General features: G+C 35.0%; 2 protein-coding genes and 1 long non-coding RNA gene across 3 annotated transcripts; 2 read left to right on the top strand and 1 right to left on the bottom strand.

The window, feature by feature from the left end:
* The first annotated feature begins 37,334 nt into the window (after window positions 1-37,334).
* LOC126830877 (sortilin-related receptor) lies at window positions 37,335-92,076 on the top strand. The gene is made up of 36 exons (XM_056102849.1): window positions 37,335-37,340; window positions 40,754-40,777; window positions 44,297-44,482; window positions 45,499-45,587; window positions 46,452-46,633; window positions 47,345-47,534; window positions 48,056-48,166; window positions 48,424-48,506; window positions 50,552-50,724; window positions 51,626-51,855; window positions 52,239-52,509; window positions 53,773-53,911; window positions 55,533-55,736; window positions 56,153-56,266; window positions 57,986-58,108; window positions 58,970-59,095; window positions 60,451-60,681; window positions 60,989-61,132; window positions 63,760-63,912; window positions 67,009-67,140; window positions 67,895-68,035; window positions 68,555-68,695; window positions 69,702-69,810; window positions 70,182-70,351; window positions 70,797-70,912; window positions 73,385-73,501; window positions 73,727-73,964; window positions 74,467-74,565; window positions 75,946-76,049; window positions 76,961-77,153; window positions 77,808-77,932; window positions 79,440-79,620; window positions 83,297-83,406; window positions 83,746-83,917; window positions 85,694-85,921; window positions 86,250-92,076. Exons 1-36 carry the CDS (start codon window positions 37,335-37,337, stop codon window positions 86,309-86,311), a joined length of 5,217 nt encoding a protein of 1,738 aa, XP_055958824.1. The 3' UTR covers window positions 86,312-92,076.
* A 1,614-nt stretch (window positions 92,077-93,690) lies between these two features.
* LOC126830878 (calaxin) lies at window positions 93,691-96,637 on the bottom strand. Its single transcript, XM_050561342.2, has 2 exons — window positions 96,523-96,637; window positions 93,691-95,584 (listed from the first exon to the last, which is right to left on the bottom strand). The coding sequence occupies exon 2, from the start codon at window positions 95,470-95,472 to the stop codon at window positions 94,828-94,830; it is 645 nt and encodes a 214-aa protein (XP_050417299.1). The 5' UTR covers window positions 95,473-95,584; window positions 96,523-96,637; the 3' UTR covers window positions 93,691-94,827.
* Window positions 96,638-113,678: 17,041 nt separating this feature from the next.
* Window positions 113,679-115,520, top strand: LOC126830490 (uncharacterized). The gene is made up of 3 exons (XR_008789132.1): window positions 113,679-113,816; window positions 114,775-114,948; window positions 115,347-115,520. It is a non-coding gene; the product is annotated as an uncharacterized LOC126830490 (long non-coding RNA).
* Window positions 115,521-119,571: the final 4,051 nt, after the last annotated feature.

Here is a 119,571-nt window from a genome sequence, read left to right as displayed (position 1 = left end):
CATTGTGCGGCATTGCGGTGAAAAACATCGTGCAAGTGTCCGGGCGGCATAACGAATGAGGTACGAATATGCCGAATTATTTACGATTATGCCGAATTCAGTTACGAATACACTACGATATCCACCAATGATGCTGATAAAGTTTTGAAAAGTTTACGATATTCGGCTTTATTCGTGGCATTTCGGCGTATTTGTGAGTCCTTAACGTCATAAAAAGCCGACGATCGCTGCCGAACGGGGCTGTCCTGATTTTCTGTTCCCGTGGCCACTTGCCTTTGTCGCGCCCCTTTCTCTTGGCGGACTCCGGGGGTTTGTGTGACATCGTCGTAGATGTTGTCACCTGGCCTCCAGAAACAGTAATGTCGGAAACGGATCGGCGAAGCTTCTTTATATAGCATAGCTGATTCATAATTGATTTGGTTTAGTTCGTAGATAATTCGCAATAAATCGTATTGATTCGTAATTGATTTTGATATAGCTCGTAGATGATTATATATTGATTTGGTATAGTTCGTAGATGATTCGACCAATCGTAGACTATTCGGGCTAATACTTGACAACTCGTGGCTCTTTCGGCTTATTCGTAGTTCATTTGTGGTTGAATCGTGGTGCCGCTTCGATTGGCCTCAAATGCGTCCTTTGGGCGCGATAGATTCTGAATTCGCGCCCGATTGGTGATTGGTTCGGCACATTCGATCGTATCCGAGCAACGAACAATATGAATATGTAATAACCAAATAAGAATCATTTACGAAATTCAAGAACCGTCTACGATTTATCTATGAATCAGAAAAAGTTTGGATTCGGGACGATTCGTAGCATTCGTAGCCCATGTGAAAGTGGGGCATTAATGAGATTATGCCTTGCCATCAATAAGAACAGCTTGTGATTCGTTACGAAAGTTTTGCGAAAGCAATGAGAATATTCTTTCTAATACTCGCAACACTTCAATTACGACAGCGTATGTGAATTGGTGGCGAAATGTATTCCCAAGCTCATTCGCCACTGTATGAGAGTAGCATTAGGATGTGGGTTGCAGAACGTGATATGTAAATGTATCTTTGTTTAACTGATCATGCCGCGTTCTAGAACAGACGTCAACATCATTATTTGATCCAGCAGATACACAGATCTACCGGCATGTCCAGCCTCTGCTATTCTTTTAATGGAGTGTTGCCGTTCCGCCTCTCGCTTCCTAAAAGTAATATTATGTGTAAATGCATCTTCTATGAACGGAAGTTCAATACTAAAGATAGAAACACTTTGACAATGCAGTTTCCCGGAACCGCTTGGGTTGCACAGCACATGTCAATACAGTATTAATTCTGCTGATATTAATATCACTCAATTTGACTTCCGCGTCTATTCAGCGTGAAGGGTTAGCAGATATATATTTTTTTGTAGGATTCTGTCTCAAACAAGCTCTTGAAAAACTAACACAGATTGCGATATAATTTTGGCTGAAATAATGACAAACAAACGCTGTTGTCGGTGATTAGTAAGACCATTTTTGTCAAAATTTCAATTAGGCTATCCATATTTTGTTCAAATTTTTCTGAAATCATTTAAAGGGACAATAACACTCTTGCTGGCTTGAAAGCTCCAGAAAATAAATAATATCTCTATCTAAGTACTAGATGTTTAAGTGTCCTACCTGTTGTGTAAATTATCCATTACATCCTATTTTACTTGTCCAGAGGGTTCGAAAATATTTTTAAATCGAAGTTTCATTTGAAAAGGTTTACGTTCGACGTTTCAAACCATTATGTTGAATTTTTCAAAATTTTTAAATAAGGTGTGTTAAGATGAAATTTGTATCATCAATTAATTGAAATATTCTAAAATAGTACAATTTGTTGACCAGAATAAAGATTGGGACATATTATCCAGTTACAACAAGAGTGGTATTGAGCCTTTAAATGTGTAGAATATTTTATATATCCATAACAATTATCTTCCTTGTCGGTCATTTTTTGCGATACTTCGGGTACCACTGAGAAAAACCCTCTTGCCGGTGATTAGCAGAACCTTCTATATGTAGTCTAGCGATAACTGCATAAAAACAGGGAAATTATTCAAATGTGGATACACGTATCAAAATTGGCACAAATACTCCTTGGGGTCTACTCTTTTGAAAAAGCCCAATATACTTTCAGGCAACGAAATACAATTTTTGCGATAAAGTCACACCCAATTATCCTATTTTATTGACCCTGAACATCTATTATATTATAAGTTTCATCTAAATCTGATGCCGATCAAAATCGAACTCCACCAAGATCACTTGATCCATTAAAGTTTCATCTAAATCGGACCAACAATTATCGTGAGCTCTAGAAGGCCCACAGACTTTGTACACAGTTCACATTTTGCGTAAGCGGCATGAGTCATGATGCAGACTAAAATCGAACTCGTCCAAGATCTTTTGATCGTTAACATATATCGTAAGTTTCATCTGAATCGGACCAAGCGTTGTGGCCTCTAGAGGGTCCACAACCATCGTACATATTTCACAATTATTATATACATAAATGACGCTAAACGGACACCCATGCAAACTTTTGTGCTTGTATCAAGATTTGAAAGATATTTACACATAGCTGCCCCAATGGGGCTTAGGTTTCATAAGGTTTTCTGAAGGCTTGATGAACTTATTTAGAGTTTTAACAGGGGTCACGGTGGCTAAGTGGGTAAGACGCTGGCTCACTAGCCTGGAGGTCGGGTGTTCGATCCCTGCATGTGCCGAGAAAGTTCATCCAGATTTTCCGGCGTGGTTCCCCCTTGTCAGTGATGCAGGACGGAGGGCCTGACAAGGACAACTGTCTAGTCGTTCGGATGGGACGAAAAACCGAGGTTCCGTGTACACATTGGCGTGCACGTAAAAGATCTATTGACAGCTGGAATTCGATATAACAGTAGGCCGTAGTGCCGCTGTCCGGGCAATATTTCCCTCATAGTACACTGTATGGTGTATGCCCCTCTTTATTAGCCCAGTTCGGAGCAGAACAGTATGACGTTAAACCCCATTTCATTTTAGAGTTTTAACAAACAATTGTTTTTTAAGAGGTCTCTGATCGTAATTTGAGGCGTTTTAAATCCTTTACAAAGTTGAACATATTGAAAGTTGAATCTCTATGTCTATAAATTGTTGAATTCCACAAATAATCTTGTTCTTGCATCATTAAGATGTCCTGTATGTATGATTATGTTTTAATTTTATTTTCGTCTCTGATTGCGTTCTAAATAAACAATAAATATAGTACCTGTAAACAACCATGTATAAAGTTTATTATTGAAATGTCATGCAAATATATTAAGATAAACAAGAGCTTGTCGTGACGTCAGAGATAGTTATTTACATACCAAAGATATCAAATATGCATAAGTCGGTATACATAGCCTTTTTCTGAAATACTTTTCTTAATTGGTTTACGAGAAACACACATTATCTACCTATATCACAGCACGTATGAAGATTCTTAAATATCCTTTCAATATTTCTATACATGGAGAAAGCAGGTACCCGTCAACAAACTTCTTTAATTGGCCATAAGGTGAACGGTCTACGTTACTATGACGTCATGCGTGTGTTTATATGACCTTTTTATTTCACGGTTCATTACACGGTATGTAAACAAACAGTTTTTAACCGTCGCTATGACGTCAGTCAATTCGCTTTAAGCTTCATTATTGACATTTCTGGGGAAGATCTTGGTGATAAATTTAAATAGATGATGGGGTCAACTCGGGTCGCAGCTGTTAAATATGTACAAAGAAATGTGTGAAAGGAAAACAAGAAAAAAAAAAGTAAACCCCTCGTATGTATCATATATAGCATATAGCAACATCTGTCCTGCAGGTGCTCAGCTAAGGTAATGGTGCCGCCTCTTCCCTCATTCTTTGTATTAGACTGCATTCGGTGCTAAATTAGACTTTAGATATCAGGACCATACTGGAGTCGTACTGTGTTCGATCCCGATATTGGCCAAGAAAGTTCATTGGGATTTTCCGGTGTGGTTCCCTCTTGTCAGTAGCGTAGGAATAACGTATAGTTGTTCGGATGGGACGAAAACTCGTAGTCCCGTGTACACATTGGCGTGCACGTAAAAGAATCCTCGACAGTTGGAATTCGAAATGAGTAGAAAATATAGCGCCACAGTCAGGGAAAAATTTCCCTTTTAGCGCACTGCATGGAGTATGCATCTTCATTAGCCCAATCGGGACAGGAAAGTAGGATGTTGAACTCCATTTCATTTTATACTGGAATCTCGAGACTAACTTCCAGTTTCTGTGAATGCAGATCATTTTATAGCCTATAGGTCTACAGGGTGGGAGTGGGGTGGGGGTACTATATCCATTTGGGACAGGAAAGTACGCTGTGTCGCACATTAATTTATAGTAACTGTTTTTATTCTGTTCGGATTAAATATTTCAACCATTTCGTGTTAGTAGATGCTTTATCAATTTATTCTAGTTTTAACCTCAACATCTTTTTGGAGTTTGGGATAATACATCATGGAAAAGACGACGGCGAAAGTCGTGACAACCTGGAAGTAAATTGTTGGAATTGTTCGTTCAAGGCAACATAAAATACATTCTGTAGCCTAAAATAAAACAATTTAATTGAAAGGCAGGAATCTGTTTTCATGTATTCAACCCCCTGAGAATAATTAAACGAAGAAAGCGCGTGAGGTGACAACGCCTTCCATATGTCATGAGGGATTTCTATGTGACGTCAGAGAATCAAGTCTCGTGCAATCAATGAGTTTTTAATAGGGTAAAAATCTCCCTTAGTTTAATCTGAAATGAAATGAAGTGGTCTTAAGGTCCCCAGGGATAACGATCAATTTATAGGAACATCGCTTCTGCTATACATTATTTATGGTCTATAAAATTTAAGGCACATCACTGCAATATTTAAATACGCTTGATTAGTTGTAAATTTAAACTAAATACCATATCGCTGCTGAGATGCGGTTTTCATTCCATTTTATATGCATTGGGGGTGGGGGGAAGACTAGGCCTATATAGGAGTGATTTAGCGTCTTACTTTTCTGCACCAACACGTGCAATGTGCCATGCAGCGGCGTGGTGACCTATGATTTTGTTTTGCATGAGGAACAAGACTTATTGGGGTGTGGGGGGTATATTGGAATGTGTGGAACATGCTAGAGTCGATGTGTAGTATATCTGACCCTGACCCACGGTATATGTTTGGCACTGGTTAAGCATATGATTATGATTTTAATGTTGGAAACCACATTGAAACCGCGTGATTTTTTGCCATTTGCGAGGGGGGCATAAAAACTCAAAACCATGACGCAAGGCTCGTCATTGCGTCCCTCTCACATAGCCCCATTTATTAAGTATAGCCTACTGGTGGACCTCTGCTTTTTTTTCGTTTTTAGACCAAACTGATAGGGGAGGAGGTGGTGACTCAGACTGGAAAACCCCCGGGGGACTTTTAGACTATTTAGGACTTTGTCCAATTATAACACTTAGGCTATAATTTGCTAGAAATTGTAAGTCGCGACCTTGTCGTATATGCAACCCAGCGAATGCTTCCCGATAATCATTGATCTAATATAACGGTGCTTCACAAATTATGGCTACCGATACATCGGCCCCATTAGCACGAGCACGAGAAAAACACGTGCTATTTGAATCAAGGTCTTTATTGAAGAGAGAGTGAATGATAAGGCGAATTCTATACGTTCTTCCTTTCTCCAAGATAAATAGATATACATATATATCGACATTTCTCTCCCCGTACCATGTTTTATAATGTGTTATTTAGCTAGATTCCCGATTGATTTTCTATCCAAGATTAACGTGACTTCGACAAATAATACGTCTAACCTTTGAACTTTTTGCTTCCATTGACGTCAATGTGACGTCATTGGCACTCATGATTTCTGTTCCTAATTTCATGCACGCAAACAAATGAATTGCCATTTGTTGAAAATCAATTTTGCAACAAAGCAAAATCTAATCTTCGCCAGTCTTTGAACCTGCCCATATTTCATTACTTGTGGAAGAGTCCTTCATTAGTGAATCTACGGGTAATGGAGGGAATAGATTTTTGGGGATTAAATATAAATCGTTAATTCATCAAAAATTCAATAGACTAATTAAGTACGACTATTTCCTATACGTGCAATCATGACGTTATTTAATAGTCTCTCGCTATGAATTGAATACAAGAGAATAAACTTACGTAATATCGATGAAATAATTGTGTATTTATGGTGTTACCTGTATAAGGGAATAAAGTTCAAAATAGATTTTATTAGACAGAAATATCTATAACTAATATACTATGCTTCATTGTCGTTACTTAGCCAATTCGATTAATGCGTCAGATGAATTAACGAAGTTGAACAAAAATGAAAAGAAATGAAATGGGGTTTAACGTCCTACTGTTCTGCCGCGACTGGGCTAATGAAATGAAATGGGGTTTAATGTCCTACTGTTCTGCTAATGAAGACGGGCATACGCCATGCAGTGCGCTATGAGGGAAATTTTTCACGGCGCTACGGCATACTCTTATTTCGAATTCCAACTGTCGATGGTTCTTTTATCTGCACACTAATGCGTACCCGGGACCTCTGTTTTTCGTCCCATTCGAAGGAATATGAACCATTCCTTGGCAGGTCCTCTGTCCTGCACCACTAACAAGGGGAAACCACGCCGAATAATCCCGAGGAAATTTCTAGGCCAGCATCGGGAGCGAATCCGAGACCTCCTACTGTAGGCTACAGTTCGAGAACTGGCGTCTTACTCTCTAGTCTACCATAGCTCCCCTGTTTGTGGAGTAAGATGGATAGAAATGTGGTTTATCGTTCTACCGTTTTGCATCTAACGGGCGAATGAAGGACATACGCCATGCAATGTGTTACAGCGACGTTTCCGCCTTCTTTTCGTCGGATTCTGCCAAAGGATCTTTTACTTGCACACCAAAGTGTACACGAAACCTCGGAATTTCGTTCTACCCGAACTACTAACTGGATGCGATACGCGAAGGCTGTAACGTTTAATAGGCGTACGAGCCGGGGGGGGGGGGCAGCTGCGACTAACTTTCGGGCAATATGACTTTTCAGGCAGAAGGGTAAAGTGAAAACAAAAATTATCTCATCCAATTGGCAAAATAAAGTGCCCGAAATCTAATCAGACACAAATTTTACTTTTTTTTAATTGAATACCACGATATTGTACTGAATTGACTATGGATTAAAACATTTTGTCTGGAGCCACACTACTTTGTGCGACATCGATTATTATTTGTCAATGCAGATGCAACAGTCTAAGTGGGATTTCGGTTGCAAAACGATTGGACAGCTTTGAAGTTGCTTAACTCGCAGGTCAGAATAGCAGAAAAACGCATTTGCGGCAATTAAATTTTTAAAATTTCCTCGGGGAGGGCAAGGCCCTTGCACAGAGACTGGATTCAGGCCAGCCACCTAAGGCAGGCTATATTGGACCACATTGAAGATGCTGTATTCACGGGCTAGGATAGCAGGAAAACGAGTTTGTGGCAGTTAAATTTTCTCCCGACAGTCCCGTCTCGTTGACTGTGAACGATTGGTTGGTATTCGAATCATCCACCTAAGTTAGGGTATATTAGATCACTTTGAAGTTGCTGTATTCGTGGGTTGGAATAGCAAGAAAACGCATTGCAGCCGTCAAATTTTCCAAATTTTCTTGGCGGAATTGGGGCTCCTTCGCCTCTCGCAGACGACCGGAGCTACCGTCTGTAACCCGAAATTTTTTCGGGCATTTCAGGTTCTGTCTCCCCCCCTCCCCCCAACATTCATCGAGCCCGTTCGCCTATGCCTACAATCTCGCCAACAATCACGTACCCTAACCTTATTTACATCTCAGAGAACTTGGCGAAAATTGAGCTGGCCTTAACAAATAGATTTAGCCATAAACATCGGTGTTGAGAAATGAAATGAAATGAAATAGGGTTTAACGTCCTACTGTTCTGCTCCTATACTGGGCTAATGAAGACGGGCATACGCCATACAGTGTGCTATGAGGGAAATTTTGCCCGGGCAGCGGCACTATCGCCTACTCTTATATCGAATTCCAACTGCCAGGGTTTTTTTTACGTGCATTCCAATATATACACGGGACCTCGGTTTTTCGTCTCATCCGAAGGACTAGACAGCTGTCCTTGTCAGGCCCTCTGTCCTGCATCACTGACAAAGGGGAACCACGCCGGAAAATCTGGATGAACTTTCTCGGCCAATGCAGGGATCGAACACCCGACCTCCAGGCTAGCGAGCCAGCGTCTTACCCACTTAGCGCACGTGATCCCCCGGTGTTATGAAACCGTTATAATACGGTGTTGAGGATTGGTTCACCAATGCTTAAATTAAATCTTATCTTATCAACATAATTATGTAGAATAACATGGAGTTCCTCTAATATTTCACCGAAGTGGATATTCTCCATCCGGATGGCGAATGTCCTAGAACAATAAAGATAGTTATTCGCCATCAGTTTTATACAATAAACTTAAAATTCGATAAATTGTTTGTGCTTTTATTGAAAATACAGACCCCGAATCCCTTGTAATTATCATTTATTATTTGAAGGATGATATTATATTGTAAACAGATGAGAGAGAGAAAGAGAGACGGGGTTTAACGTCCACTCGACATTTCGGGACTAACATTGGTTTAGTTTTATTTCAATAATTCGCTTGCGCGTAGGGGGTTTTAGCAGTGGGAGGAAACCGGAGGACCCGGAGAAAACCCACGAGGTTGGACAGGCGACCCTACTCCTTGCCACGTATAACCTGGGATTCGAAACCACGCCAGTCGACTCAATGACAGACTTTATGATACAGCGCGCGCACGCTAACCATTAAGCCATCCAACCCCCCTGTAAACAGATGTCCTGGGAGCTATGGTGCCTAGGTGGTTAAGACGCTGGTTCGCTAGCCTGGAGGTCGGGCGTTCGGTCCCTGCATTGACCGAGAAAGTACATCCAGATTTTCCGACGTGGGTTCCCCTTGTCAGTGGCGCAGAACGGAGGGCCTGACAAGGACAGCTGTCTAGTCCTCCGGATGAGACGAAAAACCGAGGTCCCGTGTATATATTAGAATGCACGTAAAAGATTCCCTGGCAGTTGCAATTCGATATAAGAGTAGGCGATGGTGCCGCTGCCCGGGCAAAATTTCCCTCATAGCACACTGTATGGCGTATGCCCGTGTTCATTAGCCCAGTTTAGGAGCAGAACAGTAGGACGTTAACCCCCATTTCATTTCAACAGATGTCCTCGTTTATAGCGAAACGAAAGATAGAGAAACCGACATTTTGTATTATAGGCATACATTTGAGAAGTTTCATATTCTACGAAATTGTGTGTCTTACTAAACTAGGAACACGGCAAAACGCATGTATTTGCACTTGTCTTGATCACAAAGTATATAAACTATACAAACATAATTCAATTTCATACCTGTCGAGCGAAAAAAGGCAGATTCTATTGAAATGAACCTGTCTGTGTTTGATCCGCCTACCCGGACTTCCCATTTCATAGTCAACCGCAAATTTTATCTGCGACCCATATATTTTATCTGCGACCCATATATTTTATCTGCGACACGTACCAATATATTTCATTTCTAACTCTGTTTTATTTGACACTCGTATTTCAATTTAATACCCATATATTTCATTTGCCACCCATTTATGTTTTATTTGCCACCCATATATGTTTTATTTGCCACCCATATATTTTATTTACGACCCATATATTTCATTTGTCACCCGTATATATTTTATTTGCCTCCCATATATTTCATTTACTACGAATATATTTTCATTTAAAACTGTGTGTTTTATTTGCCACAAGTACATTTCAATTTAATACCCAAATAGTTCACTTTCAACAGTGCGCTTTCTTTGCCACCTGTATATTTCATTTGCCACCCGTATAGGTTTTACTTGCCACTTATATATTTCATTTTCTATTCATATTAACAAATATATTTCATTTCCAACCGTGTGTTTTATTTGCTACCCGTATATTTCATTTACTACCCATATATACCCTTCAAAAAAAGGAGGGGATATTCAGAAACAATACAAGACTGCGGAAATGCACTGCTGTTTTTATTAGAGGTAACCAGTGTATGTTAATAACAGGCCAATTGCCCACACATGAACATAAACAGTTCATATGGGCGGCTTATCTGACGGCCCCATTCCATTCGCAAAGAGATACACTGTCAAAAGTGAAAATGGTCATTTTTGATTTTTGTCGTAATAATGAGTAATTGCTCCACCAATCCTCAGACATTCAGCAATTCGTCGTGGCATGCTCCTAATCAACCGTCCAATCACGATTTGGGGCAATCTGACCCACTCCTCTTGCAGTGGCACGGCCAATTCTTGTAGTGTTGTCGGTTGACGTTGACGTCGACGAACACGTCTCCCGATCATGTCCCAGACATGCTCTATAGCGGAAAGGTCAGGACTCGTGGCTGGCCAAGGCATATGGACAATATGGTAACGCTGGAGGTAGTCATTCACGACACGAGCGCGGTGGGCACGGGCATTATCATCTTAAAAGATGAAACGTCAATCTGCACGTTGAGCAAAGAGCAGAACTATCGGTGCCAGGATGTGGTCACGGTAGTACACACCAGTGACCCTTCCTTGAACAATATACAAGTCCGTTCTGCCAGTCATGGTGATTCCTCCCCACACCATAACAGACCCAGGCCCGAATCTGTCATGCTGTCTGACGTTAAATTTTGCATGACGCTCATTTACACGCCTCCAAACACGAGCACGCCTATCGGTGAAATCCAAAGTGAATCTGGACTCATCTGGGAACATTACATACGCCCATCGACGATTACCCCGATTTCTACGCTGCCTACACCATTGACGCTTGTTTGCCTAATGGAGGCACAACACGCGGTCGTCGCGCATGCAAATGGGATGCATGTAGCCGATTTCTAATCGTGCAGCTCAGTGGTTCTGTTGGGGCGGTAAGATACTCTCAAAGCATGTCAAGTGTCCATGACTATTTATCATATCACAACCTGCATAGGTATTTGCATTTCAATATCCCCTACATTTTTTGAAGAGTATATTTCATTTCCAACCGTGTGTTTTATTTGCCACCGATATATTTCATTTACTACCCATATATTTTATTCCCAACCGCATGGTTTATGTTAACCGTATAAATAATTAGTGTTCAATCAGACTGCAATATTCGCTGTGTTAATTTTGGTTTAACTATTTTATCAAGTTTTAATGTGGTTCCGTTAGGCCTAATATCGATCAAATATTCAACGAGTTTTGATTGTGTCTGGAATAAGATGTTCGATAAATTACGTGTTCTGGAAAGGTTAGTATATCAAAATGGCTATTGCATATAAGTAGCAAACTGTTATGTAAACATACTTTTTTATAGTGTCTAAGGTTATTGTTAATTATATAAAGCCAGCAATTTAAAAATATCATTCTGAGCATTATCATTCCATATAAAGGCATATGTTATCTCAACACCGTCACGGAATTTCAACACCGTCACGGGAATTCAAAACCGTCACAGAGTGTAAAATCTCTCATTGCTACTTAAAGAACCACTATATGAGTAGGCAGAAATATAAAATGATCAGTTTGTTTTACCGAATCAAGAAATCAAATACAAAATCATCTTTTTATACGCCCACTTTTTCATGTGAACGTATATTGTCGTCGCCCCTGTCGTCCGGACGTCCGTCCACAATTTGTTTGTGGACACTCTACAGGTCACAATTCTTATCCGAATTTGACGAAACTTGAATTATAGGTTTCCCTTAAGATATTGGCACGTATCGGATCGAAACTTCATGGATTATGACAAAATCACGCTTTTAGCTTGTGGACACTCTAGAGGTCACAATTTGCATCTGATTTTGATAAAACTTGAAGTTGAACTTAATTTATAACCCAAAGATCCTAGCTTCTTTCGATATTCGCGCATATCGGATAATAACTTCCTGAATTATGGCCCTTGATTGTAGGAAAAATCGCGTTTTAGCTTGTTGTTCCTCTATAGAGTTCACAATTTTTATCCGATTTAAAAAAAAAAACGTTTGAATAAGTCACCGTTACCCCCTGATGATGGTTGATTTTGTGCTATTCGGACCAATACCTCCGAACAAAATGGCCACCCCTCGTACGCAAATATAGTGTAAATATATGGTGTATCAAGGTTGTGGACCCTAGAGGCCACAATTTTGATGGAACTTTAAATTCATGTTTATATCACAAGCATCTTGCTTCATTTCGATAATCGCGCGTATCCGAACCTAACTTCCTGGATTATGGCCCCCGATTGTTCGAAAAATCGCATTTTTAGCTTGTAGACCCGCTAAAAGTCATAATTTGTATTCAATTTTTAAAACGTTTAAATATATCACCGTTACACATCAATGAGGGTTGAGTGCGAATTTTTTAAAAAATTGTCCCAAACTGACGGACAAAATGGCCGCTCCTTGTACACAAATCGTGTAAAAGTATGTAATACCAAGGTTGTGGATACTCTAGAACAGGTTTCGCTTTAGTTTTTATATTTTACGTTGACATTTTATTGCTTTAAATCTTCCTAGTGCAAAAACGGTAAATTTCACCTTTTGACCTCCAGGCTTACCAAGAATAAAGGTGAATTTAGCAAGTTTACATTTTCATTGAAAGTGTGATTACTTTCGATCATTTTCAGCTTGTTTTCATAATACAAGAATGACTGCGAATTCACTTTCAGTGCAAATGAACTCATGTAACCTTTGACCCCGAATATCTCGAAAACGCCCCAACGGCGGACTGATTACCACTCGGCATCGTATTCAACGCAAAGTTTTACTCTAGAAAAGTTGGGTCTGGTTTTGTGCCCATTTGATGGACCCCCCTCCCCCCGGCCTATGCCTCCGGTCTATGACCCAGTCGTAACCATCGGCTGGTATTACGATTTAAATTATTTACAAACGTAATCCACCGTTTTCGTAACGATTGGTCCTTTGGAACGACAGAGCACGAAAACCCCCAATGTCACATACGTTGCATTTTTACATTTTCCTTCGAATAAAACTTCAATCACGCGATTATAAATTAGAAAAATTTGAAAGGAGAATAGCTTGTTACGTTTCCTATTATTACACTTTGCCAAAGTGGTTTAATCTGTGTAACTGTTCATTATTAGAATAAAATTCTGCTGTTAATTTCAATTGTTCGCGGGGGGGGGGGGGGGAGGGGGGCAAGTTTGTTGATTGGATAATCATCTTTAGAAGCAGTTTTAGATCATTCAGTTGGTCGTTTTAATCGGGGCAATTAAATAGTCATGACTTATATTATTCAAGGTGAAAGGAAAGGGGATGATCTTACTTAAACTGATTCCCAATTAACCAACAGCCCTGTTGTCTATGATGTTTGTCTTGTGGATAGGATAGGTTATTTGAATGTATGCTAATTATTTGGAAATGTTGTTGAATGGTTATTTCATCTATGTATCTTTGTATATTTACCCGTCGTCTTTACACAAACATTACGTGTTGGTGTGTATTCATGATTAGTCTTTGTGTATTTACTTTTCGTATTTTCGTATTTTAAAATGTGCTTATGTATTCACGATTCTTCGTCTATACTAGCTATCTGTATTTATGGCAACTTTGTCGTCCTGTCATCATGCATGCATTATATACTCATGGTAACTTATTTTAATAATCAGCATGTACGTTCACTTTCAATCTGATTAAAACACAGATCCTATTTCGTTTCGTTTTTTATAGTTCAAAAGTTTGTTTTACTTGTCTTTACTACACGAGGATCTGGATGAGTTGTTATATTACCGGCGTTTTAGTTGAAGTGAGGGATAAGCAAATGAAGCGGTCTGTTACGGCGATTCATCATCCGTCTTAATGTATTCACCACCCGTCTTTGTGTATTCAATACCCATCTTTTTGTATTCAATACCCATCTCTGTGTATTTAATACCAATATCTGTGTATTCAGTACTAATTTTTGTGTATTCAATACCTATCTCTGTGTATTTAATACCAATCCCTGTGTATTCAGTACTAATTTTTGTGTATTCAATACCAATCATTGTGTATTCAATATCCGCCTATTCACCATTATTCCTGGCGTTCCCATCGTCTTTTTGTATTAGTCATTCATTCATTTTTCTTTTTTAGTGCCTACCGGTCCGGGCGCCAAGTTGGCTAACTCATGAGTGTTTTACAGAGAAGGTACAGAGGGATCTTTCTACCTCGCCCTCCCCCACCCGCGCCACCCTCCTAGGACGAAAGGTCTGACAATGAAAAGCGCGAGTCGTTCGAAAGGAACCAGAGTTCCCGTTGTGTACTTGTAGGCCTACGTAATACCTTAGCTGGAATTCGAAGAAAAATGGGCGGAAACGACGCTATGCGGACAATATTTCCCTCAGTGCACAACACCGTGTTTTCCCGGTTGGCACAGGCAAGTGTAGGACGCTAAACCACATTTCATTTTATTGCTGGCATCTGTATTTCTTTTTTTTTTGTTAGTCAGCGGGGAAAGTGTATCTATTAAAATACTCTTTAACGCTATATTTTGGTTATAACCTGTTGTGCTACCAGCACCAGGAGGTGGAATCATCAAAGTAACTTTGAACCAATTTATATTCGAGTTTAGAACGCAGAATCTGTAATCTTTGAATATAGTTTTTTTCATTTTGTAGCCGGTGAATCGAGGAAAGTTGATTTCTGGACTATAATTATTTGTGGTGTATAATATACTCTTCAAAAAAAGTAGGGGATATTGAAATACAAATACCTATGCAGGTTGTGATATGATAAATAGTCATGGACACTTGACATGTTTTGAGAGTATGTTCACAGATGAACAACTTATCGCCCCAACAAGATCTAAGCCGGAGTTTTGAGTCAAGAGCGCGTGTGTGAGAAACGCCGTTTCAAAAATATACATCATTTCTGATCAAATCGTCTACAAATCAAGAACACCACGCCACGGTGTTGATTATGAATTAATTACACGCAAGCAAAATCAGAACTTTGATTGGATTTACCTTTAACTATAATATTCACACTCACAGAGCTGTTTTCAAGCTGGTGAAGGCCAGACTGACACAGGTGTTTGGTGGCACGTGGTGAAGTGACCATCGCCTCAGTAGATAAGTTTTATCGCGGAAAAACTTTCAGTGTTACGGTGTTGACAATTTAAAATTTGAATTTTAAAGATTCTACAACCACACATACCGAATCTGACAATAGTCCTAGTAGATGTTTATGAGTCATGATTAGCATGATTATTGTTTTGATCAATATAGGAAAGAACGATCTGAATAATACATGTGTTAGTGACATTGAAAATGAAAAGCATAGGCCTACCCACAAGGCACCCACCTGATACTTATAAAATGTATAAACTCTATTAAATAAATCCCAATTTCTTATTCGAATTCTCTGTAGAAATAAAGGTGAGTTAAATGTAATATGTTTGTTTAAATTTTAAAATTAAAGAAAAAAAACTAAAAAAAAAACTCGATAGTGACAAAAACATTCAACTGTGCACATCCATGCATGGACCATATAATTACCCATGAATGAATGAAAAATATGGTTTAATATAAAGTCCAACGTCTCTGCTCCAACAAGGATAATACTATCAAATTGAACTGTCAAAGGTCATTTTGCATTCACGCCAATGTGTACACATGGCCTCGGTTTTTTGGTCCCAGGTGCTGCTCCTTTTGTCAGACCCCTGTCGTGCTAAGCGAAATGAGCCGTAAAATGGTTTCCTTTGATTTTTTCGATGGTGTATTTGATATTATTTAACCATATTTGGTATTTAAAACTATAAGTGATTGCACTTAATTTATAGTAGCCTAACAGAGGCTATAATAATTAATAATATCCATTTGTAGGCCGCTGCTGCGTAGACAAAACGATTTTCGAATTTTGAAATGTTCCAACAAAGGCATTGGACCAATATGTCTTATTAGTCAAACTTGTACACAATGCGTACGTGTATATCTGGATCTATAGGTACTGTTTTAAGTGCTCGATTTCTCGAGATTTAGATATTAGCTACCCTTAATATCGGATGTGTGCAAATCAGATGTTCTCGACATAACGCTTATGGAGGAAGGGATACAACTCTATAAATTGTAAAGGCGTTACTACAAGGAAGTAGACCACAACTGACTTTTCAACTGCCGATAAACATCGACGAGTTCAATCTTCCAAATTTCATTGGCAGCTCCATTTTCTATTCATATACAGGACCCTACCATGTCATTTTCTTCCCGTATAGGTGCATGGCCATATCAAATCACGCCCAGATTCGAGATATTTATCTTATAGTAAAGCAATCTCAGTTCAGTAATCCTAACCATCGGTAAATTGTTGTGACGTTTAGTAAACTGAATTGAAATACACAGTTCAAAATTCTATGGAATAGAATACAATTATTATACTGCTTACTTCGACTAGGCTTCTGTAGTCTTTATCAACGTTAAGGTCATTATAAGCAGTATAGGCTCTATATTCCACAGAATTGAGCATCTCCTCAATAAATGCTACGTACCCAATAGCTAGTTCACCAAAGTAAATTTTTCTTACCATGGCATAAGTTTTAATAGTCTAAGTCTATCTAATATTGCGGTCACTTAAATATACACTGCTCATGTCATCTGAAACAAAAGAGAATCAACACTGGGCATAAATATTAATATATTCATGATTTGAGGGGGGGGGGGGGTTACTATCATACGTACACTATAACTAATCTAATTTTGGAGAAAAAAAAACATAGGCTACATTGCAATAAGTAGAATGAGCCTTTAAAAATTCTGACTAAAACTTTACAAAAAGACCTATCAAATATTATATAACGAATCCAGGAAATAAATTAACTATAGAATAGATACGAGACGAGTACGATGGTCTCCCATTGCTATTATTATTACCTTTTCCCTGCGCAGTAAAATAATAATACAAAAAGAATTTTAAAAAAAGGGGATAAAAGAACGTAAACTATATTTATTGTGAAAAAAAATCCGCTTTTCAGATATATAATTTATATATTAGCCTATTAAGTCAGTTAAAAAATGTTGACAAGGCTTTATGACTAAAGTTCACGTATTCGAGTAACAGTCACGAAAGTTTCTCGTATCATTCAGAGACAGGGGGCGTGACAGAGCAAACAACAAATATGGCGGCTGATACACGGAATTACTCTGTTTTTCTTGGTGTTTTGTTGTTATTTGTGGTGTTCTGTGATTCATTCCGCTTTGGAGAAATATCTAAAACTTTACACTTTGCCGACGTTGATGAAACCGAAAAAAGAGCTCAAAATCTTTTCCACATAACAGTTGACAAACATAAAATTGGTGACAATGTCGAGCAACTTTTATCACGTTTTGCGCGAGACACATCGTCTGCAAGTCATCATGATTTTCAACCTACTAACAGTTCCACTTTGGTTTGTATATTATAGCAGATTTATTTTCACTGATTCAAAAACATGTTCTTAATAAATATTACTCAGTCGCAAGATTGTTTTTTAATGGATGATATTCACAATGTCAACTTGCGGCAGCGGGCTCTAGACTACCTCACCTGGGACTCTGGGCTGGGAGTGGGACGTGATACTTGGCCGTAGCCTGAGTTTTGATCATTTTCTGTTTGTAAAAGTGTAGGCCTACTGCTTGGCCAATAGGCGATGTACAGGAATTGAATAGAAGTACCTCTATAATCGTCAAAATTCTCTCATTCTCCCTTAAAAAGATGTGTTATTCCCTTTTTGGGATCCTTGAATGCTATCCTAAAACCACCGTATTAATTATTATTATGGCAATATTTGTGATCATGACATTATTATGGCAATATTTGTGATCATGACATAATTGGGTATTTTTAGAATGTCAATAAAAGTGGAAATTAACCCATAAACAAAGTTGACTATCATTCAATAGATTTAGTGTTACACAAAGAATAATATTGTATAATATATTCACATTTGAATAGTTTTTCAAGCCTGTTTACACTTATGGTATATTGTTTTTTATTTGTTATTCAGTGTTAGTCTAAAGTCAGTGTAAACTAATGCAGTAAACTAATGCAGTAATGGACTTTTATTAATATTAATCAATGATGTCATTAAAAGATAAATCAACAGATATATATTGATTTTACAAATGGTCACTCCTGTCACTTGATTTGACCAGTGTTAATATACATGTGTCTTTCTAACAATGCCAGATTATGTCATGTTATGGTCATACCTGTCCCCCTCCCCCCGACATATACCCCTGTATGACCTCGTTGGTTTTCTCTGGTGCCTTGGTTTTCCTCCCGCTGATAATACAATTGAACCATACGTATGTACCGTATGTCGGTCCCAAAATGACCTAGTTTGTGTCAAGTTGACGTTAAACCCTATTTCTCTTTCTCTCTCTGTCATAGACATCTGTGATAGACTCCTTCATTAGAACAAATGACCCCCTTAAAATAATATTCAAAATGCAATTTTAACATTTATTCACTTCTGTTATTGTTCCTATGTCGAATTCATCTGTTTATCAATGTTCCCTAATTAAGGACTATATTTGCGACAAATATACTGGAACTTGTAGAACACACGTACTGCTAACATTTTACTACTAATACTATGCACTGTATTCAAGGAATACCACCATCACTCAGTAGGGTTGCAAAATTCCCGGGAATTTTCAAACAGGGTAAATTTTCCGGGAATTTTGGGAATTTTGAATTATGGTGTCATAAATTGAAACCTGTGTCGCTATTAATGAGTTGCAAGTGACAGTAATATTTTAATAACTAAAACATACAAAACATATTATCTGATATGTCATATATACTAAAATCTAATAACTAATAATGAGATAGTTCTGTTAAATTGTTTATACACAGGTTACACATTCTATAATTAATGCTCAAAGTTAGGTAACTCTGTCATTTCATCATTATCTACATCAGGGCTGCCGACAACCAGTATCGCAGCGCAATTTGCGATACATATTTTTTCCGTTGTTAATCAAATTGACATTTTGGATATTGACACAAGGATAATCCACATTTGAAGACTAGAAGGCTTTCTCAACACTTTCAACGTGTATAAAATGTTGAATAAAACTTTATAAACAGAACTGAATTCTCCGTGTGACATTTTCTTCTCGAACTACCCAGACACAATTCATTATACGGTACTATATAATACAGGGACATAACTCTATGAATAGGGACTATTAAACCAGAAATAGGGAATTAAGTAGTACCACTCACGTTACGAGACATCAAGTAATTATATCATATTCATTTTGAAAGAAATAAATCCAGTGTATCCCCCACGTATTGTAAATAAAATATAAAAAAAATAAATATATGTTAACGTATTGTAAAATGATAAATCAAAGTAAAAATTCCTGTAAAATATTGCGTGTGTCTAGTTTAGTTAATCGAGGTGCACCCAATTTAACAAAAATAGCAATACACGATAAAAAACAGATGAAATTGTTTTGAAACAAAGATTTCTAACGTAACAAAAAATAACAATTAAAATGACTGGGGCCTTGGAAGTCACTGTTAAGAATTGGCTTCAGACATAAGACCTAACTAAATGTCTACATCACATTCACAAACTGTCACAAGTACTTGTGGAAGTGCTAAAAAAATCTTAAGAATAGTAAGAAAGGAATCTAATCATATTTGTTATGAACTAAAGTAATATCTTGTTATTTAGGTTTTTATGTTGAAACTGAAAAACTGATAATCAATTTTTAAATTTGCTAATCAAATTTGGCAAAATTGGACTTTCTGATTAGCAGTGCTGCTAATCAACTGTGAAAAATTACCGACAGCCCTGATCTACATCATCATCGCCACGTGGATAAAAGGGAGATTTCAGGTTCAGATGAATCCTCATGAATATCTGAAATTTCTGTGCTGGTAGGATCGCTGTCAGCTTCGACCAACTTTCAACACTTCATTTGTTAATCTATTTCTTACTTTTGTATGAGTTGTACCAAACAGAGACCAAATGCGTTCTGATGCTGCCGATGAAGGCGGAATTGAAAGAATTAATGAAGCTATACATGAAACAGCTTCTGATGCACACAGTCCCTCCATCAAGTTGATGCAGAAATATATTTTGATGATGCCCAAATGCTTTCTCCTTTCCACAATCCAACTTTTGACCGATATTTAGCCAAACTAGCCATTACTTTGCCTTCATTAAGTTTGTAGTGTGATGCAAGGGAACTAATGAATCCATATGCTTCATCAATTTCCATATCACCAAGCGGTAAAGCATTTCGGTAACAGTTGGGATCTATCATATAGGCAGCGGCATGAATAGGCTTAAGGCAAAATTGCTTTCTTTTCTGTAAAAATCCAAGTACGGACTTCTCTTCAGCTTTTGTAAGTGGGGATTGCTGGACATTTTCAGTAAGTTTTGTTTCCAATTCATTGAAAATTCTAAAAACATCAGATACATGAAGGATTGCTTTATCTCCTTCTACTTTAGTTATTGCTTGAGCTATTGGTTCTATCAGCTTTAAAGTGTTTGTTAACCTTGTCCAAAATATATTGTTATCAAGTAATATCTTTCGGATATCAGCTTCAATCCTGATAGATTCCATTATGGCTAACTCTTGCAGGGATTCTTTTCCATCTAAAAGACTTTTAACCTTTATACATTATGACTAGTTTTAATAGTTTATATAGATGAAAGTAAAAGAGAAAAAGGAAATTCCAGTAAATAATTATAATTTTAGTATTGTTCAGTTCTAAAAATAGATTTGAAAATTACCGAAAATTCCCAACACTGAAAATTCCCGGAAAGTTTCCCACCCTTTGCAACTACTATTTATTACCAGGGGCATATTCAGAAATTCAAGCCGCGAGGGCGCTAATGTGGAGACAATGTCAGGTTTGTTGTGAGATCTCAGAATTTTATAAACTCACAAGCTCTGAGACAAGATTCCTACTCATACATGCATACATGTACATATGTATTCGTACATGTATTAAAAAAGAGGGGAGTGGGTTCAAAACGGCGACAATGCCTAGCGTGTTTGTTTGTTTAACTTTATTTATATGAATGTAAGCAAAATCAAAAGTTCAGCTCAAGCAGGGGGAGTGTGCAGACATGCACCTGAGTGCTTAAAGATGTTTTGACAATTAGAAGCATCTCCAGTTTTCATAAAGCAATGATAAAATATAAAATCTGATGGGATATTCTTTAGAAAACGATACCTTGAAGGAGACCAAATTGATTTTAAGGTGAAACATTCTTAAATGAAGAAGGTTGATTTGATAATCACACCTTGTTAAATGGTGATGATAATTATTTAAATGCTAGCTAATATTAATAGCATTCAATATAATACAAACCACCTTGTAAGTAAAGCAACTTGATTAATAATTAATATGTTTACGAAGTATTGGTAATGATTTAATCAGGTTTTAATAATCGATTATATTTCATAAGACTTAGAATTGTATCCATTTGCATTCCCAATTCAATTACCAAATGACTTTTACTACTACTCGATTTATTGCATTTAAAAATTATTGTCCCCCACCTTTCGAAGAAAGCAGGGGACTATTAAAATGGGTCTGTTGGTCGGTCTGTCTGTCCGTCACACTTTTTGGGACACAATAACTCTTCTTCTAATCAAACTAGAATGTTCAAACTTGGTGTAGTTGTTTATTAGGTCACTGCCTTGATTGAATTCGAAGATGAGCATTTTTGGCTTAGTGTAAGCAGAGATAAACATTTTGAATTGGTACACGATAACTTTGGTTCTAATTTTAATTGGTGAATAGTTTCATTACATCTATATCTTAACTAAGTTCAATAATGAGCATTTTCTGCTCAGGGTAAGCAGAGCGATAAGCAATTTGGAACACAATAACTCTCCTAATTTTGGTTGAATGTTCAAACTCTGTGTATGCATTCATTAGGTGAATATCTTGATGCTTTGGGGCACGATAACTTTGGTTACATATAATTAAGTGAGACTGAGAGTGATGAAACTTGGTGTATAGTTTCATTACATCAATACCCTGAGTTCAATGATTAACATTTCGAGCTAAAGCTAAACAGAGCTAAGCAATTTCATTTGTCAATGCTTTGGGACTGTCTGATAGGAGAATGATGAAAACTTAGGGTATAGTTGATAATCAGTTTGATTGCTGATTCTTTTGAAAAAGATAAATGTACAATTAATTAATATGTGTCATCTATTTATTTTGGGATTTTGACAGGGGACATCAGCCTCACTGTTGGGCTTTTAATTATGGGTTCAATTCAAGTGTTTTAAGGGAAGTAGTTGTTGTAGGTAGGAGATTATCTTCGATATATTTGCCCTGCTAGTGCTAGTCTACCATTACAGCTACATGTAGGCCTACATGTACATATAAAAATATAAGCACCAAAAAGGTACACACAATGTAGCTGTAAGTTTACCTTACCTGAGCTATCCATTGTGGAACAATAAGGGTAATAATATACATAGTGGTGGGCAAATTCTAGTATAGGGAATAAGTGCTTTCAGAACGTATTCATCCATTTTTCACATGCAACAGGGGTTGTGGACATTTAATTATAATAAGCCAGTCAACATTCATTTATACATACATAGCTTAAATTAAGTTAAAAGGAAAACTACTGGTAATACTATTATAATAGTATTATTTGCCATGGGCATGATAAATATCTCCGGCCTGGTTTATATGTGTTATTCAGTTTCTGTAAGTGCGGATTACTGCGCATGCGCCAAATGAACCTTGATTTTTTTTCCAAAACTAAATCAACTGCCATAATTGTTTTCATCCAGGTGATTTGCATAGGGACTGAAGTTAACTTTTCTGTGAAGTGTTCCACATTTGGTTAAATGTAAATGGGTGAATTTCTTGATATTTCTTGCGGCCTGGTACTGCACCGAGAATGGCACACTTATCGCAGCCAAGTGTAAACAGGACTATAGTATCAAATTTTAATTACTCACATCACAATCTTACCATTTCATTTCAGGCTCATTTAAATACCAGTTTACCAACCCTTATCATCCACTGGGCAGGAGCCCACAGTGATGTTATCATGGCTCTTGGTAAAGAAACACAAAAAAATAAGCAGCCAGAGAGTAAATTATTTATTTCATACAACTATGGTAAAACATTCCAAGTGAAATCATTGATGATCAATTCAACAACAAATTCCACTATTGATAGTTATTATAATTCACCAGCCTTAAACAGTCATGTAAGTACCATTAGATTATTTCAAATTTAAACAAATGGCTCAGTGGGTAAAGAGCTGGCTCCCGGTGTTAGCTATGATTTCCCTTTTCAGTGGTGCAGGTCGAAGAGTCTGGCGAGGAACAGTGTCTAGTCATTTGAATGGGATGTGCATGTACTGTAAAAGAAGCCTTGACAGTTGGTGTTTGAAATAAGAGTAGGCCATAATGCCACTGTCCGGTCAAAATTTCCCTCAAAGCATACTTCCTGGCGTATGACCGCCTTCATTAGGCCAGTCAGTGCAGAAAAGTAGACTGTTAACTGCCCCGACCCTCACCCCCTTATTGCATTTTTCACTTTAAACATCTCTCAGAAATTATTGTGAATTAGGACACTCTGATAGTTTCAAAACAGTTGAATCAGTGTGTAGTAATAGTTATCTACTGTGTAGTACCAGTAATACTGTCAAAGTTTGATTTTACAGAGCTACATGTACCAGGCAAAGAAATATGGCTTTCTGTCAACGACATGCACACCTGTTTATTGATTAATGAATTAGATAATAAATTACCTAGGTTTAAAGAGCTAAATCTGCCTAAGTCTATAATCAACTCTCTTGGCCATCTCAGATTTTAAGTAGAATGGATCAATAATCAGGACTTAGTCAGAACCATTGCTACAATAATAAACAATCTACGCCACACTTTGTCAAAACTTCAAATACTCGTAGCTGTAATTCTTAAACTATTATTGCAAGAATGTCCCGCTCTTCATCTAATTCTTACATAATGCATCTTTAAAGTGTAGGTGTATATTTTTTATGGTTTTGATGTTTCAACAGTACACTGTATCTTAAATAAAGACTCAACAAACCAGTAAAATAGATTTATGTACTATTGTAATGTAAAAACTGTTATTATATACAAAATAAAACCGATCATGAAGAATGAGCTGGCTTGTTCGAAAAAGATAGCTCAATAATGGCAGTGTTAACTTGAATTACCAAAAATTATGCTAGAATTAGATTAGATTGTTTTGAATAATTTTGGACCAAAAGTATTTTTTAATATAAGTAATTTTGAGTTTGTGTATGATCTTAAAAATCAGTATTTAACTTCATTTCTTGTGTTTTAAGGATTTAGTATCAATCTGTAAATGTATGACTGTGGCCTGGTGTTGATATCATATAGTATTATTAAAAATGATGACATTATGTACATGTCTATCTACTGATAATATCCGTGGTCAGGCCTATACATAGTTGAGCAAGAATTATGATGGCTTTGTAAACATGCATTAATCCAAAAAGGAAAGATGATCTGAATATGACATAGAGATGACAGGAAAGGTGGCAGAAATTGGTGTTGACTTGCACAATTAACATGTTGTGTACACCGTTGTGAACAACTTCATAACAGAAATAGTTGAGTTGGCCAAGAGATTATTTTCATTAAACTACAACACATTTAACATTAATTATTAGATTTGTGCACACATTATTTTACTTTATTTGCTCATGGAAAAACATGTGTTCAAGTGCACATGCACACAGCTTAGTAAGACCAGTGGCTGAATGTTCTCATATAGTACCTGTACATGTATTGTCATACACTTAAATGAAAGAAATATCCTCAAAACGAGCCTGTCAATATTCACTGAAGAACTGATATATATTCCAGATCTACAACTGAATTATATTTACTTCTACTAGTTCTACTGCAATTACCTATTCAATTATTAAAAAGGAATTGCCTACAGTGTAGTAATTTATATGCCTTTTCTAACTGCATGTACCTGAAACATGAATTTTTCATTAGGATTGATTTTTCTTCATGTTTAATCTTACAGTTCAACATGTTCTGGATAAATTTATATACATGATATGGTATCATTGTATAAAAATGCATTTAGCTTGGTAAACTCTATTGAACCGATTAAGGACATTTGATTTTTATTATTCATTAGAAATTAAGTATAAATAGTAATGAAAATGTTAATAATTATACCATTTACATACATACTGGTAATGCTTTCAAGTGTCTGTCAATATTGAATTATATTGTTCATCTTATTGTTATTGTTTGCCACCAAAATCAATTTTAAAGTCACAATATACTAGATTAAAAGGCAATCAAAAACATATTGGTCCCAAAGATTTCAATATTAACCAATCTACTAGTCGTCATTTGCATTTTCAGACAAGATATAATTTTTCACAGCTTGTAATTCCTGCTAAAATTTACTCAGATTGATTATTTAAAGATACATAATGTAAGATTTAGATAAAGAGCTGGCCATTCTTGATATAAATAAATAGTTCAAAAATAGATAATGCAAAAAGAATATATATTGAAAAATTCCTTCAAATTACTTTATCCTGGGCGAAGATAATTAGCCTTTGAAGATTTGACAAGATGTGTGCATTTGTAACCATCTTCCCTATTTTTCGAGGCTTAGCCTCTCTTCACTATTTTGAGATTAAATCATTAAATGGCTGAACTGTTCTAATGTACCTAAAATCAAACCTATCCGATAGCATTGAGACTTGATTATGGTCTTATAAATAGTTTATAGAACATTTCAGGTATAAATATCCCCTTAATATTGTCTGCATAGGATGTCAAATGTTGAAGATTTTTCAACAAAATATCATATCTTAAATCATTGTGAATAAAGAATGGAATTGACCCATTTTTCAACTGATATTCCTTTTAGAGTTTGCAAGTGATTTACTCCCTCAAATGACATTCACAGACTTTTAAGTTATGGTCGTCTATGTTTCCCATGACTCTATTGATTTCATAACATCATCTTTTTCAGTCTTGGAATATCAGTACAGAAGATTAACTGATAACTATCCATAGGCATCAAGATAAGATCTCGCTTAGGTTTTCTGATTTGATATTTATTTTACGCTATCTAAAGAACACCTTTCAGTTCAGACCTTATAACATACCAAGTGTTTCAATATAATGTAAATGTACTTGTGTCAGCCCTGATGTCAGAGTTACATTGCAATATCTTATTGGCTCAGGCAGCTGTTTTTTTAACAATTTAAACTATTGATGATGGGGACAATATTGCCTAAAAGGTCATCCTTCGAATCCAAACTGGTAAAAAAAAAATGCATGTGCAAAGTAATTTTTTTTTCTTTTCTATTCTGCATAGGAGGATGTAAGGATATCATCATTTGTTTGTTATAGTGTGCTTTTGTGTATTAATAATACATGCAGCCCATATTTTGTGGTGTATTATTACTCAGATCTTTCAATTATAGCAAGATAACATCAAGGAGGAAACTTTATAATCTATGGTGCGTTAACACAACAACCCTTGAAACTTTGAAGTGATTTTATTATACCTGTTCCTTGTTAATTCTAGGTCAAATTTATAGCTATTATTTTTGTGTATGATTTAGTGTATAAAACTTAGTCAACCTGATACAATAACACCATATTGGATATTTTTGAGCTATCATATTTTATTTCGTGACATGTATATATTAATATCACAGATTAAAAGTTAAACATACATCGTACATGTATTGTTAAAGACCATCCACATTATCATGGTCCTTTCACATAATAATAACACAAAAATAAAAACTGTCCTTCCACAGAAATTATGTAGACTGTGTCCCCTGTTTTGATTTTAGAAATAAAGATACATTCTTATGCCCAAGTATGCATGGTTAATGACTTTTGCTGCTTTGATTGGGATTTTAGTAGTAACACTTGATGTACAATTATATACAGCAGTAACTGAGTTCAAATTCAAGAATTAACTACCTGTGTAACAATCAATCATTTTAGAAGATTAAATGATAGCACACTTGATGATATGACATACATGACTGTCTGTCAGTCATTGTGGAAAATTCCACTGAAAATTGATTTCTACTGGGGAAATGACAACTGAATCCTATTTCAGATTGAAAAGCTGGTTGTTGTAAACTTACACCTGAGTTTACACTAGTTCAGCTTTGAACGTAAGGCACATCGAGCTGAACTAAGTTTACACCTGACCAGATTAAACCAAATACTAAACCAAAACATGATACACAGTTTTATTGTGTTATTTTGGATCATGTGACTAATGCAATATATAACTTAACATTACACCTAGCTAGTGTATTATTATGTACTATTAATACTATTATATTGAAGTGAATTTAATCACACAGAAATCACATGACACTATGTAAGCATTCATTTTATTAACATGTATGTACAGTATGCTATGCATACTTTTAAAGGGGATTTTTCTAGTCTGCTGTACTACTTTTTATAGGTTTGCATCCTGTTTCAAACACACAAAAAAACACAATGAAGACTGTAATAATTTAACAAATAAAAAGTTCATTGTGAATTATGTAATAGAAAGATATTGTTTATTTTCTGGTTTAAAGTTATACAATCTCTTTACAAACTCCTATCTGGTTTCTCTCGGTACACAAAACCACCAGTTACCCAAGAATTTCAACAAATAAATTTTGTATTCGAAATATGTTATCCGTCAGAAACGTTCATGAATAATAATTAAAATGGTCTTCAATCCAGGATATTGAATAATTATTTATAGCCCATTATATTACCGGTAACCTCCAAACTTGACGCTTCTTGCACAGATTAGATGTCTGAGGAGCAGTTGCAAAAAAAAAAAAATCTTTTTATGTATGCAGACAGTTTATAGTTTTTTTTTTTTTTATGAATAATATTTTAAAGGAGTTTATAGGAGTTACACAACTATTTTAGAGCACTCACTTGCTAAATAGGACCTGATAAATAGGAATATTTTGGATACTGTTTTTCAGGAGATAAATAAAACTGCAATAACCTGCAAATTGTATTGTTTGCTGAAAAACTGCCTCCCAAAATGAAAGTTTATCCAGATACTGTTTCTGGGATGCATCCTTCAAACTAACATCAGTCTGGACCTTATATTTAGTTTAGAAAACTTTTTTTTCTTTCAAAAAAGTAAAAACTTGGCACATAGGTTAATTGAAAATCATTGTTAAAAAAAAGTTATTCACAATAAAGTATTTATTATGGCTTGGACTTGGGGGTTGGATGGCTGAATGGTTAGCGTGCGCGCGCTGTATCATAAAGTCTGTCATTGAGTCGACTGGCGTGGTTTCGAATCCCCGGTTGTACGTGACGAGGAGTAGGGTCGTCTGTCCAACCTCGTGGGTTTTCTCCGGGTCCTCCGGTTTCCTCCCACTGCTAAAGACCCCTACGCCCAAGCGAATTATTGAATTAAAATTAAACCATATGTTAGTCCCGAAATGACCTAGTTTGTGTCGAGTGGACGTTAAACCCCATTTCTCTCTCTCTCTCATAGCTTGGATTAAGAAGAGAAAGAGAGAGAGAGAAATGGGGTTTAACGTCCACTTGACACAAACTAGTTCATTTTGGGACTAACATATGGTTCAATTTTATTTCAATAATTCGCGTAGGGGGGTCTTTAGCAGTGGGTGGAGACCGAAGGACCTGGAGAAAACCCATGAGGTTGGACAGGTGTCCCAACTCCTTGTCATGTACAACCGGGGAATTGAAACCCTTGGGGTAAGGGATAATATAAAAACAGTTAAACTTTTAAGTAATAATTAATATATTAACCTTGAATAGTGTCACAACATATCCACCTGGAACAGCTGCTCGGTGGCGAATTTACAAAGATAAATACATAAAACATACATAATAAATCATACAAAATAAAGAAAATTAATCAATAAAATGTAAATTGAATAGTAATGATAAAATAACAGTATATGATTGTGAAGGAAATTTTAACATTAATATGAAACAACAATTATAATCAAGCTTCCACAAATAATTCAGTACTAATATTCATTTTTTGAATCTATTAAACTTATTTTGGACAGTTCATTCCAAAGTTTTGTGGGCTATCACTGAGAGGGAAAGTTCATCAAATAAAAATTTATTGTTGGGTCTGTTTTAAATCTGATTGAATCCAAGCCAGGACATTGGTATTTTGATTTTGTTGTCTTAATTTAATGTTAAATATTCAATCTGAGTATAGCCATAAAAAGTTTGATAATTTCAGCGAAAAATGCAAATGACACATTCTTACATTAAACAAGAGCTTTTTTTTAAAATTTGTGATTGTTTAATTTGGTAAAGATAAGTGATTTAGTAAAAAGGTAAAATATATATTCATTTAACTTATTAATAATAAGTTAAATGAATGATGATTTTTTTTATGTATAATATTATATTACATAAAAAAAGTTATCAAAGGCCTGTATGTCAATGTGACAAGGCGTAGAAAAGCCCCTGTGGGTTATATCTGAAATAAAGATGCACCATGTTAGTCCCCAAAATAACCTGGTTTGTTTTGATTGGATTTTGTAATCTCCATCTCTCTCTGTGTCTAGTTTTTCTTTAGTAATTAGTATTTTATGTTAATTGGTTTTCATTCTCTTTCAGTATGTATTTTCTGACATCATCAATAATTGTACATTTACAAGCCGAGATTATGGCAAGACATTCCGTACCCATTGTGATTTACCATTCCGACCAAGATCTATCAGTCTCCATCCTACAGATGAGAATGTTATACTGGCTTTTGATAAAGAAGATCCCAATAAAAAGGTAAGTACCATCAAAAAGGAATTAGCCGGTCATCATTTTCCTAATAATGATGACGTGTGAAGGACTCTTTTAGGGTGGCTGAAGAAAATTTCCTCCTGGCAGGCATGGAGGCTTTGCAACATCGTTGGCAAAAGTGTATACACCTCGAAGGGGATTATGTAAACAAATAAATGGAAACCATGGACTTGGAACTTGTCTTTCACAGATAGGCTTAGAACTTTTGAGCCAGCCATTGTATCTATGCACACCAGACGTTCAATCCGAAGCTTGTACATGACAAAGAATAGTTCTAGTAATCCTATCTTACCTCTGGTTACTCTATGCTATCTTCCACAACTTCAAAGGAATCGATTGAAATACAATATGCTATATATTTTAATCGTGAAATGAAATAGTTCACGTTGAGTAGATGTTAACCCTACCTAAATTGTTGCCACCTGTATTTTATACACTTTATAATCTTGTGTTGTTTTTTTTGTTATTATAGCTATACTGTTCCCAAGATTTTGGATTTACATGGAATTTTCTGCAGGCTAATGTCAAGTCATATTTCTGGTAAATTTAATTATTATTATTGCATAGGATAACAATAAAAACAATTTCTGATAATTACTTATAGTCTTATAGAATTATTGCCCTTTTTTATGTCATAGAATAATATTATCAGTGTGCCTCATGTCTGGTGATTTTATCTGATTTTAAACAGTGTAAATAATTTGCATTTTAAACAGTGTAAAGATTTTGCATTTTATATATTTAAAGATTAACAATGCAACAGCCCTTATTAACTGCTTGGAGGCCTTGGGTGTATATTTCCTTGCCTGACAACTTATCTTTAAACATGAAATATAAACAAGAAGAACTTTTATGGTCCTCTCGCACTCTGTGTCACCAGTGTTACTTGTCTTTACTACACTAGTAGTAATGTGGTTAATGTGAGGGATTAGCCAATGAAACGGTTCTTGGCGTGGCGGCGCAAGGAAATGTGGGTATACCACTAGAAACATCAACACAATGTCTGACTTCATAGGGTCAAAAGCCATGCGTATGGCTCCTAACACGAAATCCCACTACAACCAGTCAGATCTTCAGGTAGTAATGGCCATCGACAGTATAAGAAAAATGAAACAAAATATCTGTATTTTAATCAGAATGTGTTTTCATTACAGGGGTATTCAACCATTTGATTCTAATCAGGTTACAGTATATGTGGAGGAGACGAGGGGATCTAATAACAATCTTGTTGTGAAAAGAATTCTTGATTCCAATAAAATCTGGCAGCGTAGAATTGTGATAGAAGGTGTGGTAGATTTTGAAGTTCGTGGACCATATTTATTTGCTACTAAGAAAGCAGTAAGTTGAATTATGTTAAAATTTTAGAATTGAGATACTGTATTATTAGGTGTCACAACTCCATTGCTTGTGTTGGAAGAAAGTGTTTTTTTCCCAATTTGTAACCTTTTTTAAACTTAATGTCACACAGTCGCTATTTAATCTTTTGCAATATTTTAAAGATATTTTGAAAGCCAATATCTTATTGTTTTGTTTGATATATTTTTTATGAACTTGGTCATATTATTAATTTCATAAACGTAATTTGAAAAACGTCAATTTTGCGTGTTTTGACATTACGGTCAAGTTTTTTTGTCACGTTTTGAAACGGGGGTACCTCATTTTATTTCAAGTGCTCGGCAGCAGTTCTTATTATTACCGTATTTTTTGGTGTATTAGGCACATGCGTAGATAAGGCACAGGGCGACTTTGACAGAGGTGTTTCAGGAAAAAAAGATATGCGTGGTTTAGGCGCACCCTTTTCCAGCGCTTCGTGAAACTCAGGCCATACCATACGTGACTCAAATCCACCTGCAATCTCCAGTAACTGGGCCAAACTCTTTTGTTTACAGTTATAATAATTACCGATATTTAGCTGTTTCAAGTTTTATATATATTTCTTTATGAAATAAAAGCTTTTTATACATTTGTTTATATTAATTATAACTTACAATTGCATTATTGCATAACTTTTAGCAGTAATTCTGTTGCTCGTACGGCATTGAAATCAGTGCTCACTCTGGGTTTCATTTTTTTTCCGCCAATTTCTCATTTTAATTTATTAGCCATATATTTTTTCCACTAAAAAAAAAGAAAAAAAAAGTATCTATTATATTTTTTCAGTAATATATACAATATACATATGATATTATAATTTATAAAATGCCTCTCTGCTTTGCAGAAGCCTATTTTTTGAAAGCTATTTCAACATCTGGGGTAACCACTTTAAGATTTTATGTTTTTCGAAATTTTTCTATGTCGCGAAACTTTTGAGGTAAACTAAAATGCAGACCTATTGTAGAAGCTGATATTGCTTCAACATTCAAGGATGTAATATTATTAGATGGACGAGAGCTGATCATGTCAGTATTATCTGTAGACTTAGAGCATTTTGGTGGTGACATACTAAATAAAATCTGACATTCTTCTATCGGACGTTGACGAAGGCTGTTCAATTTTTCGCTATGACCCATGGCATGTGATTTGATGATAACTGACTTTCGACAACCCAAAGAATATATACGCATTTATAAACTGGAACAACAAACCTGGCTTCATTTATTAACGATACAGGCAACAGGAGTAAGAAAAAGATAAAACAGACGTCATAATCCAATAATCCCAAACAAATCGAACGAGTATTATTCACAGTGTCTGCCATTTTGAATATATATAAACCGTCAAAAAAGTCACCGATTCCTAATTAAAGACAAATAATTAAATCTTTTGTCCCTTAATTAGTTTATTTACTCTTACTGTAAATAGTAATCAACGCTAATCCAAGATTGATTAATAGACAAAAGATATCTCTATTATTGGTACCCAATTGATTGATAACTGACTCAGCCAAGTGCAATAGACTGTAACGACCGTGTGTATGCACGGCGTGGAAATCAAAGCTTTGTGGCAAGAAAAATTTATCGCCACGGTCCAAAAAGAATCGCCATACAGGAAAAAGTTATCGCCCAAGATTTCGCCAGACTCAATATTTTATCACCAAAAATTGGCAGAAATGGCGATCGACAGCGTGAGCGCTGATTGAAATTGTCATTCAAGTCCCGCCCACAACAAGCATGGCCGTCTATTACATCGTGTCAAATTCGTGAGCAATTGGCTGTGATAAATGAATAGGTTTTGGTGACTGATAAACAAATTAAATAAATAACTGTAGAAACAATTTCTCATGATCAGTTACTCATGACTTAAATTCTGACTACCGGTAAAAGAAAAACAACAATTCCAGTTTACTCCAAGTTATGCAAACAACTACAATCAAACAATACCCAGATTGTAGCCATTTAGATCTATCAGTAAAATAATACAATAGCGTTTTTAATACCAATAAAAGAAACAATGATTTTGTTAACTACAAACAACTTCATAAAGAAAACGGTGACAACTCACTGGTAGATAATTAACTATACCGGTGAATTATAACCATGGGTCAATCACTGAATCCATGTTGATTGAAAACTGTCGGTAACTTAAAACAGTTATATGTTAAAATTATAAGACAGTCTTGCTCAAAGAAAACACCCCAATGTATATAAAATACCAGTGAACATTCCGTCAGATAGGGATTGCCGACCAAACGCCGCTGACATTTGATTTACCAGGTAATATGACCATCCACAAAACAGGAGAGAAGACCGTTAATATCAAAACAACTGGCAACGAAAAAAACAGATATACAGTGATGTTGGCCTGTACAGCAGATGACGGGAAGTAACCACTATATACGTCATATTTAAAAGAAAGACGCTTCCTAAAGGTATGATCTTTCCAAAGCGCATTATAATTATAGTTAGGACACAAGAAAAGGGTTGGATGGACTACAATTTGACAGCTGACTGGCTTGAAAATGTATGGGGGAAGAGACCCAGAGTAGAGCTTTGAGAAAAAAGAAGGGCCTTCTGGTATTAGATGCCATCGATCTGATTCGGTAAAGAAAGACCTAAAGAGAAAGTTCTCTACCGATTTAGTCATAATTCCTGGGGGTATGACCAGTATGCTACAACCTTTAGATGTCTCCATAAATAAACCTATGAAAGTAAAACTGAGACAGCTGTGGTCCGACTGGATGGCAGGCGACGAACACTCATACATGAAAGGCGGCGCAAGAAGAAAACCCGAATTAAATGTTATTTGCACTTGGATAGTAGAGGTGTGGAAGTCTGTTAATCCTGAAATGGAACTGAAGATGATCTTTTATGGGACGAAATGGTTGAAAGGAGCCAGTAACGAAAAGAAGAAGGGTGGTCGAGGAAGCAGACAATGACGAAGACAATATTCAATATGACATTGACATTGATTATACTGATGAAAACGTCCCTGGACTTGAGGTGGCAGACATTCTACATATTTTTGAGGAAGACGATGAAGAAGAAGAATTTAGTGGTTTTACGAAAGCCGATATCCGTATAAAATAACACTAAAAAAGTGATATCTCAAATATACTGTGCCTAAAACTATGCTGTGCTAAAACTCTTTGATCTATAAAACTGAAGAACCTGATTGTTTTTATTATACTTATGTTACTTTTTATGTCTTGAAAATGGTATGCAACATGACATTTTGTAGACAAATAAATCTTGTGGTTTTTCGTGTTATGACGTCATAAGACACGGTGAAGAAAAACTGTATTTCAAGTTCCCAAGACCCATATTCGCGGTAAATTACGTCGAAATGCAACTGAATAAAGGACTTGCCTAAAAATATATAACAATAGTTGATTCCATTTTATTTTCACGCCTTTCGCAGGGTCGACTGTGTTGACATCACGTGACTCATATTCCCGCGCTTCTACATCTAAAGGAAATTTTCTCCCAGCTACAACACATCTTTACATTTAACACCAACTGTTTTTCAACAATTAAAAAATTCCGTAACATTGACTAGTATTTCAATTTTCTGGAATAAAAAATTTGCTGTTTAGGGAATTATTCATGCCTAATTTAAAGCATTTACTTTGCACATGAATGGAATTGAAACCGGAAAATATCAACACGGCACACAGGTCTCGGTGAGCCATAATTACATTACGCAGCTGTGAGGGAAGACAACTTGATATGAACAATACATACGATTTCTATCCACTTAAAAGTTAAAAGGGAATTATGCCCAAATAAAGTTGGAACAACAAAAGAATTAACGCTAGCTAAAACTAATTTAAAAAATGGCTCAGATTCTGGATTTTTCGGTTGAGGTTGAGATGATGGAACTGACATAGAATTAGGTTAGTCATGTCGATATGTAACCCGATTGTCGCAAAACATTTTATTAAATAATTTAGCATTATATAACAGTTGTCATACTAATTAATATAATTTTAATTATTTGTTTTTTTGAAAATATATTTAACACCAAATTATAGGGGCTCTATGTTTATTGACCAGTTAAACAAATTGAAATTACCGACAAACGTAAGGGATTTAGGCCTTGATTTGATATTCACATTGATGAAAATGTACAAAATAAAAAGAAAGAAGAGTCATACGGATTTGAATGAATAATGAAAATTCAAAAGTGAAGTAAAAACAAAACAGTTCTTATGCACAACAAAAATAACTTTTTTTGCCATTGGTCAGTTTTGTTGTTTTCTAAGTAGAAAATAATATGTCAAAGTAGAATTCTTCTTGTAACATGTAGGCCTACATGTAAGCAACGAATGCTGAGAACAATAATGACAGTGAAACAACAGTTATGTTATTTTTAAAATTATGTAGTTGCTATGGCAACTACCCAAAGTCCTTAATATTTCCCAAAAATTATACAATTCATAATATTTTATATTACATGTGTTATAAGTATATGCTAAAATGCTTACCGGTATCATACTTAAAATGTGGTGATCATTTGATTGGTTACATCATTGAAAATGGTATAACATTGCATTTTTGATGGTTTGTTTTTAAATTTGGTTACTATAACAACCAAATATTAAGTAATATACAAGATTTTAAAAATTCACAATCACATTTACTTGTAAAACAAAATTTCACTTCAATATCTCAATTCCTTCATATTTTATTATGTCGTAATAATGGCCAAAATGGGCAATTTGCTACTGAGACTGAGGAATTTTTTTTTGAAAGTGAACCCCTTTTCTGCTCTTGAGAAAGAAGACATATAAATATTTTGATTTTATTTATTTTTCAAAATCTTGTCTGATAGCTTCTGATATTTTAAGATAATACAATTATCAATATTGATGTCATAAATATTGGAAAATAATGCTTTTTAGAACAAAATAACTGGTTGCTTTGGTAACATCTCAAACTCCTCATATTTTTCTCATACTTGCACAATCCATATAATTTGATATTACATGAGTTTCAAATATTTTAAATTGTTTACTTTAAAATGTGGAGATCACCTTTTGGGTTATGGTAAATACATGTGTAGCATTGAAAATGTTCGAAAATTGCATTCTTTTTCCATTTTGGTTGCTATGACAACAAAAATCGATAATATATGGCAGATTAGAAGTATGTAATTTTAAAAATTCACAAACTTTTTGACATGTTCACATAAATTTACATGTGTATCTCCAATATTTTACTTCTTATTTTATTAATGTCTCAAAAATGCCCCAAAAATAGGCAATTTGCGGAAAATTGTTCAAAAATAGACATATATCCTGCTCTTGAGAGAAGGCATATAAATAGTTTTGCTCGTTTTTTCCCCTGATAATCTTACATGATAGCTACTGATTTTAAAATGCATAACAACCAGGCTCAATATTTCAGATATAACATGTACAAGACCATTTTTGATGAAAAAATTGACGAAAATCACTTTGACAAAATGAAATTTTTGAAAAAACCTATGTATTTTGCAGTTGCTGAGGAAATCAGAGTAATTGTTACAAAAATGTGAAAATTGAAACATAATTAGCTTTAAAGTTGTATTTCATAAAAATCGCAACTTTGAGCCTCCAGATTTTGAATCTGTAAAAAGTTTTGTGAGAAGAATGATGAGATCTAATTGAAAAACTAATAAAATCAAATGTATAATCATAATCTCAAAATCACCTTTTCCACCTAGTATTATCCTCTCATGGTGATCATGAGAACATTAACTACTGAACAAATTTTAAATTAACGTTTGTTTACAGCATTTATTGGGTGGACATGGAGATATGTTACAGTTGTGGGTGTCATATAAAAGACAAGAATTTGTCAGTGCTGTATTCCCAACAAACCTCACGAGATCGGTAAGTTTGATGTTTAAACTGGCATTATGCAAGAGGTAAATCTGCCTATTGCAGGTCTTTTTACAGGCCTTAAATGTTAAATAAATAATTATTAATTAGAAATTAATTAACTTACCAAGACCATAATCAACTCTCGATGCTATCGGATGGCTATGATATTAAGTAGATTTAGATATGTTTTGCAATGGATGTAATAACAGTAAAAATGATAATCAAGCCTTTGTTTATTATCGTAACAACAGTAGGAATGACAATCAAGGCTATTGTGTTATTGTATCGCCGATAACTAGACTCAGAGTTAAGTAATTTGACAGAAATTTCCAGCATATTCCCTTTTCATTTGGTTATTTTTCAACTATACTCTTCAAAAATAGTAGGGGATATTCAGAAACGATACAAAACTGCGGAAATGCACTGCTGTTTTTATTAGCGGTAACCAGTGTATGTTAATAACAGGCCAATTGCCTACACATGAACATAAACAGTTCATATGGGCGGCTTATCTGACGGGCTCCATTTCACTTGCAAAGAGATACACTGTCAAAATGAAAATGGACGTTTTTGATTTTTGTCTTAATAATGAATAATTGCTCTACCAATCCTCAGACATCAGCAATTTGTCGTGGCATGCTCCTAATCAACCGTCCAATCACGATTTGGGGCAATCTGACCCACTCCTTGTGCAGTGCCACGGGCAATTCTTGCAGTGTTGTCAGTTGACGTTGTCCCAGACATGCTCTATAGGGGAAGGTCAGGACTCATGGCTGGCCAAGGCATATGGACAGTATGGTGACACTGGATGTAGTCATTCACTAGATGTACACAAGCACGGTGGGCACGGGCATTTTCATCTTGAAAGATGAACGTCGACCTGCACGTTGAGCAAAGGGCAGAACTATCGGTGCCAGGAAAGGGGTCACGGTACTACATGCCAATGACCCTTCCTTGAACAATATGTAAGTCCGTTCTGCCAGTCATGGTGATTCCTCCCCACACCATAACAGACCCACGCCCGAATCTGTCATGCTGTCTGACGTTAACGTTCGCATGACGCTCATTTTATTTACACACTTTCAAACGCGAGCACACCTATTGGTGAAATCCAGAGTAAATGAGAACATTACATGCGCCCATCGACGATTACCCCAATTTCTACGCTGCCTACACCATTGACGCCTGTTTGCCATGTGCTGGCGAGTTAATGGAGACACAACACGCAGTCGTTGCGCATGCAAATGGGCTGCATGTAGCTGATTTCTAATCGTTTGGGTAACTCGATTTCCTGTAATTTGGTACAAGTTTACAGAAAGCTGATTGGCCGTTTGTTCTCGATTTCACAGGACCTGTGTACGAATGTATCGATCCTGGGCTTGTGTAGTGGCCCTAGACCTGAGCGAAGTCTGTCATCATTATGATCAACATTGTGTGTTTGTTGGTAACGGTTCCAACAGACTGTGACACATTAAGCATGTTGGCTACTGCTCGCGGTGTAGAACCCATTTGAAGCAAGCCAATAGCACATAGACATTCATCATGTTGAAGATGTCTCATTGCAAATTAAAAGTAATACAATAAAACAAAGATACGTTGAACAGTAAATCTTATGCAAGAACCGATAGGAAAGCAAACATGGATAGGATAAACCAGCACTCGGCAGTTTTCATTAACCCTTCCAGGCTTCCTTGAAGTGTCAAATTTGACAATGAACCCCTCCCACGTGTATGGCGCTATTGCGTGTCGCACTTGCAGCTTAGTGGTTCTGTTGGGGCGATAAGTTCTTCATCTGTTAACATACTCTCAAAGCATGTCAAGTGTCCATGACTATTTACCATATCACAACCTGCATAGGTATTTGTATTTCAATATCCCCTACTTTTTTTTGAAGAGTATATTATAGTGAGAACTGTCAGCTCTTTATCTAATCTTACCTAATGCTCCTTTAGTTATTTTACATGTACCGGTATGTAGACTGTGTAGAAGAGTAAGATATCTATTTTGGATATTGCTGGATTCTAGAAACTAAATTATAAAATCTTTGTCAATGTCTATGTTTTCTTTAAACTTTTCAGTAACTTATATATACTTGGATTTTGGTATAATAATGAGGTTTTTTTTTATCACAATATTCTTAAATAAATTTAATGTTATGATCTTTAATAAGATGGCCGTTATTCACATAGAAATAATAAGATTTGAAATACCCTTGGTATGTAAATTGACAGATAAAATCTCAATTCATTCACTGCCTGATGACAAAATTTCCTGAAATAATAACCCTGGTTTGAATGCAAATATTTATGTCACACTTAATTGAATTGATTAATCAGTTAATCTCAGACTTAAAGTAAAAATATATTATATGATTTTATTATGTATTTAAAGGATTATTATATAGCTGATGCATCAGAAGGACAAGTAATGGTGTGTGTCAGTCATTCCAGTAATTTAACCAATCTCTATATATCTGAAGTGGAAGGCTTCCGCTTTTCACTCTCACTAGAAAGAATTGTTTATTTTAATCCTAAAGGTGCAAATAACGACACATGGCTTTCGTAAGTCAATATTTTTTATCATGTTATATGAAAATAACATCTATGACTGACTTTAACCTTTAATGAAATATTAAGAAAGCAAAATGAAACATATTACAGAATAAGCTAATTACCTTAAGGATTACAGAGATTCAGTTGACTTGTGTGTCAAAATTGCATTATAATTTGCAAAATATGCAAAAACTTATATTCATTAGTGTTCAAGATGAATTATTACAATAAAATTGAACGATGTTAGTCCCAGAATGACCAGGTTTGTGTCGGATGGACGTTAAACCCCATTTTTCCCTCTCCATTCATTGTTAGCATCATTATCATCTTGTATTTACAGAATATACACTAACCAATCATTCGCAGATATTTATAAAGTGAATGGAATGAGAGGGATTTATATTGCCTCACAGGTGAAGGATTCTAGTTTAACAGAACAACAATCAGTTATAACATTTGATAAAGGAGGGGAGTGGGAACCATTGTTAGCCCCAGAACGAAACAGTAAAGGAGGAAGCACAAACTGTTCAAAGGTAATTTTTTCCCCTTTCTAAGATTAATGTCCCAAACCTACTCACTAAAATATAGAGTTGTGTTTCAGAATTCAAAATAAAGTGTTTATTAAAATACTGTAGACTCGATTGATACTATTACTACAAGTGAAAGTTTGTGAGTATTGCGGCTGTTTTACAGAATGTAGGGTCAATGTCCAGGTCACAACCTTTGATCTCACCTATCTAAGGTGCAAAGAAAAAATTTGCCTTTTTGCTAAAACCTTGGAATTATTTCATCATTGCAACATGGTTTTGTGGTTAAAGCAGTCTTCTTTGGAAGAGGTTTTCTGTGGTAGGTACATGTACTAGGTATCTAAAAATGAAACCAATTAGGATCTGTGGGTTTGTTTTTGTCAGATTGGATAGATTAATTACACTGAATGAATGTGGTTTGGACATGTACTTTCGTTTTACAGTTTTTTTTTTTATTAAGATATATAAATAAGATTTGATTCTACAGCATTCTGTGTTCAGAGTAGACATGTATATTTACATTCTTTATTTAGGAAGCAATTGTTAGTGAAAAGCAGGTAACTTGGCATGGTTTGACCGTTAGATTGTTATATTTTATTTTTAAGCATCATGTCTTTAGGTTGTTTGTTCTGTCAATTCTAGAAATGAATATCTAATTGTACTGTCAATGTCACTTTCTTGTACCTTTTAATTGTGTCTGTTTTCTTGTGCAGTCCTCTTCACTGACTATTTTCATGTGGATGTATATTGTCGTCGGCTCTGTCCATCAGTTCACATTTTGTTTGTGGACACATATACAGGTCATAATTTTTATCCAATTTTGACCATATTTGAAATATAGGTTTATATCCCAGAGATCTTGGTTCCTTTTGATATTGACACATATCGGACTGTAACATCCAGGATTATGTACGAAACTTGTTCTCTGTCCTCTCTTGCCAAATGTGGGCGTATCTTGCGTGGCAACTGCTTGTTAAAATTTGTGTTTTCTTTTGTTCATTTTTTTTTTGAATATCTTTACCTACGCATGAAAACACTAAATTATTGTTAATTGTTTGTGTATATTGGGTATTTTTGTACTTAATTGAACTGATGAGAATCAAATCAACTGCATTTTCAATTAAGCTTGGAGACACAGTGTGATTCCGCTATTGACAGAGAAAGTTTCCTGGTATTTTCTAGCGTGATGCAGGACAAGCGTATGGTCATTTGTTGTTCGAGCAAAATTTCTTTCCTAGCATACTGTATGGTGTACGCTCATCTGCATTAGCCTTATTTTTTCAGAAAAGTAGATCATTAAACACCCATTTCATTCATTTAGTAATTTACCCATTAATTGTGCTCATAATGGTTACTCCTATATAATAAAGTTTTAGGTAAAATGACCAGTTTTATAATGAAAATACACCCATCTTTTCTATATAAATAAAACCAAAGATATCTCTGTGTATGTTCGTCCATCACACTTCGTCGCCTCGATCTACCTCCACATGTGTGGTATCATATTAACCAGCATGACCCTAAGAATGTTTTAGGCCATCGAATTTGGGTCCCAGGCGAATTGGGTCTGGGCCCCGAGTGAGTCACACTCTGTCGCCGCGCTCCAGCGCCACATATTATGTGATAATCTAATTAACTAGCATGACCATGTTTTAGGCCATCGAACTTGGGCCCCAGACGAAGCCGTGTATCCTGCTATTTATGAAAATAAAATTGCTGATCTATATTGCACAATAATATGTTGTCTTCAATGTCATCCCAATTTATGCATATTATATTCTATCAGTATATTTAATTATATGATGCACATGCACCTCTTTATTTTTTGCATCTACTCAAGATATAAACATCACGATCCATCACTTCATATTGTATTGTTATTTATTTTTTAAAATGTGTATTATTGACTAATAAATTCCTTATCTGCATTTCGAATCGTTGCTAATTTTTGAAAGGACCCCTTTTAGTGCATAACTGTTTTTATACGCCCACATTTTCATGTGGACGTATTATGCCGTCGCCCCTGTCCGTCCGGACGTCCACAATTGTTTGTGGACTCTCTACAGGTCACAATTCTTATCCGATTTTGACGAAACTTGAAATATAGGTTTATCCCCAAAAGACCTCGGCTGCTTTCGATATTGGCATGTATCGGACCCCTTTTAGTACATAACTGTTTTTATACGCCCACATTTTCATGTGGACGTATTATGCCGTCGCCCCTGTCCGTCCGGACGTCCGTAATTGTTTGTGGACTCTCTACAGATCACAATTCTTATCCGATTTTGGCGAAACTTGAAATATAGGTTTATCCCCAAAAGACCTCGGCTGCTTTCGATATTGGCATGTATCGGATCGAAACTTCATGGATTATGGCCCCTGATTGTACGAAAAATCACGTTTTTAGCTTGTGGACCCTATAGAGGTCACAATTTTTATCCGATTTATTTGAAACTTGAAATGTAAGTTTATAACCTAAAGATCTCGGTTCCTTTCGATATTCGCGCATATCGGACCGTAACTTTCTGAATTATGGCCCCTGATTGTACGAAAAATCGCGTTTTTAGCTTGTGGACCCTATAGAGGTCATAATTTTTATCCGATTTAAAAAAACGTATTATTATATCCCCGTTACACCCTAAGGATGGCTGAGTTCGAATTTGGTGAAAATCGGCCCAAAATTGACAGACAAAATGGCCGCCGTTCGTCTCAAATAGCGTAAAAATATGGTATATCAAGGTTGTGGACCCTATAGAGGTCACAATTTTTATCAGATTTATTTGAAACTTGAAATATAATTTTATAACCTAAAGATCTCGGTTCCTTTCAATATTCGCGCATATCGGACCGTAACTTTCTGAATTATGGCCCCTGATTGTACGAAAAATCACGTTTTTAGCTTGTGGACCCTATAAAGGTCATAATTTTTATCCGATTTAAAAAACCGTATTATTATATCACCGTTACACCCTAAGGATGGCTGAGTTCGAATTTCGTGAAAATCGGCCCAAAATTGACAGACAAAATGGCCGCCGTTCGTTCTCAAATAGCGTAAAAATATGGTATATCAAGGTTGTGGACCCTATAGAGGTCACAATTTTTATCCGATTTTGTTGAAACTTGAAATGTAAGTTTATAACACAAAGATCTCAGTTCCTTTCGATATTTGCGCATATCAGACCGTAACTTCCTGAATTATGGCCCCTGTTTGTACGAAAAATCGCGTTTTTAGCTTGTGGACCCTATAGAGGTCATAATTTTTATCCGATTTAAAAAACGTATTATTATTATGTCACCATTACACCCTAAGGACGAGTGAGTTCGAATTTCGTTAAAATCGGCCCAAAACTGACAGATAAAATGGACGCCCTTCGTTCTCAAATAGCGTAAAAATAGGGTATATCAAAGTTGTGGACCCTATAGAAGTCACAATTTTTATCCGATTTTGTTGAAACTTGAAATGTAAGTTTATAACACAAAGATCTTGGTTCCTTTCGATATTTGCGCATATCGAATTGTAATTTCCTGAATTATGGCCCTTGATTGTAGGAAAAATCACTTTCTTCTTAGCTTGTTCTCTATCCATCTCTCGAAAATGTGGGCGTATCCTGCCTGGCAGCCGCTGGTTTTTTATATGTCCACATGTGGACATATATTGTTGTCACTTCATCACATGTGGTCATTTCTTTTGATCACACTCTTCATGTTGAAGCTTATATGAATGTTTGTGAATGTAACACATGCAAAGTTGTATATGAAAGAGTTTAATAGTGCAGAATAAGGAACCATATTGAATTACAAAATTGTAAGATTGTAAATTTCTTATGCATTTTGCAGACTATCTTTCTCGGCACATTTTGATATTTGACATTTGAGAAGACCCTGTGTGAATTAGCCAACAAATTTATGACTTTTATCTATTGTGAAGGAATGTCCCCATAAGAATTAGTATTCTAATTTAATTTTGATTTAAATCGTTTGCTACAGTTAATGAGATGTTTATTAATAATTTGAGATAATTTTAATCATCTTTTAGCTTATTTTATCTGGAGTAATAAATGATGTTTTATTTACAGTATGAAGCTTGTTCTCTACATGTTACACAACAGTATCATCATCTCTACTCTAGAAGTAGTACCACACCTATATTATCTAAACCGTCTGCGCCTGGTCTTATTCTGGCATCTGGTGTTTTAGGTAAAAGTTTGAATGGAGATCTTGATATCTTTATGTCCTCTGACGCTGGCTATACATGGCATCAGGTGAGTATTAAAGATACATTCCAGCGTACAAACTTGGTGATTTAATGGTATATATGGACTAAAAACATATTCAAACTAATTAATTTGTCATAATTTTGCTTCAAATCCCTTTCAAACATTGTAATTGCTAAGGAATGCCCTGTTATAAAAATTTGATCAAACCAGGTCATGTTTACGTCACGTGACTTACCTATCTTGGAAGTCAGAGGAGAATTCATTGCATATATAAGACGATGTTGTCTTTAATCGCTTACTATTTATTACAAATATCGAATCCTAATTAAATTCTCGGATTATCCACTACCCCCGTCTTTTTCCGTCATTTTTATCTCAGAAAGTGTTGTACGTCTAACTCTTCATAAAGTTTATCAACTTGTACATAAAGCGCTAAAATTCGCGTGTGACCTTTGACATCACGCGTGCAGAAATTCCTAATCGTCGGACTGTTGATTAGGTGAACCCTTACATTTTTGTCCTGTATACGCTCCATGAGTGTTTTTAAGGAAATCCAGTATTTTTCTAGTAAGATTGGATATCTCTACTTTCCATATATACCAAAATTACCATACTTTTATTGAAAATAACCACCCGATAAATACTTTTCTGGGAACCCATCTTTAAGTAAAAATAATTATTCAGATGGACTGAATCCAGCTTTAAGGAGGACTGAAGTTTTTACTTTTTTAGATCATGGCCATGCTTAGTGTCATACAACATGTCTGTTGTCCGTTAACTTTTTTCATTTTTGACTTCTTATCTTAAACTGCTTGAAGGATCTTAACAAGGTTTGGTAGATATGTTGCTCAGGTCGTGCTTAGCTCAAAATTGTTTATAAATTAAATTGCCTTCCCTATAGTGCTCGTTTTGACTAGTCAAATGAAGCTCATAGACCAGAGTTTGGTTTCGGTGCTAAATTTTTTTAAAGAATTTAATTATTTTATTTCATCTGAACTGTTAACCTCTTTTAGAGATAGAATAGATTATTGACCTAACTAGTAAACTATGTATATTTACAGGTATTAGATGGTATTTTTATGTATTCGTTTGGTGATCATGGTGGTATTATTGTGGCTGTACCACAGTATGAAATAACCAATAAAGTTTAGTAAGTATAAAGTTTATGTTGGGCTCAGCTGGAACACTATACATGTCCAGGATTCAAATTCTGTTGTAGACTGAGAGGAACCTTCAGGATTTTTCCGTCCTAATTCTCACTTGTTAGGGGTGAGCCAGGGTGGTGCATGCGTAACCGACAACAAAAGTGTACCTTGACATTTGGATGGGACAAAAAACAATAAGTGCATATACATTCGCAGAGAAGATAAATCATTAAACATACATTATGCAAGAGCTAAATCTGCCTATTGCAAGTCTTTCTTTAGGCCTGAAATGTTTTCTAAATTGTTTTCTAATTAGACATCAATTAACTCATCCAGGCCATAATCAAGTCACGATGGCATCGGATTTCTCCGATATTAAATAAATTAGAACAGTTCAGCCATATTTTGATTTAAGCTGAAATGGCGGAGCGAGACTTAGCTTCGAACAACCAGTACGGTGGTTGAAATTATTGCACACATCCTGTCAAACCTTCAAAGGCTAATATCTTCGCTCGCAATAGAGTAATTTGAATGAAATTTTCAAATTATTCATTTTACATTATCTATTTTCAAACTATTATAGCATGAATGGCTAGCTCTTTATATAAATCTTACATAATGTATCTTTAAGCCAATTAATTATGATAACTGACACATGATAAAGTGTAATCTTTTTAAAGTAGTACCTCTTCTTTTATCTGGGTAAAAAATAAAAATATTGATTTCATTGTATTTATATAATATATGTGTTGATATTTTTGGTTGCAGGACAATCTATCTTTCTTCAAAATTAGTGAACAAACTGACTTCCGCTTCGTCTTTCAAAATGGAATATTAATCATATACATAATGTTTGTGTTTGTTTTCAGCTATTCTACAGATGAAGGCATGACATGGGATACATACAAATTTGTAGAAGAAAAAGATAAAATCATAATTTATGGTTTGTTAACAGAACCAGGGGAGACAACTAGTATATTTTCTATATTTGGTTCTCACACAGAACGTCATAGTTGGTTGATAGTACAGCTTAATGTTACATCAATCTTCAGTAAGTTCAAGCTCTGTTTTTATACACCCACATTTTTATCTGGATGTATATTGTTGTCGCGCCTGTCCAACCTCGTGGGTTTTCTCCGGGTCCTCCGGTTTCCTCCCACTGCTAAAGACCCTTATACGCAAGTGGATTATTGAAATAAAAGTAACCATATGTTAGTCCCAAAATGACCTTGTCTGTGTCGACTGGACGTTAAACCCCATTTCTCTCTCTCTCTCTCTCTCTCTCTCTCTCTGAAATGTATGTTTATAACCCAAAGATCTAATTTCCTTTCAATATTCGTGCATATCGGACCTTAATTTCCTGGATTTTGTCCACAGATTGTCAACAACAAAAAAAAAATCACTTTTTTCGGCTTGTGGATCCTCCAGAGGTTACAATTTTTATCTGATTTATAAAACCATTTATACATATCACCGTTACACCCTAATGATGGTTGAGTTTGAATTTTGTGAAAATGCCTGAAAAAATGGCTGCTACTTGAAACTTGATATGTATGTTTATATAGCAAAGATCTTGGTTCATTTCGCTGTTTGCGCATATCAGACTGTAACTTCCTGGATTATAGCCCCCCGATTGTACGAAAAATCGCTTCTTTTTTTTAACTTGTTCTCTGTCCATCTCTTGCAAATGTGGGCGTATCTTGCATGACAACTGCTTGGTTGCTGTTGTTATCAAGTTTATATTGTTAATTCTGTTGTATAGAAGGTGTAATGTGTCAAGATATAGATTATAAGGACTGGTCTCTACCAGATAAAGACAATCATGGATGTTTATTGGGTAGAAAGATAGAATATGAACGAAGAATACCACACGCTAGATGTTTTAATGGTCAAGACTATGTTCGAGATAAGAAGGAATTGAATTGTTCTTGTACAAGAGAAGATTTTGAATGGTAATCTTGTATAAGATGTTACAAAATAAATTAGATATTTATATTCTTTTTTTTGGGGGGGGGGGGGGGGTAATGAATGTTCTCTATTGTCATTGGCCTGAGTGTTTGTCTAATTTCTTGTAATAACACAACAGACCATAGAGTATTTGAGATTTCTGGATTTATTTCGAATTAGCTTTGTTTATTCGACTATTTGTAGGCATGAATCGTATCTAGATTCATAGTTGCATATCATGTGTTTCCTGAGTTATTGCACTTGAAATTGAAAGTATTTAATTGCTTTACAGACAAGAGTTTTTTTGAAAATTATTTGTAGCATCACTGCTCAATAAATTAATGCAATTCAGTCCTCAAGTCTCAAAATGACCAAACTTATTTCTATTAGCATAAACTCCAACCAACCCCATTCCACTACTCTACGTTATTTTTTTTTTATATAATTGAGTTCTGTAATACATTTTGTATAACTAGATATTTTTAAATAACTATAATTTATAATAAAAATTGTTTTTTTGGAACAGTGATGTTGGTTTCAAAGATCAGAATGGTGTATGTATTGTGGACGGAACAGCTGGTGGTAATCAAATTCCTACTAATTGTCCGGAGGGTACTTACTACCCTTACACAAGAGGGTATGTATAGTTTTATTGTTGAGGTGAAGATTATGGATTTTATTTTAGTGCGTGGAATTTTCTTCTTAATGACAGAAGACATGCAAGTTCTCTGATTTTCAAGATGACATTATTCAATTAGTTCTCTATTCAAAAGGACATTTTTCAAAAGGATCTTAATTTGTACCACGGGCGAACAAATAACTTCTTTTCAAAAAATAAGTGTAGAAAAAGGACATTAGAAAACCATGATATTGGGGCTTTATTTTTGATTATAGATATCGAAGAGTGGCTGGTGATACTTGTGAAGGAGGAGAAGCACATAGATATTCCCCCTTACAATATTCCTGTCCCATCAGAGGTATTGTAACATTTCTCTATAAGTTCTCTAAGGAGTTCTCTCAACTGGTTTCATACTGGTTTCTTTCTTTAAAAGTACTTGTGTATATTGGGTGTCGATTCAGAGCCCTGCCTCCCTACTTTATATTCCTAATTATAAAGGTTATGTAGCTTTTATTGTGTCTGCGTTTCACTTAATTGTGGAGCCAGACATTAAATAAAGCTATTTCACACAAACAGTAAGAAACATTTGGTTTCAAGTAGATATGTCCCATGTCATATTCCTGTTTAATCGGAGATAGCATTATTCTATTCCTTTAACATATACTATTCAAAAAAAGTAGGGGATATTTGATTTTGGGGGCATAATACTAAAATATGCAAATGACTACGAAAAAAGTCACTATAGAATCTAACAGAAGAAACATTTCCAGTTACATGTGACGCCCAAACGCACCAATAGCTACCGCATGGAATGTAGGTGATGCTTGGGATCATCATGGGGGTCCAACCCAAGATTTGCACGACTCTGACTTTGAATGTTACAGTCATTGTGGCATTGAATTCCAGGGTGGAAACATCAGTTTAATTGTTTTAGTGACCAGAAAACAAATTTTGATATGCGTCGGCTTACCCAAAATGAAAGGTTACGTGCCCTTGGCATGCTACAGATCGGCACAACACAGGCGGTTGTGGCGCGGACGATGAATGTTTCTCAGTCTGTCATAAGCAGGCTATGGTCCAGATACCGTGATACACAATCTGTACAGGACAGACCACGCTCAGGTCGACCAAGGGCGACAACTCAAGCCCAGGATCGATTTATCCGTACCTTGGCCTTGAGAAATCGTGTCATCACAGCAAATCAGATCAGCGCTCGTCTTCAAACAGACACTGGTGTGAGAGTGAGTGGCCAGACGATTCGGAATCGACTGCATAGGGGTCACCTTCGCGACCGACGTCCTCGCGTGATCCCTTGTTTGAGAGATCATCACATTCAGGCAAGACGTCGTTGGTGTAGGGATCGTCAACACTGGGATAATCGACGCTGGAGCAATGTGATGTTTTCAGATGAGTCAAGGTTCACTGTTGATTTTTTGGACAGACGTAGGAGGGTGTGGCGTCGTCGAAACGAGCGCTTCCAAGACGTTAACGTCATCAGACATGATCGATTTGGGGGTGGTTCTGTTATGGTGTGGGGAGGCATCACTGTTGCTGGAAGAACGGCTTTACATGTTGTTGCAGGGCGTGTTACAGGCCAGTACTACCGGGACAACATCTTGGCAGTCCATGTTGTGCCGTTCGCACGACGTCATGGCCGCCGTTTCATCTTCCAGGATGACAACGCAAGATGTCACAGGGCCAGGATCGTTACAGGTTACCTCCAACAACAGAACATCACCACATTACCTTGGCCAGCACTGAGTCCCGACCTCTCCCCCATCGAGCATATCTGAGACATGCTTGGACAGAGGTTACGTCAACGTCAACAACGTCCTGCCAATGTCCAAGAACTTGCTGCTGCGTTGCAACAGGAATGGGACAATCTGGACCAAAATGACCTTAGACGTCTCATTAGGAGTATGCCACGTCGGATCAATGCTTGTTTGGCAAACAGAGGAGGATTTACCCGTTACTGACTTGGTTGTGATGCTGTGGTAACTTTGCTGTTTGACCCCGGGTATCATTTTACCCTTATAATGGTCAGTCTGTGCCTTACTTAGTCTAACGATCATTTGGAATAAATCGATGAATGTGAACTTCATTTAATTTTGTCATTTGGAATAAATCGATGAATGTGAACTTCATTTAATTTTGTCATTTGTTTCTTCGTCAGTTTCATTAGGTGACTTTAATAACACTTAAAAATCAAATATCCCCTACTTTTTTTGAATAGTATATTATTACAGAGAATTACTTTCAGTGCCTATGATTTTTTCTCTAAATTAAAATGGTATTAATGCATCCACTATGCTCTTGGCTTTTAAAATTAGCCAAGTCTATATTTATATAACCTTTGTTTCTGCCTTGACAGAGATGTGAACAATTTATTTGTTTTGATTGTAGAAAGACAAGAGTTTATTCTGTATACTACAAGACAGGCGATTGGTCGTATAACATTAGATGATAGTCATAATGAGATACTAGTCAACGCAGGACTGATGGATGTAACAGCTGTAGAATTTGATTATCATGATAATTGTGTATATTGGGCAGACATCACTGAAGATAAGATTAAAGTAAATATTTTAATTGGTTGGCAAGTTTTAATAGAGTTAGTATAGAATTCATTTTAAAATGAGAAGTAAATTGTGATGATTGACACATGTTTGGTTACATTATATTTGGAAAACTGTTGAACAAGCCATTGCAATGCAGATAACTCCAGAACTGCATTTTGAAAAATTGAGAATTTTGACATGAGTCCTCTTTATGGTCAAATGTTCCATACCACAAATTTTGAACATTTCTATTGAGGTCTGCACCTTGGATTGTATTTACAAGCTGCCAGAGACAAAGTATGACCGGAAAGTTAAAGCAGTAAAATATATTTTATAATTACGATCGAAAAATGTTGATATTCGATAAGATTTGAATAAACAATCCCAACATGTTTTTAGAAATTAATTATACTTTGTGATACAGGACAAAGTTCTCAGTTAAATTTTTATATACCCCACATTTTCGTGTGGACACATTTTTTAAAGTTTTGGAATTTATTTCATTATTCTTATTGCATATCAGTGAGGTTGGATGGCTGAATGGTTAGCATGTGCACGTTGTATCATAAGGTCTGTCATTTAGTCAAATGGTTTTGATTCCCCGGTTGTATATGACAAGGAGTAGGGTCGCCTGTCCAACCTCGTGGGTTTTCTCTGGGTCCTTCCACTGCTAAAGATGCCTACGCGCAAGCGAATTATTGAAATAAAATTGAACCATGTTAGTCCCAAATGACCTGGTTTGTGTTGAGTGGATGCTGTACTCTCTCTCTCTCTCTCTCTCTCATTGCATAGGAGGACAAGAAGAGCATGTAATAGTTTACTCAACAAAATTTCTGCATTTTAAAACACCATCTGTATATGTCTGAAAGAAGATTGACCTCTATTTATTACATAAATCTTTTTTATTTTTTTCTCCTAGAGATTGTGTTTAAACGCTAATGAAAACCGAACTGTTACAAATATAGTAAGTTCTAAACTACAAACAGTAGAAGCTCTAGTTTATGACTGGACAGCTAAGACTATATATTGGGTAGATAGTGAGGCTAAAACAATAGAAGTAGCTACAAGAAATGGAGATTTTAGACGTATCTTGATAAATGAGACTCATCTTGATCGTCCCAGATCCATAGCGATTAATCCTCGACATGGGTATGTATCTTTTGATTAATTTTTAAGTTTTTCAACATTTTTTAATCATAATTAAAAATTATGAGCATTGTCAACTTATTAATTAATTATTAGTGAAGTGGAGTCTCTGACCTTTTTCCAGCCCTGGGTTTCATTCCGTATTCAACTTAAAGATAACCAGACTGAGGGATATATCTTTTTTTTTGCCTGTTGGCTGGAGATTCAAATGGCAATTTCTCTTTTAATGTGACTCTCTCAGTCACAATGTATCAATGGTTATCTTGATATTTGTGATAACTCATTGATGAAAAAAATAGGGAAAAATTTACCACAACAGTTAAACTTTTGTGTATGAATTGTTAATATCTATTTAATCAATTTAATATTTTGTTGCTATTTTACAGTTTGATGTTTTGGACCGATTGGTCAGCTGTTAATCCAAGAATTTGTCAAGCTTGGATGGATGGAACTAAAACTTCAATTAAAACTGTTGTCAATGGAAGCTTAATTCAGTGGCCAAATGGGTTGACGATTGATATTCAATCTGAAAAGATTTACTGGACAGATGCAGGAAAGCATACAATCATGTCTGCTGATTTTAATGGCGGGAATCGTGAGACCTTGGTCCAAGGCTTGTATTATGTTCCTCATCCCTATGCCATAGGAGTTTATAAAGTAAGTTATGGGATAAGTACAAAGTCGGAAAATTGTCTTCTTTTAGTAATTGAACATATTAACACCAGATAAAATTTTATGGATACACAATCACTTGAGTTTGATACCAAGCAAAGTTTCGACGAGGATACTCTCGTCTTTATCAAGTAAATGATACAGGTATGTGAATAGTAGGCAAATATATACAGAATATGCAACAAAAATAACTATCAAATACAATTAAAACTTAGAGGGGCCATTTACAACTAAACCTACACAACGGAAACTCTTAGAGGGATTTAAAATTGTATTAGAGAATTTGGGTAGTTGATTCATCTAAAGTATGAATTGCTCAAACTGATTGAAGTGAATGAAATGGGGTTTAATGTCCCACTTTTCTACACCAACTTGACTAATGAAGACTTGCAAATACCATGCAGCATGTACTATGAGGAATCTTCAGCGGCGGTTATGCCAATGCTTCATCAGTTGTCAAGAGAAGTTTATTACGCACACCAATGAGCATACTCCTCGCATTGTTTCATTTTATTAGACCTAATCCCCCCTAATACTGCTGTAAAGAAAGCAAATTTTTGTTTCAAATTATGACTGGTCAATGGTCTGATTAACAACCAATACCTAACTGCGCAACAATATCATTCGGGTTTAAACAGAGCTCCAGATATGTTTACATAATGTTACGTCATGACTCATGAAATTTATTCCGCCCAGTTAACCAGTGCATAGCAGAATATTGCAGAAAAACTAATTGCCTGACAAGCAAGGCTATCTAAATGGCTAAAATGTAAACAATATATCGACACACTCCCTCAAAAGCTCAAGTATCAGGAGTCAATCCAGCAATGCTAGAGAGGGATTTCTCGGAGCATTGCTTCAGGAATATGACCAATGAGTAGTTCACATTGGACTTTTTGTCCATCACAGGCCCTCAGTCTTATGCCAATTAAAAAGGTCAACCACCTGGAAAATACAGAGGTTGAGTCAACACCATGGTCAAACACGGGACCTAGTTAGTGAGCCAGTGTCATACCGGCTAAGTCACTTTGGCTCGCAACCAGTTTGATCCAGCAAAAGGAGCAGGATCAACCTGCATAGCCATGTGGATTTGGTTGCTTACACTGCTAAAAAGTCATTGAATTTATGCATGTAGATACACTTTAGATTAGTCCTGAAATAGTTGTATTGAAAGGATGTTTAACTCTCTCTCTTCCTCTCTCTGAGGGAAACATTTTTCACAATATCATATGATTGGATATATTACAGAATAACATATATTGGACTGATTGGGGCAAACAGGCTGTATTAACGGCTGACAAGTCATCTGGTAATGGTCTAGATACCATCAAAGCTAATCTAGAGGGTGTGGCTGATATGAAGATCATCTCGCATACATCACAACAGGGTAAAAATTGATTATTTTTTATACACCCACATTTTCATGTGGACGTATTATGCCGTCGCCCCTGTCTGTCTGGACATCAGTCCGTCCGTCCACAATTTGTTTGTGGACACTCTACAGGTCACTTTTTTTATCTGATTTTGACGAAACTTAAAATATAGGTCTATCTCCTAAAGATCTCGGTTCCTTTCGATATTGACATGTATCGGACCATAACTTAATGGACTATGGCCCCTGATTGTACGAAAAATCACGTTTTTAGCTTGTGGACACTCTAAGGTCACAATTTCCACTTGATTTTAATGAAACTTGAAATGCATGTTTATATCCCAAAGATCTTGGTTCCTTTCGATATTCGCACATATCAGATTGTAACTTCCTGATTTATGGCCCCTGATTTTTCGAAAAATCGCAGTTTTAGCTTGCAGATTCTCTAGAGGTAACAATTTTTTGTCTGATTTTAAAATCCGTTTAAATATATCACCATTTCACCATAATAAAGGTTGAATTCAAATTTCGGGAAAATCGAAATGAAAATGCGCAACATAATGTCCACTTGTGTAAAAGTAAGTAATACGAAGGTTGTGGACCATCCGCGCATATATCGTGAACCGTTAAAGATATCTTTTTGAAACTTTGTACATTGACTACACACATCAACCTATTACAGTAGTAATGCCTTTGCTATTTACAAATTTCTGGGATTTATATTTTTTGTTTCCATGGAAACAAATTTGATTTAGTTTTTGGTGTACAATTTTGTTTCCAGAGCATATCTCATAAACCATTCATAATATCTTTATGAAACTTCGTATAAACATCAACCTATTAAAGTAGTTGTGCCTTTTGCTAATTTGGAATTTCTTGGATTTAATCGTTTTTGTGTTTCCTTTTGTTTCCGGAGCATATCTCATGAATCATTCAAGATGTCTTCATGAAATTTTGTACAAACATCAACCTGTGATAGTAGTTGTGTCTTTTGCTAATTAGAAATTTCTTGGATTTAATAATTTTTGTGTTTTCATCGAAACAAATTTCTCTGTTGAAGTATTTTTTAATTTTGACTTCACATTTGACTTAATTTTTTGTATATAATTATAATGTTCAAGATACCTTTATAACACTTCTACAGTCAACAACCTAATATTTTATTTCTGATGACCATCCTTCTGTCCTGATTTCGTTTCCAGAGAATATTTCATCCTTCGTTCAAGAAATCTTTTTGAAACATTGTACAAACATTAACCTATTATAGTATTTTATTTTTTAAAAGCTTATTGTTTAACATACAGTCGCTGATTGAGGTAGGCAATGGTTGTTGTGCAAACCTTATATGGAGTAGCGATCCTGCCTTGCCCAGCTACTGTGACCAGAGTTTGAATCTTCTGATTATAGTCCCATTGATATTCCAAGAAGATGTTTTTCCTTATGCCTTCCAAACAAGTGCAAGTGCGAGGGATGGTGATGACTGACTAATCATCTTTAGTGTTTGCATTAAAGCAAGGCCATGCTGTCTGAAACAATAAAATACTATATCATATAAAATTTGGTCTGAAGTGACACTTTGGCATAGTTTGGGATGATAGGTTAAAGACAGCTATACAGTTTATTTTATTTTTTTCAGTGAAGGGAGCATGCAGTCCTGGTAATAGAGGGTGTTCCCAACTATGTTTACCCCGACCCCATCCTACACTAACTGGCAGTTTAAATAGAACATGTAAATGTGGCACTGACTATCGTCATTCCCTCAACCCAAGTACTGGAGATGAGACATGCTTTTGTGATGGGAATAAAAGTTTTCGTAATGGGACCTGTGTCGATAATAATGGTAATATTAAGTTTTCTTCTTTATTAAAGCCCCAACTTAAATTTACGTCATCAAAATACGGTTGTACTTTATGCTAATGATTAAAACGTCAATGTTGGATAATCTCCCAGCTTGAATTCAATTGGATTAGAAAGAGGCCATTAAAAGATTCAGTGAAACGTATAGGTGGCGCTAGCTTGTTTTGACTATATATGATCTGCAGTGGAAGTTGAATGTTGACAAATTTTCAATACTGAATGGAATTGAAGTATAATTTTAGACCCATATTTCTTTTAGTGATTCAACTTTCACAAGTTTGTAAGGGATTAACAATCCCTCAAATGATGTTCAGGTACAGTAAGTAAATACAACCAGTATTTTTCACTGTTTTTAGAATAAGATAATGAGGATTTATTTTTTTTTAAAAATATATTTAGGTACTACATGTTCTGCAAATCAGTTGACTTGTAGTAATTCACTGTGTATACCATTAACATGGAAATGTGACCATGACAACGATTGCGGAGATGATACAGATGAAAAGGATTGTCGTAAGTAAAAATAAATGTTTTGTGAATAATCCTAAATCAACTATATAATATACTATTCAAAAAAAGTAGGGGATATTTGATTTTTAAGTGTTATTAAAGTCACCTAATGAAACTGACGAGGAAACAAATGACAAAATGAAATGAAGTTCACATTCATCGATTTATTCCAAATGATCGTTAGACTAAGTAAGGCACAGACTGACCATTATAAGGGTAAAATGATACCCGGGGTCAAACAGCAAAGTTACCACAGCATCACAACCAAGTCAGTAACGGGTAAATCCTCCTCTGTTTGCCAAACAAGCATTGATCCGACGTGGCATACTCCTAATGAGACGTCTAAGGTCATTTTGGTCCAGATTGTCCCATTCCTGTTGCAACGCAGCAGCAAGTTCTTGGACATTGGCAGGACGTTGTTGACGTTGACGTAACCTCTGTCCAAGCATGTCCCAGACATGCTCGATGGGGGAGAGGTCGGGACTCAGTGCTGGCCAAGGTAATGTGGTGATGTTCTGTTGTTGGAGGTAACCTGTAACGATCCTGGCCCTGTGACATCTTGCGTTGTCATCCTGGAAGATAAAACGGCGGCCATGACGTCGTGCGAACGGCACAACATGGACTGCCAAGATGTTGTCCCGGTAGTACTGGCCTGTAACACGCCCTGCAACAACATGTAAAGCCGTTCTTTCAGCAACAGTGATGCCTCCCCACACCATAACAGAACCACCCCCAAATCGATCATGTCTGATGACGTTAACGTCTTGGAAGCGCTCGTTTCGACGATGCCACACCCTCCTACGTCTGTCCAAAAAATCAACAGTGAACCTTGACTCATCTGAAAACATCACATTGCTCCAGCGTCGATTATCCCAGTGTTGACGATCCCTACACCAACGACGTCTTGCCTGAATGTGATGATCTCTCAAACAAGGGATCACGCGAGGACGTCGTGCGCGAAGGTGACCCCTATGCAGTCGATTCCGAATCGTCTGGCCACTCACTCTCACACCAGTGTCTGTTTGAAGACGAGCGCTGATCTGATTTGCTGTGATGACACGATTTCTCAAGGCCAAGGTACGGATAAATCGATCCTGGGCTTGAGTTGTCGCCCTTGGTCGACCTGAGCGTGGTCTGTCCTGTACAGATTGTGTATCACGGTATCTGGACCATAGCCTGCTTATGACAGACTGAGAAACATTCATCGTCCGCGCCACAACCGCCTGTGTTGTGCCGATCTGTAGCATGCCAAGGGCACGTAACCTTTCATTTTGGGTAAGCCCACGCATATCAAAATTTGTTTTCTGGTCACTAAAACAATTAAACTGATGTTTCCACCCTGGAATTCAATGCCACAATGACTGTAACATTCAAAGTCAGAGTCGTGCAAATCTTGGGTTGGACCCCCATGATGATCCCAAGCATCACATGCATTCCATGCGGTAGCTATTGGTGCGTTTGGGCGTCACATGTAACTTGAAATGTTTCTTCTGTTAGGTTCTATAGTGACTTTTTTCGTAGTCATTTGCATATTTTAGTATTATGCCCCCAAAATCAAATATCCCCTACTTTTTTTGAATAGTATATTAAGAGAGTGACTCCAGGAACTGACCAATTTAGTCCTTTCCCTTGTTAATTTGCTGGATTGACTGTATATGTATTAGCATATTCACTGCATGGTATTTACTTTTGTATTACAACACAATGCTTATAATATTACAGCTTATTCTACATGTAGTCATGATCAGTTCACTTGTGCAAGTGGACGATGTATACCTAGACATTGGCATTGTGATTATGAAGATGATTGTAATGACAATTCTGATGAAGCGAACTGTACTAGAAGTAAGTATAGTAGTATACTGTATTTTATACAAGTAAGGGAGGCACAGTGGTTAAGTGAGTAAGATGCTGGCTCGCTAGCCTGTAGGTCACAGATTTTATCATGATGTTGGCTGAGAAAGTTCATCTGGATTTCTGGCGTGGTTTCCCCTCATCACTGGTGCAGGACAAAGGGCCTGACAAGGACAGCTGTCTAGTCGTTTGAATAGTACAAAAAACTGAGTTCTTGTGGACACATTGGAGTGCACCTAAAAGATCCCTTGTCAATTGGATATAAGAGTAGGCCGTAGCGCCGAGGGTGGGAAAAATTTTCCTCATAGCACACTGTATGGCATATGCCCGTCTTCACTAGCCCAGTTGTAACAGAAGACGCTAAATCCCATTTCATTTCAATTATACAAAAATGCTGTCCAAATTATTCCAGTGTGTAAAAAAACTACTCCCTTACTGCTTTTCTGATGAAAGTCGATGGTAAAAATGTTAGATTGAAATGAGAAATCCCAGATATACTTCAGTAAATAAAACTGGTTATTATGAGTCAAAGGCTCTGAGAACTTTTTTCATTCCAAAGATGCACATCTTGATTGAATAATATGGTCCCATATTTCTTTTTGTTGCTCCAGAAGCTAAACGTATGATTTGATGCACTTGAAATATATACACAGTGTTTTCCAACAATTTCAAATAATTAACCATTGTTAAAAATTCTTCTGGATACTTAGGCTAAAGTTATCATCCGATTGATTTCTAAACTGTGTTACAGTTTATTTTGGAGAATTTTTTGCACAATCTGATCACTAAATTTTCAGCATTTCCTTGTTTTATTCTTCTTTGTAAATATGAATACATGTGGTATATTTTCAGTTTATCCTAATTGCACAGACAGTCAGTTCCGGTGTAGTAATGGGCGTTGTATTTTAAAATCTTGGAGATGTGACTATGATGACGATTGTCACGATGGATCTGATGAAACATCATGTGTTTATGAAAGTAAGAATATAATAAATATTTTCCATTAAAGATGCATTCCCACAAAAGTATTTATAGTGTAGTTATTTCATATATATGGTAAATAAAATAATAACAATTACAAGCTAAAAGTGGGCCTTCCATAAACCAAGTCATGTGACAATTAAGGCTGCTTGTAATAGATTTCTACTGCTTTGCGAAGTTTCTTGTGAGGGATTTGAAACACACTTTTGATAGATTAATTAGTTTTAATAAGCTTTTAGTCCAAATATATCATCAAATCCTTAAAGATAACCTGGACCTCAGACTTTGCTTATACTATAATATTAAAGGGTTATTATTGAGAATCAGATAAAGGGCTGACACTTCTCGCTATAATAGTTAAAAGATACATTATGTAAGATTTAGATAAAAAACTAGCCATTCTTACTATAATATTTCGAAAGTAGATGATGTAAAATGAATAATTTGAAACTTTCATTCAAATTACTCTATTGCAAGCGAAGATATTAGCCTTTGAAGGTTTGACAGACGTGTGCAATGATTTCAACCACCGTACTGGTTGATCGAAGCTAAGTCTCGGTCCTCCATATTTGATTAAATCAAAGTATCGCTGAACCATTCTAATCTATTTAATATCGGAGAAATCTGATGCCATCGAGAGTTGATTAAGGCCTGGATTAGTTAATTAATGTCTAATTAATACTTTAGAATACATTTCAGGCCTAAAGAAAGACCTGCAATAGGCAGATTTAGCTCTTGCATAATGCATGTTTAATAAATAGATAATGTAAAGAGAATATGCTGAAAATTTCTGTCAAATTGCTTCACTCTGAACCTAGATATTAGCAAATATATTTTAGGCTAGCCTTGATGGTCATTACTACCGTTGTTATGATAATAAACAAAGTCTTGGTTATCCCTTTTTAGTGTTAATCATGAACAGCCATTGAATCGCAGATTGGATTCAAATCTGTTTAAAATCGTACCCATCAGATGGCATCTAGAGTTGATTATGGTCTTGTCATGTTAATAAATGTTTATTAATAATTTAGATGATTTGAGGCCTAAAGAAAGACCTGCAATAGGCAGATTAGCTCTTGCAGAATGCATAATTAATATCAGATATTTTTCATTGGATTTATTCATCGCCAAATATATTTTTGAACTCTGATGTTTTTATCTCATAACCAGTGTTAAGCCTACAGAAAATACAGTTATTAGCAATGGCAGATGGTATTCAGTACATATCTATGGCTACTATCTTCAGTTCAGGTCACATTAATTCCATGAACCAGAAATTTGGTTTATGACATTAATGGTCTGTGTATGTTGGGTTTTTTTGATAAACAGATATTGAATTATTTTCTATTTAGACAGATGCCGGTCATTGGAATTCAACTGTAGCAGTGGTCAATGTGTTAATAACAATCAACGATGTGATGGAATAGCAGATTGTGATGACAGCAGTGATGAAACTGATTGTGGAAACATTAGTTGCAGTCCATGGAAATATAAATGTACTTCTGGACGTCAATGCATATTTCGAACGTGGGTTTGTGATTCAGAGGAAGATTGCACAGATAGCAGTGATGAAGAAAATTGCAGTAAGTGTTCTTTTGCTAATATTTATTTCTATTTTGCGCAAATTCTTGATTAATTTAATTTGAAGAATATTAAAGATACATTATGGGAGATTAGATAAAGAGCTGGCAGTTCTCACTATAATAGTTAAAAACTAGATAATGTAAATGGAACTTTCTGAAAATTTCAGTCAAATTGATCCACTCATAAATACGCTCAGAATAAAGTAATTTGACTGAAATTTTCAATATATCTATTTCTCATTATATATATTTGAATGACGTCCATAATGTATCTTTTAAGTAATGCTGAACTCAATATTATTTTCAGCAATGACAACCATACCACCACAAACTTCAACTAAACCAAGAACATGCAGTGAGTGGAGATGTAATAATTCGTTCTGTATTTCCTATTCATCTCTTTGTAATGGAATCAACGACTGTGGGGATAACTCTGATGAAGAAGATTGTGGTAAGATGCTAAACAAATAAATCTTGCACAGCCTCGTTTGAACGTTCGGCAAGTGTGACAGAAGAGTGAAATTGATAATATTAGGCCATAAAGCTACATCCCCACCAATCACCACAGTTGATAGATATTTGTGACCCAAGATGGCAAACAGAGTCGCAATGAGGAAATTTTGAAAATTGTGTTATTGGTATTTTCCCATTCTACATCTCAATGCCTTCAAAATAATTACTTTAAATCTCCATGACATGATCCGCTTGATGATTAATTTACATTAGCGGTATGCTGCCATGTGGTGTTTGTTAACATTCAACGGCATTCTAGACACGATCAGAATTTTAAAGTTTTTTTCTCTGCCACTTCTCATTATCGCCCAAATCAAATTTCTATCGCCAGCTTGAGCCTCGAGACAGCCATGATACCATAATTCTTTGAACGGGAGTGTCTGGGCCAATCAGCAAACAAATTATATGGAATGCATAGCAACAAGCTGGGTTTGTTTATGTTTTGTAGGGGGTTTAAAACTTGTTTGTATTCATTCACAATGAATTCATCAGCAATACTTTGATCATATTTATAAACTAGAGATTCACCGCTTTACAACGATGCCAAGTATTGTGTAAGATGGTTGACCTGTCATCCCACTGCGAGCGGAGAAAAGTAACTAATTTCACTGAGAATGTTAAAAGAAAAAACAGATTTATGAATTCGGTACTCTTACAAAACACCCAAATAAAGATGTTTTAAAATGTTTTATTGCTATATTGATCTTTTGGGTCGATAGGTAGTATATTTATATACTAATTTTTGTAAAAATCTCAATTTCGATCAAAATCAATATTTACACTTGTTGTTCTGTATCTCATTTTTAGTATTTGCGCATCTGATTCATTTTGCCAGCATGGGTCACATTTGTTGTTTGATTACATCATTTTTATAAGCCCACATTTTCATGTGAACGTATTATGCCGTCGTCCCTGTTTGTCCTTCCGTCAGGACACAATTTTTATCCGATTTCAACGAAACTTGAAATATAGGTTTATCTCCCTAAGATCTTAGTTCCTTTTGATATTGGCATGTATAGGACCCTGGATTATAGCCCCTGATTGTACGAAAAATCACGTTTTTAGCTTGTGGACACTCTAGAGGTCACAATTTTGATCCGATTTTGATGAAACTTAAAATGCATGTTTATAACCCAAAGATCTTGGTTTCTCTCGATATTTACGCATATCGGATTGTAACTTCCTGAATTATGGCCCCTGATTGTACGAAAAATCACGTTTTTGGCTTGTGATCCCTTTGGAGGTCACAATTATTATCCGATTTAAAAAAAACGTTTGATTATATCACCGTTACACCGTAATGAAGGTTGAGTTCGAATTTCGTGAAAATCGGACCAAAACTGCCAGACAAAATGGCCGCCCCTCGTACGCAAATAGTGTAAACATCTGGTATATCAAGGTTGTGGACCCTCTGGAGGTCACAATTTTGTGCCAATTTTGATGAAACTTGAAATGCATGTTTATAACCCAAAGATCTTGGTTGCTTTTGATATTCGCGCATATTGGATTGCAACTTCGTGAATTATAGCCCCTGATTGTACGAAAAATCGTGTTTTTAGCTTGTGGAAACTCTAGAGGTCACAATTTTGATGAAACTTGAAATGTATGTTTATAACCCAAAGATCTTGGTTCCTTTCGATATTCGTGCATATCGGATCGTAACATCCTGGATTATGGCCCCTGATTGGTCGAAAAATTGCATTTTTAGCTTGTGGATTCTCTAGTGGTCAGAATTTTTTTTTCGATTTTAAAAAACGTTTAGATCACCATTCCACCATAATGAAGGTTGAATTGGAATTTCGGGAAAATCGAAATGAAACTACCCATCAAGTATGTAATTCAAAGGTTTGGACTCTCTAGAGGTCACAATTTTTATCCAATTTTGATGAAACTTAAAACATATCTTTATATTTCAAAAATCTCAGCCCCTTTTGATATTTGTGCATTTCAGACCATAACTTTCTGAATTATGGCCCCTGATTGTACAAAAAATCATTTTTGTATTTAGCTTGTTCTCTATCCATCTCTTGCAAAATGTGGACGTATCCTGCCTGGCAGCCGCTGGTTTTACCCACACACTTTCTGTCATTGGGACTGGTAGGACTGTAACAAAACTCCATTTCTGATCAAGTGTGTTGCCCATATTTCTGATTGAGTGTTTTATTCTTAGAACTTGTTTTCTTTATTGATTTGGTCCTATATTTTGTTGAGAACTACATCTGAACCATTTTTAAAATAACAGACGTCTATTGAAAGTGGTCATGGATGAATGAAGGACTCTATTGCTCAAACTGCATTTATATCATCTTTTTTCTTTAGTCCTTTCCATTCCCAGTGAAACATTGGTCCTTGATTTTTCCATTTATTATGGTCAAGAGCTACTTTATTAATAAAACTTGATAATAGATTTTTAAAAGAACACCTTCCATTTTGCGATTTCTTGACAATTATATTAGATTAAGCATGGACAACTTTGATACTTGCCGGTGAAAAGGGTTGGACAAGCCCTGTCTACATTTCTAGATTCACAAAAATTGACAATATTAAATATGTTTACTATTACAGGTCTGATTTCTACTACATCATTACCGATTACAACACCTGGGCATGATTGCTTTAATGATGAATTTGTGTGTCGTAATGGTCAATGTTTACACTCGTCACAAAGATGTAATGGTATTGATGATTGCAGTGACAACTCTGATGAATTTGAATGCAGTAAGAATATTTTATTATTATTTGGAACCTGGAAGGCCTAAATCCGGACAACAATAGTCCTACTTACAATGCCTGAAACTGTCCCCAAGAACTAGTATGCAGTCCTACAATACATAGAGATATTCACATTACTTGGTCATATTGAGCTAGTCTCAGGAACATTAGTTTTCACTGGTTTCGGGATGTCCTTGTATGGGATGCTCTTCAGTTTTGGCCAAGGAACCAGGGTAGTCAATATCCATTATGTCAATTTGTATTCTTATTCTTAAAATTGGTAACAAGGCATTGATGGAGACCTAGTTACATGATTAAAATAGTTTGAATGACAACTTTGAGACAAAACCGCTAAGCCGTCACTAAGATTAAAAATTTTTTTTTTTTAGTTCAATTCACATGGTTCGATGACTCGGTTAAAGAAAAAACTTTAACTTCAAAATAGATTGCAATATTCGAGACAAAATTGTCAATCCATCTTATTAGATATTATATATGTTTTAACTTTCAATATGACTATGAGCCATTCAAATTTGTCTGTGGTTTTCAAGGCATTGATGAAAATACCTTAATCTCAGTAGTGTAGATCAATGCTTGTATTTTCGATGATTTGTTGAGTCTACAGTTATTCTGAATATCCTGTTTTGACAGATATGCTTTTTGCCATTAATTTTTATACGCCCACATTTTCATGTGGACGTATTATGCCGTCGCCCCTGTCCGTCCGTCCACAATTGTTTGTGGACTCTCTACAGGTCACAATTCTTATCCGATTTCGACGAAACATGAAATATAGGTTTATCCCCAAAAGATCTCGGCTGCTTTCGATATTGGCATGTATCGGATTGAAACTTCATGGATTATGGCCCCTGTTTGTACGAAAAATCACGTTTTTAGCTTGTGGACCCTATAGAGGTCACAATTTTGATCCGATTTTCTTGAAACTTGAAATGTAAGTTTATAACCCAAAGATCTCAGTTCCTTTCGATATTCGCGCATATCGGACAGTAACTTCCTGAATTATGGCCCCTGATTGTACGAAAAATCACGTTTTTAGCTTGTGGACCCTATAGAAGTCATAATTTTTATCTGATTTAAAAAAACGTTCTATTATATCACCGTTACACCCTAAGGATGACTGAGTTCGAATTTCGTGAAAATCGGCCCAAAATTGACAGACAAAATGGCTGCCGTTCGTTCCCAAATAGCGTAAGAATATGGTATATCAAGGTTGTGGACCCTATAGAGGTCACAATTTTTATCCGATTTTGTTGAAACTTGAAATGTAAGTTTATAACCCAAAGATCTCGGTTCCTTTCGATATTCGTGCATATTGGACCGTAACTTCCTGAATTATGGCCCATGATTGTACGAAAAATCACGTTTTTAGCTTGTGGACCCTATAGAAGTCATAATTTTTATCCGATTTAAAAAACCGTTCTATTATATCACCGTTACACCCTAAGGATGAATGAGTTTGAAATTCGTGAAAATTTGCCCAAAATTGACAGACAAAATGGCCACCATTCGTTCCCAAATAGCGTAAGAATATGGTATATCAAGGTTGTGGTCCCTATAGGGGTCACAATTTTTATCCGATTTTGTTGAAACTTGAAATTTAAGTTTATAACCCAAAGATCTCGGTTCCTTTCGATATTCGTGCATATCGGACCGTAACTTCCTGAATTATGGCCCCTGATTGTACGAAAAATCACGTTTTTAGCTTGTGGACCCTATAGAAGTCATAATTTTTACCCGATTTAAAAAAACGTATTATTATATCACCGTTACACACTAGGGAGGACTGAATTCGAATTTCGTGAAAATCGGCCCAAAATTGATAGACAATATGGCCACCGTTCGTTCTCAAATAGCTTAAGAAAATGGTATATCAAGGTTGTGGACCCTATAGAGGTCACAATTTTTATCCGATTTTGTTGAAACTTGAAATGTAAGTTTATAACCCAAAGATCTCAGTTCCTTTCGATATTCGCGCATATCGGACCGTAATTTCCTGAATTATGGCCCCTGGTTGTACGAAAAATCGCGTTTTTAGCTTGTGGACCCTATAGAGGTCATAATTTTTATCCGATTTAAAAAAACGTATTATTATATCACCGTTACACCCTAAGGACGACTGAGTTTGAATTTCGTGAAAATCGGCCCAAAATTGACAGACAAAATGGCCGCCGTTCGTTCTGGAATAGCATAAGAATATGTTATATCAACGTTGTGGACCCTATAGAGGTCACAATTTTTATCCGATTTTGTTCAAACTTGAAATGTAAGTTTATAACCCAAAGATCTTGGTTCCTTTCGATATTCGCACATATCGGACCGAAACTTCCTGAATTATGGCCCCTGATTGTACGAAAAATTGCGTTTTTAGCTTGTGGATCCTATAGAGGTCATAATTTTTATCCGATTTAAAAAAATGTATTGACAGACAAAATGGCTGCCGTTCGTTCAGTTCCTTTCGATATTTGCGCATATCGAATTGTAATTTCCTGAATTATGGCCCTTGATTGTAGGAAAAATCACTTTCTTGTTAGCTTGTTCTCTATCCATCTCTCGAAAATGTGGGCGTATCCTGCCTGGCAGCCGCTGGTTTATTTTCGATACAGTCACATCAGGGATGTTCCAACTAGATACAATCTGCCTATACATTGCTGTGATGGAGACATTTAAATTTTCATTGTCATTTGCATTTTTTGAACAATAATTAACAGTATGAAAACAATAACAAAATATCAACTTATTTGGTTAAAAAGAGGCCCATCAAATATTTTTACAGGACACTTATACATGTAGGTGGGGCTGGCTTATTTATATCTTCTACAGAGGTTGATGAATGTTGAGAAATATTCAAGTCATTGTATCTTTGTAAATACTGCATAGAATTGAACGCATATACTTTCTGGGAGTTATCAAAATTGTGTGGTTTTTGAGGAGTTTTAACTGTTTCTTGTTTACATTTTCAATAATAGGTGATCCTAAGTTTTGTATTATGTATTATATTAAATTAATTATATTTATTTTTCTTGGTGAAAGTGATAATGCATCTTTTATATTACACTTATGTTTACTTTATCTATTATCCAGCTATGACTTGTCAAAAATACCAGTATCATTGTAACCAATCTTCCTCATCGGAACGTCATTGTGTTTGGGAATCGTGGATATGTGACGGAGACAAAGATTGCCCTCATGGTGAAGATGAAAGCAACTGTGAAGGTTAGTATATATTTGAATATTTAGTTTACTTTGTATGTAAGAAAACTAATTAACAAAAGTACCGAAACACATTTTGTTTTCAAAAAAAATTTGTTATTTTTTTTTTGGTTAATTTTAGTCAGTAGTTGCTGCCAAAGCTGTGCATGGTGCAAACATTCTGCCATCATAGATTGTGTTGGTCTCTGTGGAATTATTTACTTAATATACATGAACATAGATTGTCCATATTTTTCAGCAGATTTTCGTCAAGTTTTCATTTTTGACATGAATTTGTCTCTTCATTTTGAAAATAGAATGAAAATAACATATTGTGATTTTAGTCCAAAATATTATCTTTCCTTTTTTAGAGACCTTGTTCAATAATATTTTTAACTGTTTGTCCACCTTATTTGATTTTTTGCAAAAACGCTTGAAATTGATTTTCAGCCCCTATCTTGAATCTGATTTTCGCAAACTTTTTTTTGTTTTGAAGCTGGAGAAAATGGCAAGAGTTCTCAGGGAGCATATTTTTTAAAATTTGTTTATTTTTACTCTAAGAACAACAACAATTGTTAAATCTTGTTTAGAGGCCTAATGGAACTTTATAAAACCATCATGTCTTCTATGATAAAAGTCATACAATTGCTTTAAAAGGGTCTTTAATTAACGATTGTTGTCTTTGAAATTTCCGTCTTCATTAGTCTAGTTGGAGCAGAACAGGAAGATGTTAAAACCCCATTTCATTTCATTTTATTTGTCTTTGAAATTTTTGCAGATACAACTCCTTGTGTTGGTTCAGATGTTTTTTCATGTCAATACAGTGAAGGGTGTCTTTATAAAACACTGAAATGTGATGGTATTGCACAATGTGCTGATGGAAGTGATGAGCACAACTGTCCTGGACACACAACGCCAGGTAAAATATTGAAATAATCTTATATACCATCTCTGTAGAAAAATTAAATGTGGCAATATTTCCAAACCCAAAAATATTTTGTAATTTGAAGGAGCTAAACATAATTGATATGGGTTGAAATAAAGTATTGAATTGGTTTGATCTGAGGTTTTATATCAATATGTATAGTCCAAATGCTTCTCCTCGTATTGCACGGGGGTGGGTGACTGAATGGTTAGCACGTGCGTGCTGTATCATTGAGTCAACTGGGGTGGTTTCGAATCCTCGGTTGTACGAGACAAGGAGTAGGGTCACCTGTCCAACCTTGTGGGTTTTCTCCGGGTCCTCCGGTTTCCTCCCACTGCTAAAGAAATAAAATTGAACCATATGTTAGTCCTGAAATGACGTAGTTTGTGTTGAGTGGACGTTAAACCCCATTTCTCTCTCTCTCTAGTATTGCACACATAACCAAGTTTTTGACCCTAATCAAAGTGGGTTGGCCATTTCAAGTAAATATATTTTATTGATGGATTATTACAGCAACAAGTAGTCAAAAACCAAATATATGTGATCCAAAAGTGTACTATAGTTGTCTGGACATGTGTATATTATGGCCTTATACATGTGATAACATCAGACAATGTCCAGACGGCAGTGATGAAGAATTACCAAGATGTCTAAGTAAGTAGCTTCCTTCACTTCCTTTTCCACTTTGGATTCTGTTCCTAGAAATTTTAGATCTTTTTGTCATTAATTAAACATTTTGTTGTGTGTTAACATTGTCCTCTAAGAATATAAATGAAACAAGTTGGCACATGATTTACTGACTGAAATCTGAGATACTTTATTAGCACATCATTAATAAATTATAACACATACTTATGGAAGAACAAGTACTTGCTTGAAAACTTGAGAGAATACTCTTTGAAACGTCGACCAAATAGATCAGTAATTGTTCTTCCATAAGCTTGTGTTATAGTTTATTGCTCTATTCAGTTATTAAATGCCTCTAAAAGAGATCTTTTTGTCGGGAGAGATTTTGTTTACAGATGTAACTGACATAATTGTCTACCACACAGTGTCAAAGATATGCAAAGATATATATTAAAGGAGCTAAATCGCTAATATTTGGGACCTAGAAATTGACACAAATGGCTCGCAATGCATATAATATTGTAATATGAATGTATAAAAACAGAATTACATTTAATCGTTTCCATTTTTACTCTAATTTCAAATCAGTTATGTTCGGTGAAATATGCCAGAAGTGTCAATCAAATGGCAATCTCTAGCATCTGATTATTCCAGTCTACACTGATAGTGTTTATTGCGCATGCTCCCCAGATAAGAATATGGGGTCACCGTTTGACATGACTTGTGAAATATGTCTAGCCTCATTCTTCGAGTGACTTGTTACAAATGGCACTGAAACGCATTATAGAACACGATTCGTGTACCAATGGTAAAATGTTTATTTTGTCTTAAATATTGGATATTAGAAGCCCATCTTTTCCCGGTAAGATCACAACATCAATGTAGATTTAAATTGACAAATAATTTGTGTTTTCAATGTCGAAGATTTTGGATAATATTGAGTTAGAGACTGGGCTGATTAATTGAATAGTCTTCAAGATTGTTAGTAAAATGAGAATCAGGAGTTAATATCCTTTGTTATTATTATTTATAGCTCACAATCAGAAGGTATCATTGTTACATTTTGTAAATGTAACATCAAACTCTTTGTCTATAGAATGGGTTCCTCCGCCAAATGTAGCACATTACATTGTCTCTGTGTGGTAAGTACATGTAAATATCTAACTTTTAAACTTGCTACTCTTTTGAACTTCATTTTAACACTGTTTGCGACACTCTTAGAATGCTAACATTAGAACTGTTGCTTTGTCATTTAGATGGTAGTGTATACATTGTCATGAATGTAAAAAGTTGAAATTCAAAATTAAATGCCACTGTATGGGCAAAATTCTCCTTCCTAGCATTGTGGATGAAGAATTATTGTGTTGACAATCAACTTGGCACATTCCTTTACATTTCCTTTTATATTACAAATGAAATGTGGTTTAACATCCTAATTTTCTACACCAAGTAGTCTAATCAGATCCGATATTAAGAATGAAACAGCGCTTAACATACATGATTTTTATATCAGGGAAGCTGATAATAATAGTTCTGGTAGAAACATAACAGTGTCTAGTTCTCTGTATACCATAAAAAATCTCCATCCTGACACCCGTTATATGTGGACTGTATATGTTGTGACTTCTGATAATATCGCAAATAGTGCTGCAAAAATTGGTAAAGTTAAAACTTATGAGGCAGGTAGGTCACATTCTGTTCTTTTTTTAAAAAATTATATTTTTATCCTGAAAAAAATAACTGTGGTCTGTGATCATGGTTCTTGTTTTTGAATTTATTTTGTTTTTATACGCCCAATTTTTCATGCTTGTTGAAATAGTGATTACCACAGTTTAACAATTAAAATTATGGGTCCATTTAGAATATTATTGTGCATTAATTATCAAGGAATAAATCATCAACTATTAATGTATTTATTTGATTTAATAAAAAGGAAAGCCAAAATCACTTGTTGAAAGACAGGTGAAGTATAATCCAGAGATAGAAATTTTGCATATTTTCTCCTGTAATTTGCATGCTCACATGATATTTCCAAGATTATGAACAGCTTTTTTCATAATTAGGATAGTCTGTGTTTACTGTCATCATTTACACTAAGAGGTTTAAAAATATATTTGATACATTTAAGCTTCTTCAAAACCGTCCAATTACCATTGTGTCCAATCCTCTACTGATGGTGTGACTGCTGTATCATTAACCTGGGATAAGCCAAAAAATCCAAATGGAAAAATAAATAGTTATGAGGTAAGATATTTAGATATTATATCCAGGGCCACAAAACATTTCTTTTGATCAAAATATTCATTGAAGCATTGTTAATTTCCTCTGCTTTTATAAATATAGCATATAAACTTTACTATGCTTTTTATACGCCCACATAGAAATGTGGACGTATATTGCCGTCGGTCCGTCCATCGTCCACAATTTCTTGTGAACGCTCTTACGCCAAAAGTTATCATTTAATTGTTTTAAAATTGATATATGTTGTTTACATTAGTGAGATGAAGAACGCTCTAATGCCAAAAGTTATCATCCGATCTATGTGAAATTTATATGCAATATTAAAATTAGGGAAACGAAGAAGCCTATTGAATTTCAGCAATTTCCGTTTATTACTTCTAGAGTTATGGCCTTTGCTTAACCTTGTAAACCCTCTAACCCCAAAAGTTATCATCCTATCTTTCTGAAATTTATATGCATTATTTAAATTAGTGAAACGAAGAAGCCTATTTAATTTCAATAATTTCCGTATATAATGTCTAGAGTTATGGCCATTGTTTCACTTTGTTGAACCTTGTGAACGCTCTAATGCCAAAAGTTAACATCCGATCTTTGTGAAATTTATATGAAATATTTAAATTAGGGAAACAAAGAGGTCTATTGAATTTCAGCAATTTCCGTTTATTACTTCTAGAGTTATGGCCCTTGTTTCACTTTGTTTAACCTTGTGAACACTCTAACCCCAAAAATTATCATCCTATCTTTCTGAAATTTATATGCATTATTTAAATTAGTGAAACAAAGAAGCCTATTTAATTTCAATAATTTCCGTTTATAACGTCTAGAGTTATGGCCATTGTTTCACTTTGTTGAACCTTGTGAACGCTCTAATGCCAAAAGTTAACATCCGATCTTTGTGAAATTTATATGCAATATTTAAATTAGGGAAAAGAAGACGCCTATTGAATTTCACCAATTTCCGTTTATTACTTCTAGAGTTATGGCCCTTGTTTCACTTTGGTTAACCTTGTGAATGCACTAACCTAAAAGTTATCATCCTATCTTTCTGAAATTTATATGCATTATTTAAATTAGTGAAACGAAGAAGCCTATTTAATTTCAATAATTTCCATTTATAATGTCTAAAGTTATGGCCCTTGTTTCACTTTATTGAACCTTGTGAACGCTCTAATGCCAAAAGTTAACATCCGATCTTTGTGAAATTTATATGCAATATTTAAATTAGGGAAACGAAGAAGCCTATAGAATTTCAGCAATTTTCGTTTATTACTTCAGCAATTTCTGTGTATTATGTCTAGAGTTATGGCCCTTATTTCACTTTATTGAACCTTGTCAACGCTCTAACGGCAAAAGTTATCATCCGATCTGTCTGAAATTTATGTGCATTATTTAAATTAGTGAAACAAAGAAGCCTATTTAATTTCAATAATTTCCGTTTATAACGTCTAGAGTTATGGCCCTTGTTCCACTTGTTGAACTTTGTGAATGCTCTAACATCAAAAGTTATATGCTGATCTGTATGAAATTTACATGCATCATTTAAATTTGTAAAGAGAAGAATCCTATTGAATTTCAGCAATTTCTGTTTATTACTACTAGAGTTATTGCCCTTGTTTGACTTTGTTCAACCTTGTTAATGCTCGATTGATGAAAGTTATCATCCGATATGTATGGAATTTATATGCATCATTTAAATTTGTGAAACGAAAAAGCCTGTCAAATTTCAACAATTTCTGTAGATTACTTTCAGAGTTGAGAGCCTTGTTTCAATTTGTAGAACCCTATGAACCCTCAAACAGCAAAAATTATAATCTGATCTGTATGGAACTGTCTTGTAAAGGCCCCCAATTACCTACAAAGGAATAAATATGCAACAACCCTTGTTGACCGCTCGGACGATTTAGCCGCTGTGGGTGTATGTTTCGTTGCCTGGCAACATATCTTTTTTAATTTAGCCACATATTTTCAGCTCCTATGTCCATCCACAATTCTTGTAAAAGCTTTAGCAATTTGTTGTTAATCCTACTGTTGTTCAGCTAGGAGGAACCCTACTGAGTTGTTGCTCTTGTTACTGAAACCTATAGTGCTTGAGATTTTTTTTTAGATTTGATTTTTGTTTGCGTAATTTGTAGAAGGAACAGTATTGAAATTCAAAGTCATGACTGCTCCTGTCACAGAAATCTTCTAATGATCATATCAAAAATCAAGAGTAACACAGAGATTTATTTGAGAGTTACTGCCCCACATCACCGAAACCTTGTAAATACCCTGGGATGAATCCCACTGAAATTCAGAAGGAAGCAACAACATTTTGCTGAGTTACTGCTCCTGTCTTCGAAATGTTTGTTTTTTCGAAAACTTGTCGAAATTCAGAGTTGCCCATCACTTATAGGTGTTTTTGTCACCACCGATCCCCAAAACTTGAAAATGACCGTTCAAAATGGAGCTGTATTATTTATATGGTGTATTTTCTAGGTACATTATAAGAATTTGAAAACATATGAAACCAAGCATATTACTGTTGCTGCCAATAGTAGAGCATTTAAACTGACTGACGATGAATTGATGAATAAGAACGAATATTCTATTTGGGTAAGTCAATTTTGGGTGAATTCTCAAATTCAACATTTGTTTGAAGGAGACATTACTACTTTCAATAAGAAATTACATGTTAAGTACCGGTACTTATAATATGAATTTAAAAATATTGTAAGACATGATAATCCTTGAACTAAGAACAAAGCATTTTATGGGATCTTATTCATCCTGTTGTGTCTTCAAGTAAAGATGCTGAACAATTTGTAATGTTTATTTCAGGTAACGGCTCAGAATTCAGCTGGCGAAGGGGATAAAACAACTCCAGTAAATATTACTTTCACAGAAGCTGCCATTGCTGCTGTCAAAATAAGTAAAGTTGTAACCACTAACGTAACAGCACAGATAAATTGGAGTCCTGTCAAGACCACTACAAAATATAATATTTATATCATGTACACAGAGAAAGAATATGGTGTAACTGAAAGAGTTCTCACTTCAACTAATCCTTCTATAAAAAGTGAGTACAAACTTACTAAACCAATTTTTTTTGTCCCACAAAATGAAGTATGAGTGCCCCCCTACCCCCCCCCCCCCCCCAAAAAAAAAATAAAAAAATAAAGACAAAAGGAACCCAGACTGGACCTGTCTTTGATTGTGCATACCTTTAACTATCTTTATAACACAATAAGAATAATTTACACATAATGTCATAATAATAAATAACAATTTATGGTAAAAACTGAAAATAAATCTTCGTGGAATAGGGCAGGTTTTATGTAAAGACAACAGGATCTCATTGATTATCTTTCCATGTGATTTGGATTGTGCCACTACATTAAGAGATTTTGACCTACAAGCTTAAAATTTTCACCAGAAAATATACATTCTGTATTCTAGTAAATCGGAACAACTGAGAATAGTGACTCCACATGGTATTGGTTATCATATATTTTACAACTCATTTGAAACTAGAATTAAATTTGATTGTTTTAATTATTGTTGTATTGTCTCTGTTTCAGTTGATCAGCTTTGTCCAGGACATTCTTATGATGTTAGAATTCAGGCTATCACCAAAAATGGACCAGGACCTTTTGGTAACAAACAAATTAAAACTAAAGGTAAAGTCAACTGTTTGATCACTAGTACATTGTATTTATTATGGCAAAGAGAATAATTATTAGATTTAAAAAGTTATTTATTTCTGATCAAGTATCTCTTTATTTCTGAATTTCGGAACTTATTATAAGAAATGAAACAATGGGTACCAAGTTGTACGGAAAATGACTGAAACTATACCTGACCCATAGGTCCTTTTGAACACCGGAAAAAACTCAAACATGGCTACACTCAGCCTCTGCTATGTAACTATAAGATTCTACATCTTGTAGTCTGTATAGAATATTGCACATGTATATAGAAGCCACATTATCTGGTTGATGTTATAGAGTTGTATACATAGTTGTCATCGGATTATACTCACTATTGATAATTAATGATGGTAGTAGAACAATAAAAGTTAATTGTTAGGTGAGAATCCTATCAGTTACCTAAAGCGGTCCATTGTTAGTCAGGGGGATTGGATTGCTGAATGGTTAGCGTGTGCGCGTTGTAAGGTCTGTCATTGAGTCAACTGGCATGGTTTCGATTCCCCTGTTGTACGTGACAAGGAGTAGGGTCGCCTATCCATCCTCGTGGGTTTTCCCCGGGTCCCCCGGTTTCCTCCCATTGCTAAAGACCCCGACCTGCTAACAAATTGAAATAAAATGTTAGTCCTGAAATGACCTAGTTTGTGTCGAGTGGATTAGAAATGAAGTTTTACTCTTCAAATCCAACCAAGCGACGTGTTAAATAAAAACAGTATAAAAATTACACAAATCCTCAACCACGTGTTAGGAGAAAAATGCATTAGAATTTTTTTAATCTGATATTACGGCCTTGTGGGAATTATAGAAATAAAAGCTAGGGATTAGAAAATTTGCTTATCGAATAATTAAGAAAATGTTTTATAGCAATATTGATAATTCACTTAGTAATATTGATAGTCTACTCTTATTGTGCACGACAATATTGTAAGGGGCGCTAGATTTGCTAGCTGTGAAGTTAGTCTGTCCTTAGTTCATAAGTTATTCGTTATTAGTATTTATATCATTAATCTGCGGTCCGTAATGTGGTAAGAGGTGGTCTAAGACCGATAAATGTGAGAAATATGCCATGGATAATTATATATTTATCTTCATTTCGAAGTTATTGTGTTACAAATCAAAATTATCATGGTCAGTGTGTTTTCTATAGAGCACATGAGTCCAATATATAATTTTTTGTGTATTGACACAAAGTGGTGTAGACATGCGAATTCATGAAACCGTATCATAAATAAAAAAACATAAAATATTAACTTAATATGCAAAAGTTTTATATGTTATCAAAAATGGGTGACAGTGTAAATTTTGAAGTGGAAGCCCTCATTAAAACAATTAATTTTAAATTTGATTCCACAGGTGAAAGGTTGGGACGTCCAATGATTACTAATATCACTAAATCTGGTGCAACAGAATTCATTATACAGTTTTCACCACCGCACGGATTTGAGAAGAAGGGTCTGGTAAGTTGAATTTTGTATTATTACACACAAAATGGAACTAAAATTTGATTTAAAGTAGCTAAGTCTCCAACTCAGTATCATCCAAAGTCTTCGACATTGAAAACACAAATTATTTGTCAGTTTAAATCAACATTGATGCTGTGATCTTACCGGGAAACGATGGGCTTCTAATATCCAATATTTAAGACAAAATAAACATTTTACCATTAGTTCACGAATCGTATACCATAATGCGTTTCAGCGCCATTTGTAACAAGGGACTCGAAGAACGAGGCTAGACATATTTCACAAGTTATGTCAAACGGTGACGCCATATTCTTATCTGGAGAGCATGCGCAATAAATACTATCGGTGTAGACTGGAATAACCAGACGCTAGAGGTTGGCATTTGATAGAGACTTCTGGCATATTTTGCCGAACATAACTGATTTGATATTAGAGTAAAAATGTAAACGATTGAATGTAAATCAGTTCATATACGTATACATTCATATTACATTGTTATATGCGTTGCGACCCATTTGTGTCAATTTCTAGGTCCCAAATCCATAGTGATTTATCTCCTTTAAATACATTTTCTTATTCCGAGGTTTAATCTGGTTAGTTTCTAGAAAGAAGATTCTTATTTTGTGTGATATCTTTTCCTTCATCCAAAGTTTATTAAGATATATATTATAGCACATTAAACAATAATCGTCTATGATTACAGTTGCAAAATGCTTAGAGCATGCACCTTGGATGCATTAAGCACTTGATAAATTCAAATTGTTATAATATACAAGATGTATATTGATGGAAAAGATATTGTGCATTGAAATACATATGTGGAGATTGTACTGATAAATGACCATTATTAATAGAGAATATTTAATATATGTACTATATTTGTTCTGTTATTTCTGTTATTATAGAAGTACGTAATCTACTATCAAGAGAGATCTAACATAGATGTCTTATCTTTAACTGGAACCAGTAGACTAGCCACAACAGTGTTAACAAAAACAATAACTGGCTTACAAGCTTGTGAGTTGTATTTCTTTAGAGTTGGCATAGAATCTACTACATGTTCGCTCAGTATACCCAAAACTATGAAAACTGACGAAGGTACGTTTACATTATTATTTATCTTATTTTAACATTAACAAAAACTAAAACGTACAAATATTTGTTTTTCTCATCAAACAATGTTGATCAACATATTGATGAAACTTGATATTCACGCAAATCAGACTATAACTTCATGGATTATGGCCTCTGATTGTACGAAAAATCACGTTTTTAGCTTGTGGACACTCTAGAGGACAAATTTTTTATCTGATCTTGATGAAACTTACAATATATATTTATATCCCAAAGATCTTGGTTCCTTTTGATGTTGTTTCATATCAGACCATAGCATCCTGGATTCTGGCCCCTGCTTGTACGAAAAATCGCTTTTATAGCTTTTTCTCAGTCCATCTCTTGCAAAATCTGAGATTTGGCAAAATTTTGTATATCTAAGCCTTTTTAAAGACATGGAAAATAATATTTTCAATTCAGTGATATTCAGAGGACCCTGAAATGAATTATTGATATGATGTTGATAAAAATAGCAACATGAAATCAATAGAAAGTAATAACTGCAGTTAGGTTAGGATTCATTGATTTGAATAAATTTTTTGACCAATATGTTTTTTGGAAAGGATATATTTATTTGTGTATATTTTTAAATCTGGAATATTACAGCTTTTATGGGGGTTTAACTTTTGTTATTTTCAGATGATTTAGCCGAACCAAAAGATCTAAGTTTTAAATTTGGTTGTTCTAATAAATCAACACAGGTTACTTGTATTACTCTGACTTGGCATTCACCATGTAGTTATAGAAAGACATTAATTCCACTGGTTAGTTTTAACATACAAATATTGGTTTTATATGGACTGTAACTTCATTGATTATTGTCCCTGATTTTAGCTTGTGGACCATCTAGTGATCACAATTTTTATATGCCACCCCTGTCCATCTGTGGGGGGTTGGATGGCCGAATGGTTAGCACGTGCGTGCTGTAGCATAAGACCTGTCATTGAGTCAACTGGCGTGGTTTCGAATCCCCGGTTGTACGTGACAAGGAGTAGGGTCGCCTGTCCAACCCCATTTCTCTCTCTCTCTCTCTCTCTGTCCATCTGTAAGTGTGTCTGTTCACATTTATTGTGGATCCTCTACAGGCCATAATTTTTATCCCATTTTGATGAAACTTGGAATATCTCAAAGATCTGGATTGGATTACTGCTCCTGATTGTTAAAAAAATCACAGTTGTAGCTTGTGGAGACTATAGTGATCCCCTAGCAAAGAGGCTACAGTTTTTTAGGAGATTTGTTTTTCATATATGATGTGTCAAGAATTTTCGCCTGTCTTTGTTCATCTCTTACAAAATGTGAGTGTATCTTGCTTGGCAACCATTTGTTGAATAGATATTATAATATTTGTTGTCCCCCCACCTTTCGAAGAAAGCAGGGGACTATTAAACGTGTCAGTCCATTACAAACTTGGTGTAGGTGTTTATTATTAGGTGATTGCTTTGATGGAGTTCAAAGATGAGATAAGCAATTTGATTGGTTGATGCTTTGGAACATGATAACTTTGGTTCTAATTAAGTGAAAGTGATGAAACTTGGTGTATAGTTTCATTACATCAATACTGTGACTAAGATTGATGATGAACATTTTCTGTTTGGCTAAGTAGTGACTTCAATCTGATTGGTCGAAACTTCGGAACACAATAACACTCCTTCTAATTGAGGTAGAATGTTTAAACTTGGTGTGGGTGGCTATTAGGTGAATGCATTGACATAGATCTATCATGCATATTTTCCACTAAGGCTAAACAAAGATAAGCAATTTGATTGATTGAGACTTTGGAACACCATAACTTTGGTTCTAATTGGGTGAGAGTGATGAAACTCAGAGTATATATCAATACCTTGGCAAAGTTCGATCGTGACAATTTTCTGCTTAGGTTAAGTTGCGATGAGCAATTTGAATGGTCATAACAACTCTGCTTTTACTTGAGGTAGAATGTTTAAATTAAATTAGGTGACTGTCTTAACTGAGTTGAACAACTAACATTTTCCACTAAGCTAAGCAGAGCAAGGCAATTTCATTGGTTGATGCTTTGGGACAAGATAAATTTGACTCGTAACTTAGGGATAGTGATGAAACTTAGTGTAGAGTTTCACTACCAGGTACTTCAAAACCTTGACTGAGTACGATCATCAACATTTTCTACTTAAACTAAGTATAGATAATCAGTTTGATTGCACAATACTTTTCAAAAAGATAAATGTGCAAAATATTTGTTTTGTGATTTTGGCAGGGGACATCAGCCTCACTGTTGTCTTGTTTTATTTGTAGAAGTATCATATTGAGAGGAGTGAACGAAATAAACCTGTGGTTCATGTTTTAACGGCACCATACACCGAAAATGAAATATCTGATACTATCTCAGATTTAGCCCGAGGAGCAACATACAGATTCCGTGTTCGAACAAATGTTGCTGGCTCCAGGAACTCCAGACCATTGACTGTCATCATCCGTAAGTTATCTTGGTATATTCTAACTACCATTTTATTTTACAACAGTAGCAGGTGTTTGTAAATTTGCTGCCAACAGCATAGTCTAGTTGTGTCTAATCTAATTAATATTTATCTGATTTCAAAAACAGTTAAAACATATCATAGTTACACCCTAATAATGGTTGAGTTAGAATTTGGTGAAAATGAGACCAAAATTGCCTGACAAAATGGCTGCTTCTTGTACACAAATATTGTAAAGGTATAAATAAATTACAAGACTGTGACAAATTAACTTCTTACTGAAAATACTGTTGATGGGTGGAGGAGTCCCTGTACAGTGCAGGCAAGATCGGATCTCAGTGATACGGTTGGGGACCGAAAGTAAGATAATAAAGTAATTTTGCACTTGCAAAAATTATCCCGTTGCCGGGTCTATATAGACAATGTAAAAGTATGTAATACCAAGGTTGTGGACCCTCTAGAGGTTACAATTGTTATCCAATTTTGATGAAACTTAAAATCTATATTTATATCCAAAAGATCTCCGATCCTTTCGATATTTGCGCTTATTGAACCGTAACTTTATGGATTATGGCCCCTAATTGTACGAAAATCTGATTTTAAAAATTGTTTAAATATACACCCTGATGATGGTTGAGTTCGACAAAATGGCCACTCGTTGTACACAAATAGTGTAAAAGTATGTAATACCAAGGTTGTGGATCCTCTATATGGAGCCGAATCGTTGCCATATTAAGAGAAAATATCATGGTTAAAATTGCAAAATTATCAGTCAAAATGGTAAAAATGGCCATTTTCGAGATTTTTCACATGTAAAAATCATATAACACTTAATACATTTTAATAGATATTTACCATAAAACAAAATTGCTCGACAAAAGTTAACAAACTAAAAATCTAGTTTTGTTTTTTCCCTCTCTACTTTTCGCCTTTGCAAATTCACTGTAAATTTTTCATCTTTGCATTTTCAACTATCAGATTTTCTCCATTGTATTTTCGACTATCACATATTCTCCAATCTAACTGATATTATAAGGAAAGGGGCGTGTTTCCGAGTTCGGCCGAAGATGACGTCATAACTCATCTGGACTAAGATTAATGCTTCCTGAGAAGGGACTATGGGCACACGACGTCATAAATCTACGTTGATATAAGCGGCTGATGCATTTGGAGTTCTTCGGTTAGCTGAGAGAATAGTAAGAGCAGGAGGACCGCATCACACATAAACAATTACACAATACAAACCCGTGGACACGACACACAATATAGACTACACATATATTTCAAACAATAAGCATGTCAAATCAAGTGAATGGATTCGACGTAGGCCTACGGGATTTTGACTTATAAAAACACCTGGTGATTAATTAATTATATAAAACAATATTTAACGTAATATGTTATTTGTAGGTAATTGTTTAGTTGTAGGTACCATAGAGGTGTACTTTATTTGAAGTACTTGTACGCCAACATCAAAAGATGACGTCACATCTGTATTTTTATTGAAGACCACATAGAACTTATTAGGCCTACATACTGGTTACCGGATACTTGTTTTAAAAAAAAATTCCGCTTTGCAAAAGTATAAAATGCTAATGATTAAAATTAAATAACTATTACTAACATGTTACCACCGGACCGTCAATAATATAGGGTTTTTTTTTTTTTAACTCTTGAGTCTTGTCGGAGAGGTACATATAGGCCTAATTAGGCCCGTCTTATATTTTAATTAATACAACTTTTGTTTCTAGTTGTATTTTAATTAATATGACTTTTGTTTCTAGTTTCGCATTATTTAACTCCCACATTACAGATCTTTATCAACTAAATATTGTAACTGTTCTTGTGGAATAAATAACTTTGGCGGATTAACTCTTCCTGGCGAAAGATGATACTCTCTACCATGCCCTATTTATCTTGTTTGCAATTTATTACATCGTCTAATAACTGTAAAGCTTTTTTTTAAATTGATTAAGGCAGCCAGGCACCTCTTTTGTAGTTTCACCTTTTTTCAGATAAAACGCCAGAAATTCGCTCACATCCATGTCGATGTGCTGTCAAAGATTCATCCGGTCTATTAAGACAATGGAGCCAACCTCAAGGTTCGAAATGTAACTGATTAAACAAAAAGCGGTTCGACATGACAATGAATTTATTTTATTTCTGCCCCCAAAAAATAAAAAAAATACTAAAATCGGACAATTCTTAAGAATAACCCAATGGAGTAGTAATTTTAGCTGAGACGATAAATACTGAATATGTCTTATGACGTCAACTTCGGCTGTACCCCGAACGACACCCTCTGTCTGTTCGATTGGAGAAATTTTAGTGGTGGAAATTACAATAGAGAAGTTCTGATAGTTGAAAAATGCAAAGATGAAAAAGTTAGAGTGAATTTGCAAAGGCGAAAAGTAGAAAGTGAAAAAACATAACTAGATTTTTTTGGTTTGTTTTGATACTAATATAGTGATTTTGTGTTATGTGATATTTAAAAGTGAAAAATCTCGAAAATGACCATTTTTACCATTTTGACTATGATAATTTGTCAATTTTAACTACTATATTTTCTCTTAATATGGCAACGATTCGGTTCCGTACCTCTAGACGTCACTGATGAAACTTAGAATAAATGTTTATTTGCACTCATTGGACTGACTATATCTTCCGGGATTATGGCCCCTGATTGTATGAAAAATCATGTTTTTAGCTTGTGGACTCTTTAGAGGTCACAATTTTGATACTTGCGCATATTGGACATTAACTTCCTTAATTATGGACCCCAATTGTTCAAATATCGCTTCTTTTTTTTAAGCTTGCATAGCAACTGTTTGTTATACTTGTATGTGCTTAATGTCTTTACATCAAAATAGTGCATTATTTGTTTATCAATTCTGTATTAGGGATTTTAATGTGTAAAGTGTAATTGTGTTAAATTAACCAATGTATTGTGTATTGATTATATCTTACAGTATTTATAAAGTCTTGGCAGTTATTTTTATTGGGTAATGAAGGTCTTGTTCTGATTTTGATTTGAGTTAGACTAAATACCTTCTCATTACTCAGATATTCTTCTGGCCCAACATTTATTCTAAAAATCTGCCAGGATTTGATCTTGATCTGGTCTGTGGGAAAATAATAAATTACAATCATCAAATGATATTATACATAGATTGGAGGGATTGGCCTAGTTTGTACACTATGTCAACTTTAATAAAAATACTAATAATACTAATTAATAGGGAGCTATACTATATACCAGAAAACACCGGAAAACTACCGGAAAACACAGTGTTATACTGAATACCGAAAAGCACCGGAAAAACACTAAATACCGGAAAACACACTAAATACCGAAAAACGCCCTAAATAGGTAACCCGGAGAAGGGCTATATTATAAACCGGAAACTAACCCTAACCCTAACCCAGGCACACAGAGAACCAGGCTCCCGGTTACCTATTTAGGGTGCCAGTCTCTGGGTTACCTATTTAGGGTATTTTCCGATATTCAGTGTGTTTTCCGGTATTTAGTATTTTTCCGGTGTTTTCCGGTATTCAGTATAAAATGGTGTTTTCTGGTTGTTTTCCAGTTGTTTTCCTGTGTTTTCTGGTTGTTTTCCTGTTTTTTCCGGTATATAGTATTGCCGATTATAGGTAGTTTTTTTTTATGAATTTCAGCACCCTATGCTGCCGTTGATGATCTCATTGTACACATTGAAAAACGTGGTTTGTTGAAGTTGTCATGGAAGATGAATAGTGGAGATAAACCATCAGCTCAATCAATTAAAGTAAGTTTAGTTGACACATTAAAACTTATTATTGATACAGTAAAACCTGTCAATAATTTATTATTGATACAGTAAAACCTGTCCACAATTTATTATTGATACAGTAAAACCTGTCCATGATTTATTATCGAGACCTGTCCAGGATTCAGTATTGAGACCTTGATGTGATTAATTATTTATACAGTAAGATACTATCGATACCAAATGAAATTATGGTTTAGATGAATTTTGAATGATTGATTTTGTATGATAGACAGTATGGCCTTGCTTGCTGAAGATAAACATCAGTCTTCTTTACAAAGGGAGAGTCTGGATTATAATATTTGTTTGTATTCGCAGGGCTATGAAGTAACTATCAAGAGAGAGGGCGACCGTAAATATCTGGTAAAGAATATGACCCAGCAAACAGAACTCCTAGTTAAAGCTGAATTGGAATTTGTTTATATTTTCTGTGTTAAATACCAAACTAAGGATGGATATTATAGTGCTGTAGCTAACCTAACCTTTCCATGTATGTCACTTTGTGTATATTTTGGTCATTCCCTTATCTCAACTACTTGGAAATTGGCAGTGTCCTAAAGATAGACATTGACAGTTTGAATCTCCTACTCGCAAACATATTATAATTAATTAAGATGTCTTAATCTCAGTATAACCAAAATATAGTCTTAATCATTCCAGTTTAAATTGAATTTGCTTCAATTGCAAGGAATATTAGTTTGAACGAAATAGAATCCATTGTGTATGGTAACTGGCTGTTTGGTTGGACAGTAATGTTTCTACCTACTCTCTTCGATAGCCAACTGTCAAGTGTTCTCTTACTTGTATATCAATGTGTATACAGGTGGAGCATGGTTTTTATCCCATCTCAATGACTAGGCACACTTTCCTTGTCAGCAGTGTGAGCACCACCACTAATAAACTTGAGTGTAAGGTAGCTTTAGACTTTATATCAATATGAATTCATTAACAGCAAAATGCTTAATGATAGATGGTTAGATTTAATCTACAATACATTAGGCCACACAAAATAAATGTCTTGTTTCTCGGGCAACTGACAGCTGAAACTGTAGGGAGGGAGGGCGGTTTCTTTTTTTTTTTTACTCATTGATGGTGCAAAATAAAATTTGGCTATTGCTGAAAATTGTTGGGGCGGGAGGGCGGTCTTTCTTTTTTTTTTTTTTTAAATGAGAAAGTCATTACTTGTTTACGTTTTTGCTTTCCGTTATATTCAACTTTATTGTACATACTTAAAACATAAACCCAAAATCAAGTCTACTAAAACACTGAGACTGAACACTGACTGAAAGGAAAATAATTTTCCATATTTAATTCACATAATTGAAATTGGTTTAAAATAAAATTCCATACGACTATGTAATAGCCCTCCATAAAGACAACAATATTTTTAAAAACTAAGCCTCTTTCACCAGGTGTATCAAAAATAATAATCATGGTAAACAGTATTTAAAACTAAATCTAGTATCAGCGGTTTATTTATAATTATTTACCGAATTCCAACCAATGCATGTCACACCGTGTCATCGGTATTGGAGATTGCCGGAAATACTGTTTCTTGGGATATTCGGTGTGTTTCTCAGGATATTCGGTGTTCTATCCGGTGTTTATATTGAATGACTATTTAAATCTAACTAACAACTGGTCAGTAAAACCATCAAATCGGTAATCCAATTATTATTTTCCGGATTATCGAAACTACCGTAAATGTGCTAATAATGACCCAGATTCTAAGGTATGCATTATGACGACTATCGTCATCGTATCGTATTCTTAGCTATAATTAATTAACCTGTTCTACGGTTCATTATTTTATCAATAGGATTTTCCAAACAAGGACCGACTGAAGCCGGCAATAATGAGCCGATTACGATCGAATGATTGAAATATTGTCGCCAATGACTTTTAACACGAATCAAATTCTAGTTTATCAGGGGAGGTAATTAATATCACGTGATACAAAATGGAGGTTCTTTCGATATCAATAAAAAAGGCAAATCTGCCAAACTTCGCCATTGTTCGGATAAAAAAGACAGCATGTTCATCTGAATCAGTTTTAATACATTTGAATAGATATACATGTATGGCGGATGTAGGTACATGCGGGATATTTTTTTTACGACTTGCTTGTCGATGTGCGGGCGGGCGTTACATATTTATTTTTTTTCATCAAGACTAATAAATAGACTGCACGCGCAACCAATTTTGCGTGCGGGCGGTGCCCGAGAAACAAGTTATTTTATTTGTGTTGCCTTATTGTCTGTTTCAGATTCCAACACCACAAGAGATTCAAGTGTTCCACAATCTGATGTTTTAATCAGTAAAACAAACCTGGTTGCTATAGCAGTGCCTATCAGTCTTATTATTGTTATCTTAATTACTGTACTGGTTGTCATGGCAGTACGTCATAGACGTTTACAGAGAAGTTTTTCAGCGTTTGCTAATTCTCATTATGATACACGATCTGGTACAACTACCTTCTCTAGTGAAGATTTAGGTACGTATGTTCAGTTATACAAGATATCTGGTACAGTGTCGACAATAAATAATAATATTTCAATTGTGTTTGGAGTTTGGATTTTATTGTGGATGGAAAAGATGCTTTTGACTTGTCAAGTCTTTGTTGTTAGCCATTTCTATGAAACATGCCTTTAGATTGCTCCACCCTTGTGGCTTTCCTCCCACTATTAAAGGCCCTTACAAATTATTTAAATAAAATTGAACCATATGTTTGTCCCAAAATGACCTAGTTTGTGTCCAGTGGAGGTTAAACCCCATTTTTCTCTCTCTGTATTGTGTTAGTAAATGTATGTATTTTATTTCAGGAGATGAAGATACTCCCATGATTCAAGGCTTTTCAGATGATGAACCCCTTGTCATGGCTTAAAGTCCAACACAATTTGATAACAGAGGCTACATTTTTATAATTCAGACAGTCTCTGTTAAAGTTAGTATGATAGCAGAGATTGCATTTGTCCAATTGAAGGTATTTTAATCACCCAAAACAATTAAGATTTGATGATATAGTTGATTTATTATAACAGTGATGAAAATGCAAAATCTGTTCTTGATGAAGTTCTAACCAGAAATATTTTCCCTGTAAAGATGATTTGTAAAGATGATTAAAATGCCGAAATGGGAGTAAAATACTTTTTTGGTAGAAATTAAAAAAAAAAAGAAATTTTTATTATTTTGCATTCACATTGCTTTCTTTTACTAAATTATCTGTTATATTGCTTCTTGATAAAACCACCTTCAGATGCATTCTGTAAAGACAGTGTGATAACAAAGACTAGATTATATCTGTTATCCAGACAGATTGTAAATTGAGATCTGATTATTTTATGATAAATTAGATCTATATAAAGTGTTTTGTATAACACATATATATGCAGTTGACACTCTAACCTATTGTTTGTATTTAGATTCATATTTTCAGTTAGAATCACATGTTAGTAAATGTAGGCCATTTAAAACCAAATCTGGACAGCATCATTCATTTGATCAGAAAAGTAAAAAAAAAAAGTTTTCTTTCGAACTTCATTAACCTCGGCAGAAATGAAAGTAATGAAAATTTATTTTATAACTTAAGGTCCTTCTCCTTTCTTTTAATTTTAAGGAGTTATTTCCATTCATTGTGAAAATTAAACAAAACTTTCTGAGGAATAGATTTCTTTCAATAAGTTGAAAAAGAAAATTCTAATTTTATAGACTACATAGAGCCCTTTCTATTAAATCTGATGAAAAATATACATGTACAGGACATGTATAGCATTACAGACTGAAAATTGTGTCCTGCATGCGAATATTACAATTCTAAGTGAAAATTTAGTCTATTTTTCATTTGTCTAATTTGTCAAGTAATGTTATATATTTGAGATTTTATTGTTACAAAAAATTGAAATGTATATTTTGGAACAAGTGGGAAATTCCAGTGTTCTGTCATTGTCTTTTTACTTACATGTAGATTTCTCACTTTGTCTTAGAATATATATATTTTATTGCTACCAAAAATTTACCAGGGCCCAATAACAAATATATATCTTTCTGATTTGTCGATTTGTCAGTTAATTAAATATATGGAAGACTGTTTATGAGAGAACTGAACTAAACTACCGGGCTAAAGAAACTTGACACTCCGTGTACATGTTGAATAAAACCAAAGACAGTTTTGATTTAAACGATGAAGCAAAGATCAAATCATTTACATTAGTATACTGGCCACAAGTCAGGGTTAAAGATCAATGGGGTCTAGATAAACAATTACACACACATGAGTCAAGGACCGAAGGAGAAGCCCTCGAATAAGTCCTTATGCAGTCTGATCATTTGACAAGACAACATTAATATCATGTGTGGCCGACTTGGGCATTGATACATGCCAAAACGTTTCTCTTCATGGATGTCATCAGTCGTCTTATGTCATTGGGAATCCTTTGTCATTCTTGAAATAAAGCTTGCTAAAGCTGATGTTGGTTTGAGGGAGGAGGTGTCCGTTGCCTCAGTTGCCGATCACGATGATCCCAGAGGTGCTTTATTGGGTTCATGCTGGCCAAAATATGTGGATGTTAACATTGTCCAAATAATCACGGACCAGTCTGGCGGTATGTGGTCAGGCATTATCATGCTGCAAAATGGTAACCATGTGTTGCTGTTGCATGAATGGCACTATCACGGGATGCAGAACATTCATCTCTGTATCTTTGGCCGGTCAGGTTTCCACGGATGATAACAAGCCTTGTTGTCTGCAGGTCACAAATCCCTTCATATATCATAACACCACCTCCACCATAAGGATGAACATCTTGAGTGTAGTTAGGTGCCAGTCTCTCCCCTCTACGGTGATAAACAGGAACCTGACTATTAACTGTGAAGAGCAAACTTTTCCAATCACGCCGCCATCGTCGTACAGTTTTTGCCCCTTGTAGACCAATAATGTAGAGCCGTCGAGAGACAGTGTGTTCAGATTTTTCGTGACTGCACGAAATTCAGCACATCCTGCATTCAGTGACTGTGATGTGTACAGACTACAGAGTATATTTTGTCAAATGTCTAAACTTATTGCAACATTATTTATAGATAAAAGTAGATTTACATGTGTCACCTTCCTTTTGCCCGGTAGTTTTTAATTTCCATGTTATATTGTTACAACAGTCATGGATTTGTAGCAGAGTTGAAACATTGGATTCTTTGCTAAGTTGACATTCAAACTAAGAACATTATGGGGAACTAATTTTAAAGACTAATATTTCAGGATACATAGGAATACAATTGTAGAACCCAGGGGAAGAACGATCTAAGTCACATTTTTGTCTTTTGGCATAAATGGAAAAACAGACTTTTGGATGAGAATGTTTGACGCGAACAGAACAACGAGTGGGTTTAATTACAACTTCAAAATGATGCTTAATATGAACCATAATTAATTACCAGTACAACTAACTTCAACTTTTCAGGCAAATTAAGGTTAAATAAAGGGTACGATGGACTTGTATTTGTCCGGGAGGCCATTTCAGAAGGGCCTTGGTTCAATGTGACTCTGATCGTTTTTACCTGAAATAGATTGTTCCACAGAAAGCTTATACAATTTGCTACCAGATGGCGCCATTAAATGGGGTTCATTGAAAAAGTCACTAAGATCGTTCTTCCCCATGACTCCTCTTCAATTGTGTGAAAATAAATGTTAATTCTGAGATGTTAAAATTTACTTGAAAACAAACCTACCATTACCTAGATCTCTTATTGAATACATACCAAATTTATGCTTAATTTATTTTATGAATATGTAAATGTATGGAAAACTATAAAACACAAAATAAACCATATGAATAAATTATGCAAATTATGTTTATTATTATGGTTATTATTGTGTTGTGATTTCATTATGATTTGTAAAGGGTGGGGTGGAGGCAACATATTAATTAATTTTTAAATTATTTCTGTTAATTATGTGTATATAGAAGAAGTAGATGTTACATATATTTGATAAAGTCTTATGACAATGAATACCACTAAAAGCCTGAAGTAAATGTGAAATTGATACCTTATGCAATTTTTCTTGTTTCGCTTTTATTATAATTTAAAATCTCAAAAAAAGTTTTCTTGCCATTATGGCTAAAGCTGTTATTATCTCAGTAAGAATAATTTGGATGTGATAATTATTGTTTCTGCCTACTGTAAATAATGTGTTTATTTTCTTATATGAAGGGAGATTTTTTTAGTTTTGGATACTTTATTTCTTTTCCTCTTGTGTATACCTCCTGTTTTGAGATCTTGAGATAAAAATTTATTTTTATGTTTTAATTTGCATATCATTACTGTGCTTTCATTTTTTATGCTTCTGTATTATCATGTAAATTTTTTAATATGTTTGTTTTTATACTATTATTTTTTTTGCTTTAGGTATATTAACTTTGTAAATTTCTTTTTTTCTAGTAAATATTCTCTATTTTCTTATATTGGTACTTTAGATAAAGGTATTTGCTCAGGTCACCAACATTATTCTTATAGGTCATAAGAGATTAAGAGGATTACCTTGTTAATTAGCAGGTAATGAGGAGTTATATTATCCTTTACTACTTTATTGTGAACTATTGTTTTGTGAAACCTATATACTATGTATTTGGTAATAAACAAAGAAACAAACAATCCAGTTACCTCTATACGGCCTTAATCTGTCATGACCTATAAAAACAATGTCGACACCCTGAGAAGATTCCTAGGGTTATATACACCAATATTAATATCAAAAGAACATGCTAATTAAAGAATATATCTAAGATATGTTTTCATAAATCCCTCTTTACTCTTAGATAGCTATAAATTATAGATGCAGAGTACCAGTTTTAAACTAAATTGAACATATCGCATGATATACATATTATTTCAATATAAGTTTTGAGAGATCAAAATTATACTTCATGTTCTGGTTCTTGAAGTTTTAGTTTCAAATTAGTAAGTTTTGAAATTTTAAGCAAAACATTGTTCACAGGACTTCTGTGGCTAATTTTCCTTATTAAGGTCCGAAAAAACTGAAAATTAAATTGGTTTGACCTAGATGTATATTTGTTAATGTAAGATATATATTTACTGTTATTATTAACTGTTATGTATGTATATATTGGTGAGGAATGAATATGTATATATTGGAATAGATCAGGCGCCTTGGCATACCGGTATATAAACTCAGATTATGTAAATGTGATAAATAATGTTAATAAGTGCAGTACCATTCCCCCCAAAAAATTTTGGGAACTTTTGAAACATTTTGTATGAAAAGGAAGCTTATTTAACTGTTTATGCATAAAGAATTGAATATTCAACAGGGCACAATATATCTGATATCATCATTATATACAGTATTGAAAATTGTTCTTTCCAAGTAAAGGCGATGATATATGTCTCAATGTTATTTAGTATCTGGAATATGGTCGATCATGCACAAGCATTTGTGAAAACATTTCCTCAAATTATTACCTAAAAGCTCAGGAATATTACACAGTTGCACTAAATGCATATAGAAAAAAATGAAAAACATGTATTTTTTTCTTGAGTATTTTGAAGGAAGTTATAGTCATGTTATTTATGCAAAGTGAAGATAATCTGGGGTTTTATCTTTGTAAAAAATATCTTTAAATACAAACCCAGGTATATTAATAAGATCTGGATTAAACAAGGTCATAAGTGAGGGTTTCAAAATTAATTTTAATATAAGGTTTTTTTGTTTTTTCAAATTTTTTTGTTGCTAAATCTGAATGAAAAGAAATGTCATTTAATAACCATTTTTATGCATGTATTTAATTTAAGTTCAATTTTGATATTTAGAATGAAAAGTGATAATATTCCTTAAAATATGAAATGAATCTTCTCATTTTACATAGTTATTTATGGAAAGCCTGAAGATATGTCTGTTTCATTTAACAAGTTTGAACCCAAGACCTATTCAGTAGTTTATCTCCCTTGTGCCTTTTGTCCTAAGATAATCTGGGCCATGTTCAGTAGAACTAAACATTGCAGTCTTGATTACTGAAAAACAATAACCTAACTATAGATGTCTGTGTGTTTTGTTGAACATGGCCTGATTATGAAAACCGTCCTACCAAATCAAGAAGTTTTTTTTTTTTTATATTCCAATCAAGATCTGTTATTGTGTGTGTGACGCAAGTTTTTGTGGGTGGGGTTCAAATATGATACATCCTTTAAGATTGTAATGACATTAAGATAACTCACTATGTTTGTGAAATTAGAGTACTGTAAACATGTTCATTCAAATTATTAATCTGTAACATGCTATCACCCTTAACAATTTACCAGAAAAAAAATTAAAAGCTTATAGAATCATCATCTACTTTTATTAATAGTAGATATCAGCATATTATAGACTTATTCTCTAAAACTGTCACACCACAAAAACAAGGATTTCCTTAAATCTGCTTAATGATAAAAAGTGCGAAAAGTTGCATCAAATTTTCTGGAATATTGTAAAGGAGCAAGGCTGGGCCTACTTTAACATTGGCCATTTTTGAGAAAAAAGTTGTTTTTGAAAATAAGTCTGAGAGAATTTTTTGTTATAATTCTATATAAACTATATATCTGTAGACTATTTTACATTGCTAATATTATTATAATAAACCAGGCAGATTTCATATATAATATTCTTGTTTCTTTACTAAAGATATTATCTAGGTCATCTTTTGAACCCTAGAAATAAACTGATTACATAGTGTCGACCAGTGTTTGCGCCATTGCCTGGTAACACAAACGTTAGACCATTCGTTGTATTCCAGTATTTGGCGAACTATCATAACTAATAGGAATATGGAGGACCAAGGATGCAAAAGACAGTTTGGAAAAGAAAATCTCTACAATACCAGTACTCTCACTACCCAATTTTTTCTGTAGATTTATTTTTGCAAATTTATTATGGTTACATGGCTTTTGACACTGACAAGGTAAGCCATTAATGAAAGAGGAATTGTACTGTTACCCAAGCAACCTTCGCTGATTTGAGCTAAATGATCAAGCTATCAGTCTCTAAAACACCATACTCCCTCTTGTCAGTCAGGACAACATATATCTGACAAAAGAAGTGGCATTGGCTATAGACCTTTGTATTAAATTATTCAACAGTAAGAATTTCCCAAATATGTAACTAGTCACATCCCTAAACTAAGATTCAACACCTGGAAATTATTGATAGTAGCAACAAATAACTAAAATTCCAATAGAGAAAAAAAGGAATGTTATATGGCCTTATATCCTTTTTATACACCAAAATTTTCATATCAACATATTATGCCCCTGTATATTCATTCACATTTGTTTGTGGACACTATAGATCACAAGTTTTATCTGATTTTAATGAAACATAAAATATATGTTTATATCCCAAAGATCTTGGTTCGGTATCAGACCATAACATTATGGATTATTTGCTCCTGATTGTACAAAATATCACTTTTAAAGATGTATTATGTAAGGGCTAAATCTGCCTATTGCATGTCTTTATTTTGGCCTCAAATGATATAACTATTATTTAGGAATTTTATTAATATAACAAATAATCAACTCTCAAAGTCATCGGTTGGGAGAGATTTAAATTGATTAGGAGGACACCTGCGCAATTTAAAAATTTAACAATAAAATGGACAAACAAGACTAAGTCTCTAATTTCCAGTTGCTACAATAATAAACAATCTGCACTACATCTTCCAATACCCATATACTTCTCTCTCAAAGTAATTTGAATGAAATTTTCAACATATTCATATTTTATTATCTGTTTTAAAACTACTATAGCAAGAATGGTCTGCTCTTTATCTAGATCTTAGATAATGCATCTTTAAAATATATGTTTATATCCAAATGATTTCTGATGAGTTTGTTTTTGACACATATATCGGACTGTAACTTACATGATTATTGCCCTTGATTGTGCACAAAATCAAGTTTTTCTTGTGAAGCATTGTGCTTTCTCAATTTTTGTTTGATATTTAAAACCGTTAAAATATGTCTGAAAAAAACTACCCACCAAAATGGCTGCTCCCTATTACAGCAAATAGTTACAAAGGATGTAATACATATACCAATGTTGTGGATCCTACACAAGCCACAATTTTTGTTTGTTTTAGATGGAACGTTAAATATGTATTAAAACTCAAAAGATTGTTGATGAGTTCAACTTCCATTCCGGAGCTAAGCTATTAATATTCCACAACCTTCCATTCTGGAGTTACCCACATTTGTAAAAAACCATCTGAACGCATACAGTTTTTAACAGATTTATTTCAAATTTGGTGTGTAACACTTAGGTCATGAGAGGATGAATCCCATTGATATTCAGTGTTATGTGACCCGTTTCGAGATAGATAGAGATAGAAATGGGGCTTAAGGTCCACTCAACACAAACTAGGTCATTTCAGGACTAACATGGTTTTTAATTTTTTATTTTAATAATTCGCTTGCGCGTAGGGGTCTTTAGCAGTGGGAGGAAATCGGAGGACCCGGAGAAAACCCACGAGTTTGGACAGGCGACCTTACTCCTTGTCACGTACAACTGGGGATTCGAAACCACGCCAGATGACTCAATGACAGGCCTTATGATACAGCGAGCACATGCTAACCATTCGGCCATCCCCCCCCCCGCCCCCGATCTGTTTCGAAGTTATCCCCCCCTTTTTGAAAACCTTTTGAACACGATAGAGGCAACAGTAATTTTTCAATTTCGATTGGGACAATTAGAGGACAAGCCATAAGATTTTCCCTGTTCTCCATTCATCTATTGCTAAATGTGGGCGTATCTTGCATGGCAACGGCTAGTTTATAAAATTCAGACTATTATTAAGCATGTTGTATGTAGTATAAGTTTATATAAAAAGAACAAAATATACACAGGAGAAATTAAAAATTTGTTTGCCAATGTATGTTACAAGGCAGAATTACATAAAGTTACTATTGCTTGAGGAATATTACCTATTATCTGTAGTTCTGTACAATATATTATACACATTAAAAACAAGATAACAATTAAAACTGCGATTGAATTCTAGATCATTATCCCTAGTTAAGATTAACAGACAATTTCTCAATATAAAACTGGGAAAATATTTTTGAATAACAATAGAACAAGGTGAATATCTCAAGAAAAATTTATCTTTTTTATTTTGTTTCTGAAAATATTTTGTGACCTATTGTTCTGTTTGTAATTTTGGCATTATCTCATAAATAATACTGAAGTCATTACACTTATAAAGATATGAAAAAAGAACAATGGGAAAATGCATAAATATTAAAACATCGCTAGCATAATTCAGTTGGATATTATTTTAACTAAACATTGGGAAATCCTTTTTTAAAAACCAGGAAACCACAATTAATAAGGATAACCAAATTGAACGTCTCTCACTAAAAGTTTTTAGTGGTCAACTTTCCGTGAATCAGTTGCAAGAAATCTTCTAAAAGTGTATCACAAGGCAGACACTGACCAAGGCTTTCTAATAATAAACTGTCACCCTCTACAGCCGTACGGAAATCTTTTACTGAACATTTTCCATCATGATCGATATCGAGTTTCTTCAGGACAATTTCTACCAATTCTTTCACACCTTCATCAGGGTCCTCTTCTGTTGACTGTTTCACAAGACAACGCTTCAACATATGGAACATCTCTTCACGTGAAATATAACCATCACCATTTAAATCGTAAACACAGAAACAATATCTAATTCTATCTTCCATTCTACCCTTTAAAAATATTGACAGACCACATATCCACTCTTCAGCCTTCAAATAACCATCGTTGTCAGTATCGAAAGCCCGGAAAACGCGATCCATGATAAAATCATCAGTGATTTTAAAACGGGTCATGAGAACATCACGAAAGGATGATCTGTCTAATTTACTGTTTGAGCCACACAGTTGTTGGAACATATTTAACAGGGACGCAATCTCTGGAGGAGAAAATCTACATGGAAGACATGTTCCATTTTTGCTTTTTTTGGTCAAATTCTGAATAAATTGTTCTTGACTCTTTCTCTGTGATGTTGCCATTTTGAAAAAACTAATAGATTGTTTAAAGTTTGTGTTTTTCTGACAATGTATTAAAGAATAAATACGTTTCTACTGTGTCTTCACTTCACGTTAACTTCAGCATAACTTCCAGCTGAAAATAAACAAGATAAAACAATAAGCTGCAAGTTATTTATGGGGATATAAATCCTACATCTCACTCAAAATGATATAAAACAGGGATATGAGATATTTTCTAGCCAGTTCTAGGAGTACAAAGATTTGCTCATGTGCTATCAATATTTCTAATAAAAACTGGTGTGCTAACACGAAAATCTATTTTGAGAAACAGTGAATTTCCGAGGCCTTATTTTTGCAGAGAAATGAGTGCTCAATACTGACTCAATGACATCCTTACTCCAAAGAGATGGTAAAAAAAACCTGAACAAAGAGTGAGAAGAAGCTTTTTTTAAAATTATACCAAGGTTGTCGGTTGTACAATAAATAGACTACGGTACCAGTACATTCAACAGCATCTAAAATTAAGAAAAGTGATAAATTCTGTCTATCGAAGTGACTGACCATAATGATGGTTGGTGGATTTCAACCATCTGCTAGTACTATTCTATGGTGATTGGCCTTCCGATTTCTATTATTCCTCATTATATAATTAGTAGCTTAGTCTACTCTTTTCTTTTAGTCTCAATAATTAATTATTCCTATAGATAGACATAGTATAAAAACTGCCTTGAGAGATGAGCCTTGAGGAGTAATTTGGGCATTTTCTACGAGTTCATGCTGACTATGGCCTAGTTGAAGTAACATTTATTGAAGAATGATATGTCAATAACAAGGCAATATGAGAAGACGTAAAATACAACACAGGGCAGACACACACACAACCGCGACGACATTTATTGTCAATCATACAAATTACAATGTCAACAAAGTCAAAAAACAAACTACGAACATATCTGATTCTGAAGTTTCTTAGTCGACCATGCAAGCTACAACACTAGTAACTAAAGTTATAATGCAGTTAAAAAAAAACCCACTCCGGTAACACTACAAATTTTAAAAAAAACAACCTACCTCTTCAAATTTACGGATTGTTATTCCGACAAACACAAAACTGTCAACATCAAACATAATATTTAAGATGTGTTTGTTTGTTTCTATGTTTATAGTTACCTCCCCTTGCTTAACAACAAGACTCGGGTATCAAGACTTTACTTAAAAGAAATCACACACTGTCACACTCGGTAAACTCCGGGCGGGGTCATTGACGAACAAACCGTATGGGCACAATAGCATATTGTTGGTGGATTTTACGAGCGGGGTAACTGGCCGATTAACCCACCTCCATGTGTACGTTTACCGGTACGTTTTGCACGATTTCCAGAAATAAAAATAATGTCCCTTGAAATTATTTAAACGTAACACTAGTAATAGACTATGCCCAACCTAGTTCAGCTCTGAACTTAGGTCTCATTACACTCGCGAGTGTAATGAGACCTACATTCAGAGCTGAACTATGCCCAACCATGCCAGAATAAATGTTAAATTTTAATGTGGCAGACCATATCTGATTATGTTGGTCATACACAACCCCATGTACTTCTTTTTAAGCACATTTTCTTTATCAATTCTAACAATAGTAATGGAACACAATTCAACTCTGTTCTTTTCTGCACTGGGTTGATTAAATTCTAATAAAAACCACAAACTAACATTGTCTGTTTATTTTCTCTGTGTAGCAAAGTAATATTGTCTTCGGCATCTAATCCTAATTTGTACAAGAATTCCTCTCAAATTCCATATAAACGCAATTCCACATAATGTCGATTATCCTAATTGTGTCCACCCAATCGTCGGTATCCCCAGTGTAGGCTACTCATTCCGTTCTACTCCACTATACCCGATACGTTTGAGGCTCGTATGACCTCAAACGTATCGGGTGTCCACTATACCCTGGGTTAATCCATAGGGTTTCCACGATTTTAAATTACCTGCCCTGGCCTCGATTGTAGCTATAGTCTACGAACCAATCAAAAAAACAGTTTACAAACCTGTCGTTCCGCCTTCGTTTTTATAAGGGCAGATAACCATATTCATGTTCAGATAATGAATAATTTATGTAAGTAATGTTTATATTTCTAATTCATTTATATTTAATTGTATTATCAAAATCTGAAGTATGTTTTGCTGATTTCAAATATGTATAACATCTATATGTTTGACTTTTCTTATTATTATTACTATTCGTTCTTTGTCTGAAATGTTTCATTCTGTTATGTTTTTTATTATTGCGTTTATACTTGGCAATTTGATTCTCTTAATCTTTTCAGCGATATCACCTCGGTGGAAGCGGCCGTAAAATACAACTAACTAACAACAACAATTCTCTTAATCGGTGGGGTTGGGATGGCCTAGTGGTTTAGAGTGATACACTTTGACCTCTAGTTGGCCGGTCACTCCTGGATTGCGGTTGTGGTTTCGGTGCCTGGTTTGGAGAGAGGGGTGCCTTCTCAACCTCGTGGGTTTACTCCGGGTACTCCGGTTTCCTCCCACAGCAAAGACGCATGCGCTAAGATCATTAAAATGAAAAAAAAGGACAACTTGTCTGCGAAATCACCTTCGGTGGAAGCGGAAGCGGACGTTAAACACTAAGAACAACAACAATTCACAATATCTCGTCTACGATATCAGGATTCCCAATAAAATTCTTGAACCTATACATAACCGCACGGTCTTCATTAATATAATATTATATAATTTGTTGTTAATAAATACGCATTTAGAATAATTTGGACTTCTCTCATTTAGGCTAACTCCTAGCCTTGTCCGTTGAGTTACTTCCCTTTGCCAACTTCCTTTTAAATTAACTATATATGAGATTAGTCGATAAAAATAGCACAACCATCAAGGGCGGATAACTTGAAAACGTGTCTCCCCATAGATTAACCCAGGGGTTAGTGGAGTAGAACGGAATGAAACCACTGGGGATACCGAGGATGGTGTCCACCATCGTCTGGCAACCTTAAACATTATAAATCCCAGATATATTCCTGTAAACAAGACTAGCCATTTCTAGTCCCACGCACCATTGTAAATCTCTGTGATAATGTTTTCAATGCCAACGTCCAAATCATATTGGGTTGCGTGCGAAACGAAGTTTTAGTCTAGCAACCAGTTAGTTGAACCATAGATCGTCTACATGGTTGAACCACTATGGACCTGGATAAATCTGTTCCATGAAGTGCCCACAATGACTATTCGGCAAAATTTCCGAGTTTTCTTTAGATATTTTCCATTAAATAATTTAAATTTTTCAGGTTATTGTTGCGTTTTAATTATTTTCGATGATTTTTCCAAACGGGATCGAACAGTCACATAGGCCCCTACTTGTCGATTGCGTCACTAAAATATGGCGTAGGCCTATTTCAATAATTTTTATGCGCGTAATATTCTTTCGCGGTGAGGGTAAACTGGAGGATCCACGGGGTACCCACGGGGTAAGTCAAGAAACATTCCTTGTTAAGTGATACACGTGTACAACGGATCGAAACTAGCCCAGTTGACTTATTGACAGACCATAATAAAGCGAACGCCTTAGACCACCCTGAGATTTATTTATATGTATTTATATCTAATTACACCAACATCCTATGAACTTAAAGGATCTAAATCGCTAATATGTAAGACCTAGAAATTGACACAAAATGAGTCTCAACGCATTATAATAATGTAACATGCATGTATATAAACTGATTTACATTCCATCGTTTCTGTTTTTATTGTAATTTCTAACCAATTATGTTCGGGAAATACCCCAGAAGTTTCAATCGAATAGCAATCTCTAACGTCTGGTTATTCCAGTCTACATCGATAGTACTTATTGCGCATGCTCGCAGATAAGAATATGACGTCACCGTTTGACATGACTTGTGGAATATATCTAGCCTCATTCTTCCAGTGGCTTGTTACACATGGCGCTAAAACGCATTATGGTAAACGATTTGTGTACTCCTACGAATAGTAAAATGTTTATTTTGTCTTAAATATTGGATATCAGAAGCCCATCTTTTCTCGGTAAGATCACAACATCAATGTTCATTTAAACTGACAAATAATTCGTGTTTTAAATGTCGAAGACTTTGGATGATATGATATTGAGTTAGGGACTTAGATACTTTAACACAGTTAATATCATCCAGTTGATTGATGTTTCTTTAAACGTTTTCGGCAGATTTGATATCGTTTATTCGCCCCAACGACTATAGATCGTTCATTGTCAGCCTTTCCGCCCTGCTCCACTGACACTGGAACCTCCTGATTAACGACCCAGCGCGTTTCAACATTATATAGCAAGATTGTTAATTATTTTATATGGGGTTCCTCAAACGAAACTATTTCTTGTCTGGACACTTGTAAAGGGAGGTAACCAGGTTTTACATATGTGGATACAGACCACCATTAATTTCCCCATTGACTTAATGTTAATTATGGTCTCTATGCCCACCTCCAACTTTTCCCCATGGTCATGTCTTTGCACTAAAATTTGTATGAGGTTGACCACCAAAATTTTGAGATACACAAACTTGAAGAAGCATACTAAAAAAACATGTAACTTGTTGTCGTATATATCACCGTAACCAACCTGATAACTCTGTTATCCTTCCGCCTCAAAAACATGAATATTTACTAAAACCTGGCACAAAATGTTAATTCAAACCCTCTTCGTCCATTCTAGACCAAAATATCAACAAAAATGCGCATGCAAAAGGGAAGAAAAAAGACAGAGAATTGCGATGAATAGACGAACTACAGTGGTGAAATTTAATGGTGGTCTCCCTCTATGTACAGGTTTGGTCATCTAGATGAAGAATATGGTAAATTGTGGAATCGTTGTATAATAAATCCAGACTGTTGTGGTGTTAGTATGTTATGATCAAGGAAAATGGGGTTGTAGATATATTTGTAAAAACATATTTCGAAAATCTTAATATTGCAATATTAAACGGTTATACCGAGTAACAGTTAGATGTATGTCGCGTAATATTTGTAAAATGTCAAAAAAATTTACAAAACTAAACATACAGGAATCTGAAAGTAGATTATAGATGTAGAAGAAAATAGAAATTCTAACTGCAATATTCAAGAAATAAGTCATACCAATTAAGAACTTTTGCATGCCTTATTTACCAATTCACTACATGTATATGTAAAAAATCCGCTCCACAGATAACATAGGTCCGACTTGAAATGGCTCCTCTACTGATAACTTCCGTCTTTGACCACAGCAACAGTAGTAGCTGGTTTTAAGTACTTCCCATAGGCGTACGAGCCAGTGGGGAGGGGGGCGGGGACAGCTGTCCCCCTATCTTTCGGACAATTTGACTTTTCGGGCAGACAGGTAAAGTGAACACAGAAAGTATTATTTCATTTAAAGTTGGCCCGAAATCTAATAAAAAAAATACGTATATACATGTAGTTAGTTATAAATACCTCACCGTATACATCATCATATTGATTTATGCATTATGTATGTAGCTGTAGTATTGTTACGGGTGTTTTGGGTACGGATACGGGTTAGAACGGATAGACACTTTGTTTGAGTTCACAAACCTTGACAGAACATTTTGCTGGTTGTCCTTTTTTTGTGACGACACATACTTGGCGTTTCCCTGAGTGTTCTAATCACATGTTTAAATACACAGACGTCGTCTGTATTGCGCAACATTGAATCAACAAAGAAGCACGCGCCTATTGCTCACTCAGAAATAAATATATTGGGTCAAACCACTGTTCCATTTTTTGACCTAAATAAAATTAATCAATGATTCAGGCTTGCTTGACTTGAATAATCAAAACTCATACGATTAACAAACGATAGGTAGGTTGCACAATTCCTTGCTTAGCAGTATGTCATAATAATCCATGCGTAATTTTCTTTATTTATTCTTTGCAAGTATGTCATATGCTTACTAAGGGCAAAATACGTGGTCTTCACTTTTCACCCTAATAAAAAAAAACATTATAATTATTAAAGAGCCAGTTCGTTCCGTTTTAAGTTCATGGAACGTTCAGAGAATCTGTCCACCATGCCATACCTGAAGTCCAAGTCTAGCTTTTAACAAGCGGCTGTCATGCAAGATACGCCCACATTTTACAATTATAGATTGAAGGATGCTTCACATAGAATATGAAAAAAAACCACTTGCCTCATACCAAAATTGAAAAAAAGATCTGTTAAAAACTGTGAACTCTGTCACATTCGCCCCTAAAGGGTCCACACGCTAAACACGCGATTTTCGTACAATCAGGTGCAATAATCCGAGAATAATCCGAGATCTTTTGGATATAAAAATCAAAATCGGATAAAAATTGTGATCTGTATAGTGTCCACAAACAAATGTGAATGGACGTCCAGACGCCAGGACGGACACAGGAGACGACATAATACCTCTACATCAAAATGTGGCCGTATAAAAATGATAAGACTACCATGTTGCCGTTTTACGGAAAGGGTAATGACATGAGACTATAAGATTAAGAAAACAGTGACACACCCGTCGCGAAACATTCTGTCTTTAATTGTGCAATAACTGAGCTTTTTTTAACCCCTAGGGGTTCGTGTTCGAGTTATTTTTAACAAGATAATAACTTTTTCAAGTTATAATTATCTAACAAGTTTTTATGTAATTAAAAGTAATATTGCACAAAACTCCTTGTTTTTATATTTATTTTTTTTAATGTAAATTTGTTTCTTAAATAGGGAAATTGATATTGAAAATATAGACAAACTGAGGGGCTCAGGTGTAAGTTAGTGTTTGGGTAACACAGATACGACACTGGTGTTCATGTTGTGTAAATATATCCATGTTTAGCACAACCCCAACACCACAGATACGACACTGGTATTCATGTTGTGTAAATATATCCATGTTTAGCACAACCTCAACACCACAGACCTTAACTCGGATTGATTTCAAATACAGAGGTGGATCTGCGGTTACACTAGTGCTACACTGATCTAACTGGTGTTAAACACTACGCCACCTTAACCCATATGACTTGAATTGACCCATTGTTATTGTACATGTAGTTGAATTTATTTTCAAAAAGTTAAAGGCTTGAATGAGAGAAACTAGTTTACAATGGGGAATGCCATAAGGTAACTTTACGACTTTAAACATCACGCGATGTCATAATTTGTAGCGCGGGGGTGGGGGTATGGGTTGTGCTGTGATTACCTAGTTTAACTTTCTATAACATAAATGACATAATTTCACTTTAAGCCAAGCTGTTCAATAAAATGTTAATAGCTATCAATGCAATCACATGATCTCCTGATATTTTGGGAACAGTATTAAAACCACGCCATAAGAGTTGACCCAGATAACAAATCTCGTAACGCCATTATTACATCATCGAGTGAACACGCGCAGGTGCACCAATCAACCTCTTTGACCATAAATGATATCTTTCAATACGCACTATGGTAACGTTATATTCGGATGTATACCGATTATGGAATATACCTATGTAAGTTAAATGGACCTCTTTCGGACATCAATATTAAGGTTGGTTTGCTCGTTGTTATGACTGCAGCAGTATCTGAACGCAACCCGTTATTAAGGACGTAGCTAGCTTTAAAAAAAGAAGAGCGTTTAAAGAGGATATTGTTTTCACATCTCCAAAATGTTAAAACTGTCGTATTGTTGATTAGGAACATAACAGATATTTTCAAAATCGACAATATTACCATTAGATTTGTTTGAGCTGAGGTTCTTTCATATCTAGAGATTGTGCCAAAAAGTTGTAAAAATGACTAGTTTTCTAAGACAAGTCATCCTGCTCTTGTGGAAGAATTTTCTGATACAGAGAAGGCGAATATGTGCATCAATTTTCGAGATTTTGTCCCCAACTATACTGGTGTTGATGCTTATAATGATACGAGCTGCAGCCAACACTGTCAATGTTAATGAACCTACAATATATCCAGCAGAAACCTTGAAACTCAACTCTAATACCACTGACTCAAGGACATTTTGTTATGCACCGAAGAATGATATCATGAATTCTATAATGGAAACTTATATCATAGCAATAAATAAACTCGTCCCGTCTACTGAAAAGCAATGTAAGTACACGTCTTGTTCTAGCCCCTGTTGTAATTTTGCATTTGAAATTTAGAACTGTTCGTTTTAAAGCCGCGGTTCGTCATTTGGGGAATTTTGAACCTCATGTAAACAACGATATAGTTAATGCTGGGTCTCTAAAATGAATATCAGTCTAAAAATGATCCAATTCCGTTCAGTATTTACAACGATATGGAACACCCGGTAACCTCTGCAGATGGTATAAACAAGCCGTCATCACCTATAAATGTCGGGTAAAATATTTTGTTGGGTCTCTTTTTAATCGAATCGATATTTTGGTTTTGTTTTCCTATTGACATTTTTGATACGAAAAATTTGAGTAGATTCTGGTGTTGATTTAGCCGTGGAAAAATAGATTTTATGCGAAAAGTACAAATGACCATCTACTTTTCTAAGGTCCAAACCAGCGGCTGCCAGGCAGGATACACCCACATTTTGCAAGAGATGGATAGAGAACAAGCTAAAAACAAACGGGATTTTTTGTACAATCAGGGGCAATAATCCAGAAAGTTATGGTCTGAAATGTGCTAATATCAAAAGAGACTGAGATCCTTGGGATATAAAGATATGATTTAAGTTTCATCAGAATCGGACAAAAATTGTGACCCCTAGAGGGTTGACAACCTTCGTATTACATACTTTTACACAATTTGCGAACAAAGAGCGGCCATTTTGTTGGGCAGTTTCATTTCGATTTTCCAGAAATTCGAATTCAACCTTCATTATGGTGGAATGGTGAAATATTTAAAATCGGAAAAAAAATTGTGATCTCTGAGAATCCGCTAGCTAAAAATGCCATTTTTCGAACAATCAGGGGCCATAATCCAGGAAGTTCGGGTATCCGCGATTATCAAAAGGATCCATGATCTTAGTGTGTAATGGTGATATATTCAAACATGATATATTCAAATTGTGACCTCTACAAGGACCCCAAGCTAAAAACACGATTTTTCGTACAATCAAGGGCCATAATTCAGGAAGTTACTATCCGATATGCCGAATATCGAAAGGAACCAAGATCTTTGGGTTATTAACTTACATTTCAAGTTTCATAAAAATCAAAAGAAAATTGTGACCTCTAGAGGGTCCACAACATTGATATACCATATTTTTACACTATTTGAGTACGAGGGGCGGCCATTTTGTCTGTCAGCTTTGGTCCGATATTTACGTAATTCGAACTCAACTATCCTTAGGGTGTAATTATTATTATTATTATTATTACAGCATATTTATAGTGCGCCCTTTCATATAACATGTTCAGGGGCACTTTACAAAGTGACAATGTAAATCATACATAAACAACAAGATTATGGACATGTTAACAATTGTATACAGAGTCAGTTAAAAGCCTGATTAAATAAATGTGTTTTAAGTTGTTTTTTAAAAGAATATAGAGATGTACAACATCTTAAACTAAATGGTAGATTATTCCATAAACAGGTGCTTGATAACTAAAAGAGCGCTGACGATAAGAGACTAGTTGGACAGTTTTGGGCTTTAAAAGTAGTTTATCTGATGTACGTAATCTTCGGTCAGTGTAAATTATATAAAACAGGAGTTATGTGGTCACATTTCTTAGTTAAAGTAACAAGTCTAGTAGCAGTATTCTGTACTTTTTGTAATTTATCTATAAGCTTTAAAGGTAAACCAACTAAAAGGGAATTAAAGTTATCTAATCGAGAAGTGACCAGAGAATTAACAAGTGACTTAGTGGCCTCTACAGTTACACATTTACGTATTTTACCTATATTTCTGATATTAAAATAGCACAATTTACAAATATTTGAGCTCCCATAAGCATAAAACTATCAAAGATTGCGCCAATATTACGAGCAGAATAAGATGAAAATATATCACAATTACCAATTACAACAGGGAGGTTATCATGTGCAAATTTACTTAATTGATGCCTTGAGCCTAATAACAAATATTCGGTTTTATCATCATTCAATTTTAGAAAGTTCTTTGACATCCATTTTCTAATTTCCCTAATACAGTTCTCAAGTTGCAATTTTGATAAATTGAAAGAAGATGGACAATTAGGTGTAAATGAAATATATAATTGAGTATCATCGGCATACAAATGAAAGCTGAGACCATATTTTCTGACAATATCACCTAATGGTGACGTATAGAGGGTAAATAAAATCGGACCAAGAACAGAACCTTGGGGAAACCCAAATGACAAAACAGATTCAGACGACGATTTGCAATTAACTAAAATACACTGTTTTCTACCCACAAGATAGCTTTCTAAAAGATTTAATGCAGAGCCACAAATACCGAATTTAAATTGAAGTCTACGTAGAAGAATGGAAGAGTCCACCGTGTCGAAAGCAGTAGATAAATCTAATAAAATTAAAAATGTACATTTTCTATTATCAATTTCCATTAAAATATCAATTGAAACCCGGGTTAAAGCTGTTTCGGTACTGTGAAATTGTTTATAAGCACTTTGAAATGGTTCATACAAACAGTTATCATCTAGATGGGCCTTTATCTGAGAAGCAATACATTTCTCAAATATTTTAGAAATAAAACTTAAGTTAGAGACAGGCCTGTAATTTTTAAAAACATTAGGATCCAGTGTAGACTTTTTAATTAAAGGGGTAACATAAGCTTGTTTGAAAACGTTGGGAATAGTAGAGGATGATATACAAGAATTAATAATATTGGTAAAAACTGGAATAACTTCGTCTAGACAGTCTTTAAGAACAGAAGTCGGAACAGGATCTAATGAACAAGATTTAGGAGCAGACGATTTAATCAACTTTAAAACAAAAGATTCACTAACCAAGGTAAAATTTTCTAAATAAACAGAATTTTCTAACTTATCAAAATCATGAGCGTTAGGGTCAATAATTTTATTTAAATCATCAAGTTCAGTTCGTGATATATTCTAACGTTTTTTTAAATCGGATAAAAATTATGACCTCTATATAGGGTGCACAAGCTAAAAACGCGATTTTTCGTACAACCAGAGGCCATAATTCAGGAAGTTACGATCCGATATGCGCGAATATCGAAAGGAACCGAGATCTTTGGGTTATAAACTTACATTTCCAGTTTCAACAAAATCGGATAAAAATTATTGTGACCTCTATTGGGTCCACAGTCTGTCAGTTTTGGACCGATTTTCACGAAATTCGAACTCGGCCGTCTTTAGGGTGTAAAGGTGATATAATAATACGTTTATTTTTAAATCGGATAAAAATTAAAAACGCGATTTTTCGTACAATCAGGCGGCATAATTCAGAATATGTGCGAATATTTAAAGGAACCGAAATCGTTGGGTTCAGTCTTACAGTGCAAGTTTCAACAAAATCGGATAAAAATTGTGACCTCTATTGTGTCCACAAGCTAAAAACGTGATTTTTCGTACAATCCATGAAGTTTCGATCCGATACATGCCAATATCGAAAGCAACCGAGATCTTTTGGAGATAAACCTATTTTTCAAGTTTCGTCAAAATCGGATAACAATTGTGACCTGTAGAGTGGCCAAAAACAAATTGTGGACGGACGTCCGGACGGACAGGGGCGACGACAATATACGTCCACATGAAAATGTGGGCGTATAAAAAAACGGAATCAGATTTATAGCATAAATATTGTTATTGTTAAAGATATATTATGTAAGATTTAGACAAAGAGCTGATAGTCCTTGTTATAATAGTTCCAAAACATATAATTCAAAATTAATTTCATTCAAATTGCTTTATTCTGAGCGACGTTCTCACTGTTTACAGTTTTGACTTAAGATTGTTTATTATCGCAGCAACGTTACTTGTTAATCGAGACCCAGCCTCGCTTATCCATTTCAATTAGTTGATCATAGGCTTGCCATATGAATAAATGTCTAAATGATTTGAAGCCAAACTATAGCCCGGCCTATAATATGAAGATTTAGCTCTTACATAATAATCTTTAAATACATTCTTCACTATCGTTTATTATAGCATGCGATATATGTGCTCAGTTTGTCGAATATAGCTGGAATGGATGGCTAATGACACAGCTTTTGCCCGAATATAATTTTTACCTCCACAATTACTAAATAATTCTTGTCAGTAATAGTTCAAAATTTCGCATTATTTGTCTGTACCATATAGACAAGAATTTTATTTTATGTACATATCACTTGCAATACAAAACATTTGAAATACACATTCAAGAAATCTCCCTAATATGCTATAAAAATAACAAACGAATGATTACAAATTAATTTAACAAGTGGTTGCCATGCAAGATACATCCACAGTTTGAGAGAGATGGTCAGAGAACAAACTAAAAAGACATTTTTCCGAGAATCAGGAGCCATAATCCAGGAAGTTACAGACCGACATGCGACAATATCAAAGGAACCAAGATATTAGGGAGATAAACATATCTCTTAAATTTTATCAAGATTGGATAAAAATGTGACATCTAGAAGGTCCACAACCTTGGTACTATATATAAACCTATACGTCAAGTTTCGTCAGTTCTACGTAATCTGTAGAGTGTTCATAAAAAATTGTGGACGACGTAGGGGCAATGACAATATCCAACCACGTATTTCCACGTGGGCATATAAAAAGCATTCATTAACATCATGCAGAACATTTCAACACTATCACCTTCTACATTCAAGTATAGACTGTCCATTCAAAGTTCTTAAGGAAAAAGTGAGATAGGTATCCGATATTGTTACTGCTTATAGCTTGCTTCATTCCTGGCAACAATTTACTCCGACTATTCATTACATCAAATAATTTATCAAAGTACTGTAAATCATGCACAAGTAATTATTGATTGTATGCTACTAACTACAGGACAACATAGTAACTTTCACTGCATATGGGAGTCATGGTGGCTCGGTGGGGTGTTGGCCCACTAACCTTAAGGTCCTTTGGTCGATCCCTGCGTCAGCCGAGAAAGTTAATTGTAATCGGGATTATCCGATGTGGTTCCCTCTTGTCAGTGGTGCAGTGGTCTGGCTAGTGAAAAAAGTACAGTCGTTCGGATGAGACAAAGAACCAAGGTCCTGTGTATACATTGACATGCATATAAATAAACTCTTCAATATAAGAGTAACGTGATGGTTTTACCCTTTGTTGAACATGAAAATAGGATTATTAATTAGCACACATGTACAAACAAAAAATGTTCTATACTGACTAATGACACACAATTTAATGACCAAAATTTGTATTACTATTTCATTACTTATTACATTAATGGTCATACTTAGTAAGTGTATGTGGTGCTGGTAGCTGGACATTTTTCCTTAAATATTCATATGCCTTTGGTGAATACATATGCAACGTTAAGGTAAAATGATGCTGTTCTTCTGTTTATTGACCATAAAGTTTCTCAAACAGTTCTTCTTTCACGAGCTTGGGTATTCTTCAGACGTTTCTGCGATGAGTCAATTCTCTCCTGCATTTCCAATGTTCTTTTTTTATACGCAGATGGGACTTCACAATGATTCTATGAAAAATAATAGCACATGCCAGTAACTTAGGAAATTTTAATATGAAAATCACGAAAAGAGAAAAGGAAAACATTGCATCGAATCCTACTAACTACTGCACTAGCTTTTGATGCTAAAGATTAAGTAAGCAAGAGATATCTTCAAATTGGTGAACATTGATCATAAAATAAATGAAATGAAACGGGGTTTAACGTCCTACTGTTTTGCTTTGAATGGGCCTATAGAGGCGGGCATACGCCATACAGTGTTATGAGGAAAATTTTGCCCAGACAGCAGCACTACAGCCTACTAGAAATTAAAATTAGGCCTTTATTTACACGACAAGCTCAAAATCAACTCTGTAGACCCTCGGATGGCTTGGATACAGCTTGGATTTATCCATTTAAAATTAAATCAAGAAATGGCCGACCAAGCTAAAGTATACCGTTAGTCACTAACGCACTAACGTCACTAACTGGTGATGAAAGGCCTACCAAGCGAGGATACCATAGCCATTGAGAATGTTACTTGATAATCGAGGATATGTGGGTGGAGTTACATCGTCTGTCAATCAAACGATCGGCAATGCTCGTAGACGCCGCGGACACAGTTTCTAATAGCTCCGTTCAGGATAAAGTAATTTGACTGAAATTTTCAATATTTTCTTTTTTTATCATCTATTTTTGAATTATTATAGCAAGAATGGCCAACACTCTATCAAACTCTTAACTAATGTATCTTTAAATTGTTATAGAGAAAAGGCCATGCAATTTGCATAAACTTTTTTAAAATCTGAGTTTAGAACATAATCTATCTAATTACTACGAATGCGCGGTAAAATTGCACTAGACCTGGCGTATCTATATAGACTTGGTCGATATTTTGATTTGGCTCTTCCTAACCTATTTAATTAAATGTTCACACTTATATAGTAGGGTGAAAAGTAACACCCTGTGCTTTCGTCGAGGGATTTCATGGAGAAAACACCCAAAAGCAAAACACTTGGGTCCACGCTGATCGTTTTTCTTGAGTGGTCCGCCATATATTGTTTACCCTGACTACACCTTCCAAGATGGCGCCCGATAGTCGCGCCACCGTACCAGACGTCAAAAGTCACGTGCTTGCTATTCGAGTCTAAATTTCTAAGGTCTATACTACACTATGACCTGGAAGAATTGTTATATAATCTGCGTTCTGGATAGCGTGAGGGATTAGCCAATGGAACCATCTGTTACGGCGACTTGTTGGCGTGCGATGCACGGAACTGTGGGTAAACCATTAGAAACGCCAATGCTGAGTGATTAATCAATGTCTGGCGTTATAGGGTCAATAGCCGCTCGCACGACTCCTGACTCGACCCCCCAATACAACTAGCCATATCTTTATGTAATGTAGGTCATCGAAAGTATCAAAAAACAAAACGAAATATAGATATTTTGATCAGATTGTCAGTAACTTGACCAGGTGGATGCCCAGAACTGAATGTTCTTTACCTAGCAAATTGACTATGAGTAAAGCGGCATAATATTATATTTTAAATTTATAAATTATATTTTAAATTTGTAAACTAATTTTCAAAATTATAAACTAATTTTCAAAATTATAAACTAATTTTCAAAATTATAAACTAATTTTCAAAATTATAAACTAATTTTCAAAATTATAAACTAATTATAAACCAATTTTTAAAATTATAAACCAATTTTCAAAATTATAAACTAATTTTCAAAATTATAAACTAATTTTCAAAATTATAAACTAATTTTCAAAATTATATAAACTAATTTTCAAAATTATATAAACTAATTTTCAAAATTATATATACTAATTTTCAAAATTATATATACTAATTTTCAAAATTATATACTAATTTTCAAAATTATATACTAATTTTCAAAATTATATACTGATTTTCAAAATCTTATATACTGATTTTCAAAATCTTATATACTGATTTTCAAAATCTTATTCTGATTTTCAAAATCTTATTCTGATTTTCAAAATCATATTCTGATTTTCAAAATCATATACTGATTTTCAAAATCATATACTGATTTTCAAAATCATATACTGATTTTCAAAATCATATACTGATTTTCAAAATCATATACTGATTTTCAAAATCATATACTGATTTTCAAAATCATATACTCATTTTCAAAATGATATACTCATTTTCAAAATTTTCAAAATGATATACTCATTTTCAAAATGATATACTCATTTTCAAAATGATATACTAATTTGAGCCGAGATAAACTTCCTCGCTGAATAGCAGTAAAATAATAATACTTTCACACCTAATTCAAATATTGATAATGCAAATATGGTTTAACTAAACACTTGATAACGCAATTTATTTATTTTCTCGATTCCAGTTAAATCTCAAGGGTTCTCGACTGAAGAAGCTATGGTAGAATTTTACAGCTACAATCCTGATAATATTACAATGGGCATTGTATTTGATGGGATGTCTAGTACATCTACTACTTTACCCAAGACTATCACATATGCCCTAAGACCCAAAACAGACAAGTCCTCATCCTGGCAAACAGAATTTAATGTACCTTTTATTCAGTCTGGTGGACCTAGAGCCAATACCGGTAATCAACCAGGTAAGCGATTATATATTCAGAATGTACATTGACTGATATTTTATGGAAGTAAACACTTATGAAAATGGTCCTGATTTTTTTTTTTTTTTTTTGACTTTGTTGGTAGCAATAAAGCTTTGAATTCTTTGTTCCAAATAAATGAAAATCATCAGCCAGTAGTCGCTGAATTGGTCATTTTTTAAAAATATCCTGAAACTATGTTCTCATCTATTTATTATATTGTTTTAATTTTTCGAGGAATGTTTTCGGGGCATGAGGGTTTATAGGTGGCTGGGATTATCAGAAAATACAACATTAAGTTATAACAAGAAAAATGAATTTCCTGGGAATTAATACAACAACAACATTATTCCATCAATGATCTGATGAAAAGTTTGTACTATCAGCAGTAGTTCTAAAGATAATATGATGAATTGAATCAGCAGCCTCTGTAGGGGATGTTGCCCAAACAAACCAGCGCCAATTATAATCTTATTAGAATCAGGAATTTATAATACACCGTTGGTATTTTAGTTTTGCTTTATAATTTAATTTTAGCATGTCGTAAAAAAAAAATGGCCTGGAAAATCATTCTTTTATCGATCAAGTCTGATTTTTTAAAAAGACATTTCTATTTACCATACATTTCTGTATCACTCCTTTTTGTGCCGAAATGTAGTTACTTCGCTTTATAGTTGTTCCCAGTTAGGATACCAGAGCTACCTAGTTATAGTTATATGAAGTTGTTATATTGTTTATAAACACCCTGGCGATTTCTCGTAGTTGTCTAGATATTTGAAACCATCGAAATGCAATCCAAATAAGGTTTTCAACTGATAAAGTTTTCATAATTCTACAGATTACATAGCGTCCAATTTCGTGTTGTATCAAGCCTATCTGGATCAGGCGATCATCAAAGTCAGGACACCTACCGCCAATATGTCTGACATTGAGTATGGAATACAGAAGATGCCATACCCAGCATATGTCCAAGATAACATGATTGCAATTATACAGAGAGTTCTACCAATATTAATGTGTTTTACTTTTATCGTCAACGTTTTTATCACAGCTAAAAGCATCATTTATGAAAAAGAGAGAAATTTAAAGGTAATATTATGCGTTCTTTCTGAAAAAGTAATATAACTAGGATACGTCTCGATAATGAAGTCCTTCGACTTCTGGAAGCGAAATATCTGTAAAATTGGATTTTTGTTAGTAATTTTGCCTTTTCGGAAATCGTCTTTTTCTAACTTGGCTAGAACAGATGATATTAGATTTTTTTTTAAAATTTATAATACAGGTAGTTAGTGGTGCTCTCCCCAGTTCGTTAACGTACTTTACAATTCATTCTGTACAGGGGTGTACTTGGTAAAGTTATACTATTATATATGACATTGGCATCAGGCTAGACGGTTGGTTTAGTAAACAATACTTAGCTGTTAATCTCTCATTTAAAAATGAGACAGGAATTCAGGATAAAATGACTAAACTAACACTAGTCGAATAATCATATACTAAAGTAATACGACATTTGAATATGTATTTTTATATTAAAGTTAAATATTTTCTCTTCAAAAGAGTTTGTTAGCTATGTGAACATGTCAAACGAGAAGTGTTATCAGGTGTTATGAAACTCAAAATGTGAACTCTTTACGCATAGTGTCTTGTTTTAATGGAAATTACATCCAAAGAGTTAGTTATAAATTTGTCATACGAATGAAATATACAATTCTGACTTTAAAATTCCAAATATTATTTATTTTCTGAAACGTTTAAACTATATTGTAATCTATGATTATTATGCGTACAGCGTGTAGAATCCCTGAATGTTGTACATATGGTAATTATGAAAGCGAAGGTATTCTAGCTATTTCTTGCAACTTTTGAAAAAAAAATTTTTTGTTGAAGTCTTTGTATATTCTTTTCCAGGAATCGATGAAAATGATGGGTCTCAAAAGTTCAGCGAACTGGACTGCTTGGTTTTTAACAACGTTTATATATCTATTTGTTGCTATAATAATATATACTGTTATAATGGCAATACCTATAGGCGACAATGGACGGATCTTACGGAATTCAGATTTATCAGTTATTTTTTTGTTTTTGCTGGCTTACATTATTTCTATAATATCATTCTGTTTACTTATCAGCGCCTTCTTCAGCAAAGGTGAGTAACTTCAAGGAATCTCTCATTTCATTACCATAATCCTTATGTAAATTTTCCACATTTTGATAATAAATAACGGATTTCTGAATCCTGATTTTAACGAAAGTCAGGCGTGTTATGTTGATGTCTTTTGAATCTGAAACTCTACAGAACTGACAGATTCGCGCTTGTTTATGGTATATGATGAAACCGTCATTGCCTAAAAATAATGTGAAATGTGTTGAATTGTCGATTATGCTTCAATGACACCATTTGCCCGATTGAAGAAGAAAAGTAGGACGTTAAATCATTTTTCATTCATTCTTAAATGGTACGAAACCTTTTGATCTTAGATTTCCAGAAAATTTTTTTTCGAAAGAATGTAAGCACCTGTTTCATCAGAGTCGAACATGAAAGTTTCTTCGTCCAGGGAATAAACCAATGTTGGGATGTACTCGTTCGTGTGGCTGTGACGAAACATCAAACTAAAATTAGTAATAATTCAAATGATTACATCATCCCAATTCAGAGGGTTGGTTCCTTTAAACCGCCACAAGTTTTTCCCATCACTAACCCAATTAGCACATTAGATTACTCAATCCAGTACTTTATTTTGACTTGGAAGCCGGTGTTGGCCGAAAATGTTCATCTGGATTTTACGGCGTGGTTCCCACCTATCAGTGGTTCAGAGTGGAGAGTCTGGCAAGGGACAACGTATAATCGTTCAGATGGGACGTGCACGTAACAGAACCCTTGCGAAATAAGTGTAGGCCGTCTTTATTAGCTCAGTCAGTGCTGAACAGTAGGACGCTTAGCACCATTTCATCTCATTTATTTTGACTTAAATCAAAGATTTAGCTTCCTTTGGTCGTATATAAATCAAACGTCACACCCATTCCTTGGCATCTAAGCCAATCTGTGAATATATTACGCGGATTAAGCTTTTAAGATTAAATTATATCTCTATTTCTTGTTTCAGCTAATATTGGGGCAGCCGTTGCGGGAATACTGTATTTTGGTTTGTATGTTCCCTATTTCTATATCAGCCTGGATTATCCAACAATTAGCCGCAGTCAAAAATTAGCCGCATCTCTTCTATCTAACACAGCCATGTCGATAGGAAGCTATTCTATTGGTTTATACGAAGGAACTGGTAATGTATTATTAACTACACATTTAAGACCTCCGCACACCAAAGACTGATTATAGAACGGCGATGGAAAGTTGATCTTCGGCAAATTATACAGACCCCGACGTTTCCCAGAAATTTGGGGAAAATAGTATTCAGATTTAATTCCTTAGCACCCTGTTCACAGAATACTGATGAGTGTAAATCATGAATTTCCAATCTAATAATGCCACATTAATATGCCACCCTCATAATTTAACGACTTAACGAGTAAATCCAATTGTAATTACATAACAATGTCTAACAATGTTAATCGGGGCTACTGATCTTGCTGTTAGTAGCATTCATACAAATAGCAAAAATTGCAAATGGTCAATTAGCAATTCGATATCTGGAAAATGTTGGAAATTTATCTATTAAAGGCGAAGGTGTCCAGTGGAGTAACATGGGATCACCACCAACACCAGACGATAACTTTTCCATGTCAGACGCCATCTTGATGTTACTAGGTGACAGTGCTATTTACCTAACGATTATGTGGTATGTGGAAAATGTCTATCCCGGAAAACATGGCGTCCCGAAGCCTTTTTATTTTCCATTTATGGTAGGTATAAATACATAATTTAAAGGATCGGGGCATATACAATCAAAAAGGATTCTAACCAAATATTATCGGTTCAAAGTTAAAGGGCTTATAGCTCTATCTCATTATATACATAATATACGACATTAAAAACACGAATTAGAATTTAATATTAGTCCATTTCAATCAATATTGATTTTTTTTATCTTAACGTGGAAATATGGGGCCATGCTATCCACATCTTTCGCCGAATATATTTGATTAGAAATTACAATCAACTTTTAAAAAATGAATCTAAATCAACCCTTTTTATCTATTATAAAGGTGAACTATCTAACATTTAGATAAAATCAGTGGTCGTTCTCGCTATATTAGTTCAAAAATAAATAATGAAAATTTATATATTGATGGCCCTGGGTACCTCGTTTTGCCATATTATCAGCCTCCTCATTTCCTGGAATGCCGCAGTGAGATGAAATCCACTGCATTACGGTTCTGGTGCATTTGGTTGCATAGAGCATCTTCTAACTTTGGTAAGTTGTTGTTGGCTTCCGACAGCACGGACAAGGCGCGTGTAAGTAAGACAACTGGGTTGTCTGTGTCTGCTTTTATATATTGATGGCCCTGGGTACCTCGTTTTGCCATATTATCAGCCTCCTCATTTCCTGGAATGCCGCAATGAGATGAAATCCACTGCATTACGGTTCTGGTGCACTTGGTTGCATAGAGCATCTTCTAACTTTGGTAAGTTGTTGTTGGCTGCCGACAGCAGGACAAGACGCGTGTAAGTAAGACAACTGGGTTCTGCTTTGCGGCTGCTGATGTCTGTAGCATGCACCAGGGCTTCCACTATTGCTTGGTAGTTCGTGGGCCTCCCCGCCTTTGTTCGTCCGGGAAATGTATGTACGCTCCAGCTCCTTTATTCTAGACGGCATCTGTGGCTGACCCATTGTTAAGACCATTATCCACGCTTCCGGGGGGGGGGGGGTAGCTGTCTTCAAGCATGGCTAAAGTCAGGGTTCTTTTGCACTCGTCACTCTGCTCAGCCGTTGTTGTCAGGGGAGGACCTGTTTGACAATGACACCACCATTCTTCTCTTGTCGAGGGGGAGTTGGGGGGAGTTGGGGGGGGGGGGGGGTTGGTCGGACTAGGAGTCTGATCCCTAATGAGTGAAGGCAGCTTTTCGTGGTGTTATCTTTGTAGCTTTCACCTTCTTTTTATTCGTTTTTAGAAAAGTTATTGGTGTGGAAGTACAGGTATCGATTTTAGTAAAACTGGTGGCGCAATAAACAATACAAATCGTTTCGAAAAAGAACCAGTTGGACTAAAAGCTGGAATAAGTATATCGGGTCTCAAAAAGGTAATTCTGTAATTGTTTTTAACTTTTATAAATGAAAAGCACAATCCTTGAGTGAGGAACATGGTGTTGGCAAATGACTGGTGTAGTACACATGGCAGTGTATCAATTTTCTGCATACCACAAAAGACACCACTATGCAGATCTGGTATTCAGATACAGTATAAATAACAAACCAAATATCACCTGAATTGTTTAACTATAGCTGAGAAATAGCCACTAAAACAAATACTGCACTACAAGCCAATGCCAAGTTTTCAAATTTGAATTCTAGATCTATGATTTTTGGTTCACCGGTTGAAAGTTATTTCAATTATATGACATTTATTAAATTTGTATGCGACTTTTAGGAATTTAAAAGTGGGGGTACAAAGAAACTAGCAGTAGACAATATGAATCTGAATGTATACCAAGGGCAGATAACTGTGCTGCTAGGTCACAATGGAGCTGGTAAAACAACAACTATGTCCATGCTAACTGGTAATATCCTTTTCTTTCTTATATACCTAACCACTGGTTATGCTATAAACCTTTAATTTCGCAAGAACTCGGTTGATCTTTTGTATTTGTCTCCAATATCTTTGTCATCGACTTCTATAAACCCTTCCGTTAAATTGTCAGATTCTAAAATTTTGAAAAAGGGTATTTGTAATTTCTGTTTTTCACAGGTTTTATTCCACCGACATCCGGTAAAGCGACGGTCAACGGACATGATATAGGAACTGATATAGATGGTGTTAGAGAAAGTCTGGGGTTATGCCCCCAACATAATATTCTCTTTGATACTCTTACAGTAGATGAACATCTAGAATTCTTCTTATTGGTAAGATTTATATAATCTACCTTTTGATACGCTAACAATTGTGATTTAGTTTTAAAAGCTAACAACTTAATATGATCTTCTATTGTCGTCGTTAGAACTCCATGTAGCCACTCTACAGGTCAGAGCTTATATGTTGTTGGGTTAATTTTATCAAACCTGTTGAACTAATTCAACAAATCAAACACATATAAAATACCAACTATTTCGAAATTTAGAGTAGCTCATCAATTATTGGCAGAGGTATGGGCCATGAAGAATTTTCCAACATAGGATTGACCAATTATGAACATGAACCCCAATGGTTCACGAGATCATGAGTTGCAGAGTTATTAGCCCTGTCATCTAAAGGCTGTAATCGGTCCTCGGGTCGAACTTTGAACGATTTAACCAAAAACTGAAGATATTACTGTACTTGTCTATTCTAGTTAAAGGGAGGTAATCATTCTACAGTAAAGGGAGAGGTAGCTGACATGGCTAAAGAAGTTGGTTTAGAGACAAAAAGGAAAACTCGATCCATGAATCTTTCTGGTGGACAAAAAAGGAAATTATCAGTTGGTATCGCTCTAATAGGTGGCTCGGAGGTAATAAATTAAAATAGCTGCTATCGCCGCATTATCAACAACATCAGACGACACCCCTTTATAGAGGCGTCAAGGAATTGTTAGTCATAAGGAATAGGGTCGCCTGCCGAACTTTGTTTTCTCCAGGTTCTGTAACTTACTTCCAATAATGACATTAATCTCGTCTACGAAGTAATATTATCAACACCCTTATCATTATCATCCAGATCGTTATTGTTAGCTCTCTGACTGAAATGTTTATTTTTTATCTTCTGTGGAAACAGGTTGTCATTTTGGACGAACCGACGTCCGGTATGGATCCAGCAGCTAGGCGGCAAACTTGGGATATTCTGCAGAGATATAGATCTACAAGGACCATTTTGCTTACAACCCATTTTATGGACGAGGCCGATCTTCTTGGAGACCGGATTGCCATCATGGCAGATGGAAATGTTAAGTGTTGTGGCCGATCTCACTTTTTAAAACAGATTTACGGTAAATTATAAATTTCATTCATGATTCCAAATGCAATTCTCTACTAACTACCTTATTATTGTTATTGGAATTCGGGAGATCTTAAAGATATATCAACAATTTGCTTTTATATATGTTTGGGTTGATGATATTTATCGTAGGTAAATACAATACACATTTTATTTTCTAGGAGCTGGTTATCATTTAATTATTGTGAAATCGGAGACATGTAATGTTCCTGTAGTAACAGAGCTTGTTCAGACCCACATCCCATCAGCTACCCTGGAGAGTGAGATCAGTGCTGAGATATCTTACCTATTACCCAATGAAGCTTCTCCCAGCTTCTCTTCTCTGTTTAAAGACATCGAAATAAGGAAAAATGAATTGGGCATAAACAGCTTTGGTACCACGGCTACTACAATGGAGGAAGTTTTTCTTAAGTATGTATGACGCACTTTAAATTATGGTTAAGGGGCACGCTCATCAAAAAGCACCCGCTGTCCAATAGTCATCCATTATCTTTTTCAACTGAGCTAAAAGCATCGAACGATGTTGATTTCTCCACGTTCTAAATATTTTGGAAGCAGTTATTTAGCAAAGCTAAACTTTAGAAACAGTAGATTAAAGGATGAGCTTAATATACAAGTTATCAGATCTAATTAAATATATTTTTGCAATGTTCCAGAGCTGGTGAGGAAGTTAACGCCGATGATGCGACTGACAACAATGGGACTTCTTATCAGAACAAAAGTTTTGAGCGTGATGTATCTCTTCCTGCGACTGCAGTCTACCAGTCCGAAATCGATCTTGCTGACGGTGATATTTTAGGTAAAAGATTTTAAAAGTACTG

This window comes from Patella vulgata, chromosome 8 (assembly GCF_932274485.2).
Source record: "Patella vulgata chromosome 8, xgPatVulg1.2, whole genome shotgun sequence".
Lineage (NCBI taxonomy): Eukaryota > Metazoa > Mollusca > Gastropoda > Patellidae > Patella > Patella vulgata.
The sequence above is the reverse complement of the archived record's forward strand: the minus strand, read 5'-3'. Positions and strand labels throughout refer to the sequence as shown.

Bases quoted from the DNA above. Each gene is read 5' to 3' on its own strand.
- LOC126830878 (XM_050561342.2), bottom strand. From the start codon at position 95,472: ATGGCAACATCACAGAGAAAGAGTCAAGAACAATTTATTCAGAATTTG.
- LOC126830877 (XM_056102849.1), top strand. The intron at 68,036-68,554 runs GTAAAATATTGA...GGATTATTACAG, and splicing joins TCCTGGACACACAACGCCAG to CAACAAGTAGTCAAAAACCA. The intron at 70,352-70,796 runs GTAGGTCACATT...GATACATTTAAG, and splicing joins AGTTAAAACTTATGAGGCAG to CTTCTTCAAAACCGTCCAAT.